Here is a 144,179-nt window from a genome sequence, read left to right as displayed (position 1 = left end):
CCATCAGTGCTCAGACTGTCCGCAATAGGCTGAGAGAGGCTGGACTGAGGGCTTGTAGGCCTGTTGTAAGGCAGGTCCTCACCAGACATCACCGGCAACAACGTTGCCTATGGGCACAAACCCACCGTCGCTGGACCAGACAGGACTGGCAAAAAGTGCTCTTCACTGACAAGTTGCGGTTTTGTTTCACCAGGGGTGAAGGTCAGATTCGCGTTTATCGTCGAAGGAATGAGCGTTACACCGAGGCCTGTACTCTGGAGCGGGAACGATTTGGAGGTGGAGGGTCCGTCATGGTCTGGAGCGATGTGTCACAGCATCATTGGACTGAGCTTGTTGTCATTGCAGGCAATCTCAACGCTGTGCGTTACAGGGAAGACATCCTCCTCCCTCATGTGGAACCCTTCCTGCAGGCTCATCCTGACATGACCCTCCAGCATGACAATGCCACCAGCCATACTGCTTGTTCTGTGCGTGATTTCCTGCAAGACAGGAATGTCAGTGTTCTGCCATGGCCAGCGAAGAGCCCGTATCTCAACGCCATTAAGCATGTCTGAGACCTGTTGTATCGGAGGGTGAGGGCTAGGGCCATTCCCCCCAGAAATGTCCGGGAACTTGCAGGTGCCTTGGTGGAAGAGTGGGGTAACATCTCTCAGCAAGAACTGGCAAATCTGGTGCAGTCCATAAGGAGAAGATGCACTGCAATACTTAATGGAGCTGGTGGCCATTCCAGATACTGTCTGTTACTTTTGATTTTGTTCAGGGACACATTATTCAATTTCTGTTAGTCACATGTCTGTGGATCTTGTTCAGTTTATGTCTCAGTTGTTGAATCTTGTTATGTTCATACAAATATTTACACATGTTAAGTTTGCTGAAAATAAACGCAGTTGACAGTGAGAGAACGTTTCTTTTTTTGCTGAGTTTATGCCACTTCCTTTGGTATCTTCCCCAGTCGTCATTGTTTCTGTTTCTGTTCTATGTCGGTGCACTGTTCGCGTATCTTGTTTTGTTCTTTAATTTTTTTAAATGTTTTCACTCCCTGAACTTGCTTCCCGACTTTCAGCGTACATCGTTACAGAATGACAACTCATCAAAGGGAAGCATCAGGGAGTGTTTTTTTGTTTGTGTTTGTGTTGGGTGTGATATCGGGTCCAGGTGTTGGTGCCGGAGCTACCTGGGAGGCCTCAGGTGGTTTGTAGGCTCCCGTGCCTCAGCGGGTTCGATGAGCTCCCATGCCGAAGCTGGGTGAACAGATTCCCGTGCCTCAGCCGAGGCAACCGGGGAGGTCTCAGCCGTCTCATCAGGTTCACTCCTCAGCCTGTCATCAGATTTCTGGCGACCGGTCCGCTCCAGATCCCCGGGATCGTCCCTGTGGTTGGCGTCCTGCAGCTGGAGCCGAAAACGCCTGGGAGGGGATACTGTCACAAGTAACCAAAAAAGTGTGAAACAAATTCAATTATATTTTAGATTCTTCAAAGTAGCCACCCTTTACCTTGATAACAGTTTTGCACACTCTTGGCATTCTCTCAACCAGCTTCAACTGGAATGCTTTTCCAACAGTCTTGAATGAGTTCCCACATATGCTGAGCAATTGTTGGCTGCTTTTCCTGCACTCTGCGGTCCAACTCATCCCAAACCATCTCAATTGGGTTGAGGTCGAGTGACTGTGGAGGCCAGGTCATCTGATGCAGCACTCCGTCACTCTCCTTCTTGGTCAAATAGCCCTTAAACTTTCAAAGGTCTTGAAATGTTCCTGATTGACTGACCTTCATGTCTGAAAGTAATGATGGACTGTCGTTTCTCTTTGCTCATTTGAGCTGTTCATGCCGTAGTATGGACTTGGTGTTTTACCAAGTAGGGCTATCTTCTGTATACTAACCCTACCTTGTCACAACACAACTGATTGGCTCAAAGGCATTAAGAAGGAAAGAAATTCCACAAATTAACTTTTAAAAAGGCACCCATGTTAATTAAAATGCATTCCAGGTGACTATTTCATGAAGCTGGTTGAGAGAATGCCAAGAGTGTGCAAAGCTGTCATCAAGGCTACTTTGAAGAATATTTTGATTTGTTTAATACTTTTTTGGTTACTACATGATTCCACATATTATTTCCTAGTTTTGATGTCATCACTATTATTCTACAATGTAGAAAATAGTCAAAATAAAGAAAAACCCTTGAATGAGTAGGTGTGTCCAAACTTTTGACTGGTACTGTATATTAAGTATTGTTTTCAAAGGATTATTGCGGATTTTAGCAATGAGGTCCTTAATCAACTTCCCCAGAGTTAGATATACTCATGGATATGTCTCTGCATCCAGCATGAAGGAAGTTCGAGATAGTTTAGCGTTAGCCTATGGTATCTACTAGCATGCTAGCAGTTACCATATACTTCCAGTCATTGCGCTAACGCTAGTCAGCAATTGCACTAACACTAGTTAGCAACTTCCTTCAAATTTCATGCAGAGATATAAAAATGGTATCCACAAGTTTATCTGACTCTGGGGAAGTATATAAAGGGATTCATTGCCAAAATCCTGAAGTATCCCTTTAAGCAATGGAGAGAGCTGTGGATGTGTCTGAGCCAACAAATCAGCACCCACTTTGGTTTAGGCAGCTATATGACCATGAATACCACACAACAGCAAGGGCGCCCCTGCCTGACAGAAAAGTGACAATCTATTCAAAGGTTGAAGTTAATTAATGAAGGGGAAAAGGGGCAAACCAATTACCTCACTCCCAAAACACACCCCCAGACACTCCTCCCTCCTTTGAGTCTATCTTATAAGTTAAGACCCCCCACCCCTCGCCCTTCTCCAGTTCTATATATAGGCCCCCCAGACCATCTGCAATAATGATATTGCTCTCTTGATATCCCCATCAGCACTTTATGCCGTGCAAAGAAGTTTCGGCCGCCACCCCCCACCCTCCACTTTGACTTTTTCCCCCAACCTCCCCTCGCCACCACCGCCCCCGCAGCCCCTCCTCAAAGATCTACCATCCAAGCTCTGGGTGGATTTCGCACTCCCTGGGATCTGAATCCAACCATAGGTCAGAGGCACCCTGTGATTTGTAAACTTCTGACTGAGATTAACCTGAAGCCTTCATCTCCTAATGGTATTAATAGACCTCTGAACAGAAGGATTACAAAAACTGGGTGAGTGGATCATTCCATCAGCTGGATTTTATTGACCAATTGCATGCAGGACTTGACCGTCAACGGCAACCTGGAAAGTAAATCAAATTCGGCAATAGCTTCACCTATAGTATTCACTTAGGATACAAATAACTGCACTTGAGAATTGAATTAATGGTTGAAGATGTACTTGAGAATTGAATTAATGGTTGAAGATGTTGACTCAATGAGGAAAGCGTTATTTCAATTTAAGGGATATAAAGTGCTTTTGACGAAGGCATGGTGAAGTGGTCTTGAAGTTCCTTGATTGTTTTTAGAATTGACCCATGTCTTAAAGACGCAGGGAGGCTCTGAGGGAATGTGCTGACCGCTCCCTTCTGTCCAACTGCACATTTTATATGGTATGCAAAGCCTGGAGGGGGAGGGTGGGACCTGAGGTTGTGATCATTTTACAGATGATGTACATCTGTAAAGTCCTCCCCCACAATACTTTCTCTAATCACCCCAACCTCTCACCTCTCAACATCTTAATTCGACTTTTAGGAAAATTCGATCGTTCTCTTCACAATTGTGCCAGTGTGTATGTGTTTGTATATGAATGTCCATTGCGTCTCACACATCTGATAGTCCACTGACGCCACTACTCGTCGATAAAAGGTCTTGGCTGAAAATGGCGCTTAAAAATAGCTCTGGTGGATTGGGTTACAGTCAGTCGATGTGATGCGAAGTTTGCCATTGACAGGGTCTTAAAGAAGCTGCAGACTCTCAGGACGTGCAGGACAGTATGGCTCAAAGGAGAACTACAGTATAGAACTACAGCATATAGAAAGGGATCTGTAAGACATTAACATGCTAGGTGGCATGGAGCTTACCCACATGAAAAAATGCTATAGTATACTATGGTATAAATACTATAGTATTCACTGTAGTGTTTTTGCCGACTTTACAGCAGTATTGACTGTTGTAGGGTTTTTGCGGACTAAATACTGTAGTATTTACTGTTGTGTTGCCGTACATGACTGCAGTATACTGTAGTATTTACAGTTTACTATAGTATAAATACTGTAGTAAAAAAAACGGTAGTACATACTATAGTCATTACTGTGGTGTTTTTGCAGACTGTAGTATACTGTAGTATTTACTGTAGTGTTTTTGTTTTATTATCTTTGACATAGCAGTGGGGGCTTTCTCCTTGAGGAAACCTACTGGACAAAATACACAAAGAGCTCATTTTCCATAACCTGTAGCTACTGTAGGTACAGTGCCTTCGGAAAGTATTCAGACCCGTTGACTTTTTCATAATGCTGTTACCTTACAGGCTTATTCTAAAATTGATTAAATCGTTTTTCTCCCCCTCATCAATCTACACACAATACCCCATAATGACAAAGCAAAAACATGTTTTTAGAATTTTTTGCTAATTTGTATTATTTAAAAAAAACGGAAATATCTTATTTACATAAATATTCAGACCCTTTACTCAGTACTTTGTTGAAGCACCTTTGGTAGCGATTACAGCCTCGAGTCTTCTTGGGTATGACGCTACAGGGTTGGCACACCTGTATTTGGGGAGTTTCTCTTATTCTTCTCTGCAGATCCTCTCAAGGCCAAATAGTTCAATCTTGGTTTCATTAGACCAGAGAATCTTGTTTCTCATGGTCTGAGAGTCTTTAGGTGCCTTTTGGCAAACTCCAAGCAGGGCTGTCATGTGTCTTTTACTGAGGAGTGGCTTCCGTCTGGCCACTCTACCTTATAGGCCTAATTGGTGGAGTGCTGCAGAGATGGTTGTCCTTCTGTAAGGTTCTCCCATATCCACAAAGGAACTCTAGAGCTCTGTCAGAGTGACCATCGGGTTCTTGGTCACCTCCCTGACCAAGGCCCTTCTCTCCCGACTTCTCAGTTTGGTTGGGTGGCCAGCTCTATGAAGAGTCTTGGTGGTTTCAAACTTCTTCCATTTAAGAATAATGGAGGCCACTGTGTTCTTGGGGACTTTCAATGTTGCAGACATTTTTTGGTACCCTTCCCCAGATCTGTGCCTCGACACAATCCTGTCTCGGAGCTCTACGGACAATTCCTTCGACCTCATGGCTTGATTTTTGCTCTGACATGCTCTTTCAACTGTGGGACCTTATATAGACAGGTGTGTGCCTTTCCAAATCATGTCCAATCAATTGAATTTACGACAGGTGGACTCCAATCAAGTTGTAGAAGCATCTCAAGGATGAACAATGGAAACAGGATACACCTTAGCTCAATTTTTTGTCCCATAGCAAAGGGTCTGAATACTAATGTAATTAAGGCATTTCTGTTTTTAATTTGTTATAAATTAGCAAAAAAATATTAAAATCTGTTTTTGCTTTGTCATTATGAGGTATTGTGTGTAGATTGCTGAGCATTATTATTTATTTAATCCATTTTAGAATAAGGCTGTAACAAAATTTGTAAAAAGTTAAGTGGTATGAATACTTTCCGGAAGGCACTGTAGCTAGGTAGGTCTGAGGTCTGAACAGATATTTCAGCACTTCTGCTCTTTTCTATAACCTATAGGGATCACAATATATGGTCTATGCTTGGCATGTAGGTTTCTCACTCATGAGTGACACAAATTGGAACATGGGGGAAGGGAATATGCAAATGAAATACTATAGTAATGACTGTTTTTGTGGACTGTAGTGTTTTTGAGGACATTACTGTAGTATTTACTGCAGTGTTTTGCGCTCTGTAGTATACTGTATTATTTACTATAGTATTCTACAGTATAATACACAATTCTATAGTAAGTACTACACATGGTCGAGGGATACTACAGTGTGTATATAGTATTCTCCAGTATGTGACAATTTACTACATAATTCTAAAGTAAGTACTATAGTATTCTATAGTAAACTAGCAACCTAGACTACATAGTTCCTGTGGCAGATTTCTATGATTACAGCCATGTTTATCTTATCCATCAAATTGGATCGATCTGTTTACTGCAAATTGGATTGATCTGAAAGTCTTGGTAGTTTGTTCTAATTGCCTCATGCAGAGGAATGTGTTTACTGTACCCACCGTAGGCCTATATACTGTATGTGTTAAACCTATCTCATGTCTTGAGTTTTCAGACCAAACAGAACTGAAACCTACAGTGGTCTATATGTTTCCTCTTGGACAGACATCTGTTGGTTATGGGAATGTTAGGACTCTGAAGCCATTGGCGTGCACTTTGAACAATGAGCAAGGTGCAGTCTGCATCTAGTCTGCATGGCCTCATAAGTGTCCGTCCCAAGCAGGGTTGGTGGTTGGTTGGTCTTTAAATGGTGCAATGGTTAGAGACTATCACTCCTCTCCTCTCTCTGTCTCCTTTCCACAAGTAGTTTTTAAAAAACTATTGAGTGTAAAACTATTCCTGTTTACTTGTGTTCTCAGTCTGCAGTTATGCCTCATGGAAGACCTGCCCCTCCTAACAAGAGGAAAAAGCCCTCTAAGATCATCACTGACCTGTCACATGTCACTCAAGATGGTAAGGCACAAACATGTGAGCTCAAAAACACAATACATTATATGTACAAAATTATAAACTGGATGGTTCGAGCCCTGAATGCTGATTGGCTGACAGCCGTGGCATATCAGACCACATACCACGGGTATGACAAAACCTTTATTTTTACTGCTCTAATTACATTGGTAACCAGTTTATAATAGCAATAAGGCACCTCTGGGGTTTGTGGTATATGGCCAATATACCACGGCTAAGGGCTGTAACCAGGCACTCCGTGTTGTGTCGTGCTTAAGAACAGTCCTTAGCCGTGGTATATTGGCCATATACCACACACCCCTCGTGCCTTATTGCTATATTTCTTGCATATCTTTAACAAATGATTATAGGGATATCTTCAAAACTATGTGAGAGACCATACAGTACCATACATTCAATTCTGCTCAGTAACATTGATCAATATTAGCCTATGGGATTATCAAGAGTAACATAGTGTACTAACTGGTAAACATAGAGGGCAGGCAGGAAGACACCTTCCGAAGGTGAGAACTCTCAGGGAGACCTGGTCTCCCTACGGGCCAGCAGCTGGTCCAAGAGACTGGATCCACTGTTGACAGTTTTTTTGGGTCACATCACAGAGAATGGAAAGAGAAGTTATTTATAACCTAATTATTTTGTTCATTGGGGGACTTTGTTAAGATCTCTGTGCACTTGTCAGAGAAGCTCCTCCACATGTTTGCACTTAACATGTCCTAATGACCAGCGCCCTGTCACACACACAAACATGTATCTCCTAGATTCCACAGCACAATTACAATCTGTCCTTTACAGTCATTGCAGTAATGGTTTACCCTCCCCTCCCTCTCAGCTGTTGAGTCACAGGATCCATACTTCAGGTGATGCCATAATGCATTTTTATAAAAATCATGACAGGTGTTTTCCCTCCACCCATTAAGTGGTAAAAAAGTAAATATAGGAGGTCTCCTTTGACATCAGTTAAGTGTATTTGTGCTGCTCTTACACTTTTTGTGTCAAGTGTCCTGACAGATATAGCAATAAGGCCTAAGCAGAAAGCTGTGTTTTAACACATTGTGGCACTGCATGCTGCTCCAAGCTGACCAGTGTTCAAACGCATTCCCCTCCACGTCTGTCATAACTTATAACATACATAGACAGAAATCATCTTTGAATGACGTAACTAGTGTTGGCTTTTAAAGGGATAGTTCAGGATCACAAAATGCAGCAACGGTCATTGAAACACAAGTATTGTCCTTTGTGAACAGCAAATGTTAATGGCATGAAAACAAACAGGAATGGTACATTATTAAATCCACCAAATTATTAAAGGTTAAAGGTTGATTAAAGGTTGATTAAATTATTAAAGGTTGCAGTCAAAAATGTGATTTTTCTGTGTTTTATACAGTACCAGTCAAAAGTTTGGACACACCTACTAATTCCAGGGGTTTTCTTTATGTGTACAATTTTCTACATTGTAGAATAACAGTGAAGACATCAAAACTATGAAATAACACATATGGAATCATGTAGTAACCAAAAAAGTGTTAAACAAATCAAAATATATTTGAGATTTGAGATTTTTTAAAGTAGCCACCCTTTGCCTTGATGACAGCTTTGCACACTCTTGGCATTCTCTCAACCAGCTTCATGAAGTAGTCACTTGGAATGCATTTCAATTAACAGGTGTGTTAAAGTTAATTTGTGGAATTTCTTTCCTTTTTAATTCGTTTGAGCAATTGTGTTGTGACAAGGTAGGGGTGGTATACAGAAGATAGCCCTATTTGGTAAAAGACCAAGTCCATATTATGGCAAGAACAGCTCAAATAAGCAAAGAGAAACGACAGTCCATCATTACTTTTAGACATGAAGGTCAGTCAATCAGGAAAATGTCAAGAACTTTGAAAGTTTCTTCAAGTGCAGTCGCAAAAAATATCAAGCGCTATGGTGAAGCTAGCTCTCATGAGGACCACCACAGGAAAAAGGATAAGTTCATTAGAAATTCCAGCATCAGAAATTGCAGCCCAAATAAATGCTTCACAGAGTTTAAGTAGCAGCCACATCTCAACATCAACTGTTCAGAGGAGACTGCGTGAATCTGGCCTTCATGGACAAACTGCTGCAAAGAAACCACTACTAAAGGACACCAATAATAAGAAGAGACTTGCTTGGTCCAAGAAACACAAGCAATGGACATTAGACTGGTGGAAATCTGTCCTTTGGTCTGTTGAGTCCAAATTTGAGATTTTTGGTTCCAACCGCCGTGTCTTTGTGAGATGCAGAGTAGGTGAACGGATGATCTCTGCATGTGTGGTTCCCACCGTAAAGCATGGAGGATGAGGTGTGATGGTGTGGGGGTGCTTTGCTGGTGACACTGTCTGTGATTTATTTAGAATTCAAGGGACATTTAACCAGCATAGCTACCACAGTATTCTGCAACGATACGCCATCCCATCTGCTTTGCTCTAGTGGGACTATCATTGTTTTTTCAACAGGATGTCACGCCCTGGCCTTAGTTATCTTTGTTTTCTTTATTATTTTAGTTAGGTCAGGGTGTGACATGGGGGATGTATGTGTTTTGTATTGTCTAGGGGTCTCTGTCGGTATGCCTCAGGCACAAGCTCATAGGCGCGAAGAACAGTAGCTTTGACCACTTCATAATTCAAACTGTCTTCCAGAGGTAGCGCTGACAAAACCTCTTGGGCTTTACCAGTTAATTTACACTGAAGTAATAGGCACCATACCTCTTCAGGCCATTTCAATGCTACGGCTATACGTTCAAATACACAAAAATAGGAGTCAACCTCTGACTCTCTGAACAAAGGTACCAAGGCAATCTGCCTACTAATGTCAAAAGTGTTGGAAGCTACAGCTGGTGAGGACGCCTCACTAACAGTCACAGCAGGAACGAAGGCGAGCCTCGCTGTCTCTGCCTCCAGTTCCAACTGTCGCATTTTTAACTCCATCTGCCGCTGTTCTCGCCTTTCCTCCAAGTCTAACTGCCGCTGTTCTCGTTTTTCCTCTTTTTCTGCCTCAATTTTACACATCTACAATTGGAGAGTCTCTCGCCTAATTTGGGCTCTCTCTTCCGCCTCCAGTTGGAACTGTATGGAACGGACATCCCGCCTGGCATCACCGGTTGACTGTGGGGAGAGTGGATCAAAATGGGGCAATGTGGCTGGAGCTTTAGCCTCGCCCTCAGACACCACTGGGCTTAGAGGAACAGCAACATCCCCTACAGGGGTAGTAGACTCAGGCAGCGGTAATACAAGTACCTGCTCTTCCAACAAAACATTCAACACTAGTTGTTTAACCTCCGCTTTAACTAAACTCGGCGGAATCGATAACGAATAATGGTCAGCCAAGGTCATTAAATCAACTCTACGACATTTATCAAAAACATCCCACGAAGGGTTATCCACAAAGGATTTCAATTCAAATGTAGCCATTTTGAACTAACACACAAGAGCCAACAAATAGCAAACATTAATGCTACTTTAGCTATAACGCTCAACACCGAACTAGACCACTACAACAATTTGCACGAGCGGCATGGGTGTCAGTAAAGACAAATCCCGGATGAGCCCCCACTTATGTTATGAATCCCTTTGGCCCGACAGTCTAGGGGGGATGGTAATGGGACAGAGAGATTGAGGCATTGACAGAGAGATTGAGCTACTGAGAAAACAACTGACAGGGTTTTTAAACCAAGGGATAGGAACTGTGATTGGGTAAGGGAAAAGGAGCAGGTGTCTTCTGATTAGCGACTAATTGATGACTGATTGGGGAATGATGATTGTCACCAGTGAGTAGGGGAGAAGGAGAGAAAAGAAACACACAGGATACACACAGAATATTTGTATCCGTAACAATGTGTTTTGTATTGTCTAGGGGTTTTTGTATGTTTATGGGTGCTGTGGCTTAGTTGGTTAAAGTGTCTAGTCTAGGTGTATGTATGTCTATGTTTGCCTAGATTGGTTCTCAATTAGAGACAGCTGTCTATCGTTGTCTCTGATTGGGAACCATATTTAGTCAGCCATATTCATTAGGTAGTTCGTGGGTGATTGTCTATGTGTAGGGTTTAGTGTTAGCACTATTTGTTCTTTAGCTTCACGTTCGTGGGTTTGTTGTTTTGTTTAGTTTGTAAAGTGTTCTTCGTTTTTGTCTTCGTTAATTAAATATGTATTGTTATCACGCTGCGCCTTGGTCCTCCTCTCTTCAATATTACGACGATCGTGACAGAATCACCCACCAACAAAGGACCAAGCAGCGTGGTAAAAGGCAGCAGCAGCGATCGCAAGACTCATGGACTTGGGAGGAAATTCTGGACGGCGGAGGACCCTGGGCACAACCTGGAGAATATCGCCGCCCTTGTGAAGAGCTGGAGGCAGCTAAAGCCGAGAGGCGGTGGTATGAGGAGGCAGCACGGAAGCGCGGCTGGAAGCCAGAGAGGCAGCCCCAAAAATGTATTGGGGGGGGGGGCTCTCGGGGAGTGTGGCAAAGTCAGGTAGGAAACCTGCGCCAACTCCCCGTGCTTACCGTGGAGAACGAGAGTACGGGCAGACACCGTGTTATGCGGAAGAGCGCACGGTGTCTCCTGTACGTGTACATAGCCCGGTGAGGTACATCCCAGCTCCTCATATCAGCCGGGCTAGAGTGGGCATCGAGCCAGGTGCCATGAAGCCGGCTCAACGCATCTGGTCTCCAGTGCGTCTCCTCGGGCCGGTGTACATGGCACCAGCCTTACGCATGGTGTCCCCGGTTCGCCAGCACAGCCCAGTGCGGGTTATTCCACCTCACCGCACTGGCCTGGCTACAGGGAGCATTCAACCAGGTAAGGTTGGGCAGGCTCGGTGCTCAAGAGTTCCAGTACGCCTTCACGGTCCGGTCTATCCGGTGCCACCTCCTCGCCCCAGCCCAGTACCACCAGTGCCAACACCACGCACCAGGCTTCCAGTGCGTCTCCAGAGCCCTGTTCCTCCTCCACGCACTCGCCCTGTGGTGCGTGTCTCCAGCCCGGTACCACCAGTTCCGGCACCACGCACCAAGCCTCATGTGCGTCTCCAGAGCCCTGTACGTCCTGTTGCTGCTCCCCGCACTAGCCTTGAGGTGCGTGTCCTTAGCCCGGTACCACCAGTTCCGGCACCACGCACCAGGCCTACTGTGCGCCTCAGCAGGCCAGAATCTGCTGTCTGCCCAGCACCGCCTGCGCTGCCCGTCTGCCCAGTGCCGCCTGCGCTGCCCGTCTGCCCAGCGCCGTCTGAGCTGTCCATCTGCCCAGCGCCGTCTGAGCTGTCCGTCTGCCCAGCGCCACCTGCGCTGCCCGTCTGCCCAGCGCCGTCTGAGCCACCCGTCTGTCCGGAGCCGTCAGAGCCGCCCGTCTGTCCTGAGCCGTCAAAGCCGCCCGTCTGTCCTGAGCCGCTAGAGCCGTCCGTCAGTCAGGAGCCGCCAGAGCCGTCCGTCAGTCAGGAGCCGCCAGAGCCGCCCGCCAGTCAGGAGCCGCCAGAGCCGCCCGCCAGTCAGGAGCTGACAGAGCCGCCCGCCAGTCAGGAGCTGCCAGAGCCGCCCGCCAGTCAGGAGCTGCCAGAGCCGCCCGCCAGTCCGGATCTGCCCCTCAGTCCGGAGCTGCCCCTCAGTCCGGATCTGCCCCTCAGTCCGGCGCTGCCCCTCAGTCCGGCGCTGCCCCTCCGTCCAGTGGCGCCCTCTAGGATGGTCTTCAGTCCGGGACTCGCTGTAAGGGTCCCCGCTCCAGAGGCACCACCAAAGCGAATATTGACTATGGTGGAGTGGGGTCCACGTCCCGCACCCGAGCCGCCGCTGTGAGAAGGCCCACCCGGACCCTCCCCTTCTGTGTCAGGTTTTGCGGCCGGAGTCCGCACCTTTGGGGGGGGGGGGGGTACTGTCACGCCCTGGCCTTAGTTATCTTTGTTTTCTTTATTATTTTAGTTAGGTCAGGGTGTGACATGGGGGATGTATGTGTTTTGTATTGTCTAGGGTTTTTTGTATGTTTATGGGTGCTGTGGCTTATTTGGTTAAAGTGTCTAGTCTAGGTGTATGTATGTATGTCTATGGTTGCCTAGATTGGTTCTCAATTAGAGACAGCTGTCTATCGTTGTCTCTGATTGGGAACCATATTTAGTCAGCCATATTCATTAGGTAGTTCGTGGGTGATTGTCTATGTGTAGTGTTTAGTGTCAGCACTATTTGTTCTTTAGCTTCACGTTCGTTGGTTTGTTGTTTTGTTTTGTTTGTAAAGTGTTCTTCGTTTTCGTCTTCGTTAATTAAATATGTATTGTTATCACGCTGCGCCTTGGTCCTCCTCTCTTCAATGTTACGACGATCGTGACACAGGACAATGACCCAACAAACCCCCATGCTGTGTATGGGATATTTGACCAAGAAGGAGAGTGATGGAGTGCTGCATCAGATGACCTGGCCTCCACAATCACCCGACCTCAACCCAACTGAGATGGTTTGGGATGAGTTGGACTGCAGTGTGAAGGAAAAGCAGCCAACAAGTGCTCAGCATATGTGGGAATGTGCAAAGCTGTCATCAAGGCAAAGGGTGGCTACTTTGAAGAATATAAATCTAAAATATAATTTGATTTCTTTAACACTTTTTTGGTTACTACATGATTTCATATGTGTTATTTCATAGTTTTGATATCTTCACTATTGTTCTACAAAATAAAGAAAAACCCTTGAATGAGTAGGTGTGTCCAAAATTTTAACTGGTACTGTATAAATTTCCACACTATGAGGTTGTTATAATACTGTGAAATTGTGAAAATTATGATAACGCCCTTTTAGTGTAAGAGCTGTTTGAAAAGACCCCCTGAAATTTCAGCCTGTTTCAGTGGGATGGAGTTTTAGCCTGCCTGGTGACATCACCACCTATTGGGGACATACTGGTTAAATCAACATTGTTTCAATGTTTGGGACGTGGAATCTACGTGGCAAATACATTGGATTATGCGATCATGGTAACCAATTTTCATCATAGACAAACCTTGTCAAATCTTCAACGTGATATCCACTATAAAAAAAACAATAGGCTGGGCAGCATCTCCAACAGGAGAGTTGATCTATCTACGGCCATCCCTTCGGTCTCCCATCCATGGTTTCACAAAGCCCAGCCCTGCATCGTTTTGATATGTTTCACTGACTATTACCAATGTGCTATCGTGAGAATGATTGTAGAGAAATCTACACTTAATAGATTCACTGTTGCTATCGAAGTCATTCCAAATAGTTTGTTCTGTAGAGCAAATGAAATGTAGCCATATTTTATCAATCATATATCATCAAAGATCCTATTTAGGCCAATACAGCATTTGGGAAGTCGTCAACAGCTATTGTTGAAATTCAGATTCAACTAAAACATGATAGACTGACCAGGTGAATCCAGGTGAAAGCTACAATCCCTTATTGATGTCACCTGTTAAATCCACTTCAATTGGTGTAGATGAAAGGGAAGAGAAAGGTTAAAGAATGATTTTTAAGCCTTGAGGCAATTGAGACATGGATTGTGTATGTGTGCCATTCAGAGGGTGAAAGGGCAAGACAAAATGTTGAAGTGCCTTTGAACAGGGTATGGTAGTAGGTGCCAGGAGAACAGGTTTGTGTGAAGAACTGCAACACTGCTGGGTTTCTCACACTCAACGCTTTCCCGTGTGTATCAAGAACGGTCCACCACCCAAAGAACATCCAGCCAACTTGACACAACTGTGGGAAGAATTGGAGTCAATATTGCGCCAGCATCCCCGTGGACTTTTTTTGACACCTTGTAGAGTCCTTGCCCCGATGAATTGAGGCTGTTCTGAGGGCAAAAGGGGGTGCAACGCAATATTAGGAAGGTGTTCCTAATGATTTGTAAACTCAGTGTAGGCCTAGAGTTTCAAGCTTCGCTTGATTTTAAATGAGTGATTGTGAGTTAATGAAAACACGTTGATTCACATCTCCATCTCAACCAAAAATAAAAGTTAAAGAATAGGATTATGCCAGTGGATCAGATGGAACTCTCCAAACAGTAGATATATATCCTTTAAATGTTGATATTTGGTAGTAACTTATTGAAACACAATTCAATAAGTTATTACATTTGTAAGACAGTAAATTGCCTAATATTAAGGCTACCTTACAAACAACTAATGTTATATTATTCATTCAAACTTAAAACGAGTAACACATCAATGGACACATTTTGAGGTTACTGTGACAGTAAATGTCTTCTGATGTAATCATAGAAAACCTACATGTTCAGGGTCACAGGTCTGTGGAAATGTTCACAATTGCTATAATAATCTACACAGAATCTCAAACGGCGTTGCTCACTTGCACCATGTAATCTCAAATAACTGCAGTCCAGGTCATTTAGTTGTGCTATTAGATTAAACACAGTGATAACACATTAAGTTGTTGTATAAATAAACAAGATATCTGACATTGTATTCCCATTTGAACTTTGGTGTGCTTTTAAATGGTTGAAGGCACAGTGAGAACTAAACCAAAAATCAGACATTGATTTTCCATTGGAATTTGGTTGTGCTTTTAGATGGTTGAAAGCATAGTGATAACACAATGGGAATCAAAAAAACTTTTGATTGTCTTTTTCAGCAGCTAAAAATTGATGAATGTATCTACCAAATATTACTAAATTCTCCATGTTAAAATGACATGGTGTGCACAGTGGGCAAGCGGTAAATTAGTTAATAGACCAGTAAGAAAGAGTTCCAAACCTCTCTGCCAATAAGCGCTAATTTTCAGTTTTCCCTTCCCCACTCAAACCAGACAATCCTTGCAAAATTCTTGTTTGAGAAATTGCTATTTGCTAATAAGCTATTTTTGTTTCTTTTTGACTATTTAGACAGAGTGAATCCATGCAACTTATTACGTGACTTGTTAAGCATATTTTTAATCCTGAACTTATTTAGGCTTGCCATAACCATGTTGTTGAATACTTATTGACTCAAGACATTTCAGCTTTTCATTTAATATTAATTTGTAAAAAATTCTAAAACAATAATTTCACTTTGACATGACGGGGTATTGTGTGTAGGCCAGTGATACAACATTTTAAATTCAGGTTGTAACACAACAAAACGTGGAAAAATTCAAGGGTGTGAATACTTTATGAAGGCACCGTATACGTGCTACCGTAGCTTTAGAGTTGATGTGGACCCTGTGCAGTGTTATGCATTTTAGACTCTCTCTCTTCACCCATCCTCTCTGTTTCAACGCCCTGTGACTTCTGACAGATGGACCATAAGCACTGAGAATAGAACAAATGGAGATAACGCAGATATGAAAATGGCTCAGGCCTTACCTCATAAAGCTTCAGTTAAAAGCTAGTCATGCTCAGCCAGGTCCAGACTTAGGGAGGAGCTGTTCTCTGCTCTCTCTCCTTCTCTCCACATTGTTGAAGAATGGCCAGTTCATCTTTGAACAGAGTGATTTATGAATTTTCCACCGTAATGACAGCAAGAATCTGAGAGCATCCCCCTCCTACGCAATCATCTGCGCTGAGCGTAATTTCTGCTCTGATGTAAAGATCACATCACATCGACACAGATGTATTTTCTAGGTGAAGGATAAATGATGCACCTAAAGTACTGTAACATTAATTCAAACAATGATAAGCAAACCGTGGGAGCAATTCAAACCAAACAGGTAACCAGGGTTTCCAGAATAAGTCAAAATATGATTCTTTCTGCATAGTGAGATACATTGTTGAGTGTTTTTTTTTGTATCACAATGCAGACATTGTTGAGTCCAAAATTCAAACTTGAACAATTGCTGCACCAGAAGAATGATGTTTTTCATTTACCTAGTCACCAAGTTTAATTGAATAGAGCCTTATACAGCATGTGCATCCAGTATAATATAGGTTATCAATATGAGAAATCAATAGACAATGTATGAATTTCTCATCTGCAGAGTTTGAGCCTGAGGCGTCAGAGTTTGACCTGGGGATGAAGATCAGGACTCCCAAGGACACCATGCTGGAGGAGCTGCACCTCTTCACCAACAAGGGCTCCAAGATGTTCAAGATGAGGCAGAAACGTATGGAGAAGTTCATATACGAGAACAACCCTGACCTCTTCGGCAGTGAGTCTATGGTAAGAAAATGGTAAATCATCCAAGTCAAAATGATAAACTTGTTTTAACAATAATAAACGTTAGTGTTATAGTATAATTCATATAATATAAATGCTGTCCAAAGAGCTTTAACATAAAACAATTGCAGTGAAAATCGGTAACGGATGAGGTACAAAAGTTATCCCATGGATAGGCTACCAATGCATATTTCAACAACCAGTAGGATTGCCAGCCGAGAGTACTTAGCACCTCTGAACAGTGTCGGACATCATTTGCACATCGACTGCAAACCGATTCTACATGTAGAAATCGGCAGTCGTCCACCGGTGGGTGGTCCCTATAACACACTGCGCCAACAGCAAGCGAACAAATGGCAAATTAACGGCCCGCTACTGTACAGAATGACAATCGGTCTGGTGACTTTTCTTCTTTATATACTTGTGTGTATTTCAGGAGAACTTCCAGAAGTTGGTCCCTAGCCTGGGTGGTACAATGATGTTGGATGCTAGTGGCCACATGGTGGACAAGCAATCAGGCCCTCCTGTACCCCCTCCCAAACCAGGCAAAGATGGGCATGGTCATGGTAATGAACATGGTCATGATCATGAGCATGGACATGAGCATGGTAATGAGCATGGGCGCCATGGATACCAGGGACATGTACATCATGATGATGTTGCTCCAGGAGAACATGGTCATGGTCAGTATCCATTCAAACTAGCTCATGATCATAGAAAAACTACAGAGTGATTTTGGAGTGAGTTCTATGGACCTGCAGTCAGGGGTGTCATGCCCATGGGGGTTAAAAAGGCACGTGCCCCCTCAGATATATCCTGTTTTAGACATTTTTTTACTTAATCATCACCAGCAACAAATGGGAAAATAGCTTGTTTCTATGTTTTGTAGTCAAAAAGATAGAGGAAGATAAGTGTTTCCAATGATCTCTATCTTTTTGACTATAAAATATAGAAAGGCGCCATTTTCACATCTGTTGATGTTGGGTTGGTGCTGGAGATGATGAATATGATGATGACATTTTACAAATGACCCGTTAAATGAATGACTAAACAAAATGTTTAAGCCCAGTTTTATCATAATTATTGATAAAAAGATCTGACTGGACGATTTTAGCTGCTGTTGATGGCCAGGAGTTATGTTTGTAAATGAATGTGATCAAGCTAAACTCAACAAAAAAATAAACGCCCCTTTTTCAGGACCCTGTTTTTCAAAGATCATTCGTAAAAATCCAAATAACTTCACAGATCTTCATTGTAAAGGGTTTAAACACTGTTTCCCATGCTTGTTCAATGAACCATATAGGTTTATAGGTTCCCAATCTCCCAACTTCATAACTAGCTACCAAGCCATTTCAGGCTATCAATCAAGTTAGAGTAGCTTGTCTAACTATCTTAGCTGGCATGCCTGCTGGCAAGGTTGCTAGACTTTAGAAAAGCTAGCAATTACTAAATGTACTGAAAAAGACTCATCTCTTTCAACCTAGATTTTAGCAGAGATGCAGAGAAGCATATTTTATATTTTATATTTTTTTTTTACATATAATTAGGCATAATGATTATGGCTGTAGATTGCAGGAAAAATCGATTTCAGGTGTTTGAAATATGTTAAATTCTTCAACTTCCACCTAAACCCCCCCCTCCATCCTCATGTACTTCGTGCCCCCTCTAAAATAATGGGTGAATGATGCCCATGCCTGTAGTGCAATCAATATATCAAAATTGGATATCATCTCATAGAAAATATGTTTTCTGAACTCACTGTCTTCCTCCTACAGGTAGTCATGGAGTAGAGGTTGCCTTAGACAAAGCCAAGAAAAGGCATGATTATGTTCCCTCATACGTATCACCGTGGGAAAAGGCCATGAAGGGCAACCAGGAGCTGACATCCAGCATGAGATATCATATGCCAGTCCCCCATGCCCACCTTGATTTGCACAAGTACAAGTCTTTCAACAGGTACAGTCCCCTATATGCCTTGCCTGGTCGACTCGGATTTCTTTGAAATGAGTGTGAAATAGTGGTGCCCAAAAATTTCCTGTAAAACTCTGACTCTTATATTGTCCATCCAGTTATGTGAAGCACATCTACAGAAGTTGCCATACAAGATTCATTTAACTTATTTGTCTGATCTTCTTTTGTTCCCCATCACTTTATCTGTCTTAGGAGTGCTACACCATTTGGGGGCTTTGATAAGGCCTCTCAGCTCATGACCTTCCAACTGCCAGACACCAATGAGGTGGCCCATGAGGAGCCTGAACCAGCTGTGGTATACCAGCATGACATTGGCGCTCGACCCTCCTTCAACCGTACTCCTATAGGCTGGGTGGGAAGCAGTGAGCCCAGCAGCATCCACATGGAGTTGGATGCCCTGCCCTTCGATGGGGAGACTGACGACCTGTGAACAGCATGCCCCACAGACCCAGATGTGCAGACAAAGGCCACGCACAATATATAAATCTACATAAAGAAAAAACATACACCTTTTAGAGAGGTTTGTGAGCCAGTCAACTTTTCCTTGAGTTCAATTCATGAAAGAGGAAATAGTTTATGAAAACAAACCACAAAGCTCAATATTGGGCTCTTTAAATTAGAAAGCAAGATAGAGAGAGAGAGGGGGGGGGATTAGTTAGTATGTTTGAAACAAAGAAATCAATCATGAACAAAAAAATCAATCGTGAAGCCTATTGTGTTCAACTTCCCAGTGAACAGAAGGAGGCTACCATAACTGTGATTTATGCGTACTCTTATTTTTTTCCCATTATGATTCATTTAGTAGGCATAGTATATTGTTCAATCACACAAGTCTCCAGCTCAGTCACGAAGCAGCAGCATAACATATTTTGTCCACGAGGAGAGACAAATAAACAGGACTGAAGGGTTGAACTTAGTTTTTTTTCTGTGTCAGCATGTTGCTGTTTCCACTGCTCATTCAGGAGAGCTACAAGTTGTTCCTCTAGCTATATCCTTCTACCATCATGGTTTTTACTATATTTCTGTGTTTTCTGTGTTTCTGTGCCACTTTGACATTTTGACAGCTTTGTCAAGGCCCTGCAAATCCAGCAGCCTAGCCTAGGATGCATGCAGTAAGCGTGAGGTGTGCTAATTTCTGTTGTGTGATAGAGATTGTGATTAACTAATACAGTACTGCATCACCCAAGATTTCTCCCTAATAAACTTTTTCCAATTGTAGTTTATGTCTGTGGTACTTTGTATCTCCAGTGTAGGCTACTATAATCGTTATAGGAACAAATAATGGAAGTGACAAGGGGTTAGTTTAATGAATGTGTGGGGCCCTAAAATAGGCCTCTTTAGGGCCCATCAATGCAATTCACTTGATGGCAGACAGTAATATGGATGCATTTCAAAGGATCCTTACCAGTGACAAACAGCCTTAAAAATGTGAAATAAAATCATCAGTCTACTCTCTGCTTTCCTCCCCGGTTGCGCACTTGGCTATCGCCTCCTCTCAACACCACGAGACAAAATATCGCGAGTATTAGTTGCCTTGGCTGCAGCACAGGGTGTCGCTAGAGGAGGTTTGATTGGGGTTTAGCGGCAGAGCGTTTGACTCGAGTCACTCCGGATAAGATTACCGTTCTCCTAGCAGCAGGATATTATGCTGAGAGCACGATCGCGGATTTATTTTTCTAAATAAGAGTCCCCATGCAAAGCCATGCTAAACTTACTGAATATTGTTTTGTTTTTTTACTTTAGTGAAGTACAACTGTTTTTCTCAGCATCGACACCACCTTGCAAAAAATTAATTGAACATTTTATGTTCTTTTATTTATTTATACCAGCATTTGTTTTAAAAGTTTACAAAAAGTACTGGTATGTTGAAAGCACAGAAGTCTGGTGAGGGGCTCATAGTAATGGCTGGAATGGAGTGAATAGAATGGTTAAGACATGGAAACCACCTGTTTGATATCAATCCATTAATTTCACTCCAGACATTACAATGAGCTTGTTCTCTCCAATTCACGTGCCACAAGCTGCCTGTGGTTGAATGCTATAGCGTGTGTAGGCTATAATTAAAGACATACTTCAAAGTAAATCTCAGCTCTTTTAAAAATACACTTTTACATTGGTGTAACAGTATAACTTTACGTCCATTCCCTCGCCCCGACCCGGACGCGAACCAGGGACCCTCTGCACACATCAACAACGGTTACATTCACCCCCCTTTTGACCTCCTCCTTTTCCGCAGCAACCAGTGATCCGGGTCAACAGCATCAATGTAACAGTTTAACTTTAGACCGTTCCTCGCCCCGACCGGGCGTGAACCAGGGACCTTCTGCACACATCAACAACAGTCACCTACGAAGCATCGTTACCCATCGCTCCACATAAGCCGCGGCCCTTGCAGAGCAAGGGGAACCACTACTTCAAGGTCTCAAAGCGAGTGACGTCACCGTTTGAAAGGCTATTAGCGCGCACCACCGCTAACTAGCTAGCCATTTCACATCGGTTACATTGGCACAAGTAAATGTTTTTTCTCTATAAATCAATCTGTAATTCCTGATTTGCATTGTGGCCAATGGAATGGGTGGAGTAAAAGCTCAGTGACATTCCGTATTATCCAGTCCCCAATGAAATTACACCATTTATACAATGGGTGGATCTAGTCCTGGATGCTGATTGGTTTAGACCGCGTTCCAGCCAATGTCTATTTCACAAATTACCACCGGCTAAAGCTATGATGTTGAAATGCATACTTACGGTTCCATCTTGCTGTGCAATCCACCGTCCCATCAAGTCCAGCCGGTCAATTTATAAAATTGATCTCCACTGTAAAAAAGCATCTAGACATTATCTCCCCTTGCTTTTGGCTCACATTTTGTTTTCTACAACAGAGATTTGTATAAACCTTGCTAACAGTGACACGAGAGCAAATGTTCTATGCCAATGATGCAAAATCGCGCATCATTGCTCTTTGTTATGGATGTATCCAAATAAATGGTACTAGATAACAGCTTAAACCAAAGCAAATGCAGCAACATTTCTGTTATTCTGGGTGGACTGTTTGATGCGACCGTGTTATCCATCGTTGGCTAGCGAACAAGCAAGGTGTAAGAGTACTCCCAACCCCACCTCTTATGGCATGAAAAATAGTTTTTTCTCTATAAGCCTATATGTAATTAATATAGAGTGTATTGCTTTGACGGCAATGGAACATGTTGATTAAAAGCCTAGCAACACTACATATTATTAAGTCCCCCATTAAATAACACCATATATACTGTATATTCTACAGATCCTACTGAGTACTCCCAACCCCACTTTCACATCGGCACAAGTTATATATTTTTCTCTACAGCCCAATATTGTGAACATTTGAATATTAATGTGTATATTGATATGTATAGCGTATATTGATGTGCATTGATACGTATACAGGGCTAATAAAATAAAAACAGTCTGAACATTGTATTTTTCAATAGTGGTCTTACATTTGGCCCTTTTTTTTAACATAAATTCCTTCTTGCAAGAGCGCAGACGTTCTCTGGTCATTTATGCATTTGCTTATGACCACTATAAAATGGCCTTTGATTACAAATTAATATATTTTTGTATGTTATTAACGTTGCAGGTTTGAAATGTGAGCTTTTATTTTGAAGGTTTCCTCATTACCATACAAAGTGACGCCCTCATTTGTGCTGCAGGCAGAATAGTAGTCCGGACAAGGCACAAGACAGCATCGGGACTGAAAAGGTAAGTCGGCTACCTACAAACTTGATAAATAGCCCAAATTATAAACTGGAAGTGTTTACATCAAAATACATATTTAGCGCACGATTTAAACATGGACAAAAACAGTCTGCAATTGCGTGTAAGTGCACGCTAGTCCTGTGATAAATTGAGAGTGACGTTCACCGCATAGGGAGGTATGCCTTGCAAGAGAGGATGCTCTGCACCGTATCCACAGCACATTGGATTAAGACTCTGTTTTCTAACTGGCTCACTTTTTAAATTGGAATGCACGCACCTAGCCATAGCCACACACTGTATATTGTGGCTACATTGCTTGCTACTACCAAGTAGTCAATGTTCATGCACGATGTGCTAGACTTGATACGGATCATCTCCAACGGTGTTTACCAGTTGAACAGGACAAGAGTGATTCACGGATACATTCCGGACCTTTTAGATTTCTTGCAAGCCATGTTGATTTATTTAAACTTAGATAGCTATAGCTAAAATCAATTCAATATGCTACTTGCTGTTATGAACACATAATAATCAAGATGCATGGAAATACATACACTCTAACAATAAAAGGTTCCACGAGTATTCTTTCTTTCTTCCTTCAAATTGAAACTGTGGGGGAACCCCTATAAGTTATTTCAAAGAACCCCTTTTAATGGATCCTCAAATAACCTTTTGAATAACCTTTTGGGGTTAATTTTTGATCTACCGCCCTCCTCTATTATTAGTAATAATAATAATACGCATAACAATAACAACAATAACACAATATTTGAGTTGTTAGTGTTTATTATGATTTTATTGGCAAAGCAGAATAAAAAAATCTCAAAATGAGGTAAACTCCATGCAAAGCCCCAAATCCAATGGCGTGTTGATGTTAATGTGTTGATGTTCTCCGTATCCATAGCCAGAATTATTTTAGAGTGCATGGTGATTGAACAGGTTCCCTGTGAATCCCCCCCCAAAATTGCTATACAGATTATTAACAAAACATGCACACAACAGTATTCATACCTTGGTTTTTGTGGTAAATGTGAATGAAAAAAACTATTTTGATAATGGTTTTCATACACACACCTTGTCCATAATGTAGAGGTCTACGGGATATTCACTGAAGAGGTAAGGGAGGAGGATGGTACATGTGATCTGCAAAACATACCAATACCAATTGACATACCTTTGTATGCCTCCTCGTCTGTATACCTGCAGACACAGACACAAAAGTGAGCAGTTAAAACCTTGTCGTAAATGAAGGAAATCTTTACATTTTTCAGTTAAGTGCCTGCACCTGCTGTCCTTTCAAATTCAAATCCCAACGTTTCAGTTGGCCAGTTAAGTTCCTGCAAGAACCCCCATCAACGAACATCAATGAAACCCGTCTCCTATGGGGTTCTTGGACGAACTTTTTGTGGGAAATTTTTGGTGCCAGAAGCTTAAGGTTCTTCTAAGAACTTTGAGGATCTTAGAATAACCCTTGTTGAACCCCTAATCAAATCAAATCAAATTTATTTGTCACATACACATGGTTAGCAGATGTTAATGTGAGTGTAGCGAAATGCTTGTGCTGCTAGTTCCGACCATGCAGTAATATCTAACAAGTAATCTAACAGTTTCACAACAACTACCTTATACACACAAGTGTAAAGGAATGAATAAGAATATGTACATAAAAATATATGGATGAGCGATGGCCGAACGGCATAGGCAAGATGCAGTAGATGGTATAGAGTACAGTATATGCATATGAGATGAGTAATGTAGGGTATGTAAACATTATATAAAGTGCCATTGTTTAAATTGGCTAGTGATACATTTATTACATCCAATTTCCATTATTAAAGTGAGCTGGAGTTGAGTCGGTATGGTGGCAGCAGCCACTCAATGTTAGTGGTGGCTGTTTAACAGTCTGATGGCCTTGAGATAGAAGCTGTTTTTCAGTCTCTCGGTCCCAGCTTTGATGCACCTGTACTGACCTCGCCTTCTGGATGATAGCGGGGTGAACAGGCAGTGGCTCTGGTGGTTGTTGTCCTTGATGATCTTTTTGGCCTTCCTGTGACATCGGGTGGTGTAGGTGTCCTGGGGGGCAGGTAGTTTGCCCCCGGTGATGCGTTGTGCAGACCTCACTACCCTCTGGAGAGCCTTACGGTTGTGGGCAGAGCAGTTGCCGAAACAGGCGGTGATACAGCCCGACAGGATGCTCTCGATTGTGCATCTGTAAAAGTTTGTGAGTGTTTTTGGTGACAAGCCAAATTTCTTCAGCCTCCTGAGGTTGAAGAGGCGCTGCTGCGCCTTCTTCACAACGCTGTCTGTGTGGGTGGACCATTTCAGTTTGTCCGTGATGTGTACGCCGAGGAACTTTCCACCTTCTGCACTACTGTCCCGTCGATGTGGATAGGGGTCTGCTCCCTCTGCTGTTTCCTGAAGTCCACGATCATCTCCTTTGTTTTGTTGACATTGAGTGTGAGGTTATTTTCCTGACACAAAACTCAGAGGGACCTCACCTCCTCCCTGTAGGCCGTCTTGTCGTTGTTGGTAATCAAGCCCACCACTGTAGTTTCGTCTGCAAACTTGATGATTGAGTTGGAGGCGTGCATGGCCACGCAGTCATGGGTGAACAGGGAGTACAGGAGAGGGCTGAGAATGCACCCTAGTGGGGCCCCAGTGTTGAGGATCAACGGGGTGGAGATGTTGTTACCTACCCTCACCACCTGGGGGCGGCCCGTCAGGAAGTCCAAGACCCAGTTGCACAGGGCGGGATCGAGACCCAGGGTCTCGAGCTTAATGACGAGTTTGGAGGGTACTATGGTGCTGAATGCTGAGCTGTAGTCGATGAACAGCATTCTTACATAGGTATTCCTCTTGTCCAGATGGATTAGGGCAGTGTGCAGTGTGATTGCGATTGCGTCATCTGTGGACCTATTGGGGCGGTAAGCAAATTGGAGTACATCTAGGGTGTCAGGTAGTTTGGAGGTGATATGGTCCTTGACTAGTCTCTCAAAGGACTTCATGATGACGGAAGTGAGTGCTACGGGGCGGTAGTCGTTTAGCTCAGTTACCTTAGCTTTCTTGGGAACAAGAACAATGGTGGCCCTCTTGAAGCATGTGGGAACAGCAGACTGGGATAAGGATTGATTGAATATGTCCGTAAACACACCAGCCAGCTGGTCTGCGCATGACACTCATTTTTAGAGTGTAGTTTATCTTGTCTTGCCAACCCGCCTCTGTCTGTCACAATCACTTGCTGGTATAACGTTAGCTTCTGCAGACAGAAAAAAACGATAGCCTATACGGTGCATGCTCAAGAGATGTTATTCTGTTTTATCTTTCACATTTCAACAACAAAAATCTGCGTGCCAGATGTATACATTTTTATTACCTACTTGTGTGTGCTTCCATGTCATTTTACATTCACAATAATGCAGAACATTGTAGTAAAGCTGTGTTACAAAGTGTTACATAACATTGTAGCCTACTTGAGAAAGTATAGCTTAGTTGAGCAACCAGGACTAAGGGGCAGACATAACTGTACATCCGGGAAAGTGTGATACGTTTTCCCGGATGTACAGTTTCATATGGTATGCATTAATTTCTGGATGTCCATCATCCATTTTATATGATATGTTACAAATTACAATTTGAATGATATGTTACGAATTGCAATTAGTATTTGCTAAGCTTATGATATGTTACAAATTACAATTTGTTGTGGCTAACGTTAGCTAGGTGGCTAACATTAGCTAGGTGGCTAACGTTAGCTAGGTGTTAAGGTTAGGAGTTAGGTTTTTATTTTTTCTATTATTATTTTACCCCTTTTTCTCCCCAATTTTGTGGTATCCAATTGGTAGTTACAGTCCTGTTCCATCGCTGCAACTCCCGTACGGACTCAGGAGAGGCGAAGGTCGAGAGCCATGTGTCCTCTGAAACACAACCCAGCCAGGCGTTGTGCTTCTTGACACAACGCCTGCTTAACCCGGAAGCCAGCCACATCAATGTGTCAGAGGAAGCACCATACACCTGGCAACCGTGTCAGCGTGCATTGCGCCCGGCCCGCCGCAGGAGTTGCTAGTGCGCGATGGGACAGGAGCATTGGTGCGGCTGGCTTCCGGGTTAAGGAGCCAGCCAGAAGCCTGCCAAACCCTCCCCTACCCTGGGCGACGCTGGGTCAATTGTGTGCTACCCCATGGGTCTCCCGGTCGCGGCCGGCTGCGACAGAGCCTGGACTCTAACCAGGTTCTCTACTGCCTTAGACCACTGCGCCACTCCGGAGGCCCCAGGAGTTAGGTTAAAGGGTAAAGGTTAGGGTTAAGGGAAGGGTTAGCTAACATGCTAATTCGTTGCAAGGTAGCTAAAAAGTAGTAAGTATTTGCAAAGTTGCTAATTAGCAAATATGCAAAAGTTGTCCAGGATGAGATTCAAACACTAGACGTTTGCGTCATACGCCCGACCAACCATTCTACTTTTGTTTTTGTCTTCAGTAACCTGTGTCAGGTAGCCATACCAAACATACCATATCATACTAATTTGATTCAGAGAGGTTGGGTTAAATGCGAAAGACACAATTCAGTTGAATGCATTCAGTTGTGCAACTGACTAGGTATCCCCCTTTCCTTTCCTAATTTGAGTGTCCCGGATTTACTTTTATTATGTTACCTCTAGTCTATGAGACCAGGCTGAGTTGAGCGGTTTTTACACAGTGGAATAGTTTAGCCTACATAAAGTTTAGAGCAAGGTGCAAAATTAGACACTTGACAAAATTATGGATTTAAAAAAATTATAATTTACTGACAGATATTAAAATTCTCATGTCTTGTTGCAAAGTGGAGGAATAGAGATAATATAGCCTATACTTGTGTGGCTACGATATCCTGTGGGTGGGGGAAATATAGACCCTTTTATATGTCACCTATTGGGGGATAATCTGCCCTTGTAGGCTGCTCTTCACTTTCTCTTAACAGAGCTCTGTCATTGAGAAAGTACTTCAGTAACATGCAGCTTTTCTGTCATCTCATCCATTTTCAAAAGAGTATTTTGCCAAGTTGCATGTTACTGAATATCACTTCAATGACATGTATTCTGGGAAGGATTGTGGGAGATGCTGTATGTGTGATGTGGGTGTGAACATTCACCCCGGTAACATGCTCTTCCCCAGCACCCAAATTGATGTGTGTGGCACATTTATAATCAATCATTGGATTTTCTATATTATTCAGCACAGGCAGTGTTTTCTTACATAACATGATTGTAAGTCTATTTTAAGCCCCCACTCTGACTAGACTCTGCTGTGTTTTCTGCTGAGGGAGAGAAAATAACAGGATTTTATCATTTCATCTATGATAGGTGGGAACGTATATAAACAGTCTGGAGAGAGATCTGAGGGATATACAGGTGTAGGATCTTAATTTGATCACCCTGTTGCAGGAGAACTTTCATGCAATGCAGGAAATTCGAAACTTATAGTGTATTTGAGGTTTAAAAAGGCTTCTGAAATGTCTACTTTGACATTTCAGACTTGATTGTCCCTTATGAAAGAAGTATCAACCCCTACAAAAAATGCCATTAATTATAATCCCCATAATAATTCACACTTCCTGTTGCTGCAGGATTATTTTTCTGATGTAGCAAACTGGCTCAAATTAAGATTCCTACATCAGTAGCTAAGCTAACTGGTTATGAATTGCTGATCTGTTACAACTCAAGATCTGCAGAAGTTAGACAAACACAGAGCGACTTAGGCTAGAGAAGGAGAGAGAGTTATTCTATGCTCCCACCAAAATGTAAAACACCAGACAGTTTTTTTCCTTCCTTTGCCTTAAGTGCTTATCCCATGTGAACGCAGCACAATGAACGACATCGTGCAGACATGCATGTCTTCGTAATACTCTCAACCTGTAACATAATGCATCACATAAAAAAATTAAAAAATAACACAAGCTCTGTGAAGTATGGAGAGAGAGGGGGCGATTAGATTAGTGCATGCTTTGATATCTCTGACCAGCCTCTTCAACTCTCTCTCTCTCTCTCCCCCCTTTCTCTAGCAGAGATTAGCTGTGAAAATTAAATGTGAGTCCTGGCCTGCATGCCAAATTAGGCCATGGATTGTTATGTAAAATTTGGAGATGAATAACTTAACATACTGATTGGTGTGTTCCCATGCATTCTTTTAGAGAAAGGGTGGGCAGGGGTGTTTGTGGATTGTTTTGCTAGGTGGTATAGCGTGCTTGACAGTTGCAGGTGCAGCCGTTTAACTTTTATTAAAGTTCTTGCTGGAGGGGCCAACACAAAGCCAGGGCAGACTATAATGTTCATTTCAAGGAGTTGAATTTTTTTATTTTATTCAAAGCGGTTAGTCCTAGCCTATGCTCTGGGGAGGAAGGTCCCATATGAACAAATACTATAATAAACTATACTATAAATACTATAGCATTCATTGTAGTGTTTTTGCTGACTTTGCTGTATTATTTACAGTTAACTATAGTATAAATACTGTATTAAAAGAAAACTATAGTATATACTATAGTAATTACTAGAGTGTTTTTGTAGATTGCACTATACTTTAGTATGACATTATTGTAGTAATTACTATAGCATTTTTGTTGTATTATTTTGTTTGACATAGATGTGGAGGCTTTCTCATTCAGGAAACTTACAGGGAAAATACTAAAGGAGCAGATGTTCCGTGACCTGTTGGTAGGTAGGATAGTTTAGGGCTTCTGCTCTTTTCTATAACCTGTGGAGAACAAAATATAGTCTATACTTGGCTGGTAGGTTTCTTACTTATGGGTGGTACAAATTGTGATATGGGGGAGGGGAGTGGGCAGGGTATATGCAAATTAAATACCGTAGTATTTACTATAGTTTAAAAAAGTGTAGTGTTTTGCGGACTGTGGTGTTTTTGCAGACATTACTGTAGTATTTAAATACTACAGTGTTTTTTTGGGATAATTCTGCAGTATTTACTGTAGTCTTCTACAGTATACTACATAATTGTATAGTAAGTACACACATGATCGAGGGATATTACAGTGTGTAGTACAGTATTCTAAAGTATACTACAGTTTACTATAGAATTCTATTGTGCTCTAGGATTCTATAGTAAACTGTAGTATTTTTCCCTGTGTGGTGCCTCTTATGTTTGTTTTTAGAGGATTGTGCCTACTTGTTTTATAACATGCTACTTTTTGAGGAGAAAAAAAAACAGATTTTGCTTTTACTATGAAAATGCTATTCATAACATTTTCATACTCAGTCTGAGTAGTTAGATCACTACTCAGACTGAGCTTTGGGTGTCTAGATTCAGCTCCAATGCTCTCCCCTCTATTAACCAGGACCTCAGTGACCTCCTTCATCAGGCAGGCCCGTCCTGGCAGCCAGCTTTCTGTGCAAACTCAGATAAGCAGGAGAGAACACCCCATGTTGTGATGTGCTATCTACACCTATTTATAATACAAACAAGCCTGGGAACAGTGGATAAAAAGCATCATCTCTGTGAACGTCAGCGGGTGATACAAAAGCACTAGTGCAAAACAGTACTGCCTCTCTTTTTGAAGCTTAGAACAGCATCTCCTTTGGTATTGGATCTGTTGTATTTCTCCCATTAAAGTCCCACAAGTTATTACATTGGAATTCTTTGGTCTCTAACAGATCTGAAATATGTGGCCACCCTTTTCAAATTGTCAGATAAGTGAGGATGGGTAGAAACGGGGGTAAATTCAGTTCCTTTCCCAGCGGGAGGCTAGCGATGCACCTCTCTATAGCTACTGCTGCTCGGTCTACTGATCACCTGTTCCTACTGCGTCATGCTCCCATTAGACCCTCTGTGGCGGAGCGAACCAATGCCTGTACACATCCATGGACCCGGAGCCAAGTTCCCTCCCCTCCCTCGTCCTGCCCTCTATGCCCAGGCCTGCTTATTTTCACCAACAGCAGCGGCCCTATGTTTTCTATCAGCTGTAATCTTTGCTGCAAAAATGGAACACGGCTAAGCATGATTTCTGAGAGGGGAAGTGGCAGAAATGAGAGTTGTTGTTAAACAGGAGTTATGCAGGCAGGTTTTCAGATGGGAATGGAGAGTATAATACAGATGTAGCCTCTGGCTCAGTCACCATGTAATGCCTAATGCATTGAATCTGTGTGTAAGCAGTTAAGCCGAGGCAGTCTAGACTGGCCGTTATGTAATAAGCTAGTCTCACCCAATGATGTATATATAAACCCTGGTTTGCTGATGAAGTTGGCAAATGAGAGGCTTTGAAGCCACATTGGTACTCCCCAGAAGGAGCGGAAGGAATGAAATTCTACAGTATTTCAATACAATGTTTCAAGGACAAAATTCAGTGTATTTTAGTAATACATTTGTTGATGGCTCTGCATTGGCTTCAATCCAGCGCCCCCTGTCAGTCATCCAGTGTTTATTCACATCATTGGTCTCACCACCTCATCCATTACCATTTTACTTGTTCATTAAACTCTTTCTGATCTGTTGTTGTAACTTGTTTGGGTGGGATGCAGAGTGATTCCATTTTCTTTATTCAAGTATCTGCATTATTGAGAGGTCAGTCCACCTGAGCACAGGAGTCAGCACTGACATCATTGTTAAATGGATTCAGAAGAAGCTTGTTCTGCCAAATGCCTTGCCACAGCTGTTATGTGTATGTGGAGGGAGAGAGAGGAGGGGTGCATTTAATGTCCAATGATGCACAGGGAATGGAGGGGTGGATGCCCTCAGGCACTTGGGCTTGTGTCTCCGGCTTTTGTCTGTTTCCAGGTCACTGAACCATGCCCTCACAGGCTACAACACAGCTCCAGCCGGATCTCATCAGTGGACCATTGGCCATTTCTACTCATATCTTCATTAATTAATGGAGACAAAATGACCCCTAGGTTCAGTAATAGTGCCCCCAACAATCAACCAGATTACATTATGTCCGCGACTCCCCGGGGATATTGACATGTGATGATATGCAACACATAAAATCAGTAAAATAGGGGGCCTCCCAAGTGGCGCAGCGGTTTAAGGCACTGCATCGCAGTGATAGAGGTGTCACTACAGACCCGGGTTTGATCCCAGGCTGTGTTGCAGCCGGCCGCAACCGGGAGACCCATGAGTCGGCGCACAATTGGCCCAGCGTCGTCCAGGTTAGGGGTGGGTTTGGCCAGCCGGCATGTCCTTGTCCCATCATACTCTAGCGACTCCTTGCGGTGGGCTGGGCGCATGTATGCTGACCTCGGTCGCCAGCTGGTGTGTTTCCTCCGACACATTGGTGTGGCTAGCTTCCGGGTTAAGCTAGCAGTGTGTCAAGAAGCAGTGCGACTTGGTGGGGTTGTGTTTCAGAGCACACATGGCTTTTGACCTTTGCCTCTCCTGAGTCCATATGAGAGTTGCATCAATGGTACAAGACTGTAACTACCAATTGGGGTAAAAAAGTAATAAAATAAATAAATATTTTCTGTAAAATAATCACATCAGTTACGCAAAGGCTTACTTAACACGTGCCTGAAGTGCGGAGAATATGGTGGTTTATGGCTAATAGTTAGTCAGGCTGGCTCACATCACTGTTTAGAAGGATTGTTTTGTTTGGACCTATACAATTAATAACACTGCTATTAAACATGTACTAATGTCAGCTGTCCTCTCAGTGTTAGAACAGGCAGAATGGATTAAGTCTACAGCACAACACACAGCACAAATTACAGGTTTGAGATTTACAAATGACAGACAAAATTTAAGACAAAAAAAATGTTTCTTTACCACACTCGCTTTTCATGTGTGCTCTTCTTGTAGGAAGCAATCAAATCAAGCTTTATTTGTGACCTGTGCCGAATACAAGTGTAGTCCTTACCGTGAAATGCTTACTTGCAAGCCCTTAACCAACAGTGCAGTTCAAGAAGAGTTAAGAAAATGTTCACCAAATAAACTAAAGTAAAAAATTTGAAAAATTAACACAATAAAATAACACTCCCCCATTGGTGACTACACATTATCTATATCTGGGATAATAACTCAGTAACTAGCAAAGGATATGAACAAATCTGCACACATGGCTACATGCAGCTCTCGCTTTCTCAAAACAAGCAGATCTACTCACGACCGCTCATGCTGTAAGCATGGTCCACTTCAAAGTGAATGGCACAGATCGTTATGGCAATGGTCTATTTGCATATGCCTGTAGGCCTACTGCAGCTCTGATTGGTTATGCCACACTGGTCTGTGTAGAGTAGGCGACATGAAAAGTGGACCGCTCATGCTCTGCCCAAGATGGTAGCGGGGAGCAGGGATCCGGTGGTGGTCTGCCTGTCGTCGGTACCTGGAGGTGGTCTTGAGAAGAGCGGCCCGGACTCTCTTCCAGGTACGTCGACAGCAATGGACAAACACCTGGGAAGAAGGTGTGCTGACCTCTGCCTCTTGCTCCGGGAAGAGTAGGGGCCGACAACCTAGGGAACACTTAAAAGGCGAAAGGCCCGTAGCGGAACAGGGAAGGGTGTTGCAAGCATATTCCACCCATACGAGTTGCTGGCTCCAGGTGGTGGGATTAGTGGAGACGAGGCAGCAAAGAGTCGTCTCCAGGTCCTGACTGGCTTGCTCTGACTGGCCGTTGGACTGGGGATGAAAACTAGAGGACAAGCTGGCCGATGACCCAATAAGGGTTCAGAACGCCTTCCAGAACTGGGACAAGAACTGGGATCAGCGATCGGATACCATGTCGACCGGCAGTCCATGGATCCGGAAGTCATGCCTAGGCGAGTGCCCTCCTGGACATCAGCGTTGTGAGGTACGCTATCCTCGAGTGGTCGGAGGGGAACGAAGAAGGCTGCAGCTCGAAGATGAGGGCGCACTGGGAGAGAAAGCCCTGGCAGGTTCCAGAATCTCCAGCGTAGTGCTCCGGAGGAGGTAAGCCTACGGAGGAGGTAGGCTGGGAAGAAACGCCGCTGGTGGAGGGTTTGCTGAGAATCTGGGGGATTACTGGTGTGGCCCGCTGCTTAGGAGGGAATTGCTCCAGCGATGTATCGAACGTCAGGTCATGGCATTCTGCCAGGGTATGGTCCCTCCATAAGGCATTGCAGAAATTCCTTTTGTCTTCCAATGGTGGCTCCTTGCTGGGAGACAGCATTGTGGGGCTTGACTGAGTCTGCTGGGTCAGTCATGGCCAGTTCATACTATCACGACTCGGGATATGACCCAGATGCAGACATAGGAGGCAGATAGTACAATTCTCAGATGATTTATTGTAAACACGGGGCAGGCAAAGGGCAGGTCGAGGACAGGCAGGGGTTCGTGATCAAGTCTGAGTCAGGCAGGTACAGGACGGCAGGCTCGGGTCAGGGCAGGCAGAGGTTTGTAATTAGGTCAGAGTCAGGCAGGTAAAGGATGACAGGAAGGTTCGGGATCAGGGCTGGCAGAATAGTCAGAACCGGGGAAACTAGGAAACAGAACTTGAGAAAAAGGAAGACGGGAAAGCACAGACAAACAGAGAACACAGGTATAAATACACAGGGGATTTACAGTAGCTATTACAGTGAAAGAATACCATGCTATTGTTTGAGGAGAGTGCACAGTTATGAACTTCAAAATGTATTAATAGACCAATTAGGCACATTTGGGCAGTCTTGATTCAACATTTTAAACAGAAATGCAATGGTTAATTGAATCAGTCTAAAACTTTGCTCATACACTGCTGCCATCTAGTGGCCAAAATCAAAATTGCGCCTAACCTGGGATAGTACATTGTGACCTTTCACTTGCATTTCAAAGATGATGTTGGAAAAAAAACATGCATGTTTTTTTCTTTGTATTATCTTTTACCAGATTGAATGTGTTATATTCTTCTACATTCATTTAAAATTTCCACAAACTTCAAAGTGTTTCATATCAAATGGTATCAAGAATATGCATATCCTTGCTTCAGGTCCTGAGTTACACGCAGTTAGATTTGAGTATGTCATTTTAGGCAAAAATGTATAAAAAAGGTCCGATCCTTAAGAGGTTTAAGTCTTTACATAACCCATTTATTTCGATACGACAGAAAAGGAAGTCTACCAGGAAGTCCACACCCAACACAAGCAGTGACGAGTTATCCTACCCTGGTCCGGCCTGATGGCCATAATCAGAGCGTGTTGGGTTGAATTACCCTCTTTTTTAACTTTAAGCAGTCTTGCATAGAATGTTCACAGATCCTTTTTAGAATTACATGGCATTTCTCTATTCTCATATTGTACGTGCTTATGACATTGTAGCCGGTGTCTGGCCCTAAAGATAAAGGCCTTATGCAATCTTTCTGTTACAAAACAAGATCAGTTAAGTACTGTAGACTTGAGGAGCTTCAGGGTTGGTTGACGGTTGCTCATTTGCTGACCAGTGGATCACTTCCACCCTTTGGCACCAGTGTATGCCAGGCAGGCATATGGGGAGTGAAAGCTGGGACTTGTTCCAGGTTCCAGCCCACCGGAGTACGTTGATGGGATCTGAGCGAGTGAGACTGAGAGATATTCTGAGAAATCAGAACTCATCAGAAAATATTTTCTAGTATAATTATGTTCAGTAGATTACAATATGTCCTAGTTAGCTGGATCGCTTAGAGATGCCAGCCATGGTGACTTACTGGATGCATTAGCATTGGTGAATGGCTGTCTACGACACATGTGGTGGATCCCACCAGAGGAAGCTGACCGCATAGGTGTTTATAGCAGCTATCCTTACTGTACTGATGCAACCTTTGCACCTTGCTATTTTTGGGGGGTATTTTGTTAGGATGCCCATTAGCTGTTGCAAAAGCAGCAGCTACTCTTCCTGGGTTCCACACAAAACATGAAACATAATACGGAATGACCCACTCAGTTTTAGTTTTATGTCCCTATATTAAAATAGCAAAAAATGGACAGGGCACGCTACGGTGTGTTTAGGGGGGCTATGGAAAGACTCCTTTGGGTTTCCATAAAAAGCAAGGGGGGTAAAAAACATTTCTTGTCTCTGTGGTAGGCTAACTGAATGACATGATACGGCTGCGCCTGCAATATTAGATTTTGGGTGGGGTCAAGTTTACTGTTGAAGCTGCTTCCCTCTTAGCTAGCTAGCTGTAAAAAGCGTTAGTGTTAATAGCCTTAGCCTATTTAGCAAGCTCAATCCAGCTAGTCTGCCACAATGAATACTCGGTTACTGCACATTAGAGGTCTACATGGATCCACCTGTACCCGAATACCCGTGACCCGGTCCGGGACCCGAGCAGGTCCGGGTCTCGTCGGATCTGATATTATTTTCGCGGGTCTCGGGTATGTACAATTTTAACTAACTTATCCGGATGGGCCCATACAAATCCGAACACGACTGCTGCAGTAGAGAGAGAGAGACATTTTATAATTTATGCTGCTGCTCTTAATTTTCACAAAAGTGGAACGTGGCGCGTGTAGCTTGATGTTGGCCATTCATAAGTCATCAAAGCGGCAATAGGCTGCAGTCATAGAGCCTCTAACCGTGTGTGGCAAAAGTTACGAGATTTTTTATAAAATCGTGCACACAGCCATGCAATCTCTATAGACAAACATCGGCAGTAGAATGTTCTTACTGAAGGGTTCAGTGACTTTCAACTTGGCACCGTCATAGGATGCCACCTTTCCAACAGGTCAGTTGGTCAAATTTCTGCCCTACTGGAGCGAGTCAACTGTAAGTCAAATCAAATCAAATGTATTGGCCACAGTGAAATGCTTGTGTTCCTAGCTCCAACAGTGCAGTAGTATCTAACAATTCACAACAATACACAAATCCAAAAGTAAAAGAATGGAATTAAGAAATATACAAATATTAGGACGATCAATGTCGGAGTGGCATTGACTAAGTACAGTAGAATACAATTCAGCATATAAATATGAGATAAAAAAACAGTATGTTAACATTATTAAAGTGACTAGTGTTCCATTATTAAAGTGGCCAGTGATTCCATGTCTATGTATATAGGTCAGCAGCCTCTAAGGTGCAGGGTTGAGTAGCCGGGTGGTAGCCGGCTAGGGATGGCTATTTAACAGTCTGATGGCCTTGAGATAGAAGCTGTTTTTCAGTTTCTTGGTCCCAGCTTTGATGCACCTGTACTGACCTCGCCTTCTGGATGATAGAGGGGTGAACAGGCAGTGGTTCGGGTGGTTGATGTCCTTGATGATCTTTTTGGCCTTCCTGTGACATTGGGTGCTGTAGGTGTCCTGGAGGGCAGGCAGTGTGCCCCTGGTGATGCATTGGGCAGACCATACCACCCTCTGGAGACCCCTGCAGTTGCGGGCGGTGCAGTTGCCGTACCAGGCGGTGACATAGCCCGACACGTACGGTGTTACGGTCTGCTCAATTGTGCATCTGTAAAAGTTTCTGAGGGTCTTAGGGCCAAGCCGAATTTCTTCAGCCTCCTGAGGTTGAAGAGGCGCTGTTGCACCTTCTTCACCACACTGTCTGTGTAGGTGGACCAATTCAGTTTGTCCGTGATGTGAACGCCGAGGAACTTGACACTTTCCACCTTCTCCACTGCAATCCCGTCAATGTGGATAGGGGCGTGCTCCTTCTGCTGTTTCCTGAAGTCCACAATCAGCTCCTTCGTTTTGTTGATAGGAATGCTGTTATTGTTATTGTGAATTGGAAACGTATAGGAGCAACAACAGCTAAGCCGCAAATTGGTAGACCACACAAGCTCACAGAACGGGACCGGCGAGTGCTGAAGCGCTTAGCACATAAAAATCGTCTGTCCTTGGTTGCAACACTCACTACTGAGTTCCAAACTGCCCCTGGAAGCAACGTCAGCACAATAACTGTTCGTATGGAGCTTCATGAAATGGATTTCCAGCTGCGCAGCCGCATACAAGCCTGAGATCACCATGCACAATGCCAAGTATCGGCTGGAATGTTGTAAAGCTCACCACCGTTGAACTCTGGAGCAGTGGAATCGCGTTCGCTGGAGTGATGAATCACGCTTCACCATCTGGCAGTCCGACGAATGAATCTGGGTTTGGCGGATGCCAAGAGAATGCTACCTGCCCGAATGCATAGTGCCAACTGTAAAGTTTGATGGAGGAGGGCTGTTTTTCATGGTTCCCTTAGTTCCAGTGAAGGGAAATCTTAACTCTACAGCATACAATGACATTCTAGATGATTCTGTGCTTCCAACTTTGTGGCAACAGTTTGGGAAAGGCCCTTTCCTGTTTCAGCATGACAATGCCCCCGTGCACAAAGCGAATTCCATACAGAAATGGTTTGTCGAGATCGGTGTGGAAAAACTTGACTGGCCTGCACAAAGCCCTGACGACCACCTTTGGGATAAATTGGAACGCCGACTGTGAGCCAGGCCTAATTGCCCAACATCAGTGCCTGACCTCACTAATGCTCTTGTGGCTGAATGGAAGCAAGTCCCCGCAGCATTGCTCCAACATCTAGTGAAAAGCCTTCCCAGAAGAGCGGAGGCTGTTATAGCAGCAAAGGGTGGACCAACTCCATAGTAATGCCCATGATTTTTAAATGAGATGTTCAACGAGCAGGTGTCCACATACTTTTGGTCATGTAGTGTGTCTAATCAATGGACAATGGAAATAAAATTACGGAATTAAAAGTTAAAGGAGAAGGATAGGCTACACCGACCAAGTGCCAACAGGTAGGCTGCTACTTAATATTCTGAATGGAGTTGTTGTTATTTGTAACTGTATGATGGGAAAGTCCATGCACTGCAGCCTCAGTTAGCCTAGCTAGCTAACATTAGTTAGCTTAACTAGCTTCTCCCGGTTTGATGCAGTCAAGACTGGTACTACGAAATCATATTTGATGATAAATAACCTGGCTATGGCAGCTATTAGTCAACTATAGCGCGAGTCGGCTTAGTCGGTTGGTTGCTGTCTCTCGTCTGTCCCTCCCTCCCTGCCCACTGTGTCACTCTCTCACAGTATGGCCCGCCCCTGCCCACTGTGTCACTCTCTTACAGTACGGCCCGCCCCTGCCCACTGTGTCACTCTCTTACAGTACGGCCCGCCCCTGTCTGCTGGAGCTGCACCTCTCTCCCTCCTCTAACGCTTTTTCTGCTCCGGTTAATAAAGTAGCTTAAAAAAATGACTTTTCTGCTGCTTCCCTCATTCGGATCGGACCAGGTCTGGATCCGACCAGGTCTATAAGGAACGGGTCTAGTTGTCTTCAGGTTCATTCGGTACGGGTCTCTATATTACATTTTTGTATTTATGCATATCGTGTTAGGGTGGGAAATCCCCAGGTCCATTTCAGAACGGGTCCAACTTTTTGGACCCGTGAAGACCTCTACTGCAAATGCTATTATGGTTTTATTGGTAGCCTATTGGTTTTCATTGCTGTAAATGGAACGAAATGTATTTGAAACGTGTTTATGGTAGGCTGGCATTGCTTAATTGATTACGTGGTTCGAATTTGGTTCACCAAAGTGTATTTTGCCATATTTGGATATTTGGATCTCCATTTGCGTTTTTCTTTACGGTGTTGGTTTACTGTTAATGTAACTAGCATAAATATAGATTGTATCATGCCTTTATCGATCTTATATTTTATTTACCAGGCCAACTACTTTTGTTCTGTTCACATTCATTCGCATTTGCAGATGTGTCTATTCTAAGCCAAACTGCTATTCAGTAATTTTTTTGCATGCATGAATAACTAGTCTACTACTTTCAGCATTTAGTTTGCATTATTTTGTAATAGGTGAATTGCCCTATCTATCTTGTAGTGTCACGATCGTCTTGCGAAGAGAGTGAGGACCAAAATGCAGCGTGTTCAAAATACATCTTCTTTTATTTCAGAAGAGAGAAAAACCAAGAAACGAACAACTATACAAAAACGAACAAAATAACAAACTGACGACCGTGAAGCTATACATATAAATAGTGCTGACACAAACACTACACATAGACAATTACCCACAAATGCATGATGCCCATGGCTGCCTTAAATATGGCTCCCAATCAGAGACAAATGAAAGACATCTGTCTCTGATTGAGAACCACTCAGGCAACCATAGACATACCTAGACACATTCACTCAACCATAGACATACCTAGAAACATTCACTCAACACAAACTCATACACTACACCCAACACCCCCTTTACCATATAACCACCCAAAATGACAAAACACAAACATTCCCCATGTCACACCCTGACCTAACTAAAATAATAAAGAAAACAAAGAATACTAAGGCCAGGGCGTGACATGTAGCCTCTATTCATTACCAAAACAGCGTCGCTGCAGGGCGCTGTCCATTGTGCTGATACAGTGCAGCAGAGTTAGTCTACAGATTTCAAAAGCACTCAATGATCTCGAAGTCTCGGTATTTGAACTTTATGTTTATTGTGATATAGCATCATTATATTCAATATAATTCCAATGCAAGAACTCCCAAAAATGTTGCTCCCTCGCAGATTTCAACTGCCTCCTTAGTGACTTTATCATGGTGCCGGGTCTGACTGCATGTTAATGTACAGCAGTTTAATTTGTCTTGAGGCCCCTGTATACCGATTAAAAGGAAACAATGGGTGCTTTATCTACATTTTGAAATGTGTCTCACACAATAAAACATTAGTTAGAAAGAGAGAAAGTGCTGAAAACTGTAGGGGAAGTAAGATAGTTTGAGATTAATTAAATGGCAGTAGTGAAGTTGTGTTGATTTCACTTCCCCCGTTAGCCACACATTGAGATGAGTCGAATCTCAAAGAAAATCACACATAATCCTTCATTTTTCAAATGTGCATATTTTAATAATTGATTGTGTTCAGCTAAACTTGGAAATTGCCTCGTAGGGTTTTATGATAATCCACTGATAGTTTATTGTGCTTGAGGACCTGCGCTGGTTTAGCCTATTACACTGTTGGCAGAGAGCAGATTGATACTGTACGGGGAATAATCAGCAGAGCACACTGAGATTGTGTTTCCCCCCTGGATAGACTGTGACTCATTGGGATTAATTGGGTAGTGGCACTATAGATGTGCCTGCGAAAACTCCTGAAGGGGAAACAACAACAGTAACAGTAGCCTCTCATATCTGGACAGATTATTTACTGCCTGTTGTTACTAAGCGTTAAATTGGATCATTTTTGCCCAAAATTCCCAACTAAGACAGAGTGAACTTCAACAGCATGAGCAAAGAGAAAGAGGCTTGCCAGAATATGACACATGGCACTCTAGTCTTTTATCCCACAGTCTTTTTATGCTAATTCTTCCACTGTGTATTTTTGTTATCTTTCCAGAGATCCTATTTCTTCCTCAAGGCTCTCTATCGCTTCTTTTGCATTGCTTGTGTTTTCTTCTATTTTGTTTAGGGGAGCTCTCTGATTGGATGCCTTTATCAAGATTTTAGGACCTTGTTTCCATTTCCCTTTGCATTGCCATTGTGGGGAGCATGGAAACCAGGCTGTTTCTGGGGAGAATAACACTGGCCTACATCTAGCTGGGCTTAGTATTGAAGCAAACAGTCTATAAATGATTCAGTACTTTTTGTATTCATTTTCTATTAATTTGAGACTGTCCCTGTATTGCTACTACACTGTTATTACAATATGTGCCTCAGTGGCTGATGTAGCTTACCGTACCATTCCCTAGTCACAGGATCAGGATGTCCCCCTGTTTTACACTGCAGGATTAAAGGATGAAACAGATTAAGAATTATATCATAATTATCATCACCTTTCACTGCTCGGAAAACGCTTGGCCGGTGACAGATGAGTGACATCCACTATGTGTCCAGATCCCAGATTTTTATGAGACTGTAGGCTAATGAAAGGAAAAAGGGTGCGGGCCGGATACGGATTTAGCTTTATAATGAGTCACACGTTCACATGACAAATCAATCATGACATTGGCCTTTCTAGCAGCTCTGAATTTAGTCATACAATGTGAGATGTATAGCAAGTTTGTGTTCAGTCAAAGACCCATCGCAGGAATTTCTAAACCTTTTTATTATCCAAATGACAGTGTTTTTGGTGATTTAGACCTAGATCAAGTAGAATTTTGCTTGAAACTAGCAAATGGTTCATTGATGTTTAGCCTACAGAACATGTCTGATCTCCCTCCTGCTAATGAAAAATCATATTATTGCAATTTGTATTATTTGAGTGACAGTATTAGGAGTCCACTCAAAACATTGAGTGTTAAAATTACTAATTGCTACTCAATGCATCTAAGCAACAAGTAGGCTATGAAATATTGATATTTATTAGCCACTCACAGACCCTTGACTGTTTATAGACTTATTATTTAACTGCTAGAAAGTCCAATCAATGGCAGAGACCCATCATCAATAACTGTTGTGTGTGCCTACGTCCTCACCATAAATTTGAATCTCTGACTCAATGAGTCCTAATGTGTGAGATGGATATTAAAATGATTTAGACTGAGCCTGTACAAATGGCTATTTTTGAATGGGGCCGGTAGCAAACAGCAGTATCACACATTTATTCAAGTCTTATATAGTGTCATGTCTTTCAGTCTGTGTCGCTGACTATGGGGAGTTGGGGACACATTTTTCATAGCATTTAGCATTACAAAATGCTTGCTGCATATTTAAAAGCGAAAAACACCTAAGAAGGCAGGAGACTGAAAAGATGCATCGACGACGTCGTCCCCACAGTGACTCTACGTACATATCCCAACCAGAAGCCATGGATTACAGGCAACTTCTGCATCGAGCTAAATGCTAGAGCTGCCGCTTTCAAGGAGCAGGAGACTAATCCGGACGCTTATAAGAAATCCCACTATCCTCAGACGAACCATCAAACAAGCAAAGCGTCAATACAGGATTAATATTGTATCCTACTACACCGGCTCTGATGCTCGCCGAATGTGGCAGGGCTCGAAAACTATTACGGACTACAAAGGGAAACCCAGACGCGAGCTACCCAGTGACGCGAGCCTATCAGACGAGCTAAATGCCTTTTATGCTCGCTTCGAGGCAAGCAGCACTGAAGCATGCACGAGAGCACCAGTTGTTCTGGATGACTGTGTGATAACGCTCACGGTAGCCAATGTGAACAAAACCTTTAAACAGGTCAACATTCACAAAGCCGCTGGGCCAGACGGATTACCAGGACGTGTACTCAAAGCATTCGTGGACCAACTTTCAAGTGTCTTCACTGACATTTTCAACCTCTTCCTGGCCGAGTCTGTAATATCTACATGTTTCAAGCAGACCACCATAGTCCCGGTGCCCAAGGAAGCGAAGGTAACCTGCCTAAATGATTACCGCCCCGTGGCACTCACGTCGGTAGCCATGAAGTGCTTTGAAAGGCTGGTCATGGCTCACATCAACAGCATCCTCCCGGACACCCTAGACCCACTCCAATTTGCATACCGCCCCAACAGATCCACAGATGACGCAATCTCAATCGCACTCCACACTGCCCTTTCTCACCTGGACAAAAGGAACACCTATGTGAGAATGCTGTTCACTGACTACAGATCAACGTTCAACACCATAGTGCCCACGAAGCTCATCACTAAGCTAAGGACTCTGGGACTAAACACCTTCCTCTGCAACTGGATCCTGGACATATTGACGGGCCGCCCCCAGGTGGTGAGAGTAGGCAACAACACATCTTCCACGCTGATCCTTAACACTGGAGCCCTCAGGGGTGTGTACTTAGTCCCCTCCTGTATTCCCTGTTCACCCATGACTCCGTGGCCAAACACAACTCCAACACCATCATTAAGTTTGCTGACGACACAACAGTGGTAGGCCTGATCACCGACAACAATGAGACAGCCTATAGGGAGGAGGTCAGAGAACTGGCAGTGTGGTGCCAGGACAATAACCGCTCCCTCAATGTGAGCAAGACAAAGGAGCTGATCATGGACTACAGGAAAAGGCGGGCCAAACAGGCCCCCATTAACATCGACAGGGCTATAGTGGATCGGGTCGAGAGTTTCAAGTTACTTGGTGTCCACATCACCAATGAACTATCACGATCCGAACATACCAAGACAGTCGTGAAGAGGGCACGACAAAACCTTTTCCCCCTCAGGAGACTGAAAAGATTTGGCATGGGTCCACTGATCCTCAAAAGGTTCTACAGCTGCACCATCGAGAGCATCCTGACCGGTTGCATCACCGCCTGGTATGGCAACTGCTCGGCATCTGACCGTAAGGTGTTATAGAGGGTAGTGCGAACGGCCCAGTACATCACTGGGGCCAAGCTTCCTGCCATCCAGGACATATACAATAGGCGTGTCAGAGGAAAGCCCATAAAATTGTCAGAGACTCCAGTCACCCAAGTTATAGACTGTTTTCTCTGCTACCGCATGGAGCGCCCAAGTCTAGGACCAAAAGGCTCCGCAACAGCTTCTACCCCCAAGCCATAAGACAATTAATAAAATCACCACCGGATAATTTACATTGACCTCACCTCCCTTTTGTACACTGCTGCTACTCGCTGTTTATTATCTATGCATAGTCACTTCACCCCCACCTACATGTACAAATTACCTCAACTAAACTGCACCTGTCACGGCCGTCGAAAGAACTGGACCAAAGCGCAGCGTGGTGAGCGTACATATTCCTTTTTATTAGAATGACGCCAACAAAACAATAAACAATATAAAAACGACCGTGAAGCTTAAGGGCTATAGTGCCACAAACAAAGACAACTTCCCACACAGAAAGGAGGGAAAAGGGCTACCTAAGTATGGTTCCCAATCAGAGACAACGATAGACAGCTGTCCCTAATTGAGAACCATACCCGGCCAAAACAAAGAAATACAAAAACATAGAATATAGATCATAGAATGCCCACCCAAATCACACCCTGACCAAACCCAAAATAGAGACATAAAAAGCTCTCTAAGGTCAGGGCTTGACAGTACCCCTGCACACTGACTCGGTACCGGTGCCCCCTGTATATAGCCCTGTTATTGTTATTCTTATTGTGTTACTTTTTATAATTACTTTTTATTTTAGTCTACTTGGTAAATATTTTCTTAGCACTTCTTGAACTGCACTTTTGGTTAAGGGCTTGTAAGTAAGCATTTCCCGGTAAAGTCTACACTTGTTGTATTCGGTGCGTGTGACAAATAAAGTTTGATTTGATTTGATCTCAAACATACATGTTAATGTTAAAACTGGGTCTTAGAAGTTTCTGTTTTCCACAGTTCCCTTTATACTGAAGCAGAGAGTGAATTCTTCACCTTATGTAATGCCTTGTGTATCTCAGCGCTTGTAGAGGTAATGTAAACAGACTCGTTGTATGGCGAGCCCTGTCAAGTTCAGTGTGTTTTCTTTTTTCCTGGGAGCCCCGCTGAGTGTCTGTCTCTTTAATAAGTGTAGGGAGGGAAGGGGAGGTGGGAGGGGCTTCCTGAGGAAACAGGTGTGTGTTGACAAGGATGATGTCCTTGTTTCAGTGTCACCTGGGAAGACCTACATTGTAGCGGATCCACTATCACAGCTCACAGCTGGTAGAGAGACCAGAGTGCAGATGCCTCCCAGGCAGCATGTTGATATAAGTAAGTAAAAAAAAGTGTTGCCTGTTAATTTGAAACTGCACATTTGTCAAGGTAAGGGGTTGTTTTACACCCGGGATAGCCTGACAGTATGTTTCTCTTCCAGTAATCCCTTGTGGGGCATGAATAGCGTATTTTTGGGGAAAGCATATTTTAGTCATAAGTATAGGTGGGATGACTACATCTGTCTCCTGAATAAGTAACTGAATGCTAATGTGAGAGTGTTCAACTTTATTCAAAAAATATTATTTTCAGACTTAATGTTCTTTATGCCCCTTAAAATAGTAACCTGAAGTAGATCAGTACATGGGCCAGCTGCAGTATTCACACAATGCTCCCAGCTCACTGTACTGGGCTTCATCCAAGATCTGATTATTTGCATATTAGTAAATGTATGAAAACGTGGAAGCCAAGTAATTTCTTCCCCAATCTCATGTTGAAAACTCTTTGTTGAGAGACGCCTGCTGAGTCTATTGTCCCATTATTGTGATGAATATGGTAATATCCTTTCCTCACATTTACATACAGAGAGGAAACTAGGACACTAGGCAACTTCCCCTTGAAAAAGTGTCTCATGGGAAACCTTGAAAGAGTCTCTAAGTCTGTGTAACTCAAATGACTGAGAAAGTCTGTTATGCAAAACAGTCCGAGGAAAACTCCACTATAATCTTCTGTGTTTGCTCTGAATGATAAGGTACCTGTCAGAAGGGCAAGTGTTTTAGTTAGGCCTAATAGTTAGGCCTTTGGGGCTCCCGAGTGGCGCAGCGGTCTAAGGCACTGCGTCTCAGTGCTATAGGCGTCACTACAGACCCTGGTTCGATTCCAGGCTGTAACCACAACCGGCGGGGATTGGGAGTCCCATAGGGCGGCGTACAATTGGCCCAGCGTCGTCCGGGTTAGGTTTTGGCCGGGGTAGGCCGTCATTGTAAATAAGAATTTGTTCTTAACTGACTTGCCTAGTTAAATAAAAGTTAAATAAAATAAAAATAATAGGTTTGTTGTCTGTCATTTAGCTTATAATTGTTATGGAGCAGGGTGGTATTGAGTGACTGAGAACAGACCCAGGGTGTGTGTTTAGATACCATCATATGACACTAGGAGTTAACAGTGTTTCAGCCAAGGTGGCTGACTAAGAGCTAGGTCGCATGATGTCATTCAGGAAGTGGAGTCTGTGGACACAGTAAAATAAGGTACTGTACTGTAGGTCTACGGTATCATAGGTCCTGTCACAGAGTCAAATGACACATATCTCTGTTTGCAACGCTTGAGAGAAGTTAACCTGCTCATTTATTTTGCTAAAGCAGAACTAGGATGAGTCAGAGATGAGTTAGTCTTTTTATGACATTTTACTGTGAAATTACAATTCACTAACTTGCTTATTTTGTGTAGTAAAAATTCCCCAATTTTTGTTTCCTCACACTGTTGTTACTATTAATAATTTTGAATGTCCAAGTATTGGATTATTATGACACAAAAGGTTCTGTGTTTCTGTTATTACATAGCGGCATATGGGCATTTCAAGTATGCTTTTCTAAGTTAACTTGAACAAACTTGAACAGCATAAAAACCACCAACATCCATCCTCTCTCCCACACACACGCACACAAACACATATTTGTCCTGAGGGAATTTCCTGAAAGCCGAGTTGAAAAAGCAAAACAAAATCCTTATTAATTGGTCTGGATGTGGACCCCCCTTTGTTAGCGGGCCGAGTGGGGGCCTTTGGAGAAGAGGAAGCCGGTGCATTGTTACAGGGCATAATGCTTTGTTTTCAAATAACAGCTATTGTCTTCTGAATGAATGGCCTGTTGTTGGAAAGTGTTCTAATTCCCAAATCAAAGCTTGCACCTTTCAGAGTCCCTTTTAATCTTTATTTGAAGTAACCAATGCTTTTCTTGGAATAGGGGACTCTTCTCTGTAATAGTTCTCACAGGACACATAGAAGTGTTCACACGGTACACATTGTTTTCTGGGTTGTGCGTGTGATGTTCTCTGGGCTTCATTTCATAAGTGTGCAGATTAAAGGCCGTGTTGCAGCCTTCAAACGTGTTTATTTGATCCTAGTGATGGATGCAGATTAAGAGTTGGAGCAGGCACCTGTTGCTCTGCAAATGAGCTGGAAAGGGATCAAAAGTCGACCAATCTTCTCAAAGTACAAGCCCCCAACAAAGGATGAAAGCAAAGATTTTTTATAATTTATAACTAAACCAAGATAGACCACAGCCTGTTGTTTCAAACGGGAACAAATGAGTCATAGTGGGCAGAACAAGTAAGGAGGTGGGCAGAGCCAAGCACTAGCTAGCAAGATCCTATTAGTGTGTTTTAGCACAGATTTGCATATTTCCGTTAGGGAACACCTACTCTGTAGAGTGCACGTGTTCAATAACTCAATTTGCCTTTGCACTCCTTCTAAACAAGGCAATTTTTAAAAACTTCACCAAAGGGCTAAGTCTACAAAACTTAGTCCACTCTGTTCGTAACAGATTGTAGTTTTGGGACAGAAAACTGTATTGAGATCAAATGTTTCATCGATGAGAAAATGTGCAGAGTGTCGGCCAAAATCCATCTCGTTCCATCTTCTCCCACTTCCATATTTGGTAGTGAGTGTCAACGCCAAGCGGATGCTTCACATTTAAACATCTTGTGAAATATCTGTATCATTGTTCTGTCTGTGATGAAAGCTTAGAACAGAGTCGAAAAGGGCTTTTTTTCATGATCACATTGATTCACACAAGTGTGGCTTTTTCAATCATACTATTGTTGTTCTCAGAGAACTATGAAAAATATTACACACAAAGCCTAATGTGACTTATCATGGATCAGATTATGTTGATGAATAGTGACCATGTTCCTAGTGCGAACACTGACTTCCTAGCATTAACTCCATGTAGTTTCTCAATAGAGTTAGAAATATTTTGGCCTCCTTTTCACACCACATATAACGCTTTCTATACTCTGGTGCTAGGGAGTTGTAGCAAGGAGAGTGTAGTATTTGTTGATTTAACAAGATTACTGCCTTTAACCAATCAAAATCAAATCAAATTGTGTTTGTCACATGCGCCGAATACAATAGGTGTAGACTTTACAGTGAAATGCTTACTTACAAGCCCTTTCCTAATGATGCAGAGTAAAAAACAGAAAAACAAATAAATAACACAATAGGAATAAAATACACAAGAAGCTATACACAGGGAGTACCAGTACAGGGGTACGAGGTAATTGAGGTAGATATGTACATCAGTGGAGGCTGGTGGGAGGAGCTATAGGAGGACAGGCTCATTGTAATGGCTTGAATGGAATCAATGGAATGGATTCAAACGTGGTTTCCATATGTTTGATGTGTTTGATACCGTTCCATTCATTCCATTCCAGCCTTTACAATGAGCCCGTCCTCCCACCAGCCTCCACTGGTGCCAATGTATATTTGTGTTAATTTATATAGGTCACTTAGTCTGCACTTTGTGTGTGTGTGTGTGTGTGTGTGTGTGTGTGTGTGTGTGTGTGTGTGTGTGTGTGTGTGTGTGTGTGTGTGTGTGTGTGTGTGTGTGTGTGTGTGTGTGTGTGTGTGTGTGCTCAGGCGTGTGTATGGTCTTGGCTTCCAAATCTCACCAGTGGGAGTACACTGCTGATGTAATCCAATTACGGGAGCATAAGCAATTTGTTAGACAGTTCTCATAATGGAACAGTTTCCCAATCAACGCTGATGTACATACAGTTGAAGTCGGAAGTTTACATACACCTAAGCCATATACATTTAAACTCCGTTTTTCACAATTCCTGACATTTAATCCTAGTAAAAATTCCCTGTCTTAGGTCAGTTAGGATCACCACTTTATTTTAAGAATGTGAAATGTCAGAATAATAGTAGATAGAATCATTTATTTCAGCTTGAATTTCTTTCATCACATTCCCAGTGGGTCAGAAGTTTACATACACTCAATTAGTATTTGGTAGCATTGCCTCTAAATTGTTTAACTTGGGTCAAACGTTTTGGGTAGCCTTCCACAAGCTTCCCACAATAAGTTTGGTGAATTTTGGCCCATTCCTCCTGACAGAGCTGGTGTAACTGAGTCAGGTATGTAGGCCTCCTTGCTCGCACATGCTTTTTCAGTTCTGCTCACAAATTGTCTATAGGATTGAGGTCAGGGCTTTGTTATGGCCACTCCAATACCTTGACTTTGTTGTCCTTAAGCCATTTTGCCACAACTTTGGAAGTATGCTTGGGGTCATTGTCCATTTGGAAGACCCATTTGCGACCAAGCTTTAACTTCCTGACTGATGTCTTGAGATATTGCTTCAATATATCCACATAATTTTCCATCCTCATGATGTCATCTATTTTGTGAAGTGCACCAGTCCCTCCTGCAGCAATGCACCCCCACAACATGATGCTGCCACCCCTGTGCTTCACGGTTGGAATGGTGTTCTTCGGCTTGCAAGCATCCCCCTTTTTCCTCCAAACATAACGATGGTCATTATGACCAAACAGTTCTATTTTTGTTTCAGCAGACCAGATGACATTTCTCCAAAAAGTACGATCTTTGTCCCCATGTGCAGTTGAAAACCGTAGTCTGTCTTTTTTATGGTGGTTTTGGAACAATGGCTTCTTCCTTGCTGAACGGCCTTTCAGGTTATTGTTATGTCAATATAGGACTCGTTTTACTGTGAATTTAGATACTTTTGTACCTGTTTCGTCCAGCATCTTCACAAGGTCCTTTGCTGTTGTTCTGGGATTGATTTGCACTTTTCGCACCAAAGTACGTTCGTCTCTAGGAGACCTCCCTGAGTGGTATGAAGGCTGCGTGGTCCCATGGTGTTTATACTTGCGTACTATTGTTTGTACAGATGAACGCGGTACCTTCAGGCGTTTGGAAATTGCTCCCAAGGATGAACCAGACTTGTGGAGGTCTACAATTTTGGCTGATTTCTTTTGATTTTCCCATGATGTCAAGCAAAGAGGCACTGAGTTTGAAAGTAGGCCTTGAAATACAGTACCTGTGGGTACACTTCCAATTGACTCAAATTATGTAATTTAGCCTATCAGAAGCTTTTTATGCTATAACATAATTTTCTGGAATTTTCCAAGCTGTTTAAAGGCACAGTCAACTTAGTGTATGTAAACTTCTGACCCACTGGAATTATGATACAGTAAATTATAAGTAAAATTATCTGTCTGTAAACAATTGTTGGAAAAACTACTTGTGTCATGCACAAAGTAGATGTCCTAAAAGACTTGCCAAAACTATAGTTTTTTAACAAGAAATTTGTGGAGTGGTTGAAAAACGAGTTTTAATGATTCCAACCTAAGTGTATGTAAACTTCTGAGTTCAACTGTATAAAAAACTAATGGTGTGTGTGTGTGTGTCTGTGTGGGTTTGTGTGAAAGTCAGTGTAGAGTCTTGTGTGCATAGGCAGTACAAAATAAGGTCAAGGACACACAGTCCGATCGTGACGCTGCATGGAGGAACCTATAAGTTGTATATCCATAGCGTCAGTCAGCTAAGTCTCTGTAAGTGTAAAGCATTGAATATTAGAGCTTTTCAAGTCTCTTTGTGAAGTTTTGCAAATGTCCCTTGCGATTTCTGTTTCAATTGCAGTGCAGTGGAACTTTTATCCCTTTATTAAAATGTTTAAAGTAAAGCCTCACACCCTGAGGGTTCCCACAACTATTAATCCAGCAATTTAAAGTTTAATGTTGGCCGGTCTCTCTCCTCCCTTCCTTCCTCTGTGGAATTTACAGAAAATCATCCTCCACCTTTTTAGTCATGCACAGTTTCGTGTGAAAATTGTTTTGTTGTGAATCAACTCACGCTTTCATCACTGACTCCTCTCAAAGGTCAACATCTTGTTATGGTCTCTTTCTCGGTTGGACATTCACCACCTTTAAAAACAACCACTTTGCGGTCCTTCTTTAACTCCGATTGAGCAATGTGACTGTGTTATCGCATCAGTGACACACAGGCACTGTGATAGCTTTAATCCAAAACAGAGAAACTGCAGTGTTAATTCATTTCTAATGAGCACCACTTCATACTATTTATATCGAGAAAGGTATACTCTCAGAAATAAAGGTTTAGATTTGTTCTTAAAGGGGTACAACCGCTTGTCACTGGGGTGGTATCCAGTAAGGTCATCCTTTATACCTTTCAGTTATAGGTAGATAATTGCACCCCAGTTCCTACTTCAGATAGTACCTTTTTTTAAGGTAAAAAAGCATGCTTTTAGAAAGGGTACAATTTGTCTTTATAGGGAATCACCACACTGACAAAGCCATATGTTTCTAGTAAGTGACAAAAATGTACCTCTACCATGGCCACATAAATTGGTACAGCACTTCTACTCACGGGTGGCCAAAAATAACGAACTGATAGCCACACCCCACTAAACCATGCCCCCAATATAATTTCCCAGTGTGCTTTGCCTTTTCGAGTGAATTGTAGTTACCAGCCCTAACGTATTTGTTAGTGACAGACATGGTTGTTGAATTAATCAATCAATCAATCCATCAATCAATGTACATACAGATATTAAAAACAATTCTTAAAACACAACCTCCAGTAGAGAATACTGGGAAATATGATAATGATAATGATTATGGTACATATGTGCCTTTTTAGGGTACCACCCCAGAGACAAAGCCGTTAATTGCTTTAAGGTTGCAAAAAATAAGTTTATACACAGAAAAACAGAAATGTACCTTCACACCGTACCTCTTTTTTTGAGAGTGAGAGTGTGATTATTGTACCTTTTTGTATTCAAAATATTAGGATTTTTTTTTACAATTATACTCTTTATCTGCACATGTACCCTAAAAGGTACTGAACAACACCATGTGAGATCATTATGTGTACCTCTGAAGGTACATTATGTATATTTTTATATTTTTGTACACCAGGGAACAATACTGTATCCTAACCTTACCCTTGTTTCTAAGAGTGTAGAGTACTCGTATGGCACAGCCACCTTTTTTTCAGAGTTCCCTGTCTGGCAGCACTCCAGCTTAAGATGTAACATAGCCCTGTTAATCATCTATGGGTGGAGGAGGGCTATGTGGTGCATAGACGCCTAGGGGGTCATTCCTATTATCCGGTGCCTTTTAGGACCTCGTAACTTTTGGGGAGACATTTTTTTATTATTCTTTTTTTTTCGATCAGAAAAAGGACAGGTGTGACTTTCAGAAAAACATATTGGTCAAACTCAGGCACTTAAATCCCTGTTAGGTTCATAATCCCATACAGTCGTTGCATAATCCTAACAGGTTGGGAGCTAACAGGGTCAAAATTTGGAGCCAAAATTTGCTGTGGGTGATTGAGATTAAGCTAGTATAATGGTAAACACTTGAAGAGGATTTACATTTTTTGAAATATATTAATTTTCTCTATAATTGTGCCTAAAATGGTGGAAATGTATGAGTGAGCTAGACTAGCATCATTAAACATGGAACATAGATGAAACCCGAGTGTTTATATTTATTTAGCTTTGCACCATTGTTTCCCCACCCACTTCCTGGATGTCATTGTGGGAAGGGGCTGTTTTCTTAAATTAGAATTACTACAAACTAAAAGGGTGGAAAGTGATATCAGGGACACACAGAAAATGTTAAATACAATAATAATCTTCAGCCACTCAGCCTTGTTAAAATATTCCAAACCAGAAGGTGGCAGTAGCATTATTTGGCAATGCATGTCTGTGTGTGTTGCTTATGGTCTAAATTCCAAGCTAGCTGGGCTAATGTTGCTATTTTGTAGAAAGCCCTTGTTTTTATTAACCAGATGGCCACAGCTAGATAACTACCTAGCAAGATGACAAAGAAACAATTTAATTTACTCTCCATATTCCCATACTGCCAGTGCCAGCCCATAGCCAAATGTTTAGGTAGCTAACGTTAGCATATTCAGTAGCTAGCACAACATAGCTAGCTAGCTAAGGACACTGCACTCGAGGTTACATTTAAAAAAAAATACTATCGTAAGTGGCTATTAAGTGCCAAATAAAGTAACAGGATTGATCATAACAGGGTTGCTGATTTAATCTTAAATCAGCTATGAATCACATTGTGACAGGGTGTATGGAAGCTTGTTGAGTGCAACAGGGAGTGGCAATTGAATGTAAGCTTCATTTAAAAAAATGTATTGTTAAAACATTTGTAGCCTGTCTATCTATGGATATGCTCGACCTTGTAACGGCTGTCAATGTCGTTCTCCTCCTCAGACGAGGAGGAGCATGGATCGGACCAAGATGCGGAGTAGTAGGTATTCATGTTTTAATGGCAAACCAACAAACACTACAAATTAACAAAACAACAAACGTGACTAACCTGCAACAGTCCTGTGTGGCCCAAACGCTGACACAGGAACAAACACCCACAAAACACCAGTGAAACCCTGGCTGCCTTAGTATGACTCTCAATCAGAGACAAACGATACACACCTGTCTCTGATTGAGAATCATACCAGGCCGAACACAAAAACCCAACATAGAAATAGAAAACATAGACTGCCCACCCAAAACTCACGCCCTGACCAATAAACACATACAAAACAAGAGAAAACAGGTCAGGAACGTGACATAACCCCCCCCTTAAGGTGCGAACTCCGGGCGCACCAGCACAAAGTCTAGGGGAGGGTCTGGGTGGGCATCTGACCACGGTGGTGGCTCAGGCTCTGGGCGAGGTCCCCACCCCACCATAGTCACTCCCCGCTTCCGTATCCCCCTCCCAATGACCACCCTCCAACTAAACCCACCTAAATGAAGGGGCAGCATCGGGATAAGGGGCAGCACCGGGATAAGGGGCAGCAGCTCCGGGATAAGGGGCAGCAGCTCCGGGCTGAGGGACTCTGGCGGGTCCTGGCTGAGGGACTCTGGCGGGTCCTGGCTGAGGGACTCTGGCGGGTCCTGGCTGAGGGACTCTGGCGGGTCCTGGCTGAGGGACTCTGGCGGGTCCTGGCTGAGGGACTCTGGCGGGTCGCGGCTGGCGGCTGGCTCTGGCGGGTCGCGGCTGGCTCTGGCGGGTCCTGGCTGGCGGCTGGCTCTGGCGGGTCCTGGCTGGCGGCTGGCTCTGGCGGGTCCTGGCTGGCGGCTGGCTCTGGCGGGTCCTGGCTGGCGGCTGGCTCTGGCGGATCCTGGCTGGCGGCTGGCTCTGGCGGATCCTGGCTGGCGGCTGGCTCTGGCGGATCCTGGCTGGCGGCTGGCTCTGGCGGATCCTGGCTGGCGGCTGGCTCTGGCGGATCCTGGCTGGCGGCTGGCTCTGGCGGATCCTGGCTGGCGGCTGGCTCTGGCGGATCCTGGCTGGCGGCTGGCTCTGGCGGATCCTGGCTGGCGGCTGGCTCTGGCGGATCCTGGCTGGCGGCTGGCTCTGGCGGATCCTGGCTGGCGGCTGGCTCTGGCGGATCCTGGCTGGCGGAAGGCTCTGGCGGATCCTGGCTGGCGGAAGGCTCTGGCGGATCCTGGCTGGCTGGCTCCGGCAGCTCCTGACTGGCTGGCAGCTCCTGGCTGGACGGCTCTGGCTGGTCCTGGCTGGACGGCTCTGGCTGGTCCTGGCTGGACGGCTCTGGCTGGTCCTGGCTGGACGGCTCTGGCTGGTCCTGGCTGGACGGCTCTGGCTGGACGGCTCTGGCTGGTCCTGGCTGGACGGCTCTGGCTGGTCCTGGCTGGACGGCTCTGGCTGGTCCTGGCTGGACGGCTCTGGCTGGTCCTGGCTGGACGACGGCTCTGCAGGCTCAGTCCCGACGGGCAGTTCTGGGCAGACTGGCAGACCTGTAGGGAGGAGACGGAGAGACAGCCTGGTGCGTGGTATAGGCACTGGCTGCGCTGGAGAGGAGGAAAGCTCTGACAGCGCTGGACAGGTGGGAGCAGCTGGAGAGAGAACCCGGAGAGACAGCCTGGTGCGGGGGGCTGCCACCGGTGGACTGGTACTTGGAGGTGGCACCGGGTATACCGGACCGTGAAGGAGGACACGTGCTCTTGAGCACCGAGCCTGCCCAACCCTACCAGGTTGAATGGTCCCCGTAGCCCTGCCAGTGCGGCGAGGTGGAATAGCCCGCACTGGGCTATGCAGGCGAACCGGGGACACCACCTGTAAGGCTGGTGCCATGTACGCCGGCCCGAGGAGACGTACTGGAGGCCAGATACGTTGGGCCGGCTTCATGACATCCGGCTCGATGCCCAACCTAGCCCTCCCAGTGCGGCAAGGTGGAATAGCCCGCACTGGGCTAAGCACGCGTACTGGGGACACCGTGCGCTTTACCGCATAACACGGTGTCTGACCAGTACGACGCCCTCTCACTCCACGGTAAGCCCGGGGAGTTGGCTCAGGTAACCAACCCGGCTTCGCCACACTCCCCTTTAGCCCCCCCCCAAGAAATTTTTGGGTGAGCCTCTCGGGCTTCCAGCCTCTCTTACGTGCTGCCTCCTCATACCAGCGCTCCTGGGCTGTGGCTGCCTCCTTCTCCTCCCGAGAGCGGCGATTCTCTCCCACCTTAGCCCAGGGTCCTTCTCCGTTGAATATTTGCTCCCATGTCCATTCCTCTTCTCTCCATTGCTTTTGTTCTTGCCGTCCTTCTCCAATCCGCTTGGTCCTGGTTTGGTGGGTGTTTCTGTAACGGCTGTCAATGTCGTTCTCCTCCTCGGACGAGGAGGAGCATGGATCGGACCAAGATGCGGAGTAGTAGGTATTCATGTTTTAATGGCAAACCAACAAACACTACAAATTAACAAAACAACAAACGTGACTAACCTGCAACAGTCCTGTGTGGCCCAAACGCTGACACAGGAACAAACACCCACAAAACACCAGTGAAACCCTGGCTGCCTTAGTATGACTCTCAATCAGAGACAAACGATACACACCTGTCTCTGATTGAGAATCATACCAGGCCGAACACAAAAACCCAACATAGAAATAGAAAACATAGACTGCCCACCCAAAACTCACGCCCTGACCAATAAACACATACAAAACAAGAGAAAACAGGTCAGGAACGTGACAGACCTGCTCAGTTTTCTATCACCAAACACCAGAAAATGGCCAAAAAGACTAGAACCAGCTCACCTGCTTTTACACTATGATTTGACTATTAGATGTATTCAATGTTTCATGTACACTCATGGGAATTGGCCTATATGGATTGTTGATGTCGACATCTGAAAATACATTCAGTAACATGATAAGGCTATTCCTGAAAAATGTGGAGTAGGTGCAACATAAGACCAAATAATTACATGGGTTTGAGTGAGAGGACTAACTGGTGTCTCCAAGTGGCCACACACACCTCTCCAAAGTGTGCACAGTTCCTAAGCTATTTCAATGCACTTTTATGACTCAGCTGTCCTTGCTGTGCTGTTGAGTAGCTAGAGCAAGCACACTTGTAATTGTTTTGTTTGGAACACAACGCTGCGTCCCCACCATCACACAAAAACGGTCCATTATAAATCGCAATCTGGGTCAGGTGGGCATAATTTGAAAGCTTGTTCTATTGCACATAAAAAGGAGTCATGAGTCCATTCAAGTGCGTGTGCCACAGCAAATGTTCTTCACAATAATCAAACCGGCTCATTCTGTTCAAAACAACCCAGGGTATTATACCATTTCATCTTGTAACTGTACATCAAAGATAGTGATCATAAACATTGACACAGTATATTACATGAATTTTATGATTTGGAAATGTGAAGTGCACGTTTGGACTCACGGGTGTTTGGCTTGCTTGTATGATATCAAAGCGGTATTTATTTTAATCCTCAACGTCTCATCTTTCAGAATATATTGAGTCATCTTAATCTACAGCATTTCGCTCAGAGGGAGAGATGGGGGCCCCTTGTTGTCGTGCGCAGTGCTCAAGTTCAGAATGGCTGTCAGTCAAAACCCATACAGTGCTGTGAAGCACAGAGACAGAGCTCTGACTACTCTCCAGCAACTACGTTCAAATTTGGGTGCTTATTAGTTCCCAAATCTGCCATTTTCAACGGGCAGACGTAAATGAATCACTAGTCACGTTAAATTAATAATAATCTTCAGAAATGACTTTGTCAAAGCAACAAAATATCTAGGGCTTTACAAGGATTGTGACATTTTGGGATTAAGCGGGTTAACATATTCAAATCAAATTGTATTGGTCACATACACGTGTTTAGCAGATGTTATTGCGGGTGTAGTGAAATGCTTGTAAGCAAAGTTTACGAAGAGCTAGTCCTAGAAGTCACAGAGGGTGCATAGAGGGACATGTCAAAAATGCTGAATAGCAAGTCATTATTCATATAAAAAACAGATTTATTGAATTCTCCATACATGTAGTCTATATTGAAGGGCACTTAATTTTAATATAACCGGCTTTTAAAGTATTGGTGCACAATTTCTATACTTACAATATCAAAGGGACGCAAAAGGCACTCTTTTCATGGAATGAATCAGGGGCCAGTTGGTTGACATCTATTGATTTGAACATGTGCTGCCTCTAATCATTAAAGAAATCGATAGAGTTCCCTCCATACTCTCCACTGAATACACATTAGGCCTGTGGCTGGTTAATGTCACTATCCAGACAAATTCAGATGGGTATGGTGAGACTCATAGTATTTGAGTGATCAACCATGTTCACATGTTTTTATTTTAGGTACTCTATTTCAGGTTTACTAATATTCTTTCAAGTAAAATTCTTCAATAGCCTATTTCAAGGTCGATGAGGCTACAAACTGTATCGTTATGCCTTCCTCCAACTATCAAAATCGCTTATTCATTATTAGGCTACAAAGTATCAACATATAGCAGAACACTGCTAAACTGAGTAATATTTGTTCAGTACATATCTTGCACTGCGGTCTGCGAGGTCGAGTGCCATCAAACATGCAAAAACGTGTAGACTCGCCCCCTCCACTGTGATTTTAGGGGGGCTGCCTGTCATTGTTTCAGACTGCAGGTAATGGCGCCATCCTCCCCCCGCCCAGCTTCCAACTCAGCAGAGTCAGAGCACATTATTAGTTCAATGCCTGCTGAAATTGGTATGCGGAATTTTAGAGGGTTGAAGATCCTGCAGCTGAAGCTAAGGTTAGCATGGGGGTCTAACTTGGGAAATACCGTATCCGGATAAATGTTCCCTTTGAATGAAAAGGTAAATTGTTCGTGCTACTATTTTAGAGGACTGTGTTTGATTAGTTGTTTTCAAAAGGAATTTTAATACATTTGGGCAAGTTGTTATTAGACATGACCGTTACTTTCATACAACGTTACAGTCTTTGAAGTTTCTAGGAATAATTATCTCCGGTTTTGTCGGTGGAGCTCCAATGAGAGGCAGCGGAAACACTGAATATAAGTTTTAGCCCTTGCATTGTCTGTGAATAACGGTAGGCTAATAGAGCTTTGGAAGTGAGGCCCGGGATTCTGCATTGCTCGGAGTCTGTTCATTGTTCTCTGAGAGATGCGTTGACAGTCAAGCCGCTTTAAACAACTCGCGAGGAATGTTTCGCAGAACTATTACATGTATCCGTTCATGAATCCATCCATGTGCACATCGCGTAAGTTATCGCGTAAGTAAGTTATTCGCTCGAATGAGTGGAGACTTATGGTAGGCTACAGTTGATTTTGATTTGCCTATTACACAGTTATTATACTGGTAATGTAAACGTTTACCTTCGAAATAACAGAATAGCAGACGTGACTGAATTGAGTTCGTCATCCTCTCATGTTTTCATGCACCTGCTCTTTACGTCAATTATATGTAGTGATCGAAATGAGGACAACATTTATTTTCATTCCTTTTATTTGATATTATACCGACTCCCCTGGATGCTGCATTGTACCGTGTACTCACGTAACATTTGACAGAAATGTTTGTGAAGTTAATTCAAAATAGTGTGATAATAATGCGATTATTAGGATCTTGTAGATATCATTGTGATCGTGAATCATGGTTCTTATTTTATTAGGCTATTGCTATACATACTGTTCATAGATACAGATCGAGGGTCACTATCAGTGGGTGAGATGTTCTAAAAGTGGGTGAGATGTTCTAAAAGATGTCACCTCAACATCAGTTACATGAACTGATTTCACCATCACACGATCGTTCTTCACCACGCCAGACCTAAATGTGTGGATTAACAGGCTTTGGTGCCCATGACAGGACTCGCTGCACTCTGGCCCACCCCTCCGTTGTAGTGGGGTGATGGTCTGTGTGTCAGAGTAGAATAGTGATGTAATTACATAGTCATGGTGTGTACAGTGTTCCCTTTGATGAACTCTAGTCTGACTTTTTTTCCCCATAAACTTTCATAAACTTTAAACCCGTTCAACTCAACTTCAATCAATTTTATAATCTGTCAGTGCAACTGTTGCGTCAAGTGTCTGGATTATTGTCTCAGGATGATAGAAGGTATTTGGTTGACCCATATGATGACATCACCGGGTTGTCTGAAAGGCTGGGTGGAATTTCTGCCATATTGCTCAAGAATTAAGAATTTGTCCCTGAGGCAAGGCGTGTCTGTGGGTTTTGGCCTTTTCATGGCCAAAGCAGTTAGAGTTCAGGGTGCCAACATCACGGCATCTCTCTATCTCAACTATTCTATTCCTCACCCAGTCTTCACCCTCATTTTATATAATGCTGATCATTTGAAGGACATAATATAGGCCTACCATTTTATGACTGACATGGTTCATATGGGATTTCCCAAGGATTAGTGTTATTGGTGGTTTATAGGAACCTTTTATTGCACTGTGCAGGCTAATAGCCATCCTATTGGTCACAGCGGGAAGATTACTTCGACACAAAGTATTTGTTGCTTATTGTGATGCAAGTAATGACAATTTTTGGTATTTCTCATGTTGTGATTGTTAATCCAGGCGAAAAAGCAGGGGCTAGCTGTAAACACAGAAGACGCCAATTTTCAACTTAATGTATGTTATCCTCCACTGCATTTATATGCCCTATGCGGTTTCAGAAATGGTTTAGTGTAGCAAAGCAAATGTAAAAGAATTACAACTGTGAATCCATCACTTAGGCCTATATACAAATAAAAAGGTATTAAAAAAACTACAAAAACAATGTATTTACACATTCATCATCATTAAGCTCCTTTTGAAGTGTGGCTCCCAATGGAAAAAGTGCTGTAGGGCTGCCTTGGAAGTGTGTTAGCCCCTGTGTTTGGGCTGTTGTGTTTCTGTTGACCATACCACTCTTGTTTTATTGAGTTGATCCAATGTTGTGTTGTCCCATCAATCCATCCAACCCCCTGCTGTGCTGAGAGTTTAGTTCACATGGCTGCTTGGCCCGGGTTCAGGTGACCCTTTATTATATGGTAAGATGAATAAGCAGGCCTGGGAGCCAGGACAAAGTGACGCTGAGTGTTGGATGCATGCTGGAGAGAGTGAGTGAGAGGCAGAACCTCTCTCTCTGGTTGCAGCCCAACTCGTCTCCACTGATCTGGCCAGAGGGATTGCTGCCATGCCCTCTGCTCATCCCTCTCATCACTGCCCTGCTTTCTCTCTCTCTCATTCTTATATCTTGTATCTCATCTCTTCTTGCTACATAGCTAGACCTATGTCACCTACCTCTCTCTTACTGTCACTTGAAACTATTGAGTGTTCTCTCACTGTTTCCCACTGCTCTCCTCTCGCACATGTATTTTCTTGGAAATATTGATAAAGAGGTAGACAGAGGCTGGAAGGTACAGAGGGAAAGGGATGTTGGTACTGAGTACTGACCAATGTGTCCCCATGGCATGTGTCAACATGTCTTGTGTGTTTGACCATCCGCCCCACATATCCTCTCCCTCATCACAAAAAATAACTCTGCCTGTTTCCATGGCAACGGACTACATCTTTATCTGCCCTGTTTTCTTGGGGAGCAGAAATGTACTGAATCACCCCTTTTCCTACGTTCGCAGGGTACCCCTACCCCCTGCTGTCTGCCAGAGCTCTGCTAGTGTGCAGAAAGGCAGCCAGGATGGGGTGTGTGTTTCGATGTGCACACTGCACACTTGTGTTGTGTGTCCTCACATCACCCCACAGCATGCTTATAATTTCTCCAGCGTCGCCCCACCTGACTCATCTAGCAAGTCATCTCAATCCTAAATCACAAGTGTGTGCGAATGACTGAGAGAATCAGGAGTCAGCCATAAAAGGGGGAATTTCCCTCTGGGGGAATCTGGGCTTGTTTTCATAGTCTGAGGCATTTCTAGGACAGTGAAATGTGTTTCACACATAATTGCCCAGGAGGAAGGCAGGTCAGGGCTTTGCGCACTGAATGATACACTCTATGATGGCTTCCGGTGTATTGATGGGGGGGTGAGATCTAAAAATGTATGTAGTCCTGCTTTGTTGCATTTTGCAAAGGCTCTAAGTTATACTGATCGAACTATACGTTTTTGGGGCATAGATATGGTTGTCCTTTTTCGATAGAGACATTGGACGTCTTTTTTTGTATGTTACGTTTACAGTTATAACATTCTTGTTGTAATACCTAGTTTTCTTGAGTTAGCATGAAGAGTGTATACTCCCCTGTATTTTAGAATTTGACAAATAAACAAACATTCTTTGGATATCTGAATGTCTAGCATCTGTTTGATGCTACAGAGCCCTATACAGATTATATAAATATCTTCTGTAAATCCATCAGGGCAGACAAATTTCAAAGATTGATAGAAAATATCCATATTTATTTTATGGTGGTTTAAAATCTGGACTCTCCAACCCTGTTCATGCAGAGCTACCGTTCTGTAGGTCTTCACTCCAACCTAAATCTAGCACACCTGATTCTAATAATTAGCTGGTTGATCTGCTGAACCAAGTTAGTTACAACTGAGGTCGAAGCGAAAAACCTACAGGAGAGTAGATCTCCAGGAACAGGGTTGGAGACCACGGTTCTACCACAGGAGGTTGGTGACACCTTAATTAGGGAGGACGGGCTCGTGGTAATGGCTGGAGCGGAAATAGTGGAATGGTATCAAACACACGATTTCTATGTGTTTGATGCCATTCCATTCACTCCAGTCATTATTATGAGCCATCCTCCCCTCAGCAGCCTCCTGTGTGTTCGACATTGTCTTATGCTGAGCCACACTGGCTGCGTTTACACAGGCAGCCCAATTCTGATATTTTTTCTAGTAATTGATCTTAATCACATCAGATCTTTTTCAGAACTGGTCAGAATTGGGCTGCCTGTGTAAACGCAGCCATAGTTCTTTATCCAACTTCTGTACACTAGCAGTTATGTTCGGCATGGTGGGCTGGGGAAGCTGAGACTGTTTGTGCTTATCGCGATGGGCTTGTCCTGTCTGCGGTGAACGGCCAACTGGATAAGACTCTGCTGAAAATGGTGTAGGGCTTCTTAACCACCAACTGTTTGGTCCTCTTGCAGAAGATTTTGGAGCAACGTAGGGCAAAACGCTGGTAAGGGTAACACATTGGTAAAGGTACTGTATCACCCTGGCTAGTGTATTGTTTAGGGACAATAAGGGGACATTGGGAGTTGCTTTTGAGAGGATAATTCAGCCAATGAAGTGAATGGGCTGGGGGGCTAAAGAAGGTGTGAAAAGTAGGAAGGCAGTTCTTACACAGTATGAAGTGTTGTGCATGGGAGATTGAGGAGAAATGGCACCTCAATCGCTCTCATACACAACAATACGTTTTCTGTCTAAGCAGTACCCTGCACAACCAAAACCCCCTTCCTCATCTCAAAGTACTGTCTGTAAATCTCCCCCAGCTGATTGACTTTAACAAATCGTTCTTGTCAATAGTAGCCCTTTGCAGGGGAATTTTGTAGGCATGTCTTCAAAATCAAATACAATTTGATTGGTTACATACACATGGTTAGCAGATGGTAATGCGAGTGTACTAATGCTTGTGCTTCTAGTTCCGACAGTGCAGTAATATCTAACAAGTAATCTAACAATTCCCCAACAACTACCTAATACACACACATCTAAACAGGTGCATGAGAATATGTACATATAAGTATATGGATGGCCGAGCGGCATAGGCAAGGTACACTAGATGGTATAAAATACAGTGTATACATGTGCTATGAGTAATGTAAGATATGTAAACATTATTAAAGTTGCATTGTTTAAACTGACTAGTGATCCATTTATTAAAGTGGCCAGTGATTGGGTCTCAATGTAGGCAGCGGCCTCTCGGAGTTAGTGATTGCTATTTAACAGTCTGATGGCCTTGAGATAGAAGCTGTTCTTCAATCTATTGGTCCCAGCTTTGATGCACCTGTACTGACCTCGCCTTCTGGATGATAGGCAGGCAGTGTGAACAGGCAGTGGCTCAGGTGGTTGTTTTCCTTGATGATCTTTTTGGCCTTCCTGTGACATCGGGTGCTGTAGGTGTCATGATGCGTTGTGCAGACCGCACCACCCTCTGGAGTGCCTTGCGGTTGAGGGCGGTGCAGTTGCCGTACAAGGCTGTGATAGAGCCCGAAAGGATGCTCTCGATTGTGCATCTGTAAAAGTTTGTCAGGGTTTTGGGTGAAAAGTCAAATTTCTTCAGCCTCCTGAGGTTGAAGAGGTGCTGTTGCGCCTTCTTCACCACACTGTCTGTGTGGGTGGACCATTTCAGTTTGTCTGTAATGTGTACGTCCAGGAATTTAAAACTTTCCACCTTCTCCACTGCTGGCCCTTCGGTGTGGATAGGGGGGTGCTCCCTCTGATGTTTCCTGAAGTCCACGATCATCTCTTTTGTTTTGTTGACGTTGAGTGAGAGGTTGTTTTCCTGACACCACACTTCGAGTGCCCTCACCTGTAGGCCGTCTCGCCGTTGTTGGTGATCAAGCCCACTACTGTTGTGTCGTCTGCAAACTTGATGATTGAGTTGTTGGCAGACATGGCCATGCAGTCGTGGGTGAACAGGGAGTACAGGAGAGGGATGAGCACGTACCCTTGTGGGGCCCCAGTGTTGAGGGTCAGCGAAGTGGAGATGTTATTTCCTACCTTCACCACCTGGGGGTGGCCCGTCAGAAGGTCCAGGACCCAGTTGCACAGGGCGGGGTCGAGACCCAGGGCCTTCAGCTTGATGATGAGCTTGGAGGGTACTATGGTGTTGAATGCTGAGCTGTAGTCAATGAACCGCATTCTTACATAGGCATTATTTTTGTCCAGGTGGGATAGGGCAGTATGCAGTGTGATGGCATCTGCGTCACCTGTTGGGGCGGTATGCAAACTGAAGTGGGTGTAGGGTGGCCAGTAAGGTGGTGGTGATATGATCCTTGACTAGCCTCTCAAAGCACTTCATAATGACAGAAGTGAGTGCTACGGGCAGTAGTTATTTAGTTCAGTTATCTTTGCCTTCTTGGGTACAGGAACAATGGTAGCCATCTTGAAGCATGTGGGGACAACAGACTGGGATAGGGAGCGATTGAATATGTCCGTAAACACACCAGCCAGCTGGTCTGCGCGTGCTCTGTGTATTGTGTTTTGAGAATCTGCAGAGAGAAGAATGAGGTGGTTGTGTCAATACAGTTGTAGTCTTGATTTTATACCTTTCAGTGTCCCTTGCTGGTTTCTGTCCCATAATCTTGTTGTGTTCCATAACCGCAAGGTGTGTCTGCTTCCTCATGCTTGTGTGCCCAAACGGCCCTTTCAGCAGGGCACTGTGGAATGACTCCAGATAACCTGGGTTTTACAAAAAGAAAAGGTAAAAAGAGAAGAGGGGTAGACTAAATTCATGACATGGTCTGGAAGGTACTCTTCGGTCCTCAGGCTACCTTTAACCACTTGCAACCCCAAAACACAAACCATACAAACACTACCCAATTCATGTTTATACCATGCTTACTGTAAATTGAGCTATCTTAGCCATCAGCTTGTAAATATTTTGGCCAACTTACCTTCACCTTGTCCAGAGCTAGGGGTTGGAAGCGCATTTTGGTGGAATGAGATTCTGTTCCACCTACAACAAAATACAGAACGATACACAATTTAACCACCCCACTAATTGTATTGATCTCTATTAGACTAGCTAGCTAAGAATACCTAACATGGACATTTCAATATTGTCAGCTTGCTGTTAGCTAACTACCGTCACTAAATTGGCAGCGAGACTGCTAGCCAACTGAGACTGGCTGAGAACCAACCATAGACGATGTATACACATTGCTTCCAACACACAGAGAGTGAGTTAGCTATATCGACACTTCTATTTTTAGTTATGGAGTGTTTTCCAGACACGGGTGGAATAGATGGCTAACGTTACCAAATTGAGATACCAAATAAGAGTAGCTTGAAATAGTTTACGGTAGCTAACGTCAGTCAAAGATAAAACAAACAAACAAACATGTTTACTCTGCTGAAGGTAGCTACCACTTCTCAGCTGTTGTAAAATGGATTCCCCATCAGTTCAGCCTGAAAATCCCTCTGATAATCTTTGGTCACCGCATCATTCTTGATAGCTGCAAGCCACAAGCAGAATCGGGGGAATCTCTGGTAGGTAGAACGGTGAAAGGTAACACATTTTTGCTCTTGTTTGTAATTAGCACAGCCAGGCACAGAACACCGCACAGGCATGATGACAAACAATAAAAAACAAACGTTCAAATAAATAACTTGCCTAGAGAAGTTCTTAGAATACCTTGTTGGTCGTTCGAAAGTAAACAACGATATTATTCACATTTGTGGGCACGCCCCTTTTACCTAGTGGGCGGTATCAGCTTCCGCTATGAATGCCGGACTTTGTGGTTCACTATGAGCACATGAATACACCAGGAGTCAAAACTTTACGACTCTACCAGTGGAACTAAAATGTGCGAGTTGTAGCTTGTGGTTTGGACAATTGTGATGTTTATGATAAAAACTCAATGTAGTTAATATAGTAATGACTATATGCCGTGGCAGAGCCAGGGTGAAATTCCCCTTTAAGATTTTAGAGTCGTTAATGGTCCTTGTGTAATACGCATTAAGACCCAAGCACTCGCTCTCTCATTAAGGTATAGGCCCGGGCTGAAAATCTACTTTTTCACATGTATATTTCGTGGGGGCAGGATATTTACCTAAGAGGCAACTCGAATGAACGCTGATTGCTTTTATTGGAATTTTTACATTGCAAAAAGTGACAATTATTTTCATGCCATGAGAGGTACCTGATCCGGCCAAATAGGTTACGGAACAAAACAGTCCAAAACGGAGAGGTGCAGGATCCGTCTCAAATTAAGCATTGGCCACAGACCGATTTCAAATTACCTGGCCTGGAAGATAGTTCTAACATGGGAGGAGAGGGGGAGAAAGAGACATGCAAAATGTATCTTGAAATAACCTTTCATAATTAATGGGTCTGGTTTATTGTTACTGTGAATTTAGCGCAAGTAAATAAACAAAATTTGGCCAACAATCCTCTACCTAAGAGTTGATTTGGGTTGGGCCGGCCGAGTTTATGGTTTGCGCAACATTTTAACCAATGTTTGAGACCAACAGGTGGCGGTGGCTGTGTGAGAAGCATGACAGCATCTCTTACATAATTAGAATGAGATTCACTTTCTATGATCTCTCTACTCTGATAGACATGAGCCTGCAACTCTCATCTCTCCAGCATTGCACTTCATCATTTATTTCTTTATAGAATCATAGCCACGCGAAGGGTTCTGAACGAACTGCAGCACCCCTGATTTAACTTCTTGAGCCTATGGGGGTGCCATTTCGACATTGTAAAAATGAGTTCCCAAATTAAACTGCCTCGTACTCAATTCTTGCTCGTACAATATGCATATTATTATTACTATTGGATAGAAAACACTCTCTAGTTTCTAAAACCGTTTGAATTATGTCTGTGAGTGAAACAGAACTGGACTTAGAGCAATTTTCCTATGAGGATTTGAAAATGCTGAAATCTACTCCCTGTTCCCAGACCAGTTTATTAATTTGCCTGTCCTCTATTGGTTGAGATGCACTGCATACGCCTTCCCCTGGGTGTCAGCGAATAGAGGGTCTTGAAATGGAGTCTCTAGGCAGATCTGAAAGTCTATAAATTGATTGGAATCAAGGTGTCCTCTCTTTTCACTCTTCGCTCTGACGCAGGGAGGGTCTTGGCATGTCGTTTTAGAAGCTCATGTTTTAGCTCCTAGATATATCCGGCTCTGTTTTTATTCGATATAGGCTTTAAAGACATCATAATCTTGTTATTTTAAACCGAGTTATATCAGTTTATGTCAGTATATTGCGATTTTCGGGTATTTCATTTTCTGGCTTTGTAGGAAGTTGGGTATCTCTCTCTCGCATGCTATTGTTTACTGCTAATTGCAACGTGGAAGACGACTTTCTCCAACCCAGCAACGATTCTTTTGGACAAAGGACACCTATCCCAAGATTCTGATCAGAGGTCATCAAAAAGTAAGAACTATTTATGCTGATAATTCATTGTTCTGTTGAAAAAAGTCAAATGCATAAGACGCCATTACTTGCAGTGTAGCCTTGCTTTATCGCACCCTGTATTGCGCAGTAACGTTAATTTAAAAAATGTAATTCAGCGATTGCATTAAGAACTAATTTGTCTTTCAATTGCTGTCCAACCTGTATTTTTTTAGTCAAGTTTATGAATAGTTTTCGATAAGAATAGGTGCCTTTCCAAGATGGCGCAGGACAGATTGCTTGAGTATTTGGACACTATTCTCATTGTATAAGCACGATTTGTGCCGCTAAATATGCACATTTTCGAACAAACTCTATATGCATTGTGTAATATGACGTTACAGGACTGTCATCTGAAGAATTCTGAGAAGGTTAGTGAAAAAATTAATATATTTTGGTGGTTTATACGTTATCGCTCTTTTTGCCTTGAATCAATGCTGGGGTGATGTTTGCACATGTGGTAAGCTAATATAACGCTATATTGTGTTTTCGCTGTAAAACACTTAGAAAATCTGAAATATTGTCTGGATTCACAAGATCTGTGTCTTTCAATTGCTGTACGCTGTGTATTTTTAAGAAATGTTTTATGATGAGTAATTAGGTAATACACGTTGCTCTCTGTAGTTATTCTAGTCGCTTTGGTGAGATTTGTGATGGTGGCTGCAATGGTAAACTATGATTTATACCTGAAATATGCACATTTTTCTAACAAAACATATGCTATACAATAAATATGTTATCAGACTGTCATCTGATGAAGTTGTTTCTTGGTTAGTGGCTATTTATATCTTTATTTGGTCGAATTTGTGATAGCTACTGATGGAGTAAAAAACTGGTGGAGTAAAAAAAGTGGTGTCTTTTGCTAACGTGGTTAGCTAATAGATTTACATATTGTGTCTTCCCTGTAAAACATTTTAAAAATCAGAAATGATGTCTGGATTCACAAGATGTGTATCTTTCATCTGGTGTCTTGGACTTGTGATTTAATGATATTTAGATGCTAGTATTTACTTGTGACGCTATGCTAGGCTATGCTAGTAGCTTTTCTACTGATGGGGGTGCTCCCGGATCCGGGTTTGGGAGGTGTTAGAGGTTGATTAATTGAAATGCATTAGCCAAAGATATAGAATTACTTCTGTCTGTTCAGAAAATAAATTAAATACTTCTGAATAGCCTACTACACCATGAGAATGCCTATAATTTAGCGACAGAGGCCCAATAGCTGTGGATTGAAGCCTAATAACAAGGAATAACCTACAGTCGGGAACGTGGGGCAAATATGTCAGTGAAAAAACAGCACAGACAAAACTGGCTTTTCGCAATATTTCAAATACAATCGAGGGAAAACGCAGGTTGGAAAGCAAATGGCTCATGGTGAAAAGAGAAGACTCTATGCTGTAGACTACCAAAATATTTGATCAACTTCCTTATATTGTTTTACAAAAGAGAGAGAGAGAGGCTTTTGGTACGTGCGCCTCGGCCATCACCAGCGAGTGATTGGGTGAGTCAGTGACACTGGAAAACATTTTTAGGACTATAATTTCCTCCTCATATTGTAGCCTACAATATGTCTCCACACACTTAGGCCTAGGCTATTGATAGATTCAAGACAAGTTTTTATTGATCTCAGATTCTCAGTTTGTCAGTGTCAAAGAAGCCTGCCATTTCCATCATTTGTGCTGTATTGATAAAGGTTCTGCCAAAGTCTCCAGTCATTTCAAATGTAAGAATTGCATGACATGCATTTATAAAAGGCCAACATTTTCCCTGACCCTAGGCTACACATTTTTCCCCCATGTGTGCAACCTCTATAAGTGCCTCTACATACTGCTCTATGCCACTACGCATATGTGATATGTTTTATTAGAAAGCTTTTTATTATTCATGCATTACAATACCTCAGAACTCCCCAGGTCACCCCATTCTCGCCCTCACTTTTTGTTCCGGCACCTCTCGATTTACAAATTAAGCACTGACTGTGGCTGATTACATAAATACAGTAATTCCACATTAAAACATTTATGAGGGCAGATTAAATGACCAAACAGCCCAGATTTACCGGCAATGTGAGCCGGGGACAGATGTTTTCTCATTTGGCAGGTCAGAGGCCAGTTATTCAGGTTAGGCTGCTGGAATAGCTTTTCTCTACTTCTAGTGACCCTTTTCTTCATTGTGCAACCAACGTTTCATTGGCATACTATCCCACATTGAGTCCCCTCGAACTGTTCATTCATGTCCTTTTGACTGATTCTCAGTAGTCAAAGTCAGAATCTTCCAGAGCCTTGGCTCTTGGTTTAATGGTGGTTTGATTCTCACCAGCAGGGCTCTTGTTTTCACGTGTCACTGTTCGTTCCTAAAGAGGACTGCTTGGCAGTAGTAGGCTGTGATCAAATCACCAGTAGCTGATGACGTTACTGTCAGACTAGGGTGTGAGTTTGCTCGACGGTGAGACTGCTTACGGTCTTCGTTAAGGATAGAATGTCGACGCCAGCATGGCCAAACTGTCCTCCTCACTTGTCTCTAATGAAAGTTAAACAACATCATGGCATGCCAATAGAAATTTCACATTGGAAGAGTTTCCTAAGGCATGAACCCGTTTCTGGTGTTCAGACCAGGGCTGTGGCGGTCACGGAATTTTGTCAGCCAGTGATTGTCAAGCAAATAGCTGTCAGTCTCATGGTAATTGACCGTTAATTAACATAAACACATTTAGCATCTCCTGGCTTCCACACATGATGCAGGCCTTTGGAACATATACGTTTTTAAAAAGTCTAATAAATCCATGTAATATCGCTTACACCTTCACAATAAATCCATGATTTATTTTAGACAGGTCTAAAGAAGCCCAATATGAAGAAAATGTAGTCTGTTTCAGAAGAACAGAATAGCATATATGAGTTGTCCTTATGTTAGGTCCTGATCTGGCTATGCCATATGGCTGTGGGCTACACTAGTTCATTTAGCAGACAAGATTTGCTTAGAATTTCGTGGCATTATTTTATAATATAAAGAATACAATTGAACAAAGCTGAATAAAAGAGAAAAGATATTTTCTCCAATTTTTTTAAGGGAGTTCGCACATGTGTCTATTCTGTGTCGAGCGGTTAACAAAGAAATATGTATTCCAATATGCTTAATTTAGAGTTATTAATCTAACTTTAGTTGTTCTACTAACGTTGGGCTATATGTTTGGATTTTTAATACATTGTAAGGCTGCATTTCATACTCTTCATGGTGATGTATCCTGTATAGGTACACGAAGGTAGTAATATGCAATATCCTTCTTTCACATATTTGGGTATTATTCTATACACTGGCTATTATTTGAATGTGCTCCGCCCCGTAACAAGACCACATTTGGTTGTTCCGGCCAGACCAAATCTGAACCAATCATAGACGTCAATGTTTCACAAGTTTGGGCATCAATGACGGCCTAGGAACAGTGGCCTGTTCAGGGGCAGAACGACAGATTTGTACCTTGTCAGCTCGGGGATTTGAATTTGCAACCTTTTCGTTACTAGTCCAACACTCTAACCACTAGGCTGGATGGTTAGATAAGGTTAGATAAGTGGTTACAATAAGAAATATATATACAGTACCATTCAAAAGTGTGGACACACCTACTTATTCCAGGGTTTTTCTTTATTTTTACTATTTCATACATTATTGAATAATAGTGAAGACATCAAAACCATGAAATAACACATATGGAATCACGTAGTAACCAAAAATGTGTTAAACAAATCAAAATATATTTATATTTTATATTCTTCAAAGTAGCCACCTATTTACCTTGATGACAGATTTGCACACTCCTGGCATTCATTCAACCAGCTTCACGAGGTACCACCTGGAATGTATTTTAATTAACAGGTGTACCTTGTTAAAAGTTAATTTGTGGAATTTGAGCCAATCAGTTGTGTTGTGACAAGGTAGGGGTGGTATACAGAAGATAGCACTATTTGGTAAAAGACCAAGTCCATATTATGGCAAGAACAGCTCAAATAAGCAAAGAGAAATGACAGTCCATCATTACTTTAAGACATGAAGGTCAGCCAATCCAGAACATTTCAGGAACTTTTAAAGTTTCTTCAAGTGCAGTCGCAAAAGCCATCAAGCGCTATGATGAAACTGACTCTCATGAGGACTGCCACAGGAAAGGAAGACCCAGAGTTACCTCTGCTGCAGAGGATAAGTTCATTAGAGTTAACTGCACCTCAAGTTGCAGCCAAAATAAATGCTTCACAGTAACAGATACCTCTCAACATCAACTGTTCAGAGGGGACTGCGTGAATCAGGCCTTCGTGGTCGATTTGCTGCAAAGAAACCACTACTAAAGCACATCAATAATAAGAAGAGACTTGATTGGGCCAAGAAACATGAGCAGTGGACATTAGACTGGTGGAAATCTGTCCTTTGGTCTGATGAGTCCAAATTTGCGATTTTTGGATCCAACTGCCATGTCTTTGTGAGACGCAGAGTGGGTTAACGGATTATCTCCGCATGTGTGGTTCCCACCATGAAGCTTGGAGGAGGAGGTGTGATGGTGTGGGGGTGCTTTGCTGGTGACACTGCCAGTGATTTATTTAGAATTCAAGGCACACTTAACCAGCATGGCTACCACAGCATTCTGCAGCGGTACGCAATCCCATCTGGTTTGCACTTAGTCCCACTATCATTTGTTTTTCAACAGGACAATGACTCAAAACACACCTCCAGGCTGTGTAAGGGCTATTTGACCAATGAGAGTGATGGAGTGCTGCATCAGATGACCTGGCCTCCACAGTCACTCGACCTCAACCCAATTGAGATGGTTTGGGATGAGTTGAACCGCAGAGTGAAGGAAAAGCAGCCAACAAGTGCTCAGCATATGTGGGAACTCCTTCAAGACTGTTGGAAAAGCATTCCAGGTGACTACCTCATGAAGGTGGTTGAGAGAATGTCAAGAGTGTGCAAAGCTGTCATCAAGGCAAAAGGTGTTATGGTTACTACTAGAGGTCGACCGATTATGATTTTTCAACGCCGATACCAATACCGAGGACCAAAAAAAGCCGATTTTTAGAAATTTATTTGTAATAATGACAATTACAACAATACTGAATGAACACTTATTTTAACTTAATATAATACATCAATAAAATCAATTTAGCCTCAAATAAATAATGAAACATGTTCAATTTGGTTTAAATAATGCAAAAACTAAGTGTAATATGTGCCATGTAAGAATGTAAGAAAGCTAACGTAAGAGTTCCTTGCTCAGAACATGAGAACATATGAAAGCTGGTGGTTCCTTTTAACATGAGTCTTCAATATTTCCAGGTAAGAAGTTTTAGGTTGTAGTTATTATAGGAATTATAGAACTATTTCTCTCTATACGATTTGTATTTCATATACCTTTGACTATTGGATGTTCTTATAGGCACTTTAGTATTGCCAGTGTAACAGTATAGCTTCCATCCCTCTCCTCGCCGCTAACTGGGCTCGAACCAGGAACACATCGACAACAGCCACCCTCGAAGCAGCGTTACCCATGCAGAGCAAGGGGAACAACTACTCCAAGTCTCAGAGCGAGTGACGTTTGAAACGCTATTAGTGCGCACCCCGCTAACTAGCTAGCCATTTCACATCGGTTACACGAGCCTAATCTTGGGAGTTGATAGGCTTGAAGTCATAAACAGCGCAATGCTTGAAGCATTGTGAAGAGCTGCCTGCAAAATGCACGAAAGTGCTGTTTGAATGAATGCTTACGAGCCTGCTGGTGCCTACCATCACTCAGTCAGACTGCTCTATCAAACGGTTCCGTATTTTATCTAACGGGTGGCGTCCATAAGTGTAAATATTCCTGTTACATTGCACAACCTTCAATGTTATGTCATAATTACGTAAAATTCGGGCAAATTAGTTCGCAATGAGCCAGGCGGCCCAAACTGTTGCATATATCCTGACTCTGCGTGCAATGAACGCAGGAGAAGTGACACAATTTCACCTGGTTAATATTGCTTGCTAACCTGGATTTCATTTAGCTAAATATGCAGGTTTAAAAAATATGTACTTCTGTGTATTGATTTTAAGAAAGGCATTGATGTTTATGGTTAGGTACACGTTGGAGCAACGACAGTCCTTTTTCGCGAATGCGCACTGCATCGATTATATGCAACGTAGGACACGCTAGATAAACTAGTAATATCATCAACCATGTGTAGTTATAACTAGTGATTATGATTGATTGATTGATTGTTTTTAATAAGATAAGTTTAATGCTAGCTAGCAACTTACCTTGGCTTCTTACTGCATTCGCGTAACAGGCAGGCTCCTCGTGAGGCAGGTGGTTAGAGCGTTGGACTAGTTAATCGTAAGGTTGCAAGATTGAATCCCTGAGCTGACAAGGTAAAAATCTGTCATTCTGCCCCTGAACAAGGCAGTTAACCCACCGTTCCTAGGCCGTCATTGAAAATAAGAATGTGTTCTAACTGACTTGCCTAGTTAAATAAAGGTGTAAAGCAAAAACATTTTTGGGCAAAATTGGCGTCCAAAATTACCGATTTCCAATTGTTATGAAAACTTGAAATCGGCCCTAATTAATCGGCCATTCCGATTAATCGGTTGATCTCTTGTTACTACATGATTCCATGTGTTATTTTATAGTTTTGATGTATTCATTATTATTCTACAATGTAGATCATAGTAAAAATAGAGAAAAACCCTTGAATGAGTAGGTGTGTCCAAACCTTTGACTGGTGCTGTATATATATTTACTGAACATCAATATAAACGCAACAATTTCATTGATTTTACTCAGTTATTAGGCTTTTTGTAAGTACTGCCAAATTCTCTAAAACGACATTGGCTTATGGTAGAGAAATTAACATTAAATTATCTGGCAACAGTTCTAGTGGACATTCCTGCAGTCAGCATACCAATTGCACGCTTCCTCAAAACTTGAGACATCTGTGGCATTGTGTTGTGTGACAAAACTGCACATTTTAGAGTGGCGCACCTGTGTAATGATCATGCTGTTGAATTAGTTTCTTGATATGCCACACCTGTCAGTTAGGTGGATGGATTATCTTGGGAAAGGATTTAAGAGAAATAAGATTTTTGTGTGTAAGGAACATTTCTGGGATCTTTTATTTCAGCTCATGAAACATGGGGCCAACACTTTACATGTTGCGCTTATATTTTTGTTCAGTGTATATATATGTGTGTATGTATATGTATATATTTTGTTCAGAAAACTTGGACAAATAATATCACCCGCAGGCCAAATTCGGTCCGCGGGCCGCCAGTTGGGGAACTATGGTCTGGACTCTAGAGCCTTACCCCATCGAAGTAAGAGGATACATATACAAATAAAACATGACTGGTCATTGGTCAGAATAATCAGATAAAATTGTGATGTCATGCTGTGGGCCAAAAACTCCATCCCACATTAACAGGCTGAAATTCCAGGTGTTTTGTATATAAACTCAGCAAAAAAAGAAACGTCCCTTTTTCAGGACCCTGTCTTTCAAAGATAATTCGTAAAAATCCAAATAACTTCACAGATCTTCGTTGTAAAGGGTTAAACACTGTTTCCCATGCTTGTTCAATGAACCATAAACAATTAATGAACATGTACCTATGGAATGGTCGTTGAGACACTAACAGCTTACAGACAGTAGGCAATTAAGGTTACAGTTATGGAAACTTAGGACACTAAAGAGGCCTTTCTACTGACTCTGAAAAGCACCAAAAGAAAGATGCCCAGGGTCCCTGTGTCACACAGCCAGGAGTGGTGGGTGCGGAGTCAAGCACAGAGAGCAGAGGATAATGGGGAAAACCGAACTTTATTACGGTATCCAAAAGTAACGCCAAAAACGACAGGCGAAAATAAATATGTCCAACCCACAACTGGACACCAAACAGTCAGTGAACATAACACGCAACCAACCTAGACAAACAGAGAAAAGGCCCGCACAAAAGCAGGCAGGCCAAACAGGCTTAAATAGCCCTGAAACAAAACTCAAACAAGAAACAGGTGCAACCAATAAGACATAACAAACAGAAAAGGAAACGGGGATCGGTGGCAGCTAGTAGACCGGCGACGACGAGCGCCGAGCGCCGCCCGAACAGGCAGGGGAGCCACCTTCGGTGGAAGTCGTGACACCCTGCTCATCTGCGTGAACGTGCCTTAGGCATGCTGCAAGGAGGCATGAGGACTGCAGATGTGACCAGGGCAATAAATTGCAATGTCCGTACTGTGAAACGCCTAAGACAGCGCTACAGGGAGACAGGACGGACAGCTGATCGTCCTCGCAGCGGCAGACCACGTGTAACAACACCTGTACAGGATCGGTACATCCGAACATCACACCTGTGGTAAAGGTACAGGATGGCAACAACAACTGCCCGAGTTACACCAGGAAGGCACAATCCCTCCATCAGTGCTCTGACTCTCCGCATTAGGCTGAGAGAGGCTGTACTGAGGGCTTGTAGGCCTGTTGTAAGGCAGGTCCTCACCAGACATCACCGGCAACAACGTCGCCTATGGGCACAAACCCACTGTCGCTGGACCAGACAGGACTGGCAAAAAGTGCTCTTCACTGACGAGTCGTGATTTTGTCTCACCAGGGGTGATGGTCGGATTCGCGTTTATCCTCGAAGGAATCAGCGTTCACCGAGGCCTGTACTCTGGAGCGGGATCGATTTGGAGGTGGAGGGTCCGTCATGGTCTGGGGCTGTGTGTCACAGCATCATCGGACTGAGCTTGTTGTCATTGCAGGCAATCTCAACGCTGTGCATTACAGGAAATCCATCCTCCTCCCTCATGTGGTACCCTTCCTGCAGGCTCATCCTGACATGACCCTCCAGCATGACAATGCCACCAGCCATACAGCTCATTCTGTGCATGATTTCCTGCAAGACAGGAATGTCAGTGTTCTGCCATGGCCAGCGAAGAGCCCGGATCTCAATCCCATTGAGCACGTCTGGGACCTGTTGTATTGGAGGGTGTGGGCTATGGCCATTCCCCCCAGAAATGTCCGGGAACTTGCAGGTGCCTTGGTGGAAGAGTGGGGTAACATCTCACAGCAAGAACTGGCAAATCTGGTGCAGTCCATGAGGAGGAGATGCACTAAGGTACTTAATGCAGCTGGTGGCCACACCAGATACTGACTGTTACTTTTGATTTTGACCCCATCCTTTGTTCAGGGACACATTATTCCATTTCTGTTCGCCACATGTCTGTGGAACTTGTTCAGTTTATGTCTCAGTTGTTGAATCTTGTTATGTTCATACAAATATTTACACATGTTAATTAAGTTTGTTGAAAATCAACGCAGTTGACAGTGAGAGGACGTTTCTTTTTTTGCTGAGTTTATATATTTGAAGCTCTTGCACTAAAAGGGTATTATCTTAATGTTAACAATTTCATAGTGTTATTTTGACCTCATAGTGTGGAAATATCATTTAAAAATCGGTAAAATCACGTGTTTGACTGTACTGCCCTTTTAAGCTTGAATTGCAACAAAAAGTCTTCTCAGGCTTCATTTTCTTAATCCTAGGTAGTATAGAGTTCGAGGCAGTATAACGCTATTTAAGCTTTAACCAGCTTTTTACTCTTGTTGATACTTCTCAAGCACCCGAATGGTCTTTCCCTGGGACATAAAGCTTTTTTAATTTCATGGGGAATCTTTGAAGAAGTCTTTTCCCGCTTTATGTGTGTGATGTATGGTAGACAGAATGGGTGAAATGACTGTTGAATGGCCCATTAACGTCTTCAGGTGGTATTCTGTCTCGCTAGCACTCAGCTCAGTCATTTGCCTCACGGAGTTCATTTAAATTAGTCAAAATTGGCGGGTCTCACAGTCACACTGTGTGCACTGCCAAGTCAGTGTCACACTGCCACAAATGTCCAGCTTCATCCTGTGTTGTTTGCAATATAATGGATCTTTCTTATGAAGGACCATGATTCATTTTTATGCAGATTTATGGGTATTGATTCCTTTTTCTACTTTTGATTCTCCTAATCTTTCGTATGTAGGCCTAATCAAAAGCATGTAGGCTAATCTTACTCTGACTACAGAGATACCACTCTGGAACTTTGATATGCCATAGATTATATTATGTTCAACAGAATATTGAAAAATTTCCCACATTTGTTTGGGGGGGGGGGGAAATCAAAATACCACTCATATTGCGGAGGAAGCGGTAACGCTTCATATGACACCAATTTTTCCATTGTAGCACCTACATATGAAACATTATGGAGTCTTAAATGAGGCATGGGTAAGGCCAAAATATCATAAATATGCTAACTTTCATGAATTATTTCTCAATTATGCTTTATACTGAACAAAAATATAAACGCAACATAAAACAATTTCAACCATTTTGCTGAGTTACAGTTCGTATAAGGAAATCAGTCAGTTGAAATAAATTAATTAGGCGATAATCTATGGATTTCACATGACTGGGCAGGGGAGCAGCCATGGGTGGGCCTTGGAAGGCATAGGCCAACCCACTTGGGAGCCAGTCCCACCCACTGGGGAGCCAGGCCCAGCCAATCAGAATGATTTCCCCTCCCCACAAATGGGCTTTATTACAGACAGAAATACTCCTCAGTTTCATCAACTGTCTGGGTGGCTGGTCTCAGTCGATCCTGCAGGTGAAGAAGCCGGATGTGGAGGTCCTGGGCTGGTGTGGTTACACATGGTCTGCGGTTGTGAGGCCAGTTGGACGTACTGCCAAATTCTCAAAAATTACATTGGCGGCTTACGGAAGAGAAATTAACATTCAATTGTCTTTCAGCAGCTCTGGTAGACATTCCTGCAGTCAGCATGCCAATTGCACGCTCCCTCAAAACTTGAGACATCTGTGGCATTGGGTTGTGCGACAAAACTGCACATTTTAGAGTGGCCTTTTATTGTCCCAGCACAAGGTGCACCTGTGTAATGGTCATGCTGTTTAATCAGCTTCTTGATATGCCACACCTGTCAGGGGAACGGATTATCTTGTCAAAGGAGAAATGCTCACTAACAGGGATAGAAACAAATTTGTGCACAACATTTTTGAGAAATAAGCTTTTTGTGCGTTTGGAACATTTCTGGGATCTTTTATTTCAGCTCATGAAACATGGGACCAACACTTTCCATGCTGCTTTTATATTTGTATTCAGTACCTACAAATGTCAAATATCTGTCAACAATCCTTTATCCAAAGGACCATTCTATGGGTTAAATGTTGTGAAAATCCTCCAAATAATGGTATTTTTTCCCCCCTGGTTTCATGAGGAGGGCTATGCTTGCAGTGTAGTTTCACAATATATACTACATATCCCAATGTAGTGTCCCAATTAGCCTACTGGTTAGGAATCATTTAGCTCTTGTGGTCACTTCTGTGACAATGATGGCTTTTTGAGAACATTTTATCTGAGCGGTCTGTAATGAGCTCATGTGCAGGCAGCATGGAGGGAGGGAATCTGATCTTATTCCATGAGTATCTGAGACTAGCTGCATGTTTACTGGCTCCCTGGGGCTGTCCCTGGCCATGCGGTGTTGTTTACCACTACAAATACACAGTGGCCATGGGCCATGCTGAGGGAGCCTCCTACAGCCCAGCAGACATGTGTCTGTGGTGAAGCTAATATGGGCTTCATGTCAGCGTAGCGGCTAGGCTAGTCAGGTCTTCTTCCCTCCCAGGACCAGACAGATCCCTGAACAACGGGACAGACTAATCCTACGCATTGTCTGATCAGGCTAATCCACCCGCATGACCTGCCTCTTAACTGAACTCTCTCGCCCACCCCGCAGACAAAACGGTAGTTAGCTGTATAGCATGCTTCCCCCTTGGTGGGGAACACCCAGCTGGGACGATAACAACACAACACTCCACCTATTAGAGCACCCCCAGCCGTCCTACACACCGCCCGCACCCAGCATTGGTGATAACAAGCCACCTCATTACAGGAAATGGCTAAGCCTCCCTTTGAACCCTCTCCTCCCTGCGCTGGTGATTAGGCTGCTGCACAACCGCCCACCTATTGGGAAACGCCTACACAAGCCCTCAGCCCAGCCAGCCAGTCTCAGAGTGGGAGTGTGTGTCTGTCTGATCTTCAGCTCTGGCCTTCACTTACACCCACCATAAGCGCTGAAAGTGTTGTTTTTGTCTGGCAGAGGAACTGTTTTGGACTCTTTCAGCAGCATTTACTTTGCTTGTTGGATAGAGAGGACAGGAGGGGTGTATGGGCTGTTGATCCTCCTCCTTGTAGTAAACAAGCACTTCTTACGCAGACATGGATGTGCAGAGTAGAAACACACCATAATAATGGCTGGAACAGAGTAAAGGGAATGGCATCAAACACTTGGAAACCATGTGTTTGATGTTTTTGATACCATTCCACTGATTCCGCTCCAGCCATTGCCACGAACCCATCCTCCCCAATTATTAAGGTGCCACCAAGCTCCTGTGAGACACAGACACATGCCCTAGTCTTGCTCTCAGAATTTCCTTAAGATTACCAAGTCTATCCTTTTGAATAAGCAATGGTGATTTTATCTTTACTTGCTGACACAGTAAAAAAAAAATTGTGTCGGAAAAGCATAGTCATTTAGTGTGTGGAAGGCGGACATTTCCTCCCACATTTAACAGTAATAGTTTATGAATGACTCATTTGTGAATATTGATGTTTCTCTTTTGGTGTCTGTAGACACAAAACTCTAAACTTTGTCTGTGAGAGTCAGATAGTCTGTACACCACAGGTTGGTTGATCCTGCCAGTCAGTTCCTCGGGTCCGGGCTGTAAAGAGCAAACACAGACAGACTGTGGTCTGGTGACATCGTGAGTACAGGTCAGCCTGTGACTGAGTGCTGGGTAAACACACCCGGAAGAGAGAAGAGAGGAAGAGGAGCGGAAGAGGAGGCTCGGTTCATCACAGCAACAAACAATAGCTCTCTGACTCTTGCACTCCTCTGTACCTCAGCCTTATTACCTCTTTCATTGTGCTCTCACTCCTTCTTTATCCCTCTCCCTTTTATCTCACTCAATGCTCTGCCCTCAAGTCGGAGCATTAAAAGCACATTGTGATGATGGTGGATATGGAAGGACTTGTGAGAAAGAGCCTAATTACAGATATAGGATGTTAATTTGACCAGTTTCTCACACCCGGACAATAATCCTGCAGTAACAGGGAATGTTAATTATTTTGTAGATTATAATTCATGGAGATTTTTGTAGGGGTTGGTCCATTTTTTGGCAAATCAAGTCAGACATTTTAAAGTGGAAATTACAAACTTTAGAATACGTTTTTTAACCTGGAATACACTACTAGTTTGCGTTTCCTGCTGTGCCGGACATTTTCTGCAACAACAGGGTGATGAAATGAAGATCCTACATCTGTAAAAACCACCAAGAGCTCAGAATTTCAGCCACATAAATTTCAGTATCATAAATGGCATTAGGGTTTCATAACAGCAATATCTTATGCAGCATGCTAAAATCCTATATTATCATCACCTTTCATGTGGCTGCTCAGAGTGTGGGTGTTTTCATACACTGTTACTGAAGTGTTTGATTGCATTTGAATGAATGGCTGAATAAGATCACCTAATGTAAAGCCCCCTAACTTGCCTTCCATCTCACCAAGGGCAATGTGACTTAAGCTGAGAAGATGTATCATATTCACCTGTATGACAATGATAAGGTTTTTTTGCAACCACTGTGGAATTACCACTCTCTCTACATTGTCCTCCTCGTCCTCACCATCACCTTCACGCTTGTGGCCGTCCACCGTGCAGGCGGCGCACGGCTGTCTTTAGCCTGTCTGTGGAAGTCTGATTAAAGTGCCTCAGACATGCGCCACTCGTGGCAGGTTGACGTCACACTACCACGTCTCCGCAAGGCATTAGCCGTACGTGTGTGTGTGTGTGTGTGCTGGAGTGAAAAGGGGATTGGTGTCCCAGGCACATGTGCAGACAGCGTGCGGATCCCCAGTGGGTGGTGGGCTTTGATTGAGCTGTTTCTATTCTCCCACTTTTACTCTCCGCAAATGGGATGACTGTCAGGAAATCTACTACCCTTCCACCCTGGTGACCGTGGAGACATCTGCATACTGCATGTGGAAATTGAGGGGGTGAACACAGAGGTAGGGCAAGGACAGCACTGGAGGAAAAATGGGTCTCTGACTTGGAGAGAGGGACTTGATCGTAAATATACAATCAGATCCAAAATGATTGGCACCCTTGATAAAGATGAGCGTACTGTATAAAATACATAATACAAACACTGAGCTATATTGTATGCAACAAAAAAAAGTCAAATGATATTATTTTCTACTAATACAATCGCACATATAAAGACATTCTGTTTAACAAGTGATACAACGTAAGTGGTGGGTTTGGTGTCAAAAAACAGATACCTCATACCTACTGTAAAATATGGTGGTGGATCTTTGATGTTATGGGGCTGTTTTGCTTCCTCTGGTCCAGGGGCCCTTGTTAAGGTCATCAGCATCGTGAGTTTTACTAAGTACCAGGACATATTAGCCAAAAACCTGGTTGCCTCTGCCAGGAAGCTGAAACCTGGCCGCAGGTGGATCTTCCAGCAAGACAATAACCCCAAGTACACATCAAAATCCACAATGAAATTGGTAGTTGACCACAAAATCTACACTTTGCAATGGCCATCTCAGTCTCTGGACTTCAACCCCATTGAAAACCTGTGGTTTGAATTGAAAAGGGCCGTCCATGAGCGCAGACGAAAGATAAATGATCTGGAAAGATTCTGTCCTTCCCAATGTGTTCTCCAATCTCATAAAACATTTGAGAAAAAGGCTCTGTGTCGTTATCCTCACAAGGGGAGGATGCTAGAGTATTAAAAGCAGGGATGCCAATCATTTTGACACGTTTTTTAAAATGTACTTTTTATTACTTGTTAAACATCTCTTTCTCTGAGCACTTGTATTAATATAATAAAATTAAAATTAAATTGCATACAATATGGCTCAGTATTTGTATTATTTGTTTTATAGAGTATTTTTTGCTCATCTTTATCAAGGGTGCCAATAATTTTGGACCTGACTGTATCTCATTATATTGTGACTTTAGTGCAGGAGGGCGATAAAGCCAGTGAGGGGAGGTGATTGGAAAACTTCTCTTTTCTTGTCCCCCTTCAGATTTGCTGCAGAACTGGGAAGCTCCACTCCATTCAGACATTCAGGAGAGCGGGAGGGAAGATAAACTGACCCCTGACCTTTCACTTCTCTCCCCCATCTGTAGAGAGTTTCTGTCGTTGAGGAGCTAGGACTCGGCTGTACTTGGCTGTGCAGGACACACCAGTGAAGGTCGACACACCTGTCCCACTACCCCTTTTTACACACCCACTGGTTTTCACCCTCCGTTTTTTTTTCTGCCACTCTGCAAAGATGGCCCTGTGTGTTTTGTCACGGGGGCGGACTGTTGTGTGTTGATCCCGGGGGAGAGGTGACTCACAGCCAGGACCATGTCTTGGAAGAGGAACTACTTTGCGTCCGGAAGCGGCGGGCTGCAGGGGATATTTACCCCACGCACTATGACGTCCATCGCCCCCAGTAAAGGACTCAGCAACGAGCCGGGCCAGAACAGCTGCTTCCTCAACAGCGCACTGCAGGTAGGGGCACACACGTACACACAAACACACATAAATGTATATTTTTTCTTATTCGTTTTCTCCCCGCTTAGGTCTGAAGTGTTTGTATTGGTCTTGTTATGTGTGGGCTGCAGGGTGTGATGTGTCTGTTGACAACAGGTATTCAGTGTGGTAGAGTGGAGGTTGATCTCATCACTCTGCATAGAGTCACAGACTGCTGTGAGTTTTCAGGGGAGGAGCAGCGATTAACAACATCAACAGACAGTAATTGACAAGTCCTGTGTGGCACCCTAAGGAAACTATTGTGCAACACAGCTTCCTCTCGTTCTCTCTCTCTCTTTCTCTCTCTCTCTCTCTCTATCCTCACTTGACATGACAGAGGGGGAAGCAATAACTTTAATGTAGCATGATATACACACCGAGTATGTCCCCAGAACTTCATGCTCTAAGTGTATCTTTAAATATTTCAGTGTGGTAATGTTTTCCACTCAGTCTGCTTCCCATGTTTTTGGCTTCTCATACCCACATTCTCAGGGTCATTTTCACAGGGTTATAGTCCAATTTCTAAGCTGTCAGCGATATAAAACTATTTGATAGATCTCATTATAATCAGCCTTTGTTCTAGACTAATCCCGCTAACTGATGCAATACCGTAATTATAAATGTTCATTTAGTCCCAATTTAGAGATGAAACGGTATGAAAATTTCATATCACGATTAGAGTGACCAAAATGATCACGGTTATCAGTATTGTCGCGGTATTGTTCAGATGTGCTGGAAATGTTCAAAAAGTTTTGATACACGCACTGAAATCATATCATCGAGTTTTATATTGAAAACCAACAAACAAATAAAATTAGCAGCACTATGCACTTTGTGTGCATAAACATTAAAATAATAACATTAAAGATGGCACCATGTGGCCATGAGGTAAGTTTCCCTAGTTCAGGTGTAAATGAACACAACCTTAAGTAATCAAATCAAATAAAAAAACGAATGAAATTAGCAGCGCTCACATTGTAGTGAGGCACGGGAACCTTCATCAGCCTCAGAAAGCCAGGCCTCTCAACAATTTGAAATGCCATCATGTCCTTTGCAATGTAATATAAAAGGGCTTCAGTGAGGTCTTGAGCATTTTTTTTGATGTGGGTCCATAAGCATTTTTAAATGCTTGCTGGAGTGTCTGTGTCACAACTGTAGATGAGGGACCAGTAGCATCACTGGGTTTGTCTGCTGCACGCCCACTCTGTAAACAAGGGAATAGCAAATGTATTATTATTATTATTATTATTGGTGTTACATTATAATAGTAATAATAATAATAATTCACTTACACACACACTCTACTGTGTTGAATTTGAGTATATGCAATGGCCCCATACACAATTTACATAAATACAGGATTCTTGTATAGAAGTCTATAGTGTTTCTCCTGTTTGAACACTTTTACAACCAAGTGGACGACTGTCGGATTTTAAATGAACAAAATATGTTGGTTGGTGACTAAACTACATAACGTGTTATCGTGGGCAATGGGTGAATAGAGTCTGCGGACACACGACCCATACAGCAGCAGAACAACGTGTAGTGTTTTTACAAGAGTAGGTAACACTGAAAGCTTCAGTTTACATTATTGGCAAGCTATTAGCAAGTTAGACAGACAAACCATGACATTTTCCCCCATTCCGAAGTCCCCACATCATGCATTGAGCTAAAAGTTAACTTACCTTGCATTCGCTATAAAGTAGTGGGTGGTAGTCACGAAGGTGACTCAAGAGATTTGAAATGTTGCCCCCTTTCGCAGCAATTTTCTTTTGCCTGTTCTGCAGACAGGGGGACCGTCTTCGATTAAGTTTCCCTCAGCACTCTGGTAAAACCCAAAATACGACCACACTTCAGATTTGGTCCTCTTAGAAGGCTGAAAAATCTCCCGAGCGCTGTCACTGCCTTCCGCCATGTTTTCACACTAAACAAAACCCCCGTTGGATGCTGCGCCTGCGTCAGACAGTTGCTAACTTTGGTTGATGCTGGACAGTATTTACCGTGTTTTTCAAACCGTGGTAATCGTTAATGATAATTCAAATTTGAAATGGTAATACTAATCGTCGGGGATTTTACAGAGGTTTATCGTGAAACCGGTAACCGTTTCACCCCTAAGTCCCATACAATGTCAGTGGATAATAGATCAATCTAAAACAACAATAACAACAATTCATTAGTTCTACAGTAAAACTATCCTTTATTTAGTTGTCTTAAAATTCACCACACCAACAAGGACGTTAAGTAAATGACTGGGGTGAAGTAGGCTAGAGTCTTATGAAATGCCTGGTTCACCAGCCTCTCATTAGTGTACTCATAGACCCTTTACTTGACGTAGTAGGTGGGAGACTCTTGTCCACTCTCTCATCCAGAAGGTTTCAACTTGAACAAGCACACAAGTGGCTTGAGAAAATGCTTACCATTGCCTTCCATGGGACTGCTGCCCAGGCATTGACAGCTTGACTGGGAGGACCCACTCACACCGTACTTCCGAGAAAATGGGAAAGGCATTTCCTCAGCTTAATATGGTGCCTGCCAGGCAGTCAGTCGCCTCACTCGCCTGTGACTTAAGCCAAGCTTTTAGACCTCATAAACAACTGTCAAACAGATGCTGCCACACACCATAATTACCCAGCCAAACAACCTGTCATTAGTTTTCACTCTATTTTTGGATTACCATATAATCAACCATATAAAAAATACTGTGGCTTAGCTGACTGATAATACCTCCAAAGCTACAAATTAGTGTCAGTTATGAGTCAGGAGACAGATGGGGGGGAGCTGATATTGTATTGTCTGCTGCTGGAGGCCATAACAATATGCAGAGACAGCACATCGAGAGCCCGGGGGCGAAAACAGTCATTTTTTGTCTGTAATTAAATGTGTGTTAACTAGGCTTCATTAAGTTCTTCTCTAGTATTGTCTCTTTTTTTGCCTACACACGGCTTAACAGGCGTAACTTTGTTGAAAAAGTAATCATTTTCTCAACAAAGTTTAAATGTGGGCATATAGAAAGGATTCTGGCTGTATGGTATTAGAATGGTTTGATTTCAGTCTATTTATACTTTTTAAGTATGATTTAGCCTATTGTACTGTATTGTAATGTTCATTTGATACAGCTCAAAACACTTACCCACCATCTTAACATTTAAAGTTCAGCCCAGAAACCACTTCTGGTAGCTGTAGTACTCTGCGTTTCATTTAAAATCCCTAAATCACCGTCCCTGGGAGGAAGGGTTTATTGAAAGCTGAAGTACTGACCTACCTGCCATACTGCATTAGAGGAGAGGGTCTACCTTATTGCCTTAGATAAAAGGGTCTGCCATGGTGCCTTTCAGTTGCAGGAGGAGTGGAGTGCTTCCTGCCCTCCTGTTAGAAGCTCCGTGCACCCCACACACTGGCAGATAGAATTTGACACAAGCTTTGGATAGAGGAAGGGGTGATACAAGGTCTCTTTATCTCTGTGTCGCTCGCCTTCTCTCTCTTTCACACACACACACACACACACACACACACACACGCACACAAACAAACAAACCAGGCTGTATCTTGAGGACAAAATGGATCCATCAAACACATTTGGTCTGTCATCCTAGTGGTCTCTGAGTTGTGGTCAGATTCGCTCAAGTGAAACAAACTTAAACCTGCGCCTTTTTTCAATGCTGAATTGGATACCATTCAGAAAACAGAGTATCCAATATCCTTTCTGAATTTAAAAGTAATCCAAGAAGTAGTCATTTAGTTTTTCAAATGTATCTGTAATCTGATTACAATAATTTTGCTTGTTACATAACCGATTACAGCTAAACTTATTTTTTTATTATCAGATTACATGTAACGATTATATGGTATCAGCTATTACCCCACCCTGGTTGGCAGTGTGATAATGCTCAGCGATAAACCGAAATGTAGATTTTTATTATTTTTTTAACAACAAATTGACCGACATCAGTTCAATTATTTGAATTCCATTTCTTTTTTCTTTTTTTTCTGTGAGCTCAATGCACACAATGCACAGTTTCTCTAGAGATAAATCAGTGCAATCTGGTAGGGAGTTGAAGTTTCTAACAGGCCAATATTCAACATAGTTTAGCTCAGAAAACTTGGTAATTAACTACCATGACCATAATCCATTGCACGCCTACTTGTCTGGTCTGTGTTTCTTTTACGCCTGCTACGTAAGAGAGGCATAAGAATGTGCAATCGCGAGGGATAGAGAGCAGTTGCTTTGCGAGGTATTTCTACCTGAAAATACAGGATCTAAGTGAATGATAGTTGGTATTCAGCAGTCATAAAAGTATGCCTTATTTACTTTGAAGAACTACTAAAATTGTGATTTTGTCACAATCGTCGTAACGTGAAAGAGAAGAGGACCAAGGCGCAGCGTGAAGTGAATACATAATCTATTTATTTAAGCGACGTACTGAAGAACACTTAAACAAAACTACAAAACAACAAACGTGAAGCTATACAAAACAAATAAGTGCAGACACTGGCAACTTACACATAGACATAGACAATCACCCACAAATACCTAATGACTATGGCTGCCTAAATATGGCTCCCAATCAGAGACAACGATAGACAGCTGTCTCTAATTGAGAACCAATCTAGGCAACCATAGACATACAATCCCCTAGACTAGACACTGCCCCATAAACATAGAAAAACCCCTAGACAATACAAAACACATACATCCCCCATGTCACACCCTGACCTAACTAAAATAATAAAGAAAACAAAGATAACTAAGGCCAGGGCGTGACAGATTTTGTCAGACAGCCTAGCCAGCAGCTCTATAGAGATGCGATGACTTGGAATGAGTAAATAATAAGTCATCAAATAAAACAAATGTAATATACACAATTGAAATATTCTATGAAAGTAAATTCATGTGAATAAATTATGATAAGTGATAAGCAGTAATGGGCAGTCACTACCATCATGGGACTTTTATTAATTGTTTCAGTCTGTGTTGCCACAGCATTCAACCCACATAATGCATAGTGCATTTAATGTTGATTAAAAAAAGTACAACCGAAATCGAAAACCGTGATCTTCTTTTATTTCAAATCGAACAGAAACCGAACCTAATCGCTCAGCACTACGGTGTGAATACCTGCCTGACTGAACAAATATCTTTAGCTTTACCCCTCTCTAACATCACTGCTACAGTTTTATCTCATCATGGTCTTTTGGGTTTTTGACACACAAACGGCCATTGTCTTTGAGTTCACATCTTCCATCAGTCCCCACAGATGATAGTAGTAGTTAACGATTTATTACATTTGTAAAGAGCTTTTTCATTATACAGAATAATTTCAAAGTGCGTAAAATAAAAAAAATAAAAAACACAAATAGAAGAAAGAAAATGGACACAACTAGACAGTGCAACTGACACAAAGATCCCAGCTGACACTACATGTGGCGCGGACACCAAAGAGCACAGCTATCAACAGAACGCCTTCCTAAAGAGAAAGGTCTTTAGGCTCATTTTAAACTAGCCCAAAGTCTGTGGTGCCTTCAGGTGGTCCGGGAGTGCATTCCAGAGGCTGGGGGGGTGGTCAAACTGAAAGCCCGATTCCCCCAGGGAGCCCATATCTCGCTCAAATGTTTGAAAGTGAAACCTGCATACCAAGGCACATAATAAGAACCAGTCAAGTTGCACGAAATGGGAGACGAGGAAAACATTAGAGGAGAAATGTAGCGTCTAGAGACTGACCCCCCCGTGTTTGTAAACACCTATCTGAGTGTAACTCACACCCAGTTTAAGATTACGGACTGACCTTCTGACCTTTTAAGTATTAGCTTCCTATCATGTGAATGGAATCCAAAACGAATGTCAAGACTGATATGTACTCTTTAAACAGGATATAATGAAAACATGTATAAAGTATCCTTAGATTGATTGCAGCATTCTGGTGTCTCGTTTCCTACCACCCGACATTGAACATCTACAGTGCCTTCAGAAAGTATTGACACCCCTTGACTTTTTCCAGATTTTGTTGTGTTACATCCTGAATTTAAAATGGATTAAATATAGCCTACACACAGTACCCCATAATGTCAGTGGAATTATGTTTTTAAAAATGTTTCCTAATTAATAAAAATGAAAAGCTGAAATGTCTTGAGTCAATACGTATTCAACCCCTTTGTTATGGCAAATCTAAATAGGTTCAGGAGTAAGAATGTGCTTAACAAGTCACATAATAAGTTGCATGAACTCACTCAGTGTTCTACACAAGTGTTTAACATGATTTTTAAATGACTATCTCATCTCTGTACCCCACACATACAATTATCTGAAAGGTCCCCCAGTCAAACACAGATTCAACCACAAAGACCAGGGAGGTTTTCCAATGCCTTGCAAAGAAGGGCACCTATTGGTAGATGGGTAAAAAAAATAAAAAAAAATAACAGACATTGAATATCCCTTTGAGCGTGGTGAAGTTTTTAATTACTGAAACACCTGTCGTCGGAAGGAGTGGACCAAAGCGCAGCGTGAAAAGTGTTCATGATTTTATTTATTATCAAAAAACACTCGAACAAAGTAACAAAACGAAAGTGAACAGTTACAGCATGAGGCCAATGGTGACTTTAAAACAGTTACAGTGTTTAATGGCTGTGATAGGAAAAAACCTGAGGATGGATCAACAACATTGTAGTTACTCCACAATACTAACCTAATTGACAGAGGGAAAAGAAGGAAGTCAGTACAGAATAACAAATATTCCAAAACATGCATCCTGTTTGCAACAAGGCACTAAAGTAATATTGCAAGACCTGAAAGACCTGATCAACAACCAATTTGACAACTTGAAGATTTTTGAAAAGAATAATGGTGTCACGCCCTGGCCTTAGTTATCTTTGTTTTCTTTATTATTTTAGTTAGGTCAGGGTGTGACATGGGGGATGTATGTGTTTTGTATTGTCTAGGGGTTTTGTATGTTTATGGGGCAGTGTCTAGTCTAGGTGTATGTATGTCTATGGTTGCCTAGATTGGTTCTCAATTAGAGACAGCTGTCTATCGTTGTCTCTGATTGGGAACCATATTTAGGCAGCCATATTCATTGGGTAGTTCGTGGGTTATTGTCTATGTCTATGTGTAGTGTTTAGTGTCAGCACTATTTTGGATTATAGCGTCACGTTCGTTCGTTTGTTGTTTTTTTGTAGTTTGTAAAGTGTTCTTCGTTTTCGTCTTCATTAAAAATAGAAGATGTATTCAAACCACGCTGCGCTTTGGTCCTCCTCTCTTCCACCATATAACGATCGTGACAGAATAACCCACCAACCAAGGACCAAGCAGCGTGGTAACGGGCAGGAGCAGGAGAGACAGCGAGGTCAGGATTTCTGGACATGGGAGGAAATACTGGACGGAAAGGGACCATGGAAACAGGCTGGTGAGTATCGCCGTCCCAAAGCTGAGCTGGAGGCAGCGAAAGCGGAGAGGCGGTGGTATGAGGAGGCTGCACGAAAGCGCGGCTGGAAGCCAGAGAGGCAGCCACAAAAAGTTATTGGGGGGTGAACACGGGGAGTAGTGTTAAGCCAGGTAGGAGACCTGAGCCAACTCCCCGTGCTTACCGTGGAGAGAGAGCGACCGGGCAGGCACCGTGTTATGCAGAGATGCGCACGGTGTCCCCGGTGCGTCTGCAGAGCCCGGTGCGGTACATTCCAGCACCTCGTATCGGCCGGGCTAGGGTGGGCATCGAGCCAGGTGCCATGAAACCGGCTCTACGCATCTGGTCACCAGTGCGTCTCCTTGGGCCGGGGTACATGGCACCAGCCCTACGTATGGTGTCTCCCATACGTGTTCATAGCCCAGTGCGGCTGATTCCACCTCGCCGTACTGGCATGGCCACGGGGAGTATTCAGCCAGGTAGGGTTGGGCAGGCTCGGTGCTCGAGACCTGTAGTGCGCCTCCACGGTCCGGTCTATCCGGTGCCTTCTCCACGCACCAGTCCGCCTGTGGCAGCCCCTCGCACCAGCCCAGTACCACCAGTGCCAACACCACGCACCAAGCTTCCTGTGCGTCTCCAGAGTCCAGTACGCCCTGTTCCTTCTCCCCGCACTAGCCTTGAGGTGCGTGTCCCCAACCCGGTACCACCAGTTCCGGCACCACGCACCAAGCCTCCTGTGCATCTCCAGAGCCCTGTACGGCCTGTTCCTGCTCCCCGCACTAGCCTTGAGGTGCGTGTCCTTAGCCCGGTACCACCAGTTCCGGCACCACGCACCAGGCCTACTGTGCGCCTCAGCAGGCCAGAGTCTGCCATCTGCCCTGCGCTGCCCGTCTGCCCAGCACCGCCTGCGCTGCCCGTCTGCCCAGCGCCGTCTGAGCTGTCCGTCTGCCCAGCGCCGCCTGCTCTGCCCGTCTGTCCTGAGCCGTCAGAGCCGCCCGTCTGACCTGAGCCGTCAGAGCCGCCCGTCTGTCCTGAGCCGTCAGAGCCGCCCGTCTGTCCTGAGCCGCTAGAGCCGCCCGTCTGTCCTGAGCCGCTAGAGCCGCCCGTCAGTCAGGAGGCGCCAGAGCCGCCCGTCAGTCAGGAGCCGCCAGAGCCGCCCGTCAGTCAGGAGCCGCCAGAGCCGCCCGCCAGTCAGGAGCCGCCAGAGCCGCCCGCCAGTCAGGAGCCGCCAGAGCCGCCCGCCAGTCAGGAGCCGCCAGAGCCGCCCGCCAGTCAGGAGCCGCCATAGCCGCCCGCCAGTCAGGAGCCGTCATAGCCGCCCGCCAGTCAGGAGCCGTCATAGCCGCCCGCCAGTCAGGAGCCGCCAGAGCCGCCCGCCAGTCAGGAGCCGCCAGAGCCGCCCGCCAGTCAGGAGCTGCCAGAGCCGTCCGCCAGTCAGGAGCTGCCTGAGCCGCCCTCCAGTCAGGAGCTGCCCCTCAGTCAGGAGCTGCCCCTCAGTCAGGAGCTGCCCCTCAGTCCGGAGCTGCCCCTCAGTCCGGAGCTGCCCCTCCGTCCAGTGGCGCCCTCTAGGATGGTCTTCAGTCCGGGACTCGCTGTAAGGGTCCTCGCTCCAGAGGCACCACCAAAGCGGGTATTGACTATGGTGGAGTGGGGACCACGTCCCGCACCTGTGTCAGGTTTTGCGGCCGGAGTCCGCACCTTTGGGGGGGGGGGGGGTACTGTCACGCCCTGGCCTTAGTTATCTTTGTTTTCTTTATTATTTTAGTTAGGTCAGGGTGTGACATGGGGGATGTATGTGTTTTGAATAGGCTAGGGCACAGGTGTCAAACTCATTCCACGGAGGGCCGAGTGTCTGCGGGTTTTCGCTCCTCCCTTGTACTTGATTGATGAATTAACATCACTAATTAGTTAGGAACTCCCCACACCTGGTTGTCTAGGGCTTTATTGAAAGGAAAAACCAAAAACCTGCAGACACTCGGCCCTCCGTGGAATGAGTTTGACACCCCTGGTCTAGGGGTTTTATATGTTTATGGGGCAGTGTCTAGTCTAGGTGTATGTATGTCTATGGTTGCCTAGATTGGTTCTCAATTAGAGACAGCTGTCTATCGTTGTCTCTGATTGGGAACCATATTTAGGCAGCCATATTTATTGGGTAGTTCGTGGGTTATTGTCTATGTGTAGTGTTTAGTGTCAGCACTATTTTGGATTATAGCGTCACGTTCATTCGTTTGTTGTTTTTTTGTAGTTTGTAGTTTTTTTGTAGTTTGTAAAGTGTTCTTCGTTTTCGTCTTCATTAAAAATAGAAGATGTATTCAAACCACGCTGCGCTTTGGTCCTCCTCTCTTCCACCATATAATGATCGTGACAAATGGGCAGAAAATAATTTCTGTATTTAATTTTCTATACTTTTGCAAAAAATGTCTAAAAACATGTTTTCACTTTGTCATTCTGGGTTATTGTGTGTAGATGGGTGAAATAAGAAATTATTGAATCCATTTTGAATTCAGGCTGTAACACAACAAAATGTGGAATAAGGAATATGAATGCTTTTTGAAGGCACTGTATTTAATTCACAACCTATTATGTACAGTTGAGACTACAGTTTGCAAGGATTTATTCATTCATTTGAATATGTTAATGTGTTCTGCAAAAAGATTTGCCACTCAGTTTTCTGTGTTCATTTCTCCCTCGCTCCCATCCAGACTGATCACATACGTTGGCTGACTATCACAGTTTGCTCTGTGACTGTCTGCACAAATAATTGGTTGTAATAGATGAATTGAGTAGCTCCTATTAAAGCAATGTTGGGAAAAGAAAGGGCCATGGGAGCATGTAAGTCACACTGCGTTGAACGGCTCATTGAATATCCCATAAATCCCAGGGGTAAATCATGTCACTCTTTTATAAGCTGTCCAAATTTAGCACTGAAGGACCCAGTTCCTTTTGAAATAGGAAATTCCATTTGCCAGAAGGACAGCTCCACAATACTCTCTGATATTCCATATCGGAAAAGAAGTAGCCCATGGCTTCCCTCTGTCTGTGATTGTTTTTCAAATTTGAAAACCTCATCAGATGGAAATCTGTCCAATCTAATGGTCCTGTATGTTGGGTATTTGGCCATCTGTCTTTCATGGGTTCTAGGGCTTGAGATGGAAGGAAGGAAAAAACAACTATTACTTAACCCATTTCCCATCACGATTCACAACTGAAGCAAACAAACAAAGCAAAGCATGCCTACTTCCTGGTAGCAGCTCAGTACTTCCTGTGACCTAATCATCCATGGAGACTCAAATTAACAGCTTGAGTTGATCATTTGTCTGCTGTTCACAATTGCCTCATGGTGCTTGTTTTGATTACAGTAATTACTTGCACAATATGGCTCTTTCTGATTTCGCCATGTTTCTAGCCTAAAGTTGCTTTGAGCAGCACACCTTATTCTTAACGATAGATAGACTGTCCGTAGTTCTGATTAAGTGTTGGGAAAACATGAAGGTCACACTTTATTTGGATGGTCTGGATCTTCCATCTGTAGTTTCTCTACAGATGGTCGTACTTTCAGCAAACAATCTGTTGATAAGCAACTGCTTGCCAAGGTTACAGTTAGCCTTAGGTTTAGAATAAGGGTTAGGGTAAGGGATTACGTTTAGGGTTAGGATAAGGGTAGATCATGGTTAGAGCTAGAGTTAGGGTTGGTAGATAGTAAGTTGAAATGTTACTAATAGTCTGTAGATGGTCTGTAGAGCATCTACAGATGGACTATCCAAATAAAGTGTTACCAAACATGAGTAATATATCACCTGACATCCCATCTCAGGAAACAGATGTCCTGGGGTTCAACAGAGCCCTTCTTCCTCCCTCCCTCTTCCCTCCCTCCCTCCCGCTTTCCTTCCATCAGTCCCTCTCGCCTTTCTGCCATCTCTTTTTCCACATGCACTTCATGACAATTCAGAAATGACAACGGCTCTTTTTTTCTGCTGGGATATCACTTTTCTCCAGAGCTGTCCAGTTGGGATGACTTTGTCATGCTCTCCTGCCTCTCTCATTTCCATAGAATGTACAGAACCAGGCCCGGAGATGCCTCGAGGCCAATAGGAGAGCAGCATCTGTGCCGCGTGCCTCCCTATCAACCCGCTCCACAGTCCAACAAGGACACGCAAACCTGGGAACGAATGTGTTGAGCTTCACTGGCCCTGTTTAGAATGGCACGCAAGTGTTGTATAATTGTGACCAAAAGTGATCAAGAGGATGTATGCTGGGAATACCTCAGGGCCAATAGAAATGGCACGTTTGTGAATTGTAGTTGTTGGGCCTGTGCTCAGATGAGGAGTAGAGTTGCCATGTTGTTCCGACATCTGAACAGGATGAGGGAGCGGCCTGGAACATTGCAGCAACAAGCAGCTCTGCCCCATGTTATCATACAGACAGACACCTGTCTTCCTTTGGCCCTCTTATCAATCCCATGTGGAGAGGTTAGGTACTATATCTTCATTATCTGCACTCTGCATTGTGCAGGACAGCTGTGGACTGGACACTATTTCCATCCTGGCCAGTGGCCTGTCAAACAGAAAGACCACCACCAAGTGAGAAGGGTTCACATACCTGGGAAGGATGTGTGTGTGCGTCGGAAAAATGCCATGGTCTTGCTTTGCACTCTGCAGCGGGAGAACAAGCAACTTATTGGACCTGGGGCAAAGGACAAGAAGGAAAACGCTAACCAGGAATTGTACTGATTGCATATTTTACATTTGAGTCATTTAGCAGATTCTCTTATCCAGAGTGACTTACAGGAGCAATTACGGGTTAAGTGCTTTGCTCAAGGGTACGTCGACAGATTTTTCACCTAGTCGGCTCTGCTAGGCTACCTGATTGCTTAATATGCACATATTATCCCATTCTCTCTTAAGGCAAAATACATTCAAGCGCTATATTTTCTGTTATTCTTAACTTAGCCCTCTAAAAATAACTGCAGTAACACATACTACTTGCACACAGACACCATACCAAACCAGTAAGGCAGGCACCTATCCGTCATGGGCTAAAAAAAGTTGTGCAGTCAAACCTCCACCCTCGGTATAAAATCTGTCATGCCACATGTTTGGTCCTAAATCTTGGCTGAGGGGTAGGCCTGGAATGAGTTGGTTCCCTGGATGTTGTGGCGCTCACCCTTCTCTGATTTGTCAGTGCTGTTGGGTCTCTGGGGTGCGATTGATTGCAGAGGGCTGTATGCTGCATAGAGGCAGGCCAGATAGGGTTAGAAGTTGTCTGTTTTCCCCCTCCCCTGCCACCTCCCTTTCTCTGCTTCAGTGTAATCTGCAAATGGTCATTTTCATGTAAAAGGACAAATTGGGTATCAAATGAAAACTAAGAGTCTATATTTTGGGGAAATGAAGGCATAGATACATTTTTCAACCATTTTTTATAAAAAATCTCAATTTTAAGCATAGGTTAATGGCTTTGATTTGTGGTCAAACAGATAGAAAAGGGGTCTTAGAAAACATCTACCAGAATAAGTCTTAAAAGGATTTAGAAATATATCAAAACACTATCATGTTGAAGTAAAGACCACTGCTAACTAATATCAACACTTATATTTAGTTTTGGATAAATGATTTGCCTTCTGTAAGTTTACAAAACATTGCCTTGTAATTCCATTACCAAAGACCCACATATCTTTGTCATGTTGGTAACAATGATTCAGGAGACAGGCGCAGGAATGCGAATAGGTTTATTTTATTATACCCCAAATTACGGCGTGCCGTGTAAGGGCACGGGGATGAAGACCAAACAAACACGTAACAAAAACACAGGGTTGAAACCCAAACAAAAGAGCGAGGAGTACCTCGAATAAATACACACGCGCACAATGATTAACACACGGGACGAGACCCGTAATCATCTGCGCAATCCACAATGGCACGAAAGCCCAAAACACACAGCACAGGTACTCACACGCACCAACGGACATTGTAAAAACAATCGACCGCACCATGGTGAACAAAGGGCACATATATACAAATACAATCAGTGGGAATAGGGACCAGGTGTGCGCAACGAAAGTTCCAGAGGGATCCGTGACAATCTTTAAGATATTTTCTAATTTATCTCCCTCATGAGGGAGGATAATGAAAGTTCACAGAAGTAACAAGTAAAGGTACACTCTTAAAAAAAAAGGTGTTGTCCAAAATATAAACGCAACATGTAAAGTGTTGGACCCATGTGACAGGAGCTGAAATAAAAGATCCCAGAAATGTTTCATATGCACAAAAAGCTTATTTCTCTCATATTCTGTGCACAAATTTGTTTACATCCCTGTTAGTGAGCATTTCTCCATGATAATCCATCTACCTGACAGGTGTGGCATATCAAGAAGCTGATTAAACAGCATGATCATTACAATGGTGCACCTTGTGCTGGGGGCAATAAAAAGCCACTCTAAAATGTGCAGTTTTGTCACACAACACAGTGCCACTGATGTCTGAAGTTTTGAGGGAGCGTGCAATTGACATGCTGACTGCAGGAATGTCTACCAAAGTTGCTGCCAGAGAATTGAATGTTAAATTCTCTACCATAAGCCATCTCCAACGTCGTTTTAGAGAATTTGGCAGTGCGTCCAACCGGCCTCATAACCGCAGACCACGTGTAACCACGCCAGCCCAGGACCTCCACATCCGGCTTCTGCACCTGCGGGATCGACTGAGACCAGCCACCCGGACAGCTGATGAAACTGAGGAGTATTTCTGTCTGTAATCAAAAATTATTCTGATTGGCTGCGTCTGGCTCCCCAGTGGGTGGGCCTTGCTCCCAAGTGGGTGGGCCTATGCCCTCCCAGGCCCACCCATAGCTGCATCCCTGCCCAGTCATGTGGAATCCATAGATTAGGGCCTAATGAATTTATTTCAATTGACTGATTTCCTTATATGAACTGTAACTCAGTAAAATCGTTGAAATTGTTGCATGCTGCATTTATATTTTTGTTCAGTATAGAATCCAAAAGGGTTCTTCCGCGTCCCCATAGGAGGTCCCTTTGAAGAATCCTTTTTGCTTCCAGGTTCCAAATCGGTAACAGAATTACAGAAAAATCAGTAACGGAATGACTTCAATTGAATTGGCTGCAATGGGAAATCATAGTAGTCACAAGCCACAGTTGGGTCACCTGCTATTGTCCTCCCTTCCACTGGCATACTGTTATGTTCAGCTCATAGCTGTTTTCTTTCTGTCATCTGGTGGTCAGAGCGTGAAAACAGTCTGGACAACCCCTCCCTCTCTCTCTCTCTTCCTCTCTCTTCTATCTCTCTCCAATTAGTGTTACCTCTCTCAGCTCTTACCGACACACACCCATTAGCCCCCTCTCTTTCCATTTACTGTAACCAGCATCCGCACACACTGAGCACCGACCAACACCGGACGTCCATGGAGGTCGAAAAGTAGTTGAAATTTGGTCAGTCCGCCCTGGCCTTGATTTCAACGACCACAGATGTTGATTTTTGAGCCAGTTCGGACCGGCCTTGGACAAAATCTGAACCAATCATTGTCTATGTTTCACAAGTTTGGACAGCATAGTGCAGTACAGTGAAGCACGTAGAGTACAGTACAGTAAAGAAAAGTAGAGTATAGTTCAGTACAGTACATTAGAGTTCAGTACAGTAGAGCACACTAGAGTAGAGTACAGTATAATGTACTATACTGTACTCTTCTATGATGTGTTGTGCTCTACTGTTCTGTACTGTGATGTCCAAACTTGTGAAACATAGACGTCGATGATTGGTTCAGATTTGGTCTGGCCAGTGTATAGAATAATACCCATACGTGCAAATAATGATATTGCGCATTTCTACCTTTGTGTACCAATTCAGGATACATCACCATGAAGAAAACGACATTCATATCCATAATGCTGATGTAGTACAGATCAGGGACCCTTGATGTAATTCTGTTACCGTAATTCTGTTATTGGGTGTAAGTCCACTTCACTCACTGTAGTTCAATAACCAAAATAGATTTTTTCAAACTCAAGGTGTCTATGGTTTGTTAAACTTAGAAATCAATGTTTTTTGTTTGGCATATATATTTTAAAGTGAAAAATCTGAGTCTCAGTGTAATTCCGTTATCGTGGAATTGCCCTAATCCTGCCTTGAGTGCTGTCATCATGGCAGCATTAAGGCTGGAATTGTGCTCATTTTGTTATATCATCGATTCCCTTCTCTTCCAGTCAGCTTATCTCTGCCTTTCATCACGCTTTCCTGCCTCTCGCTCTTGGATCAGTTCCTTGGAACCCTTTTTATATATAGGAGCAGGAGCTCCACAATACTTTTGAGCTAATATTCTATAAGAGGAACAAGAGCTCAAGCAGTAGAACATTTGAGGTGCCGGTACTCAACTCCAGTGAGCTACTGCCCAAGTTAAGCACTGCTTCTTATCCCTTGCGCAAATAGCCTACAGCTGTGTCTGCCCTGAGCTCACTGGCACTGGAAACTGAGGGCCCAGAATATTTTATACAATGTTGCAAGTTCGCTAGCACAAGCTTTGAGCCGGACCCAAGTTAATAGTTGCAGACAGGCCATGTGTAGCCAATGTCATTTATAGGATATGTATTTAGTACCAGTAACTTCAGGACAGTAATGGCAGAATATGCGAAAGCCAGCAGGAGTGGGAGGAGAATAGTTGGGTCAGGTCAAGTTTATTTTCTTCTGGTTATCTAGATCTCTGGCACCCTCTTGAGGCATCAAACCGTAAGCTTAAAGCATCAGACAAACTCAATGCGCATAGTTGATTTTATTAAAACACATTTCTCTATAAATGGAAAATACACGTTAAAACATTTCCAGCAATCGATTGGTTGAAAGAACAGACGACTTACAATCAACCAAGATTTTTTTAATTTGGGGACAGCCCTAAAAATTATATGTGTTGTGCCCGCCATCGGTTGAGTCACAACATGCTCCTGAATACAGGGTGGGGTTCATGTTTTGGCTGATGAATGTACTAAAATGGGAATCAAATGGACATTTTCACTGTTAAATGATACCACAAAGATGGTTGGAGGTCCACACATCAGAGAATGTTTACTTGAATGGGAATATCTGTTTTAAATTATACTGTCAATCCTCCATAGGAAACCTATTGAAATCATAGAAATACAGATAATAGAATTTACACATCTTTGTGAAAGTAATTAGAAAAAGTAAAAATGTCAATTCAATTTAAATTTAAACCAGCTAAATTGCAGTGGTCTGAAGGGATAGGTCTATTTTATGATTTCAATTTCTACCCACCCTGTATTCAAAAGCATGTTGTGTTTCAATTGATGACGGGCACAACACAACACATTTTTAGATAATTGACGCTAAAGGTTGAAAAACATAACTTTAATTTTTTTTAAACTTGATTTCAAGAAATTATTAAATAGGTTGACAACCCTGTTTGTAAGCTTTTAAATGATATTAAACTCAACTGTTTATCTTTTCCAGTGATGAAGACATGGATGTCTCAGAGTATGGTGGGTTATGCAAAATGGGTCAACTTTGAGCACCTCTATCTCATGAATATTTTGGCATTCAGGTCCACCTAGACTAAAAGAGCTGTGAGTTGGGGTTCAATGTCCTTCAGATAGACAAAAAAAGTACTACCCATAAATGTATATGCCAGAACATTCTAGCGTTGCACAAAACATTACAAACATAAGCAACATAAAAACTAGAAATGGTACTGTGTGTGTGAAATACCCCGGACCTTCAGTTATTTTTCCAGAATTGTTGGAATGTATGATCCGTTTATTTATAAGCCCTCCCTGCTGGGTTGCCACTCTGCGTGACCCTGTCCCTGATAATGCCTTCAATCTGTCAATCATACCAGCCATCACTTGTGATAAAGAGTACTAGCACCCAAAATGAGTACCACAATCTATTTCAATCCAAGTCAAGCACTGATAAGAAGAAGCCTATTTTATGATGTTTCCACTGGATCAGAGCATGATATTTTTCCCTTAAATGCTGAGTGGTTAGCGAAAGGGAGAGAGCTGGAATGATTTTTCAAATACATTGAGGAACTATTGTAATTCTCAATGGATATAAAAAATATACTGTTTGCTTGCTGTTTGAGGTGAAGAAAAGATTACTTTGAGAAGCTCCACAGGTCATCACTGGTGGTGTGTTAAGGCAATCAGAAATACTATCAGGCCCCCAAATGGGCACAATGATATGCCTACATTTGCGTGCAGGCCAGGTAGCCTATAGACTCAACATTGACAGGAGCGCTCCAAACAAAAGACAATGAATAAATTGACAGAACTCGTAAATGGTATTAAATAAACCAAAACTTGTTTCTCACAAGTGTAGCACAGGTTCTGCATTCTGCAAACAATGTGTCCATTCCGACAATGAGAACAGGAAGACTGGAATAATATAATAATACAATTTGATTTGATTTAAAAGAAATGACCGTAACCAAAGTAACAAACATTGTAGATTAGAAATTATAGGAATTAACAGTAAATGTACCACTGGTGATATATGTAATGTGGAATTGATAGACACTAACATTCAAAGGCAAACAATTCACACAATGAAGTTATGAAACAATGTATGTGCACAAATTGGTGGGAGAGAGCGCATTTTGGAGAGAGAAGTGCATTGTGCATCTGGTCAATCTGAAGTCTGCATTGGCCATGCAGTATTTACGGTGATATGGCCTCAGCAGAAGTGAGGGCATTCATACTTCTTGCACTTCACAGAGCAATGCATAGATGTTGTCAAGGAAGTGAGTTTGTGTTTATACAGGATGTACCGCCCCCACGTACTGTCAACCAATCATGTCAATGCGGAGCTATACAGAGCCCTCAGCATTGTTAAAAAATTTGGGAGGTGCATTCCGATGTGATACCGAGCTAGATTTGACCTCAGACGCCTCACAAGTCCTCAACTGGCTGCTTCATTAAATAGTACCCGCAAAACACCAGTCTCAACGTCAACAGTGAAGAGGCGACTCCGGGATCCTGGCCTTCTAAGCAGAGTTGCAAAGAAAAAGCCATATCTCAGACTGGCCAATAAAAATAAAAGATTAAGATGGGCAAAAGAACACAGACACTGGACAGATTAACTCTGCCTAGAAGGCCAGCATCCCGGAGTCGCCTCTTCACTGTTGACGTCGAGACTGGTGTTTGCGGGTACTATTTAACATCTCTGGGATATGTGGGACGGTAGCGTCCCACTTGGCCAAAAGCCAGAAAAAATGTAGCGCGCCAAATTCAAATATATTACTATAAAAATCAATCTTTCATGAAATCACACATGAAAGACACCAAATTAAAGCTACACATGTTGTGAATCCAGCCAACATGTCTGATTTCAAAAAGGATTAACGCGAAAGCACACCAAACGATTATGTTAGCTCAGTACATAGCCACAGAAAAACACAGCCATTTTCCCAGCAAAAGATAGTAGTCACAAAAAGCAGAAATAGAGATAAAATTAATCACTAACCTTTGATGATCTTCATCAGATGACACTCATAGGACATCATGTTACACAATACATTTATGTTTTGTTCGATAATGTGCATATTTATATCCACAAATCTCGGTTTACATTGGCGCCATGTTCAGAAATGCCTCCAAAATATCCTGAGAAATTGCAGAGAGCCACGTCAAATAACAGAAATACTCATCATAAACTTTGATGAAAGATACATGTTTTACATATAATTAAAGATACACTTGTTCTTAATGCAACCGCTGTGTCAGATTTTAAAAAAAACACCATGCAAGATTTAATCTGAGACGGCGCTCAAAAATAACAACATTTCTCCGCCATGTTGGAGTCAACAGAAATACGAAATGACATCATAAATATTCCCTTACCTTTGATCATCTTCATCAGAATGCACTCCCAGGAATCCTAGTTCCACAATAAATCGTTGTTTTGTTCGATAATGTCCATTACTTATGTCTAAGTAGCTACTTTTGCTAGCATGTTTAGTGCACATGTCCAAACGCTCGCGCAGATGCAGGCGAACTCAGACGAAAACTTCAAAAAGTTATATAACAGGTCCAATAAACTGGTCAAACTAAGTAGAGAATCAATCTTCAGGATGTTGTTATCATATATATCCTATAACGTTCCAACCGGAGCATTCCTTCATGTCTGTAGAAGTTATGGAACGCAAGGCGATATCATGAGGAAAGCGCGTGACCAGGAACTGGCAGAATGCCAGACCAATGACTGAAACACCTCCCATCCGGCCCCACATCACACTAGAGGCTTCATTCCACGTTCTACAGACTGTTGACATCTAGTGGAAGGCGTAGGAAGTGCAAACAGATCCATATCTTACAGGGAATTGAATCGGCAATGAGTTGAACATTAACCAGTCTCAGAATTCTCACTTCCTGTTTGGATTTTTTCTCAGGTTTTTGCCTGCCATATGAGTTCTGTAATACTAACAGAGATCATTCAAACAGTTTTAGAAACTTCAGAGTGTTTTATATCCAATATTAATAATAATATGCATATATTAGCATCTGGGACAGAGTAGGAGGCAGTCCACTATGGGCACGCAATTCATCCAAAAGTGAAAATGCTGCCCCCTATCATAAAGAAGTTAATGAAGCTGCCAGTTGAGGACTTGTGAAGCGTCTGTTTCTCAAACTAATGTACTTGTCCTCTTGCTCAGTTGTGCACCGGGGCCTCTTACTCCTCTTTCTATTCTGGTTAGGGCCAGTTTGCACTGTTCTGTGAAGGGAGTAGTACACAGCGTTGTACCAGATCTTCAGTTTCTTGGCAATTTCTCACATGGAATAGCATTCATTTCTCAGAAGAAGAACAGACTGACGAGTTTCAGAAGAAAGGTCTTTGTTTCTGGCCATTTTGAGCCTGTAATCGAACCCACAAATGCTGATGCTCCAGATACTCAACTAGTCTAAAGAATGACAGTTTTATTGCTTCTTTAATCAGAACAACAGTTTTCAGCTGTGCTAACATAATTGCAAAAGGTTTTTCTAATAATCAATTAGCCTTTTAAAATGATAAACTTGGATTAGCTAACACAACGTGCCCTTGTAACACAGGAGTGATGGTTGCTGATAATGGACCTCTGTACGCCCATGTAGATATTCCATAATTTTTTTTGCAGTTTCTAGCTACAATAGTCATTTACAACATTAACAATGTCTACACTGTATTTCTGATCAATTTGATGTTATTTTAATGGACAAAATTGTTGCTTTTCTTTCAAAAACAAGGACATTTCTAAGTGACCCCAAACTTTTCAACGGTAGTGTATACAGTTGAAGTCAGAAGTTTACATACACCTTAGCCAAATACATTTAAACTCAGTTTTTCACAATTCATGACATTTAATCCTAGTAAAAATTCCCTGTCTTAGGTCAGTTAGCATCACCACTTCATTTTAACAATGTGAAATGTCAGAATAATAGTAGAGAGAAGGATTTTTTCTCACATCACATTCCCAGTGGGTCAGAAGTTTACATACACTCAATTAGTATTTGGTAGCATTTCCTTTAAATTGTTTAACTTGGATCAAACGTTTTGGGTAGCCTTCCACAAGCTTCCCACAATAAACTTGGTGAATATTGGCCCATTCGTCCTGACAGAGCTGGTGTAACTGAGTCAGGTTTGTAAGCCTCCTTGCTCACACACGCTTTTTCAGTTCTGCCCACACATTTTCTGTGGGATTGAGGTCAGGGCTTTGTGATGGCCAATCCAGTACCTTGACTTTGTTGTCCTTAAGCCGTTTTGCCACAACTTTGGAAGTATGCTTGGGGTCATTGTCCATTTGGAAGACCCATTTGCGACCAAGCTTTAACTTCCTGATTGATATCTTGAGACGTTGCTTCAATATTTTCCGTTCTCATGATGCCATCTATTTTGTGAAGTGCACCAGTCCCTCCTGCAGCAAAGCACCCCCACAACATGATGTTGCCACCCCTGTGCTTCACGGTTGGGATGGTGTTCTTCGGCTTGCAAGCCTCAGACCTTTTTCCTCCAAACATAACAATGGTCATTATGGCCAAACAGTTCTATTTTTGTTTCATCAGACTAGATGACATTTCTCCAAAAAGTACGATCTTTGTCCCCATGTGCAGTTGCAAACCGTAGTCTGGCTTTTTTATGGTGGTTTTGGAGCAGTGGCTTCTTACTTTCTGAGCGGCCTTTCAGGTTATGTTGATATAGGACTCGTTTTACTGTGGATATAGATACTTTTGTACCTGTTTCCTCCAGCATCTTCACACGGTCCTTTGCTGTTGTTCTGGGATTGATTTGCACTTTTCGCTCCAAAGTACTTACATCTCTAGGAGACAGAACACATCTCCTTCCTGAATGGTCTCCTTCCATGCGTGATCCCATGTGTTTATACAGTGGGGCAAAAAAGTATTTAGTCAGCCACCAATTGTGCAAGTTCTCCCACTTAAAAAGATGAGAGAGGCCTGTAATTTTCATCATAGGTACACTTCAACTATGACAGACAAAATGAGAAAAAGAAATCCAGAAAATCACATTGTAGGATTTTTTATGAATTTATTTGCATATTATGGTGGAAAATAAGTATTTGGTCACCTACAAACGAGCAAGATTTCTGGCTCTCACAGACCTGTAACTTCTTCTTTAAGAGGCTCCTCTGTTCTCCACTCGTTACCTGTATTAATGGCACCTGTTTGAACTTGTTATCAGTATATAGAAGCTTCTAAAGCCATGACATCTTTTTATGGTATTTTCTAAGCTGTTTAATAAGGGCACAGTCAACTTAGTGTATGTAAACTTCTGACCCACTGGAATTGTGATACAGTGAATTATAAGTGAAATAATCTGTCTGTAAACAATTGATGGAAAAATGACTTGTGTCATGCACAAGGTAGATGTCCTAACCGACTTACCAAAACTATAGTTTGTTAACAAGACATTTGTGGAGTGGTTGAAAAACGAGTTTTAATGACTCCAACCTAAGTGTATGTAACTTCCGACTTCAACTGTATATATTTGTTACTGCTCGACTAAAACAATCTCGGTCGACCAACATAATGGATTTACCCCTGATCCAGGTGTTGAGGCATCCTTTTCACTTTCTGTAAAGCTGCTGCAGTGCAGATGGTCTGGTGTTATGAAACCTCTGACTTCTTTCTCCCTCAGTCAGGACTTTTTGAAATCTGGAGGTTTTAATGTGTGTGTGTGTGTGGCTGACAGCCTCCTTATGGCTGTGATGAGGAGCATTACTAGCAACTTCTCATCTTACGATTCGTCTCAAGATAGCATCCTCCTCTCTTTGGGATGTTTTGATCTAAATTCAGGTATTTCCAACCCCCAGCCAAAATGTTTTGATGTCCATAGTGACAAAGCTCTGGAAGGTTACCATTTTGGGAATGTAGCCTAGTAATCAATCTGAATTTATAGGCCAGTAAAAAAAAAATGTTTTGGGCCGCTTAAATCATGTATTTGACACATTGCCTTTTTACAGTCAGGTTGTGATTGTTGTTGGTAATTGTGAATCAATTGTTGGTCAATTGTGAATCAATTGTTGGTAATTGTGAATCAAGGAACATCTATTTGTTTTATAGTTCAACCTCACAGCTTTTGTACTTCTTATGTCACCGGCAGCAGTGTCACAACATTGTCTTCAAACCGCCTGAGCACTTTTTACTACTCCCGGCAACCATCTTCTACACCAGCTGTAAAAAACTAAAGTCCTTTAAAATGTTGTGACCATGATAGGGTTTTATCACACACTTTGACAGATTGTATATTCATGCCCGAGGAGGCATACACCGGTAAGAGTCATTGGTTGTCACTGTGCTGGAGTAGTCCTGGAGGAGTCCTTTGCCTTGCAGAAACTGTTAGAGGTCAGTTATATTGACCTTTGGAGCCTGTCACGATCAATGCTGTTGATTGCTATTAACCTGCTTCGCTGCGTACTAGTGCTGAAAGAGATGCTCCAGACTTGCTGCTCGCTGAGACATTACACATGCCTGACCACACTCGCTATATCTCTACTAATATTGTTTGAGTTTAAATTGAAGCCATGTTTTAGTTTCAATACTTATGGGAAAGTTTGGATAGCTGTTTCTATCGCTGCAGAAATGTATTGGTGCACAGTATAGGGTGACAATTGGGTGGATCATGATTGATGTTTCAATTGATTGAAACCGTGTTTCAGTTTGAAATTCTTATGGAAAAGTTTAGATAGCTGTTCCACCACTGTAGAAACTATTGAAGTACTGTACTGTATAGGGTGATTATTTTGGGTGGATCGTGATTGGTGGGAAGATTGTCAAGCATTGTTTGGTGGAATGATAGGTGAGTAGATGAGAGGCATTTTTAGGTAAAGGGATACTGCAAATAGGTAGTGTCTGGGACAGGGGGAACAGAGAGAGAAGAAGGAAGTTTAGGTTAATAGAGACTGACAGGCCTGTCTATAATTCAGCTTGGTGGTGTGCGGACGTGTCAGCAGGACCATGGCGTGGGCGCTGTGAGGCCGAGTTAGACACTGAACAGGTGGGGGTGGGCCCTGGACCCCCGTTCCCCTTGGGCTGCTCAGGCAGGGTGCCAGATGGAAGATGGTATGCCAGGGAGCCTCCCGACGGGAAACTGCAAGGGCCGCGTTTGTTCCGCTGACACCCAGCATCTCAGCCCGACCTGGGCAAGCGTACATTCCTCAAAGTGATGGGACTGGTGCTCTCTCACACACACACACACACACGCTCTCGCTCTCGCTCTCGCTCTCTCTCTCTCTCTCTCGCTCTCTCTCTCTCTCTCTCTCTCTCTCTCTCTCTCTCTCTCTCTCTCTCTCTCTCTCTCTCTCTCTCTCTCTCTCTCTCTATTCCACCTTCTCTCCCTTATCCCGCAGTCTATCACATACAGTCTTTCTCTGGCTCCCTCTCTGTCCGTCTCGCTCCCCCTCTCTTTCTTTCTTCATCTTCTTCCCGTAACTCCTGGTGAGGCGTGCAGGATTCCTCCCCTGCTGAGGAGATTAAGAGCCTGGGAGGCATCAGGGATCTGATTGGACAGGACCTGCTCTTGTTCCTATTGGACGGGCTTGGGCTAGTGCAGTAGTGGTGGGCTCTCAGAGCCAACAGGGGATTGGACAGGACAGCAGTGGGCTCCACTGTGGTTGTGTAACAAACCTCAAATTCAGGGAGGGACATCCTTTAGCATCAGGTACGAGTTAGCGAGGGAATTCCACTGGCTTTAGAGAACTTTAGATTTCCACAGATAGACATGATAGACACTCCCTCTAAGGGTTTTGAATCTGTGAAAAGCTTAGACTTTTGGAGCAAAGCGTTGGCACTTATGGAGGGTGGGAAAGTCAACAGCAGGCGACGCAGAGGAGCAAATGTTTGTCACACGCTCCCGTAGCGTTTCCTTTATAACAGCTTTATGTTGTTTACTCAGTAGATTCCATTTAGAAATCAGGTAATCCGGAGTTGTGAGGTCCGACTTGAGGAGCATTTGTATGTCATTTTGTCTCACTCTTTCTTCTCTCGTTTTCCACAGGTCCTGTGGCACCTGGACATCTTTCGGCGGAGCTTCCGGCAGCTGACCACACACAAGTGCATGGAGGACTCGTGTATATTCTGTGCCCTGAAGGTAAGAGGCTAGACCTGTGGGTGGAGATGAGAGGGAGGCCTGGGGGTGGAGAACAGGTGGTTCACTTATTAATGAATCCTTTCCATGTAATGCCTACCAAAGAATGCAGATAGAGGATGGTTCTTTTGGTATTGGACTATTGTATTTTATTTTCAACAGTAAATCGATCAAATACGTTATTTTTTTCAAGTTACTTTTGTGAATTTAGTTCTTAAGTATAGCTGTGCCCCATGAGAAATGACCATGATTTTGAATGGGAGTTCTGGGATGTGAATATTTGTGTCTTAACATGTAAATGGTCAGTAATTAAGCCATCTCCCCTGGTGTGGACAGACAGTGGTTGGATGTCTGGCCAGTGGTTATGGATTATTATGGACCATTGATCTCTCTCTGATCAAGCATTTTGCAATAACATCTGCTCAACATGTGTATGTGACCAATCAAATTGGATTTGAATACATTTGATTTGATCTGGACAGGCCGCTGAATGTAGATCATTGGCTTTAGCCAGCTCCCCCCCCAACTCTCTCTCTGTGATATTTGCCAAATGACTGCAGTCATCGTAATGATCGTTCAAATAGCAAAACCGGGCCACCCCTAGTGACCAATGACCATCTCTATATGTCTCACCGCGACCATCTGTCTGTCTCTGTGTGTCTGTCTGTCTGTCTCTGTCTGTCTGTCTGTCTGTCTGTCTGTCTGTCTGTCTGTCTGTCTGTCTGTCTGTCTGTCTGTCTGTCTGTCTGTCTGTCTGTCTGTCTGTCTGTCTGTCTGTCTGTCTGTCTGTCTGTCTGTGGTCTCTCTAACTTTAGTCTTACTCTGTAACTGACTCTGTTATTCATTCCAAATCCATTTCTGATTGTCTGTCTCTTTGCCTGGCTGGCAGAACCAGACTAGCTTTGCCATTAAGCTTACTTTCATTACACCACAAGACTTTTCCTGTGGGCCAGCAGGTTTGTTTTTCCTGGTTTGAGTCATTGATTCCATCTTAATGAAGAGGCAAGTTTCACACGCTCATACGTACCAGAGGAGACAGTCGAGGGTGCGGAAATGCCTTTTGAGTGGCTGTAGGATGGCACTCCACACACTCAGCCGTGTGCGATTTTCACCCCCAAATGTAGATTTAAATGGGCTCTTGTGAAACTGAGTGGTTTGATGATCTGCGGGGTTCGATGGATCTGGGGTTCGATGGTGATATTTGAAGGCATGTCTGATTCCTCTGTTTCACACACGGTTTGCGTGGCAGGCACGGCTAAGAGCAGCTGGATCTGGCCAGCTGGCAGGACTTGGAGAGCGAAAGAGCCCCGTGGGTTTAACGAGGCCATCCTTTTAGCTACCAACTGACTAGGTCTGGTCCTTTTGACTGTGACAGGTTATTTGATTTCACACCAGTGTCTACCTCAGAGTCATGGTCAGAAATGTAGGCCTAAGTGTACTTCTGTTTCTCCCTCTGCACTTGCTCTCTCTCTTTCACTCTTGCACTCCATCTCTCTCCCTCTCTCTGCTCTTTCATTCTCTCCCTTCTCTTTCCCCTTGCCTCCATCTTCATCTCTCCCTCCCTTCCTGCCCATGGTCTTTCTCCCTCCTCTCTTTCTCTCCCTCTCTCCCTTGATGTCTCAGCCTTATCAGAATTCACCAGGGCTCATTTGAAGGGTCGATTACAGGGCATTTCGGCCAGGTATTTAATTTGAGCAGAATTATAAGGCTATGATCATTTATCCTCTCCCCACCTCCTTTTCTGCCTCTCCTGTTCTCTCTCTCTCTCCCTCAGCTCACCTCACCCACCTCTTCTCCCTCTCTCTCTCTCTCTTCCTTACGCAAGATAAGTTGAGGTGCAGCGGCAGGTGTGTGTGTTTGTGTGTGTGTGTGTGTGTGTGCGTGCGTGCGTGTGTGCGCATGCGCGCGTTTGTGTTTGTGGGTGCGCATGTTTGTGTGCCTTTATGTGGGTTTGTGTCCGCTTGCCCAATAAACACTCACCTTGTTCAGGGTGTTTTTGTCTGAGAAAATGGAAATATATGATTTAAAAAACAGGGAAGACATATTGAGACCTAGGTCTCTTTTTCAAATGCAACATAAATATAGACATTATACCCAAAATGTGTGTGTGTGTGTGTGTGTGTGTGTGTGTGTATATATACAGTTGAAGTCAGAAGTTTACATACACTTAGGTTGGAGTCATTAAAACTCGTTTTTCAACCACTCCACAAATGTCTTGTTAATAACAAACTATAGTTTTGGCAAGTCGGTTAGGACATCTAAACCCCATGGGACCACGCAGCCGTCATACCGCTCAGGAAGGAGACGCGTTCTGTCTCCTAGAGATGGACGTAGTTTGGTGCGAAAAGTGCAAATCAATCCCAGAACAACAGCAAAGGACCTTGTGAAGATGCTGGAGGAAACAGGTACAAAAGTATCTATATCCACAGTAAAACGAGTCCTATATCAACATAACCTGAAAGGCCGCTCAGAAAGGAAGAAGCCACTGCTCCAAAACCGCCATAAAAAAGCCAGTCTACGGTTTGCAACTGCACATGGGGACAAAGATCGTACTTTTTGGAGAAATGTCCTCTGGTCTGATGAAACAAAATAGAACTGTTTGGCCATAATGACCATTGTTATGTTTGGAGGGAAAAGGGGGAGGCTTGCAAGCCGAAGAACACCATCCCAACCGTGAAGCACACCATCCCAACCGTGAAGCACAGGGGTGGCAACATCATGTTGTGGGGGTGCTTTGCTGCAGGAGGGACTGGTGCACTTCACAAAATAGATGGCATCATGAGGATGGAAAATATTGAAGCAACGTCTCAAAACATCAGTCAGGAAGTTAAAGCTTGGTCGCAAATGGGTCTTCCAAATGGACAATGACCCCAAGCATACTTCCAAAGTTGTGGCAAAATGGCTTAAGGACAACAAAGTCAAGGTACTGGAGTGGCCATCACAAAGCCCTGACCTCAATCCAATAGAAAATGTGTGGGCAGAACTGAAAAAGCATGTGTGAGCAAGGAGGCCTACAAACCTGACTCAGTTACACCAGCTCTGTCAGGAGGAATGGGCCAATATTCACCAAACATATTGTGGGAAGCTTGTGGAAGGCTACCCAAAACGTTTGACCCAAGTTAAACAATTTAAAGGCAATGCTACCAAATACTAATTGAGTGTATGTAAACTTCTGACCCAATGGGAATGTGATGAAAGAAATAAAATCTGAAATAAATAATTCTCTCTACTATTATTCTGACATTTCACATTCTTAAAATAAAGTGGTGATATTAACTGACCCAATACAGGGAATTTTTTCTGGATTAAATGTCAGGAATTGTGAAAAACTTAAATGTATTTGGCTAAGGTGTATGTAAACTTCTGATTTCAACTGTATACACTACCGTTGAAAAGTTTGGGGTCACTTAGAAATGTCCTTGTTTTTGAAAGAAAAGCAACATTTTTGTCCATTAAAATAACATCAAATTGATCAGAAATACAGTGTAGACCAGTGGTTCTTAACCTGGGTTCGATCGAACCCCAGGGGTTCGGTGAGTCAGTCTCAGGGGTTCGGCGGAGGTCAAGACACACATCCGACTCATATGATTCGTGATGACACGCCCCGCTTGGCCATCATTGGCTGCAGGTGATCACGCTACATCGCTTGGCCTATCTGTGCTGCAGGGAATTTGGTGCGCTCAGTAGTCGACTTGTGACTGTCGTGATGGTACGTCTTGTGATTTCTTTCTTAATATTTTAATCCCTTCATACTTACTATGTCGAGCAAAAAAAGAAAGTGGTCGGACGAATATGTACAATATGGATTCACATGTATAACGGAACGTGATGGGAGTCAGCGTCCTAACTGCATGATTTGCAATGCCAAGTTGAGCAATTCTAGTCTAGCACCGGCAAAACTAAGAGAACACTTCCTTAAGCTGCATGGAGATGGAAAATACAAGAACACAACGCTCGCTGAATTCAAGGTGAAGAGAGCCAGATTCGATGAAAAGGCTACTCTGCCTGTTCTCGGCTTTGTACCCATCAACAAACCGATCCTCACAGCATCGTACGAAGTTGCTTACCTGATCGCAAAGCAGGGCAAACCACACACCATTGGTGAAACACTCATAAAACCAGCTGTGTTGAAGATGGCGAATATCATCCTGGGAAAAGAGGCAAAATTCAGCCTTCAACTCGACGAGACCACAGACGTTTCCAATCTAGGCCAGCTTGCTGTATTCGTGCGCTATGTGAAAGACGACGTGATAAAGGAAGATTTTTTATTTTGTAAGCCTCTTACAACAACAACTAAGGCAGCCGATGTGAAGAAACTTGTGGATGACTTCTTCAAAGACAACAATCTTTCGTGGGATATGGTTTCTGCAGTTTGTTCGGACGGAGCTCCAGTCATGCTGGGAAGAAAGTCTGGTTTTGGTGCGCTAGTGAAAGCCGATGCACCACACATCATTGTTACGCATTGTATTCTGCACAGGCATGCGTTGGCAACAAAAACCTTGCCTCCAAAACTGGCAGAAGTATTAAAAATTGTAGTGGAATGCGTGAACTATGTGCGAACTAGTGCTCTGAGGCACCGCATCTTCAGTGAGCTGTGTAAAGAAATGGGCTCTGAATTCGAGGTACTTCTGTACCATTCTAACGTTCGGTGGTTATCCCGGGGACAGGTGCTGAATCATGTTTTTGCCGTGCGTGTGGAATTAGCCCTGTTTTTGCAAGAGCACCAACATTGTCATGCAGATTGCTTCAAAAATTCTGAGTTCATTCTCATTTTAGCGTACATGGCTGATATCTTTGCAGCTCTCAATCATCTCAATCAAAAGATGCAGGGCGGTGGAGTCAACATCATCGAAGCGGAGGAAAACCTGAAGGCTTTTCAAAAAAAGCTACCGTTATGGAAACGACGAACAGAGAACGATAACTTCGCAAACTTTCCCCTGCTGGACGACTGTGTAAGTAAGATCGAAGATGTATCTGGAATCGGAGACATTTCTGTACCCGCGGAACTGAAGCAAGCAATTGCCACGCACTTAGATGAGCTTGCAAAGTCTCGACGGATACTTCCCTACAAGAGAGTCATATCCAGCATGGGTGAGACAGCCGTTCACGTTTAGTGTTGAGACAACAGATGTCAATGATGAATACCTCGATGAAATCCAGAGCCAGGTTCAACAGCAACTCTTCAGAACAACAACGCTTTCAACGTTTTGGTGTCAACAAATGGTAACGTACCCTGTTATTGCTAAGAAAGCTCTGGAGATTTTCATACCGTTTGTTACAACATATCTTTGTGAGCAATCCTTTTCGAGGATGCTGGACATAAAAACGAAGAAAAGGAACAGACTTTGTTGCGAAAATGACATGAGAGTGGCACTTGCCAAGGTGAAGCCGCGCATTTCTGAACTGATCTCTGAAAGGCAACAGCAGAAGTCACACTGATTTGCAGTAAATATTCATTATTATGTTTTTGTGTGAAAATCATGTTTTGATGATTTTGTTCTTTGAACACACGGTGTTGATGTTGATGCACGGTTCATTTTGTGCACCAGTAAAATATATACCTATGTTTTGAATTTGAAAAAATCATATTTTATTTTTCCAATTAAGAAGGGTTCGGTGAATGCGCATATGAAACTGGTGGGGTTCAGTACCTCCAACAAGGTTAAGAACCACTGGTGTAGACATTGTTAATGTTGTAAATGACTATTGTAGCTGGAAACGGCAGATTTTCAATGGATTTTTAATGGAATAGATTTTCTATGGAATATCTACATAGCCCCATTATCAGCAACCATCACTCCTGTGTTCCAATGGCACGTTGTGTTAGTTAATCAAAATGTATCATTTTAAAAGGCTAATTGATCATTAAAAACCCCTTTTGCAATTATGTTAGTACAGCTGAAAACTGTTGTCTGATTAAAGAAGCAATAAAACTGGCATTCTTTAAACTAGTTGAGCATCAGCCTTTGTGGGTTCGATTACAGGCTCAAAATGGCCAGAAACAAAGACCTTTCTTCTGAAACTCGTCGGTCTATTCTTGTTCTGAGAAATGAAGGCTATTCCGTGCGAGAAATTGCCAAGAAACTGAAGATCTCTTACAACGCTGTGTACTACTCCCTTCACAGAACAGTGCAAACTGGCTCTAACCAGAATAGAAAGAGGAGTAAGAGGCCCCGGTGCACAACTGAGCAAAATGACAAGTACATTAGAGTGTCTAGTTTGAGAAACAGACGCCTCACAAGTCCTCAACTGGCAGCTTCATTAAATAGTACCCGCAAACACCAGTCTCGGCGTCAACAGTGAAGAGGTGAAATTAGTGTTAACTTGATATAAAGGATATTGACCACCTTCCAGTTGCGGTCAAAATATGTGAACCCTGTGAATGTATCATTTCTTTGTGCAATCCGTTAATCATTTCTGTCGAGTCCATTCCTGTTATTCCAGAGAGTGTTACACTTTTATTGACCCTGCTGTGTTACTGTGTCTCTTGTTGTTTCTAGAGTATCTTTGCTCAGTTCCAGTTCAGCAGTGAGAAGGTCCTGCCATCTGACGCGCTCCGCAGCGCCCTGGCCAAGACCTTCCAGGACGAACAGCGCTTCCAGCTGGGCATCATGGACGACGCTGCAGAATGCTTCGTAAGAGACAACCCTCCCTCGCTCCTCCACTTCTTCCTACTTTACCCCCTCACTATTACTCTCTCAACTCACTTATTCCTCCATGACTTGCCTCATCCCTCACTTCCCCACGTCCATTACCCTTCGTTCTTCCACTCCTGCTTTCTCTCTTCTAACACACCTACATGCTTAGCAAACAGAACAGAGCTAGGAGATCAGCTAAAAGTGATCTCATAACAAAATGTTCCATGTTAAAAATCAGACTTTTGCAGTGCCATAACATTTAGAAAACAATGGCTGGGGACACTATTTACTCTGGGAGAACAAAGGAAAAGTGTGGGAAGTGTTTTTTGTCTCTGGGAAGTTGCAATGCAGAGCTCGCTACAAGGCCTTTACCCTGATCCCACTGACATTAAGCAGTCCACCCAGCCTCTACCACACTACCACAAAGAAACAAACTTAGCCATTTCTCCCCCCTGACTGGCTCATTTTATAAGCAACGCAGCTAGGCAGCCAGCCAGAGGATTGTTCCATACCCTGTACCCTCTCTGGGCCTATTCTCTCCTCTCTACCTCTCTCTCTCCACTTCTCTTTATGTTCTGCTGACAAGCGAGAACATAGGGAAACTGCAACTTGGGTTGTTTTTTTATTAGTATTATTCTGGGTATTTGGCTGCGGCTGCATTCCGGAGGCGGCGGGATGGTGGGCTGAGGCAGATGCTAAGTGTACATTGGAACCTCCCCGTGGTGACCCTCTCTCTGCAGTGCTACAGAACTCCCACCGCTCAGAGGCCTCCCGCCTGCAGTTAGAGTGATAAATCACCCAGTAAATGAGCTCAGGATGGCCAACCAGAGCCTCTGTGTGTTTTGTAGTGCAGCACCTTGCCGCTTGACTGAATTTAAAACAGTAATCCACTCAAAAACTATATTTTTGTTTATTAGTCCACTGTTGATGCAGTCCCAAAATGTTTTCCGTGTCAGTGATCACGTTTTCAAGATGTGGGACTTTCAAAAATCTCATTGTAGCTTGCTAATTGTAGATGCGTCATCATGATGATGTGGCAAGTTACAATTTGCATTTTGAAAGTCCTATGTCTTGAAGACAAGACGTGCAAACATTTTGAGACTGAATCAACAGTGGACAAATTTTAGTTTTTAAGTGGATTATTCCTTTAAGCAAAATAAGTTTTCTCAATATTTTCTCAAGAGGATTTTTTCTTTGTGTGTTGGTTTTGTCATGACGTAGTAATGTGATTCAGTTAAAAACACATGTGGGAAAGCGCATACACACTTGCTTACACACACAAACACAAACAGGAATAAAGTTAACATTACTGTCTCTAACTGTTGCCCCCACAGGAGAACATCCTAATGCGGATTCATTTCCACATCTCAGACGAGACCAAAGAGGACATCTGCACAGCCAAGCACTGCATCCCACACCAGAAGTTTGCCATGACGCTTTTCGAACAGGTCAGCACAAACACAAGCCTCAGTACAAACACAAGCCTCGGTACAAACACAAGCCTCAGTAACTTATTTAGATGATCAGTCAATCCGTTTTCTTTTCATCTCAGAATTGACCCCCCACCCCCCCCCCATCCATTTCTATGTCATTAACTGAAGTCAAGCCAGCTGTGCTTATCTTAGTCGTGTAACTCTTTGTATGTTTGCAGTGTGTGTGCAGCAGCTGTGGGGCCTCCTCTGACCCACTGCCATTCATTCAAATGGTGCACTACATCTCTACCACATCCCTCTGGTGAGTAATCCTTTGACTTGGGAACACAGCATTGAGCTGACTGGTTCTGCCTAGATCTGACTAATGTTCTGACTGGTTCAGACTAGATCTGACTAATGTTCTGACTGGTTCTGCCTAGATCTGACTGGTTCTGCCTAGATCTAACTAATGTTCTGACTGGTTCAGACTAGTTCTGAGGGGGTTCCTTCTGACCAGTTCTGATTAGTTGACTAACACCATACATAGGCGCACATTTTATACAAAAGTGAAAATTGATGGGCAATGCTCTCCAATTTAATTTTGCTCCATTCACCACAAACAGATGATAGAATGAAAAGCTTTTCCGGTCTCTTTTCCACGGAGCAGAGCAACAAAAAAATCTACGCTCTCTCGGGCCTAGAGACACCATGGTGACCGAACGTGCTTTCTCTCTCCTCCTCTAAAGAGAAGTAACCCGCTAGGTTAGATATCAGGTCGCCTAGGAACGGGTAATAGCTTATGAGCTGTCCACCAAACCTCTCTGGGCTGTGGGAGGAGGAAGGAGGGATGAATCACCTGCATTCCCTCCGTTAGGCTGCGGACTAGCTGTAGTGAGCCAGGGGCTGCCTGCCTGCGTCTCCAGCTGTGGCGATGTCTGCAGCGAAGCCCTCAGGAGAGCCCGGCACCATCTCAGTCTCTTCTTCTGCTGCAGCAGCCAGCCAGTCAGCCCAGAGTGCTTGTTATGTTATGAGCCAACTTCTTATGCAAAAGTGATGAAATGTCCACAATAATATTCCATGTGATTAGTCTGTTAGGTGTACTGTGTGGGCTCTCTCTAATTCCTCAACGCTGTTTGGCCCTGATATGAGCCCAACATCCCCAACACCAGCCCCTCTCTCTCTGTTAGAGACACACCCACACACACCCACACGCGCGCTCACACACACACACAGACACACGCACCCACTCCCCCCCTAACCCTCAGAGGAGTATGTTGTATCCTGACAACGGTTTATATGCCAATAACAGGCCTCTCTCCTGCACCAGAGCACAGAGTTAAGGTATAACCCTGGAGTGTCTTTGAGGCACGCACCTCTATAGGTGGACAGAGCTCCAGAGAGACCTGGAGAGAATGGGAACGGAACAAAGAGTCACCTTGTAGACAAAGGACTGGTCTAAGGCACTGCAGTCACATGATCAGTAGCACCAGTGTTAAGGCTGTAGCTGTAGTGCTCTCTATTTTAGAAGGATGTTTTTATCTGAAAGAGACTTACATTTAACACAGTCTGTAGGGGGGAGTGAGCCATTTTTTACATTCAGCATCACTACGTCAAGGGAAATATAGTGTTTTGTCTAACAAAATATATCTATATTTGAGCCACCTTGGGGTAAGTGGGTGATAGTGTCCTGTGACAGGGGTTGGTGGTGCTGGTAGGTCATAGTTTAATTCATGGACTGGGAGGTGTGGTATATTGTATATCTGAAATGTATGCCTACATTCAGATATACATGTCGATCTCTCTGTTCAATGTCACTTACCCTTCCATTTCTCAACCAGTTGTATGGGACAGGGATGTTGTTTCGATGTGCCAATTCATGCATTTGAGGCTACTAAGCCCATGACACTGGGCCTCAAAATTCTGGATATGTTTAGCAAGCTCAGACTCCATGTCATAAGATAAGACATTGTGTGCCTCTGCTTTAATATCATAGCCTCTCTTTCGCACAGGTTCTCGTTCGTAATTTTTGTTGTTGTCAATGTTCAGTGCATTTGGAAAGTATTCAGAACCCCTCACTTTTTCCACATTTTGTTACGTTACAGACTTATTCTGAAATTGATTAAATAAATAAAAATCCTCATCAATCTACACACAATACCCCATAATGACAAAGTGAAAATAATTTTTTATACATTTTGCTAATAAAATATAAATACTGTATATAAAAAAGATACCTTATTTACATAAGTATTCAAACCCTTTGCTATGAGACTCAAAACTAAACTCAGGTGCATCCTGTTTCCATTCATCATCCTTGAGATGTTTCTACAACTTGATTGGAGTCCACCTGTGGTAAATTCAATTGATTGGACATGATTCGGAAAGGCACACACCTGTCTATATAAGGTCCCACAGTTGACAGTGCATGTCAGAGCAAGAACCAAGCCATAAGGTTGAAGGAATTGTCCATAGAGCGCCGAGACAGGATTGTGTCAAGGCACAGATCTGGGGAAGGGTACCAAAAAATGTCTGTGGCATTGAAGGTCCCCAAGAACACAGTGGCCTCCATCATTCTTAAATGGAAGAAGTTTGGAACCACCAGGACTCTTCCTAGAGCTGTCGGGGGAGAAGGGCCTTGGTCAGGGAGGTGAACAAGAACTCGATGGTCACTCTGACAGAGCTCCAGAGTTCCTCTGTGGAGATGGGAGAACATTCCAGAAGGACAACCGTCTCTGCAGCACTCCACCCATCAGGCCTTTATGGTAGAGTGATCAAATGGAAGCCACTCCTCAGTAAAAGGAACATGACATCCTGCTTGGAGTTTTCCAAAAGGCACCTAAAGGACTCTCTGAGAAACAATATTCTCTGGTCTGATTGAACTCTTTAAAAATTAAAGGAGAGCCGCACACTTTAGGAGCTCAGATGCAATAATTTAATAACCTGATATCCAAAGTTTCGACAGACAAGCTGTCTTCATCAGGGACGAGGGAAAGAGCAAAGTACAGAGAGTTCCTTGATGAAAACCTGCTCCAGAGAGCTCAGGACCTCAGACTGGGGTGAAGGTTCACCTTCCAACAGGACAATGACCCTAAGCAGGAGTGACTTTAGGACAAGTCTCTGAATGTCCTTGAGAGGCCCAACCAGAGCCCGGACTTGAACCTGACCGAACATCTCTGGAGAGACCTGAAAATAGCTGTGCAGCGACGCTCCCCATCCAACCTGACAGAGCTTGAGAGGATCTGCAAAGATGAATGGGAGAAACTCTCCAAATACAGGTGTGAAAAGCTTGTAGCGTCATACCCAAGAAGACTCGAGGCTGTAATCGCTGCCAATGGTGCTTCAACAAAGTACTGAGTAAAGGGTCTGAATACTTATGTAGATGTGATATTTCCGTTTTCTTTTAGTTTTTCACATTTGCAAGAATTTCTATAAAACTGTTTTTGCTTTGTCATTATGGGGTATTGTGTGTAGATTGATGAGAATAAAAAATAAATAAAACATTTTTTTTAGAATAAGGCTGTAACGTAACAACATGTGGAAAAAGTCAAGGGGTCTGAATACTTCCAGAATGCACTGTACCTCTTCAGTGTCATTCAGTCCATTTTTTCATCCCTTGCTGCTGCTTGAATGGACTTCTTCCCTTCTGTCACTTCCTTGGCTGCTCTCTCAAGAACCTCAAGGGGGGTAGACCCCTGCTTGTTTTACGTTTGTATACATGATGATGTCTGCTCTGTAACAATAAAAATGCACTATCTTGAGTTCAAGGCGCATTGCAAAAATATGTAATCATCATTTGTACGTGGTATGGCGGCCATTGGCTCAACTTAACCCATGGCCATTCGCTCAACTTACCCCAAGGCAAACATTTAGACTATATTCGCTCACACAGCTACAAGGATGCACTTTCCGTGCTATGTTTAGGACCGCATATTGTAGCTTATAGAGACCCCAACTGATGTATAAAACAATATTAAAACTCTACTTTGGTTTAGATATAACACAATGCATTAATTTGACTTTTTTTTTTTTGGGGGGGGGGGGGCCTAACATTCTTGACACTTTTTTCCATGTGTTTTTTTCCTTCACATGAAATGATGACATCTTCCTACATATTTGGTCACATGATTCATTTTGTGTATGGTTTCCTAGAAACAAGGGTGGCTCAACTAACCCTTTGGCTCAACTTACCCCACTCTCCCCTACAATATATGTGGCCCGCAGATCATACCAACAACTCTGGTGTTGCAAGGACTAGATGTCTGAGTTGTGTGTTGTCTCACACTGTAGATGTCTGAGTTGTGTGTTGTCTCACACTGTAGATGTCTGAGTTGTGTGTTGTCTCACACTGTAGATGTCTGAGTTGTGTGTTGTCTCACACTGTCGACGTCTGAATTGTGTGTTGTCTCACACTGTAGATGTCTGAGTTGTGTGTTGTCTCACACTGTAGATGTCTGAGTTGTGTGTTGTCTCACACTGTCGATGTCTGAGTTGTGTGTTGTCTCACACTGTAGATGTCTGAGTTGTGTGTTGTCTCACACTGTAGATGTCTGAGTTGTGTGTTGTCTCACACTGTAGATGTCTGAGTTGTGTGTTGTCTCACACTGTAGATGTCTGAGTTGTGTGTTGTCTCACACTGTAGATGTCTGAGTTGTGTGTTGTCTCACACTGTCGATGTCTGAGTTGTGTGTTGTCTCACACTGTCGATGTCTGAGTTGTGTGTGTTCTGTGTATTCCCCGTGTTACAGTAACCAGGCGGTGAGGATGCTGGAGTGTAGAGACAAGCCCACACCAGACATGTTTGGAGAGCTGCTCCGCAACGCCAGCACTATGGAAGACCTGCGCAACTGTCCGGTGAGTTAGTATACAAGCACACTTTACCACACCTTACCATAAATGTACATTTACATTTTTTGTCATTTAGCCGGTGTTCTTATCCAGAGAGACTTACAATTAGTGCAGTCATCTTAAGATAGCTTGGGTGGGACAACCAGATATCACAGTCGTAGTAAGTACATTTTCCCTACAATAAAGTAGTTATCAACAAAGTCAGTACTAGTAGGACAAGACAAGTGCGGGTAAAAAGTATTTTTGCGTGGGGGTGTCGTGGGGTTTATTTAAGATACTCTTTGAAGAGGTAGAGTTTCTGAAGTTTTTTGGAAGATGAACAGGGACTCCGCTGTCATACTGTTAGGGGAAAGCTTGTTCCACACCATGGACCGTATGACAACTGTGATAGCCACTATATTACACTATATTACAGCCACAATAGATATTACACTCCCACCAGAAATATTCTTACTTATGATGGGGGAAAAAAGTTAAATATTCATGTCTTGTGGGATTCTTTAGTCAAGATATATATTATGACTCTCACGCTTGCGTATGCGCACACACACACACACAATTTAACTCCGAGGCTTGTGTTGAGTGTGGGCGGACTGGTTCAGAGGGACTTCATGGCGTCACATGGGCAGTAAACACCATTCTGAGGTCAGCCAAACTCACCACGGAGTCCTCAGTGGTTCGACTGTAATAGCTCTGGGCTAGAAACTGAACTGAAAGGACCAGGGTGGATCAACATGAGCAGCTCAAAGTATTAGCGTTTTAACATTTAAACCATATGTGAAATCTCCCAGTCAAACATGACTCTTATAATTCGGATACTCCCTCCCAGCTTTATCTTATCGAACGTTAAAGCCTCTAGTCATTCTAAAGGTAAACTCCAGAGTCTACATAATCACAACGAGCTGCCCCGGTATTGTACAATTACAGGCATTTTTCAGAAATGTAGAGGCTGACTTTGATGCTTCTCCCGCCGGTCTGTGTGTGAGAAACCCCAGTGCTCGCCTGTGCTGTGAGAAAGTCCCCTCTGTTTATGTCAAATTTGGCGCGTGCACAATCGTTGCCCTTCAAGGGGCCTGCCGCCCGCTTGTTTCCAGCCTCACTTCTGGGAAACGCACAAAAGAGGAGGGAATTTTGCCCCTCTCCGGCAAAGGAGGTCAAGATGGCAGGTGCATGTGGTGACATGCGTCCTTCTCCCTCGCAAACACACACATACAAACAAACAAACAAACAAAAAACGCACACACTGTACCGCTCTGGCCCAAATCAGCTCTGTAAAAGGAGTCCTGTGGTAACCTTCTATGAAGGAACCCCACATGCTGCTGGGCCCAGTGTGTGGGTAGAGTTTATATCCAAAGGAAGGCTGTCTCTCTGTGATGGGCATAGAAGTGACACTTGAATTGGGGGTTGTCATTGGCCTACAGCCAGCTGACCTTTTCAGACACGGCTCCCTATGAGGGGTGCCCTGAATTGAACCGTAGTCAACACTGAAATAGCTAAATGGATGAAGATCACTGTCAACTCAGAACGTAATGAGTCATGGTAGACTTTGTTAGAGTTTGTTTTGGGGGGGTGGATTTTGGGTTTATATTTTTGATTTATTACGCTCAATTTACGTCTCCTTTTTGTCCCCCTCTTTCACTTCCCCCTTCTGTCTCTCCCACTCCATCTCTTGCCCCCTACCTTCCCCTCCCCCCTCCTCTTCACACGCTCTCTTCTTCCCGCTCGCTCGCTCTCTCTCCCTCCCTCTCTCGCTCTCTCTCTCTCTCTCTCTCTCTCCCTCTCTCCCTCCCTCTCTCGCTTTCTCTCTCTCTCTCTCTCTCTCCCTACCTCAGAGTAACTGTGGGGAGAAGCTGCGTATTCGTCGGGTACTTATGAACTCGCCAGAGATCATCACCATAGGTCTGGTGTGGGACTCTGACCACTCAGACCTGGCAGAGGACGTCATCCACAGCCTGGGCACTTGCCTGCGCCTGGGGGATGTAAGACGCGCACACACACGGAGACACACACTCACTCTTACAGTTTTCTTCAGAAGATGCCACTAAGTTATGCCATACTGGGTTGTGTGTGCTGTAGTGTTTCTAGCCACCGACACCAGAGTGGATAGAAAGCAGTCTGATGTCTCTATACTCTGACACAACACACACAGTCAGGCGCCATCTCCCTCGCTAATGAATTTTTCATGGTGTTTACCTGCTGTTTACCCTTTGAGAACCTCTGGAGCGTTTCTGAAGTGGTACTTCTGCGACTTGTGTTATGATTCCCGATGTCTGTTTGGGCACCCTGGGCCTCGATTCGTGGAAATATGTGACAGGTTAAATGAATGATGGATTACTTACTGTAAAGTCCAGATTTCTTCCTGACCACTTGACCTGACCATGTGGGGGGGGGGGGGGGGGGTATGATTTAGATATACAGTATTGCAGGACAGTGTATTTTTCGTTTCCCTATGCCCCATGAGTCCTCTCCCCTGTCCCCCTCAGCTCTTCTACAGAGTAACAGACGATAAGGCCAAGCAGGCAGAGCTCTACCTGGTGGGCATGGTGTGTTACTACGGCAAGCACTACTCCACCTTCTTCTTCCAGACCAAGATACGCAAGTGGATGTACTTTGACGACGCACATGTCAAAGAGGTAAAAAAAAATCGAAATAAATAAATCCATCCGGGTGAATGGTTGGAGAAGTTGCCCTTATTCACTAATGTAGGATGGGATTCCTTTACCCCTAATCCTAACCATCAACATTAACCATTTGTTTTTACTGTGTAGTTGCTGTGTTTTATTCTTCCTACGGTGTTTTGTAGTTGAATATCGTACAGGCTATGTTTGGCTATACATTGCTCCTCACTTGGGTGATGTTACTGTGAGGAGAACATGAGCCATACAAGTGTTTTTGGAATCCTCTCCGATGAGAGTCCTCCACTTTACAGCTTATTGTCTTTGTCTCCGTCTCTCACTCCCGTTGCTGTGTCAAGAGGGAGAGGATATTCATCTTTTAACAACGAAATACCTGATGTTTTCTTTCATTGCTAAACAGAAGCTTGGCCCGTCGGCTCTATTCCAAGCCCTCTCTCTCTCTCTGTTTGTCGCTAATTTCACCCCAGCGCCATTAGTTTACATTACTCACCCGCTCGTTGACTCACTGGCGAGCTGGGGTTGTTTTTGCTCCATTTTTAATCGATGACACAGGCTGCGTTGCCATCACAGCCCAAGGAGGGATAGTTGTCATAGGAATAGTTTACTTTACTTTATTATCCTACTGGGGATATTTGCGCCAGACAAAATTTACATCAAAAACAACAATCAACATGTATGTACAAAAATTCATGGAGAGACACATGTGACCTGCCACAGTCCTTATCATGGACAATGAGAGGTCTGCAGAGTTGCTGAGGACCCCAAAGCCTGTCACACGAGGTCATCTGGATGAACTCTGATTGGTGGTTCACACTGCGGCAGTGTTATGGCCAGTCATGGGTGCGAGTTCTGATTGGCTTCTCCTTTAGTTCCAGGTCAGGTCCCCCTCTCTGTGTGACGAGGTGTGGGAGCATTGAGCAGAGGCGTTAGTTGGTTAGTTCCACATGCCTGGCCTGCTGGCCCAACTCTGGTGTGTGTCTCTCGCCCCCTCTCCGGGAAGGAAATGACACACAGCTCTGTGGGCACCGGGCCTTCTCTCACTGCTCTGGCTCGCACCTATCCTTTCTCCCGTCTCTCTCTTTTCCTCTCTATCTCTCTACCTAGTCCCTCCCTCCCCCAGTGGTATGGCTCTTTCTCCATCCGTCCATCCCCTTTCTTTAAAAAAATGTCTCCCCTCTTCCCACTCCTCTATCCTTTTCGTCTCTCCCTTTTCTCCCCTTTCATTTCTCTCTCTCTCTCTCCTGTCTCGCTTATTTCCTCTCTCCCCTCTTTCCTATCATGGCTTTAGTCTCATAAATGTCTTTGCTGTACGTTCACTCCTGGACAGTTGCATACAAAGCAGCTTTTCTCTCTCTCTCTCTCTCTCTCTCTCTCTCTCTCTCTCTCTCTCTCTCTCTCTCTCTCTCTCTCTCTCTCTCTCTCTCTCTCTCTCTCCTCTCTCTCCTCTCTCTCCTCTCTCTCCTCTCTCTCTCTCTCTCTCTCTCTCTCTCTCTCTCTCTCTCTCTCTCTCTCTCTCTGTAAAGCCAGCACGTGAGCCAGTGAGGGTTTGGACAAAAGTGGCCTGAAAACAAGGATATCCCTCTATTGTTTATCTGGCCAGCTGGACAGGAGGGCGTGGCCAATAGAGAGCTAGAGCACAGCGGCCACCTCTGTAGACCCACGCACACATTTGCGCTTTCAAACACACACACACATACGCTAATACGCACACACACACACACACACACACACACTTTGCTGATACGATAGCGCTATCGGAACTTCCTGTCACAGATTCCTGTGCTGAGCGAGGGCAGAGCGTTCGTTGTGCATTCGGGAAAACCAGGTTGGGGTAAGAGGGGTTGGAAAATGGCCCCTCTGGCGCTTAAAGAGTCAGTTAATGTTAGCAGTAGCTATTGTACTTGTACTGTAACTGTGGACTTGACTAACACTCATTCTTTTGGGAGCTCACTCGCTTCGCTCTGTGTCTACTTTTCTGGGTGTCTGTCTTTTCTACTCTTTCCGAACAGTTTGAGGTTTCACTTCAGGGATGGGCCTGAATGCTCAGGTCTAACCACTTGTTTTGAGTTCCCTGGAAAGTCGTGACATAGTTTATTCTCTTCCCGGGCAGATCGGGCCCAAGTGGAAGGACGTGGTGTCTCGGTGCATCAAGGGCCACTACCAGCCCCTGCTACTGCTCTACGCTGACCCCCGGGGGACGCCCGTGTCAGTGCAGGACCTGCCCTCCCGCCTGGACCTGCACCACTTCAACAGGTCATACTACGACAGTGAGGACTCGGGTACGAGACGCCTCGCGTCACACGAGATCACTTGCTACACGCACAGAATGGCTGTTGCATTACCACACCTGTGTTCAAATAGTATTTGCTTCCTTCTTCTTTCAAATGGAACTAGTAGTTAAAGTAAAACAAATGCAATTTATACACCACTTGTTTCTCCTTCTTGAAGCGGTTGTTTCCTGCTCTCTGTACTGTTCTGATTAAGTCCTGGCTCGTGTGTCCTCGTTGTTATCTCTGATGGCTGTCTGTGTCTGTTCCACTGTTGTCTACAGGCCGCGAGCCGTCCATCTCCAGTGACACGCGCACCGACTCGTCGACAGACAGTTACTCCTACAAGCACTCCCACTCCCACCATGAGTCCATGGCCAGCTACTTCTCCTCCGATTCCCAGGGAACCGTCATCTGTAACCCAGACAACGACTCAGCCTCCCGCAGCAGCCTGGAGACCACAGGTAGTAGGAGGAGGAGTTCAGGAATAGCATGCACACACACACACAGGGTGGATATATATGCACACACACAGACAGGGTAGATATATATGCACACACACAGACAGGGTAGATATATATGCACACACACAGACAGGGTAGATATATATGCACACACACACAGACAGGGTAGATATATATGCACACACACAGACAGGGTAGATATATATGCACACACACAGACAGGGTAGATATATATGCACACACACAGACAGGGTAGATATATATGCACACACACAGACAGGGGAGATATATATGCACACACACAGACAGGGTAGATATATATGCACACACACACAGACAGGGTAGATATATATGCACACACACAGACAGGGTAGATATATATGCACACACACAGACAGGGGAGATATATATGCACACACACAGACAGGGGAGATATATATGCACACACACAGACAGGGGAGATATATATGCACACACACAGACAGGGGAGATATATATGCACACACACACAGACAGGGTAGATATATATGCACACACACAGACAGGGTAGATATATATGCACACACACAGACAGGGTAGATATATATGCACACTCAAACATAAATATGGTCTGAAGCTCACTCAAACACACAAGTATGCACAGACACACACAGTCGCATACATGCACGCAGGCACATGCTTGCACGCATACACACATGCTGACACACACACACACACAGAGTATACTCCCCGGCCTATGCACCAGAGGAGGCTGGTGGGAGGAGCTGTAGGAGGATGGGCTCATTGTAAAGACTGGAGTGGTAGATTGGAATGGTATCAAACACATGGAAACCACGTTCCATTGAATCCAATCCAGCCATTACAATGAGCCCTATAGCTCTTCCCACCAGCCTCCTCTTATATACACAGACTAAACTGTGTACTAATTCATGCTTTTACCTTGCATGTATGCACACGTGCAACTACTTAAGTTTAAGCATGTAATGCTCACCCAAACATACTCAATACAGATTTGTATGTACTGTACAGAGGATTAAAGCCACAGCCATTACCCAATCATGTTCATCATGGATTATGTGTCATCATTTCTCGCATGTCGTAACCATGTAAACGGTCATAAAAAAATCTCCTCCCTAAGGCCAAGTGACGGACAGTGGGCCAGTGCAGTGCCACTCTCTGAGGAAAGGCGGAACAGTGGACAGGAAGGGCGGGGCCAGTGACAGGAAGCGGAGCTCTAGTCGTCCGAGGCGACTTGAGGAGAGGAGCCGGGGCTCTAAGACTGACGAAGCCTCGTCGGCAGGTTACCACAGCGAGGGTACGAAGGAACCAATCACACGGCAGAGCCAAGAGACTAGGGACCAATCACACGGCAGAGCCAGGGGACAAGTGATCTATGACAGAAGAGCATGATGACTCAGGAGACTATACTGTATCTAGCAGCTTAGAGCTCATCAGAATCAGTGCCTCTAGTCTTTCGCAGGTAGTTCATAGTATTTGGGTTTTACATATTTAACAAGAAGATCAGGTACAGGTACAGGAGTAGGGTATCTTGTAGTATACTGTAATCTGTGTGTCTTTACCATTTTTCTCTTGTCCAGTTAGCTGTCCAGTTAGCCGTTATCACCAACGTTGTCACTCGCGTTGCACTTTCATCCTATTATTTTCTTGCTTTTTCCACCCCTCCCCAATCAACACATGACATCACACCACTAATGTATTTATCTCCCACTCTCTATCTGTCTCCCTCCCTCCCTCTGTCTCACTCCTCTTCTCTCTCTCTGTCTCCATCCCTCCATCTCCCTCCTCTTCTCTCTCCTGTCTCCCTGGCTTCTATAGGGGAGACTCTGAAGGAGCAACAAGCACCTCGCACCGCACCCAAGTCCTCCTCCTCCAGTCGACTGAGGGATTTCAAGGAGACCATGAGCAACATCATCCACAGTCGCCCCCTCTCCGCCTCCTCCTCGGGCTCCGGGGCCCTTGGGGGTCTAGGGGCCGAGTCAGGGGCCACCACCAAGGCCAGAGACTGGGAGGCCGACAGCACCAGCAGTGAGTCCAAGTCCAGCTCCTCCGGGGGACGATACAGACCGGCCTGGAGGCCCCGGAGAGAGGCCCTCAATATAGACAGTATCTTCAGTAGGGAAAGACGTAGACAGGCTGGGTATAGTCCCCTAGGGGCCACTCTGCCTGAAGACAGTGGGGCCCCAGCCGAGGGCCCCACAGGGTCAGTCACTGGACAAGGACAGGGGCCCTTTGGTAATATGGCCTCCTCCTGGACCCTGCCAACAACCAGGGGCCATAACATGGAGCAGCAGCCCCCCAGGCTCATCCAGAGGATGGAGAGTGGCTATGAGAGCAGCGAGAGGAACAGTAACAGTCCTGTTAGCCTGGACATGCCTCTCAGCGAGGGACCCAATGCTGCTAATACACATAGGTACAGTAGAGCATATACAAACTGCTAGGAAAGGTTCTAGATGATAGTAACTCACGTATCCGAAAAGGCTAGACTCACAAATACTGATAGCTACACGATGAACTGTGTATTGTATGACTGACTTCTCTGTCTGTCTCTCTCAGGGACACCGGTCTGAAGAAGCCTTCCAGCTCCAGCTCAGGTCCATCATGGCGCACCGTGCCCAAGTCTAAGAGCAGCAGTGCTCTCCTGCAGGACGTCAAGGCTTCATGCAGGGGCAACAGCCACACAAGCCTGGGTAGGTCTGAGTCCGTGTGTGAGTGCGTTTCCCACAATGTGTGTCTTTTTAGGTGGAGTTGTGTCTGTTTTGGGGTGTGTACAGTGCATTCAGAAAGTATTCAGACTTCTCTTTTTCCACGTTTGATACAGCCTCATTCTAAAATGGATTAAATTATTTTTTCCCCACATCAATCTACACACAATACTCCATAATGACAAAGCGAAACAGGTTTTTAGAAATGTTTGCTCATTTATTACAAATATAAAACAGAAATACCTTATTTACATAAGTTTTCAGACCTTTTGCTATGAGACTCGAAATTGAGCTCAGGTGCATCCTGTTTCCATTGATCATCCTTGAGATGTTTCAACGTCTTGATTGGAATCCACCTGTGGTAAATTCAATTGATTGGACATGATTTGGAAAGGCACACACCTGTCTGTATAGACAATGTCCCACAGTTGACAGTCCATGTCAGAGGAAAAACCAAGCCATGAGCTCTGACAGAGCTCCAGAGTTTCTCTGTGGAGATGGGAGAACCTTCCAGAAGGACAACCATCCCTGCAGCACTCCACCAATCAGTCCTTTATGGTAGAGTGGCCAGACGGAAGCCACTCCTCAGTAAAAGGCACATGACAGCCTACTTGGAGTTTGCCAAAAGGCACCTAAAGGACTCAGACCATGAGAAACAAGATACTCTGGTCTGGTGAAATCAAGATGGAACTCTTTGGTCTGAATGCCTAGCATCACGTCTGGAGGAAACCTGGCACCATCCCTACGGTGAAGCATGGTGGTGGCAGCATTATGCTGTGGGGATGTTTTTCAGCTGCAGGGACTGGGAGACTAGTCAGGATCAAGGGAAAGAAGAACAGAGTAAAGTACAGAGAGAATTTTGATGAAAACCTGCTCCAGAGCGCTCAGGACCTCAGACTGGGGCGAAGGTCCACCTTCCAACAGGACAACGACCCTAAGCACACAGCCAAGACAACGCCGGAGTGGCTTCGGGACAAGTCTCTGAATGTCCTTGAGTGGCCCAGCCAGAGCCTGGAATTGAATCCGGTTCGAATATCTCTGGAGAGACCTGACAATAGCTGTGCAGAGACGCTCCCCATCCAACCTGACAGAGCTTGAGAGGATCTGCAGAGAAACTCCCCAAATACAGGTGTGCCAAGCTTGTAGCGTCATACCTAAGAAGACTCGAGGCTGTAATCGCTGCCAAAGGTGCTTCAACAAAGTACTGAGTAATTGTAATATGTAAGATTTCTGTGTTTTTTATTCAATTTGTCAATTACTAAAAACCTGTTTTTGCTTTGTCATTATGGGGTATTGTGTGTTGATTGATGTGGGGGGGGAAACATTTAATCCATTTTAGAATAAGGCTGTAACGTAACAAAATGTGGAAAAGTCAAGGGGCCTGAATTCTTTCCGAATGCACTGTATATTCATTAAGAACTCTGAGCAGATGGTTTATGTTAATTCATCTCTGTATCTCTGTGTGCTCAAAGTGTGATGAAGTGTACACACTGTCACTCCTCACACCTCTTCCCCCTGCCTTGTCTTGTCATGCTATTGAACAGGGACCATTATAGAAAGCTACGATATTAACGTGTGTGTGTGTGTGTGTCGCACAGCGGGAGAAGGCCGCAGCGAACTGGACGAGCTGCAGGAGGAGGTGGCCAGGCGAGCGAGGGAGCAGGAGTTACAGAGGAGGAAGGAGAAGGAAAAGGAGGCCGCCTTGGGGTTCAACCCCAGACCCAGCAAGTTCATGGACCTGGACGAGCTACAGAACCAGGGTAAGGCCCCAGACCAGACCCAGCCTGGTTGCTCAGCTAAAGGAGTTCCACTCTGAAGCCCATGAGTAACAGGGTTGGTGACCCTAGTACAGCATGTGGAAATCAGAAGAGAACAGGGAGCTGTATCGGTTGTTCTCCGGAGGCAGCCCTGCCCCACACCGCCTGGGTTTGGCTGTGTCTCTTTATGGAGCAGGTGTCTGAGTGCTTCATGTCGAAAGCACCCTGAGTGGGCTGAAAAATGGGACTGCTGTTGTGTAACAAAAAAGAGCATTGTTCCCCCCCACCCACACAATTGGAAGTTTCCTCATTCAGATGGTTAGAATGTGTGGCCGGCCAGTGGCCCAGTCACAGCGTAGAAAGGTTAAAAAGCGCGTTTGAATGTGCTGCGTTTTGTAGTGGAGAGAAATCGGATTGAACTAGTGGGGCTTGTAGCAGTATACACGGATTTAGGTCAGGCGATCCTGAAGTGAACAATAAGTCCTCCATCTTCAAAGTGTTGCAAAGACATATCATTAACTCAACCCACCCCACGGTGTGCCTTTTTTTGTTTAAAATATCTTTCTGGGTGTGTTTAAAGAGCTTTGCTTTTGGTGTGTGTGCATATCTGTGTTTCTTAGGCAAAGGGGACGGCTATGAACGGTGCGTGTCGGACGCTGAGCTACTGCTAGACCAGTCTCTGCGACTGGAGCAGGCTGGCGAGGTGGCCGCCGCTCTGTCTGTGGTTAATGAAGCTGTATGTAAGTAGACCTGACCTGCTTCCCTGTGCCTGCTGCCAGCCCAGCCGACCCGCTAGAACACCATACCACCACCTACCTACCTACCTATCTACCTACCTGTGTGTCTGTCCATGTGTGTCTCTGTTGGTTTCACCTGTAGTCCTTACCACTATTGCGCATAAGACAGCTATGTTGCAAGAAGGGTGTGGTTATTTGACCTTTGGTGTGGACTGGAGGGTCCTATATGACAAAGACCTACTTTCAGGCCACAGAGTCACTTGGTTTGAACCAGTCATCTGACTATCTATACCCAAAAGGTTAAAGATGACCTCCAGTGATAAAATAAAAAAATAAAAAATAAACTTTTACTATTGAAAAGCGATATCCCAAGTATAAATACAGTAAAGTACACACACTAAAGGGTAGACACAACTGCAAAATTCAAGGAGTAGGGCATTCAAGGAGTTGGTCTGATGGGAAGTTGTGATTTCACCGGCCTCCCCCTTTGCTCGAGGAGCAATAGAGAACAAAAGAGGGAAGGCCCACCCCACCACTTGTGCTATGTCATAACCTACCTGGACCACCTATTGAGATGTGCCTTTTGTTAAGTAAATCAGGTGTTAAATGAGACTGGAGTGCCACTTTATGGTATTGGCAGAATACTTGCTGCAATGCACGTGCAACACGGTGCTCTATCGTCTCCTAGCGATAGTTTGTTGCAAAACCCTTTTAGTGCCCGCAACTATAGCTCTTGTTTTATCCAAATATCTTGACATTTGTGCTTTCTGTCCAGTCAGACTTACAATAAGAGTCCTGAACCTAAAATACCCCCCAGTCTTGAGTAATGACTAGGGGAAGAGACAATTTGGTCTGTCTAAACACAAGTTCGGGACGGCTGATAAGGTTCCAGCCCTATGCCTACCAACCATCCCTGTCTGATGATAATGAAACGAGGCGAGTCGCTGGGATATTTACCCATCACCGTGGTTATTAGCCTGCCTGGTAGCACAGAGAGGGAGGGATCAGGGAATCCCGCGCTATGACAACCAAATCTTCCCAAGGCTCATTTAGGACAATGTGTCCTGGGTCTGTTATGTCAACATGGCAGTGAGTCTGTTGTTAGTGTGGTCTCTCTGTCTGTGTTTGTCCTCGTTTCCTAATGTCTCTGTGTTTTGATGTGACTTTCACAGTTTCACTTTTCACTGTCTCTGTCGTCAGCGTCTTGAATGTGTGTTTGATACTCCTCACTCGTCCACTGAGGAATGCTCACACACACACACGCACACACACACACACACACACACACACACACACACACACACACACACACACACACACACACACACACACACACACACACACACACACACACACACACACACACAATTTCCCTTGTCAGGCACCCCACTATCCCCTCGTCTCACAAAGCCCATTCCTCCATTTAAGATCTACAGCAAGTCAAGTCGATTACTAAAAACGTCTGAACTAAAGATATTTTGCCCGCTAACCAAGACAAAGAGTTTGAAAAATAGCCGCTATTTTTCTCAGTTCAGCCGCCGTGATATGAGTCGAAATACCGAGGAACAGCCTTTATTTTCTTCTCAGTCTTCTTGGATATATTGCGCCAAGGGAAGGGCTCAGCTTAAAACTATCAATTGAATTGTTTTGCCTTAACACAGTTCACTTTGATTTGATTAATTTAACGTTATTCTATATGATTTAACCATTTGCCGTATGAACAGAATATTTTGTTAAGAGTCACTGTGGATCTTCATTTCCCCAGTGTGTATCATCAGCCTGTGTCCATTTTAATTTACAACACACACACATCCATTTTACTCACCAAGCGTGGTGCCTGTTTGTGTCCTCCCCCACCCCAAAACCCATCCACACACCCCTCCCAAACCCACGTCATTATTTCAACAGTCTAATCCTATGATTTGATTTTGTGCCAAGTGTTTTTGCATGCATCCCCATAACGCAGCTCTTTATTTTCTGCATTTTTCTATATTTTTTTCTTTTCTGCTTTCCTTCCCTTTTTTTTTCGCACTGTAGCTAAACTCAGGCTTCCCATGCATGAGGGTGGCGCTAACACCCATAGCAGGACAGTGGCTGAGGCCCGGCTGCAAAAGTGCATGAGGAGAGCGCGGGGCCTGCAGCAGCGCATGCAACAGCAGCAGCAGGAAGACAGACCCCAGCAACAGGATCAGGAGCAGACAGAGAAGCAGGATCAGCCCTGTCCCTCTCCCCAGGGGCCCCCCAGGTACCAGCACTGTCTCCTGTCTGTGTCCTGTGACTCCCATCCCCCACCTGACCTCACCTGTTCAGCCCACACCCATGGCTGAGCTCCTCATGTGACTCTGGAAGGAGTGGAACAAGGGATCACACAGTCCTGGTTTATTCTTTAACATGCAAAATGTTTTGCAGGTAGTATAGGAAAAACACCATTGATTTGTATGTAGAAGGTGTGTTCAATGTGCATAGAGACAAAGGGAGAAATGCTGTTATATTTTCTTTAACCTAGGTTCTTTACAGTAGGTCTATGTGTGCTAATCTGATTCCAAATCTAACCATTCATTAATTCTTTCCTAACACACAATTTTACCCTTGTGTTTTAAGGTTTTCAAATATTTGCTCATGCCATCTCTTATTCAGTGTAGCTAGTGCTGCTGTGTTGTTTGGAGGGTTGTGTGTGGGTGTTTACTCTTTAGTTATTGTGGAGGTTGCTATGAGTCCAGGTCCTAGGGGTCCACAGACACGAGTGCCTCTACCAGGGGTCCGGTTCTGAGCCACCCCCGCCATCCCCGTGGCTCACCTGTGCCAAAGCTCTAAAATGTCCATCTGTTACAGAAACATCACACACACACACACACAGTTAACTCGCACGCATGCACAGTCAACTCACATACCCGCACACACGGACTCCCATGGACACACTGACATGCACACACACACACACACACACACACACACACACACACACACACACACACACACACACACACACACACCCACTAACATTTTAGACCTGGAACATGTGTATAGTATACAAAGTAATATTTAGTAATGTATAGTAAACAATACAAAATCCTCCTCTGTTTCAGAGCAAAGACATGCGAGAGATGCCTCGCCATCATTCACTAACCAGCCCATAACATGAGCCTCTTTCCTCCTCCTTCCTAGTGAACAGCCTGTCCCAATCCAAATACTGTTGACAGACGCCCAGGAGGACCAACCACAAGCAGTCCCGGAAGCCATCAGAAACACGCCTTCTCCTCTCTACGTTAAGCACCTCCCCTCCAGCACAAACTCACTCCCTGAGCCCCTGAGCCACCCCCCTGTCGCTATGCCCCCGAGCCCTCACACAGGGTCACCCATGGGGGGGTTCATAGCGGAGGCGTGGGGGCGCCGGGAAGGACTGGAGATGTCAGGCGTGCTAGATAACTCCTGTACTCATGTGAGACCCCTCCACAAGCACGCTGCCGTGTCCCTGCCTGCCCTGTGTGTGAATGGCCGGGACGAGAGCTTTACTGAGGGAGGCCATGACCAGACCCCAGCCCTGCCCAACCACCAGCCAGCTGCACCCTCACACTGGAACAGTAACCCCCCAGCCCCGACTCTGCCCACCCCACGCCCGCACTCCAGGACACCCTCTCCAGTCAGCCACACCTCAGAGGAAAGGGGCCACGCCAACATGGAGGATGCCTATTCCAGTCGGCCAGCCCTGGGCCCCTCTCAGCCTCCTCCAGCCCATCAGAACCACAGCTCCCCTGTCCCCATCTCCTCCAACACCTCCAGGCTCGGCCCTCCTCCTCCCCCTCCCACCCGTAACTGGTCCGGCTGGAGCCTGGACCAGCCGGCCGCCTTCGACTCCCCCTTCTACGCCCCTCCTACAGACTCCCACTGCCCTCCATCCACCCCCATCAGACCAGGGCGGACCCCTTCCCCAGTGTCTGGCAACTACATGCCAGGTGCCGCCATGCCAGTGGAGCGCTGGGCAGAGAACGTGACCCGCTACTACAACTCCCAGGCTGCCCCTGTGGTTGGGTCGCCCTGTGAGGAGCTGTCGGAGCTAGACTCTCTGTACCAGGCGAGCCTTCAGGCCACCAGCCTGCACCGGGCCCCACGCGGAGTCAGCCCCCAGCCCACTGCCAACAAGCAACGTAAGTATACTCACTGACCAGTGATGTATGGTACAACTGTAAAAATTTAAAATTAAAAAGGTAGATATGATGAGGGATAAAAATGTAAGTGGGTTCGAGCTATCCACAACTAATACTGTGTCTCTGTGTTGTATCTGCAGCGGCTAGGAAGCTGTTGTCTGGGCTGGCTGCACCTGGCCGCTCCAAGACTCCCACAGCCGAGTTAGAGAGATATGCTTACAGAACGCCAGGCTACACCAGCAGCCCCACACAACACAACAAGGTTGGCATCCACAGGGTGTTTGTGTGCGTGTGTGCGTGCGTTCATTGTCCTACATGTGGCTGATTGTGAATTTCAGGGCTGTGTGTGGTGATGCATGGTCAAAGCTGTGTGTGTTGAGGCTGCTTGGTGATTTGGTGCGGATGTGTGAAGGTTGTATCTGAGTGACGTGTGTGTGGACGGACTGGCATGTGTTTGCGTCAGTCCCTGTGTCTGTACATGCATGTTTTTTTGCAGGGCTTGACATTCAGGTAAATTTGCCAGTGGCACACCGGGTCAGAGGCTTTTCAAAGTTACTGGCTCCAACATTGTAACCACTGGCCAATATTGTATTGGTGTGGTGGTGCAGCAGAACAAACACGCATATTCATAACTGTTTTGATTGGATGCTGGGCTCTGATTATCATTGAATGGAGGTCAGACTGCAGTCTTGTTTTGTCAGAGGATGACCCGGACTCAACATGATGCCCTGTGATAACTGAAGAAAAGACAATGACACAACATTTTGTTAAAAGGAATCATTTTATGAAAAGCATGTCGTTGTGTGAATTTGATAGCCTCATCCCCCCCCCATGCTTCATTTCCTCCCCCCATTCGTCTCAAACTCCTCAAGCTCTCTCTCCAGAGCCTCTTCTGTTGGCTGGTTCTGTCTTCATCCCCAAGCAGTGAACCCTGGGCGTCTATCTGGCAGACCCAGACCCCCACCACCTCAGAACAGTGTAAATAGTGTGGGTGCAATTTGATTAATTGTTCAGCAGTCTTATGGCTTGGGGGTAGAAGCTGTTGAGGAGCCTTTTGGACCTAGACTTGGTGCTTTGGTACCGCTTGCCGCATGGTAGCAGAGAGAACAGTCTATGACAATTTTTGGGGCCTTCCTCTGAGACTAGTATATAGGTCCTGAATGGCAGGAAGCTTGGCCCCAGTGATTTACTGGGCTGTACGCACTACCCTCTGTAGCGCCTTACGGTCGGATGCCGAGCAGTTGCCATACCAGGCGGTGATGCAACCGGTCAAGATGCTCTCCATCTGGTGACCCATGCCAAATCTTTTCAGTCTCCTAAGGGGGAAAAGACATTGTCGTGCCCTCTTCCCGACTTTCTTGGTGTGTTTGGACCATGATAGTTTGTTGTGATGTGGATACCAAGGAACTTGAAACTCTCGACCCGCTCCACTACAGCCCCGTCGATATGAATGGGGGCATGTTTGGCCCTCCTTTTCCTGTAGTACACGATCATCTCCTTTGTCTTGCTCATGTTGAGGGAGAGGTTATTGTCCTGGCACCACACTGCCAGGTCTCTGACCTCCTCCCTATAGGCTGTCTCATCGTTGTCGGTGATCAGGCCTACCACCGTTGTGTCGTCAGCAAACTTTATGGAGTCGTGCTTGGCCAAGCAGCCGTGGGTGAACAGGGAGTAAAGGAGGGGAATAAGCACGCACCCTTGAGGGGCCCCCGTGTTGAGGATCAGCGTTGCAGATCTGTTGTTGCCTACCCTAACCACCTGGGGGCGGCCCGTCAGGAATTCCAGGATTCAGTTGCAGAGGGAGGTGTTTAGTCCCAGGGTCCTTAGCTTAGTGATGAGCTTAATGGGCACTATGGTGTTGAACGCTGAGCTGTAGTCAATGAACAGCATTCTCACATAGGTGTTCCTTCCGTCCAGGTGGGAAGGGGCAGTGTGGAGTGCGATTGAGATTGCGTCATCTGTGGATCTGTTGGGGCGGTATGCGAATTGGAGTGGGTCTAGGGTTTCCGGGATGATGTTGATATACACCATCATAAATAGAGTACAGTGCCTTCGGAAAGTGTTCAGACCCCTTGACTTTTTCCACATTTTATTACGTTACAGCCTTATTCTACAATTGATTCAATTGTTTTTTTCCCTCATCAATCTACACACAATACCCCATAATGACAAACCAAAAACAGGTTTACATTTTTTTTTTGCTACAACTATTTATTTAGAACCACAGATGGACAAAATGGGAGTTAACGTTAACTGGGGAAAATCTACAATTTCAGAAGATTGGTGCTTTGAATCCTGCGTCGTTAATGCCGTTGCCTGGGGAGGGTGAATCACATACATGTGACCCAGATCAGATTACTCCAAAACCGAGGCCTGGTTTGCAAGAGACAGCATTGGAATCGGGAAAAGTATTATATACAGATGGCTCTAGTTACATGACCACAGAAGGGAAGAGAGTAATGGGGTACGCTGTGTGTGATGACAGAGGAATAGTGAAGGCTGGCCCACTGCCAGCCTCGGTGTCAGCCCAGGGGGCGGAGTTGCATTGGCCGAGGCTTGTAGGTTGTCGGAAGGGGAGAATGTAACAATATACACTGATTCTCGGTATGCATTTGGAGAAATTCATGATTTCGGTACATTGTGGTCACAATTGGGCATGTTAACAGCGACAGGAACACCAATAAAAAATGGTCTGCCTCAACTATTCTAGCATCATTTCAACTTCAACATTTCAACATCATCAAATCACCTCTGCTTAGTCTATTACAGTGACAACTAAAAGATACCAAAAACAATTTAGTCCAATCAACGTAAGCTAAATATGATGTGGCTGTCCATTCTTCTGATTTGTGTGTGTGTGTGTGCACATTTGTGCAAGTAGAAAATTATGTTGACTCACCCTACTTGTAGAGAAACGCCAATGCCATCCTCCTCTCTTTCATGTTGAAGAAACGGTCGATCACTGTGTCATACAGTACACGTTTTATTTTTTGTTGTCCTAGGCTACCTGGCTAAAATGCTTGCTCGCTAGCCTAACTTCCATTCATGGGCAACGTTAGCTAGTTAACGTTAGCATTCTACATATTGAACTTCCATCCTCTCAGACCAGGCGCACAGCAATGTATTAATTAATGGAGAATTAATGTATTACAAAGAATTAAGTAAAACCACAAGTCCAAATCCCCATCTCCATCCATGGCTAATTTAGGAAAGGGACAACTTTAGCTAGCTAGCTAGCTAGACACCGGAGAACAACAACACAACGAGATGCAACAATTCAAGTTGTTTCTGTCAATGACGTATGCTCTCAATGCGATATTATAGGAGTGACGTCAAAATCCAAACTGGCTTCCCATGACACTTTTTTTTGGTGCGTCAGGACCATTTAGTTGAGCTCGCTCAGTTTAGCTCAACGCTGATTGGCAAATCTGGTATACTTTTTTATCAAGGGAGGCCAAATGCTCGCTGGTTTCCCTTGCATTCCTTTCAATGCTTACGGGCGACAACAATGTCATACTCGTTTGGACCAGACAACATCAGATAGATGGCCTACACATAGAAAGACAGAGGGGCGCTGTTTCACTCGCTTGGATGCTTTCTCCGGTGAGATACATTCAGCCTCTTGCGAATTGAAGGAAAATGATGAAAGACAAAATATCAATTATTTTATGTTTATGTATTTTTTTATTGGTCAACTTTTTGGGAAGCTTGGCTTCCCTTGGCATCCATGAATACACACCACCGATAACACAACAGTTTTTGTGACAAAACCATCAGTAGCTTAGAAAATGTGATGGAAACCCATTTAAGTTGTATTTTTCATTCAGTACATAGAAATTTAACTGCAAAAGTTATTTTGATGTGCACTACATCATTACGCACAGAATTTTATCCACAATAAGTAATTTTGATCAAAACATCTCTGGTTGGAAAATGTGGATATTGTTTTAAGCAGATGAAAATCTGTCTCAAATTGTATGGAAACCTAGCTAGTGGTGTGTTTCCAACAAATGGACAAAAATCAGTGCGTGATCGTGCACACAAATTGTACTTTTTCGCGCACGTTTTCATGTACCAAATAAAAATCTAAAATGAATTGTTTCCATCACATTTTCAACTCTACCAAGCATCAGTCATCATGTTTCCAGAATAAGACCCTCGATAGTTATTGGAAAGGAGCACCATGTGAAGTTCATCATAATTGATTTAATCTGTAGCCTAATAAAGTGCATGGTTTCCCAAGTCATAGTGGAAGGACCACACACCATATCATCGCATGACTCCAAGTTTATGTCGATAAGATGGTTAGGCCTATTATATAAATATTTGCACATAAAGGCATTCCCATTGCCATTTTTCGCATTAATTATTTTTACTGCACAAAAAATAGGTCCCGTCATGCCGAACAAACAAATTATCATTAGGCATTCATGAAATTGCACCGAAACTTCCTGTTTCCATTACAGCTGTCGTAAATATGGTATGACTTTACACTCATAAAAACTGTGGATGGAAACGTGGTTAGAGGCTGAAGTTTCCTCACTCTTTTTTGCTCCCTGTCATTTTCCTTTTAACTCATCCTCCATCGTCCTGCTTTTCTCTTTTTTACCAGGCACTTGGCACCGATAAGAAACATTGTTTTGTTCTCTCTATTCGTTCTCCCTCTCTATTTTCTACTATGATACACTAATTATTTAATGTTCGCCTAGTTTGTGCGCTTACATTTTTTTCAATGTCATCTGACAAGCTGACAAACCCTTAACCCTTACCCTGACCATGACCCACATCATAACCCTAACTTTAACCCTTACCTTCACCATTCGGGCAGGATCCCGTATAGCACGGACCATGATTGGCACGCTATGATTCGGATCCTGACTGGACTGAATCCCACATCTATTTCTTAATGGGCTATTTATCAGATATGTAGGCTATTTGACACAAATTTGAATGTTTTGAACTCACACCTATATTTTATTTATTTATGCCTAATACACTTTTATTTCTTCCTGTATTTAGCCAACAAGTGAGCTGTGTAAATACTTGTTATGCCATGACAAGCAGCTCCATAGTGTAGGCCTAGGCCTACGTAAACCTTCCTTTGCTAATAGTGACATCTCTGTGTAGGATGCCTTATATTATCAAAGACTGAAAAGCAGGTTAAGGACTGAATTGACGGGCTTCCTGCCTCTGCTGAAATTGGTCTGGCGCGAGTAGCCTGGACGTAGCCTAGGTCACTCGAGACGGAGAGGGAGAGTTTGACATTCATGCTTGGAAACCGAATGCTGATTGAAAGCAAGTGTGGAGTGTCTGACGTCGGGAAGATGATCAAGGATGAAATATAACTATACAATATCATTTGTCCGTTTTGGAGTTTGAAAATGTACTGGTGTAACGGATGTGAAATGGCTAGCTAGTTAGCGGGTACGCGCTACTAGCGTTTCAATCAGTTACGTCACTTGCTCTGAAACCTACAAGTAGTGTTGCCCCTTGCTCTGCAAGGGCCGTGGCCTTTGTGGAGCGATGGGTAACGATGCTTCGTGGGTGACCGTTGTTGATGTGTGCAGAAGGTCCCTGGTTCGCGCCAGTGTCGGGGCGAGGGTACGGTCTAAAGTTATACTCTTACACTGGCCCAAGCGGGCCATATGAAAGCTTGACTAACTGGCCCGGTGAGCTCGGCAGAAGATGCCAGGCCAGCGGGCAGCCCTGAATGTTGAGCCCTGTTGTGCATGCGTGTGTGTAGGAGTGTGTTTCACACAATGTGTTTGTTGTGTCCCTGTAGCCTGGGTCATGTGAGCGACCACTGGGAGATGACAAGAACTACAGTGCTGAGAACCTCCGCCGCATTGCCCGCAGTCTGAGTGGCACCGTCATAGGGGGCCGACCCGAACTCCTCGCCCCCTCCCGCAGCTTTGTGAGTCACACATACACACACTCTTTCTCTCTCTCTCTCTCACACACACACACACACACACACACACATACACAGTGTGCATATGTCATACACACAAACACAGAGCCTCACACGTGAGCCTCAGTTCCTGACTGGGAAAGGCCACAGCTGTCAATCCCACTCAGTGCTGTCTGCGTTACCTTGGGTGAGCACATCATTACATCATCATGTCATGTACCATCAATGTACCTCATCATCATCATCACACCTCCCTCCCAGTGAATGTGATGGTTTCATAATGTCATAATGCCATCTGGTGTTCACATAATGCAACTGCCATGTTGTGCTGTGATAGAGCCCCTAGTGGCGTGATCTTCACTCAGCAAAATGCTCGAAGCTGATTTTGTTAATTTAGTTAATCCAATAAGCTTTTAACCTTGTGTTCAGCTTACGTTCTTTGGCTGAAGAACAAAGAACAGCACTAGACATGGCACTGTTGCGTTATATGAATAGATGGTGAGGTTTGTACTGCCATTGAACTCCTGACTGTTGTTTTTGTGCTGTTTTCACGGAAGTGTGGGTCAGTGGTCCCTTGTCAACCCGTTTTAACTCATCTGTCTTCCTCTTATCCCCATCTCCTTCCTGCCTCACAACTGCTGGGTATTCTCACCTTGTGGTGGATTTCTCTCTCTCTCTCTCTCTCTCTCTCTCTCTCTCTCTCACTCTCACTCTCACTCTCACTCTGGACTTTTACAAAATAAAAAGGAGCCCCCAGTTACCAGGATGCCAAAGCATGCGGAATCCCGAGTCCCCGCACATCATCCTAGCACGTCCTCCCTGCACCCCCCTCCCTCCTCCACCCACCTCGCTCCACCCGAACCCCAACACCAATACCTCCACAACAACCACCACCACTACAGCCCCCCAGCACTGCCCCAGCACCCCCCTCAGCAGGCAGCACGGCCCCCCTCCGCGGGGCCCTATCTGGGACGCTCAGGTAACCATCAGCCTCCTCGACCTCCACCACCTCCAGTCATCAGACCACAGCACCATGCTGGCCCTACCAGCCATGGGAAGTGGATCACATAACACTCACTTTGACTGTTATACCTCCCGTTGTCTCTGTATGTCTGGTCATACTACCGGGTTTATGTGCCATTAACAATAATGAAGTATATTTATTCTGCAGGGGTAGAACAGTAGAATATGGCACAAAACAATGCGACAGGGGATAGGAACACATTAGCAGAACTTTGATTGTCCAGTGAGTTTCTCGGTGTGCCTCTACTGTGGTAGTCCTCTGCTGTGTTCTAATGATTTTCTGCCCCCACAGGAGATCACCAGAAGGGAGACCAGTTTCTGGCTGTGTTTGACCGGGGTGAAGCTTTCTCCCGTGAAAACTACCACAGTGTTGCACTGAGCTACGGCACGCTGCCGCGGGCACCTCCCAGGGCACCTCCAACCTGGTCCTCCTCTCTCCCTCGGCCCAGGGAAGGACCCAACCCGGGCCCTGGGTACTACAGCCGCCCAGACATGGGCTATGCCACCCTCTCCCACCCCCACCGCTCTGCTCCCCCTAGTGGCGCCATCAATGGCTACAGGCAGCCCCCTAAATCCAGCAGGACCAATGGAACCCTACCTTCCCGTCTACAACCACAACACCACCCAGCCCACCATCGGCTTTCCAGCGAGACCTCCAACCAGCCCCTCCGCCTGGACGTACCCCCGGATGATGACTGGAGGACCCCCGACTACAGGATGGTAGCGCCGTCCATGCCCATGCGGCATGCCCACCCCCTCCATCAGCCGACCCAGAGGCATGACCACCCCCGTATGATGGCATCGTCCCGTGGCCCCGGTAGTGCCCAGCTCTGTTCCCTGTGCCAACAGCTGCCCACCGAGCCCTCCCGTCACTACTGCCAGTCCTGTGGGGTCTACATGGCCCGTTTCCGGCCTGCCAGCTGATCCAGCTCACCGTCACCTTGCAAACGGACCCAGTTTACTCCCAACACACACACACACTCTTTCTCTCTCTGTTCCCCATTGAGCTCTAGATGTCAGACTCTGCTGTTGTAGAATGCAGTTAAGGAGGCTCACAGCAATCTTGGGACACATTGTTCTAGCAGATTGTGGCCCTTTCGTTTCCCATCAATTAATGTCTATAGTATAACCCCAGCCCCCATCCCACCCCAACCCTCTTTAACCAGACAGGCCAACCACTATATCTGGTCCTTAACCTGGTATATTTCTATAGAGTTTATATTTAGTCTTTATGGCTGCTCGTCATCTAAGGTTATTTAAAGATGATGTGATCCAGCATTGGAAGGTCAGAGTCCAGGCTGGGTGGAAGTGGGGCTGTGTAGTGTCCACTGAGGTGGATGGCAAGAGGCACTCAATCAGTCAATTAAATGTATTTCTAAAGCCCTTTTTACACCAGCAGAGTGTCACAAAGTGCTAATACAGAAACCCAGCCTAAAACCCCAAAGAGAAAGCAATGCAGATGTAGAAGCACGTTGTGAAGAAAAAAAAAACTCCCTAGAAAGGCAGGAACCTAGGAAGAAAACTTAAGAGGAACCAGGCTCTGAGGGGTGGCCAGTCCTCTTCTGGCTGTGCCGGTGGAGATTATAAGAGTACACGGCCATTAAGGCACTGTGCTTCTGGGAGGTTAGGACACCCCATAAACACATCAGCGCCAACACAGCTGGAGTTTAGGGTTACACTGATGTTCCCAGGGGTCACAAATGAACCCATTGTTTGAGGAAGCCTGTTGCAGACGAAGAATGAAGATGGAAGTTGAG

At 44.0% G+C, this 144,179-nt stretch overlaps 2 protein-coding genes across 2 annotated transcripts; both read left to right on the top strand.

The window, feature by feature from the left end:
* The first annotated feature begins 6,556 nt into the window (after window positions 1–6,556).
* LOC120045615 (myozenin-1-like) lies at window positions 6,557–19,148 on the top strand. The gene is made up of 5 exons (XM_038990520.1): window positions 6,557–6,641; window positions 16,569–16,750; window positions 17,184–17,430; window positions 18,523–18,703; window positions 18,911–19,148. The coding sequence occupies exons 1-5, from the start codon at window positions 6,557–6,559 to the stop codon at window positions 19,146–19,148; spliced, it is 933 nt and encodes a 310-aa protein (XP_038846448.1).
* A 63,566-nt stretch (window positions 19,149–82,714) lies between these two features.
* On the top strand, window positions 82,715–143,921 carry LOC120046533 (inactive ubiquitin carboxyl-terminal hydrolase 54-like). Its single transcript, XM_038991851.1, has 21 exons — window positions 82,715–82,861; window positions 107,775–107,867; window positions 114,365–114,499; window positions 115,837–115,950; window positions 116,154–116,236; window positions 120,660–120,765; window positions 122,592–122,738; window positions 123,243–123,392; window positions 125,506–125,674; window positions 125,947–126,126; window positions 127,265–127,441; window positions 127,963–128,557; window positions 128,701–128,834; window positions 130,448–130,609; window positions 131,227–131,346; window positions 133,381–133,549; window positions 134,509–135,488; window positions 135,629–135,750; window positions 141,271–141,402; window positions 142,147–142,378; window positions 142,715–143,921. Exons 1-21 carry the CDS (start codon window positions 82,715–82,717, stop codon window positions 143,344–143,346), a joined length of 4,779 nt encoding a protein of 1,592 aa, XP_038847779.1. The 3' UTR covers window positions 143,347–143,921.
* Window positions 143,922–144,179: the final 258 nt, after the last annotated feature.

Source organism: Salvelinus namaycush, chromosome 4 (genome assembly GCF_016432855.1).
Source record: "Salvelinus namaycush isolate Seneca chromosome 4, SaNama_1.0, whole genome shotgun sequence".
NCBI classification, from domain to species: domain Eukaryota; kingdom Metazoa; phylum Chordata; class Actinopteri; order Salmoniformes; family Salmonidae; genus Salvelinus; species Salvelinus namaycush.
Note: the sequence above shows the minus strand (reverse complement) of the source record. Positions and strands in the feature narration are given on the sequence as shown.

Excerpts from the sequence above, each read along its gene's own strand:
- LOC120045615 (XM_038990520.1), top strand. The coding sequence starts at position 6,557 with ATGCCTCATGGAAGACCTGCCCCTCCTAACAAGAGGAAAAAGCCCTCT. Across the intron at positions 16,751-17,183 it reads TCTTCGGCAGTGAGTCTATG|GAGAACTTCCAGAAGTTGGT; the intron begins GTAAGAAAATGG and ends TGTGTATTTCAG. Across the intron at positions 17,431-18,522 it reads TCCAGGAGAACATGGTCATG|GTAGTCATGGAGTAGAGGTT; the intron begins GTCAGTATCCAT and ends TTCCTCCTACAG.
- LOC120046533 (XM_038991851.1), top strand. The coding sequence starts at position 82,715 with ATGTCTTGGAAGAGGAACTACTTTGCGTCCGGAAGCGGCGGGCTGCAG. Across the intron at positions 114,500-115,836 it reads ACGACGCTGCAGAATGCTTC|GAGAACATCCTAATGCGGAT; the intron begins GTAAGAGACAAC and ends TTGCCCCCACAG. Across the intron at positions 115,951-116,153 it reads CCATGACGCTTTTCGAACAG|TGTGTGTGCAGCAGCTGTGG; the intron begins GTCAGCACAAAC and ends GTATGTTTGCAG.